The 144,179-nt window shown below is 36.5% G+C and overlaps 7 protein-coding genes across 19 annotated transcripts in view; 2 read left to right on the top strand and 5 right to left on the bottom strand.

Moving 5' to 3' along the window:
* Window positions 1–15,599, bottom strand: part of grin1a (glutamate receptor, ionotropic, N-methyl D-aspartate 1a) — a 41,687-nt gene extending 26,088 nt beyond the window's left edge. For 2 of the 9 annotated variants that reach the window (XM_065244022.1, XM_065244020.1), the window contains exons 1-10: window positions 14,870–15,591; window positions 11,298–11,432; window positions 11,014–11,190; window positions 6,935–6,994; window positions 6,103–6,200; window positions 3,974–4,095; window positions 1,835–2,009; window positions 1,494–1,638; window positions 1,254–1,340; window positions 571–706 (exon numbers count right to left, since the gene is read on the bottom strand). In XM_065244022.1, the coding sequence (XP_065100094.1) occupies window positions 571–706; window positions 1,254–1,340; window positions 1,494–1,638; window positions 1,835–2,009; window positions 3,974–4,095; window positions 6,103–6,200; window positions 6,935–6,994; window positions 11,014–11,190; window positions 11,298–11,432; window positions 14,870–15,118 (1,384 nt within the window). In that variant the 5' untranslated portion in view covers window positions 15,119–15,591. Of the gene's footprint in view, window positions 1–570; window positions 707–1,253; window positions 1,341–1,493; window positions 1,639–1,834; window positions 2,010–3,973; window positions 4,096–6,102; window positions 6,201–6,934; window positions 6,995–11,013; window positions 11,191–11,297; window positions 11,433–14,869 lie in introns of all 9 variants that reach the window. The other 7 variants (XM_065244019.1, XM_065244015.1, XM_065244016.2 and 4 more) reach the window with 7 other exon arrangements.
* Window positions 15,600–41,664: 26,065 nt separating this feature from the next.
* LOC135721630 (cholesterol 7-desaturase nvd) lies at window positions 41,665–57,434 on the bottom strand. The gene is made up of 7 exons (XM_065244014.1): window positions 56,539–57,434; window positions 51,485–51,673; window positions 49,174–49,352; window positions 48,584–48,709; window positions 46,711–46,830; window positions 45,231–45,407; window positions 41,665–42,260 (listed from the first exon to the last, which is right to left on the bottom strand). The coding sequence occupies exons 1-7, from the start codon at window positions 56,966–56,968 to the stop codon at window positions 42,099–42,101; spliced, it is 1,383 nt and encodes a 460-aa protein (XP_065100086.1). The 5' UTR covers window positions 56,969–57,434; the 3' UTR covers window positions 41,665–42,098.
* A 124-nt stretch (window positions 57,435–57,558) lies between these two features.
* On the bottom strand, window positions 57,559–65,421 carry LOC135721629 (bile salt-activated lipase-like). The gene is made up of 11 exons (XM_065244013.1): window positions 65,283–65,421; window positions 63,960–64,107; window positions 63,728–63,847; window positions 63,343–63,540; window positions 62,074–62,204; window positions 61,881–61,988; window positions 60,845–60,959; window positions 59,620–59,806; window positions 59,250–59,453; window positions 58,868–59,065; window positions 57,559–57,814 (listed from the first exon to the last, which is right to left on the bottom strand). Exons 1-11 carry the CDS (start codon window positions 65,346–65,348, stop codon window positions 57,634–57,636), a joined length of 1,656 nt encoding a protein of 551 aa, XP_065100085.1. The 5' UTR covers window positions 65,349–65,421; the 3' UTR covers window positions 57,559–57,633.
* Window positions 65,422–66,852: 1,431 nt separating this feature from the next.
* Window positions 66,853–74,436, bottom strand: gtf3c5 (general transcription factor IIIC, polypeptide 5). Its single transcript, XM_065244012.2, has 11 exons — window positions 74,133–74,436; window positions 73,515–73,710; window positions 72,804–73,002; window positions 72,454–72,652; window positions 71,786–71,890; window positions 69,949–70,063; window positions 69,661–69,741; window positions 69,301–69,389; window positions 68,096–68,178; window positions 67,378–67,520; window positions 66,853–67,293 (listed from the first exon to the last, which is right to left on the bottom strand). The coding sequence occupies exons 1-11, from the start codon at window positions 74,340–74,342 to the stop codon at window positions 67,142–67,144; spliced, it is 1,572 nt and encodes a 523-aa protein (XP_065100084.1). The 5' UTR covers window positions 74,343–74,436; the 3' UTR covers window positions 66,853–67,141.
* Window positions 74,437–74,467: 31 nt separating this feature from the next.
* LOC135721626 (uncharacterized) lies at window positions 74,468–92,373 on the top strand. Of its 4 annotated transcripts, none has more exons than XM_065244010.2 (28): window positions 74,468–74,587; window positions 75,783–76,027; window positions 76,158–76,845; window positions 76,992–77,104; window positions 77,203–77,265; window positions 77,353–77,523; window positions 77,659–77,792; window positions 77,883–77,977; window positions 79,692–79,746; window positions 79,864–80,001; window positions 80,084–80,245; window positions 80,374–80,434; window positions 80,545–80,698; window positions 80,825–80,949; window positions 81,029–81,386; window positions 83,097–83,228; window positions 83,900–83,936; window positions 84,915–85,007; window positions 85,097–85,766; window positions 87,006–87,148; window positions 87,238–87,392; window positions 89,064–89,311; window positions 89,440–89,587; window positions 89,678–89,711; window positions 89,840–89,926; window positions 90,006–90,471; window positions 90,590–90,803; window positions 91,640–92,373. In XM_065244010.2, the coding sequence occupies exons 2-28, from the start codon at window positions 75,789–75,791 to the stop codon at window positions 91,727–91,729; spliced, it is 5,073 nt and encodes a 1,690-aa protein (XP_065100082.1). In that variant the 5' UTR covers window positions 74,468–74,587; window positions 75,783–75,788; the 3' UTR covers window positions 91,730–92,373. The 4 variants fall into 4 exon arrangements, with proteins under 4 accessions (XP_065100082.1, XP_065100080.1, XP_065100081.1 ...); XM_065244008.2 differs by having other exon boundaries at window positions 74,469–74,587; window positions 80,542–80,698; XM_065244009.2 differs by having other exon boundaries at window positions 74,469–74,587; window positions 80,542–80,698; window positions 91,643–92,372.
* A 1,002-nt stretch (window positions 92,374–93,375) lies between these two features.
* Window positions 93,376–129,847, top strand: rtknb (rhotekin b). Of its 2 annotated transcripts, none has more exons than XM_065244006.1 (12): window positions 93,376–93,666; window positions 98,248–98,447; window positions 99,111–99,172; window positions 99,306–99,359; window positions 99,448–99,565; window positions 99,659–99,940; window positions 102,537–102,631; window positions 102,704–102,810; window positions 102,908–103,036; window positions 103,579–103,741; window positions 121,464–121,568; window positions 122,503–129,847. In XM_065244006.1, exons 1-12 carry the CDS (start codon window positions 93,556–93,558, stop codon window positions 122,604–122,606), a joined length of 1,530 nt encoding a protein of 509 aa, XP_065100078.1. In that variant the 5' UTR covers window positions 93,376–93,555; the 3' UTR covers window positions 122,607–129,847. The 2 variants fall into 2 exon arrangements, with proteins under 2 accessions (XP_065100078.1, XP_065100079.1); XM_065244007.1 differs by having other exon boundaries at window positions 121,464–121,589.
* A 6,819-nt stretch (window positions 129,848–136,666) lies between these two features.
* On the bottom strand, window positions 136,667–142,667 carry arid6 (AT-rich interaction domain 6). The gene is made up of 6 exons (XM_065244005.2): window positions 142,465–142,667; window positions 140,306–140,456; window positions 140,168–140,220; window positions 139,756–139,853; window positions 139,445–139,613; window positions 136,667–138,581 (listed from the first exon to the last, which is right to left on the bottom strand). Exons 2-6 carry the CDS (start codon window positions 140,445–140,447, stop codon window positions 137,253–137,255), a joined length of 1,791 nt encoding a protein of 596 aa, XP_065100077.1. The 5' UTR covers window positions 140,448–140,456; window positions 142,465–142,667; the 3' UTR covers window positions 136,667–137,252.
* Window positions 142,668–144,179: the final 1,512 nt, after the last annotated feature.

Raw genomic sequence — 144,179 nt, 5'->3', positions numbered from 1 at the left:
CGTATGCGAAACTACGCCCCAGTGTTTACAAGTGTGGAGAAAGAGGACCACTCCGACGTTGTTGTATGTCGAATGATACTAATTCATGTCTTTGTGTCAGTTTATTGTTTAAATTGGTCCGCAAATGTGCGTTTCATATATGTAACACGTGACCTTTCGCTGTCATTACGCAAATTATGTGAGGTCGCGTTGGCGCATCACAGGACCGGAGGAAGACTAGAAGTTGTGGTTCAAAAGTGCATATTTTAATTTTTCTTGCCAAAAATGACAATCCTTTCGTTAGATAAGACCCTTATGCCTCGTTTAAGATCGTTTAGAGTCCTTTGAAACGGCAATTCTAAACTGCATTAAAACTAATAAGTGTTGGGGTCCATTGAAGTCCATTAAAATGAGAAAAATCCTGGAATGTTTTCCTCAAAAAACATAATTTCTTCTCGACTGAACAAAGAAATACATCAACATTTTGGATGAAATGGTGGTGAGTAAATTATCTGGATTTTTTTTAAGAAAATTGACTAATGTATGTATGTCCAATAGCGGATGACTATTGTAACATCAGTTATAAGTTACCTGGGATGGTCTCATTTGGTCCAGTGCAGATCACCTTTTTAATTAAGACACCATTTGGCGTGTATTCTTCCCTGCAGGTTCCTTCCAAAGTAGTTGGCTTTACATACACGAAGGGTTCCTGATGAATGGTCACTATCTGCAATAGACAGAATCAATAGGATTCATGCAATTTCCTTCAACTGACCCATGACCTAAACCTTTATCTTTTAGATTAAAGGTTCAGATTTGAGAGGTGGGTGTTGAGTTCAAGAAAACTGAGATATTGGATATTCCCCACCTCAAACACGAAAGTAAACATCTGGAATGGCAAACGAAATGGAATATCTGACATCTAATCTCAGGGAGGACCAATCAACCTCAGCGAGTCGTGTCATTTGACATCATGGACAAGTCAGACAGCTCTTCGCAATCTTAGTGAACCATAAACAACTTTACATTTTTATGTAACATTAAAATACCTTTTTGCCATAATTGACTCAAGAACACAAATTTTTTGTGTCATTGTGAAAAACATGCAAATTGAACATGTGATTGACTGAAACACACTGAGATGGGAAATTTACATTCCAACCTCCGGCTTCGTCTGGAAAGCAGCATAAATTATGGTACCAACAAGACCATTTTAAGCTTAAGGATCCACTTAGAAAACGTGGTAGATTTAACAGTTGAACCCCATCCTGTACCTTTAAGCGAGTAGACATCTGGAATCCTCTCGGTCTCTCAGTTTCACCTCCCGGCCAAATTATCTTCCTTTGTTTATTCATTACAACCTGATAAAGCAATCTTTGTTTAATTCCTCAATCTAAAATAACTTGCCCAGTAGTAATATTACAAAGATGGATTTGCATAAAATTAAAATCTATTACTCTAAGGTTTCTATAAAATTAGTTGGTAATGCAGGAATTGAATTACATGGCTCATACCTGTGTCCCATTGTAAATGCCGACTTGAATCAGTCTACTCTTCTGGTAGTTTAGGATGCTGTAATGAGCGTATTTTCTGTCGCCATCGTCGTTAAACTCAACACGACCCGTCAGACCGTCCGGGTACTTTGACGACATCAATACCCTGTGGAACACAGCCAACGGTGAACCCATGCATGGTAATGACAAATCATGTTATGACAGCACATCACAGTGAGCATTGACTATGGCTGTCCAAATCCATCAAAGAACCATGCAGATGTTTCCCCAAGCAGGATGTTGAGACTAAAACAACAAATCACACAAAATTAAATTAAATTGGTCTGTTTGCGAGACCTGACCTTTTAAAAAGCGGCCCGGTCTTCCAGATGTTGGTGTTGCCCACGCAGCCCCTCGGGGGTTCGGTGATGTTCTCTTTCTCAAAGAGCTCTTGGATGGATTGGGCCACGACGGCAACGGCGTCGCTGATGTGCGCAGACTCATTCTTGCCGTTGATGAGCTGGAGGCCGATGAGCCCTGTGTGGATGATGTAAAATTATGAGGTGAGCGGTCTGGTTTCCCTCTTGACATTTAAAAACCCTTTCTAATGCATAAACGTTTCCCTTCTCTAATAATGTTAAATTATGTTTTTAAATGGAAAGAAAAAGTAATATTACAGTTTTTATTAGATGACCACACAATGCTCAAATGAGAGCTTTTACATTTAGTCTATGAGTGGTTTTTAAATGTGATGCAACCATGATGAATCCAAATGCAAGCATCCACTATATACAAATTATGGCCATAATCAGCATGTGGGTATGCTTAAGCTTTGATAAGCTTAAGCTTTAGATTTACTAAACTGAGCAAACTAGCATCACCTACACCAGAAACTGTGGTCTTGTTTAACTAATGAAACACATCTCACTAGCCAATGAAAGTAAAGCACGGTTAAACTCGCCCACATGAGTGGTTTGTGCCAGAATGACAAATGCAAACCTGTGAAGCATAAATGAAAACTTTGGCAGTGAATAAATAAACCTTGATTTGCTAAAGAGATGCTTAAAAACAGTAAAAAAAAAATGAAATCTATGTTACACTTTCGCCATTGAGTTTATTAGTTACATCGTCAGTGTTCAGTGTTTTTCTTCACTCGTTAGTTTCTTGAGTTGCCATTCATTTTTATTGCCACTATAAAGTAATTGATGTGAATCCATAGATGTGAAAATATCCAAATTTTGATACTTCATACATAAATGCAAGGGCAGAAAAATGTTTTTTCTTATTGGAACAGGGTTTAAAAAGCAACTTTCTTTCCAGAGATTTACTGTGTCTCCACATTGTTTAACACAGACAAGAAACCAATACCAGGTACAAAGTGAACATCGGATTTATCAAATGGCAAATGTGTACAAAATGCGCACTTGTAAAGTGACATAAAAGATCACTTATAGACCAGAATTCCATTAAAGAGAGGGTTGACAATACACTCTTTTAAAAAATATATATGACAGCTAAACTATTAATATAATGAACACTAGTGGTGGCTCGTGACTGCTCATCCGAGGGGCACAAATTAAAAATATGTGTTTGGAGTGTCGTGTGTTGCTTACGTTTTTGAAATATGTGTTCGTTGCATCATGTGAACCATGCGCATCACGTGTTTTGTCAAAATAAGTGCCTGCTGCACACGCGTCAAAACCATTTATGATAAAAGAGACGCACACGTTCACAAAATACACGCATGACACTCCCTTAACATTAAACTCTGATTATGCATGAGATTATGCGAGTATCTGGCAAACGCGAGCGTCTCTTTTACATAAACCCTTTAAACGCATCTGCAGCAGGCACTTATTTTGACACGACATGTGATGCACATAGGATCACTTGACGCGTGGACCACATATTTTGAAATGATGAACCACACACATGACGGGCTACATATACGTTGTGACGAACTTTGCATTGAGAGCCCTCGAAAAAATAAGTCACCGGCCGCCACTGGTAAAAACAACATTCTATAGGTTAACCCACATACATTAAAGTACATGTTCTCAGTTTGTGACAGCAACAATATGATATTAACCATCCAGCCAAATTTGAATGATTAAAAACATGTAATAATTAAAATAAGTTATCAAAATCTTGTAAAAACAGGCAGTATTTTCTGCTCTTAAACGCTGGGGGCGTGTGCGCTGTCGGCTCTGAAACCCCGCCCACTCATAGGAAAGCAGCTATAGTCTATCTAAACTTTCATACAGTTATTAGCTGAATGGATGCTTGTGATTGTGTTAGGGGCGGGACCATGCTTGGTGCCTCCAGTGCATCATCGAGCCACCGCGTTAGCCCCGCCCAAATAATCCTTAACACAAAAATGTGGAAAAACTGTTTAACGATAACTCTACAAATCAGTCTTTGTAATGTGTTTCAGCAAAACATGTCTAACATTTATAATCTATTTAAAGTTGTGTCAGTTGTGCCAGGTTTGCTGTACGTACCGTCAGGAGCCTCGCTCAAAGCTTTACCGGACATCTCTCGCTCCCCGACCAGCCACACGTAGCCTGAGCCTGTCATGTTGAGGAAGCGCGCTGTTTTGTACACGGCGGCTGCGTCTTCCTCACTGAAGGCAGACAGACAGGCTTACAACTACTGATCATTCAAGCATGCAATTATTCTGTAAATCCCTCTTGGTTTGTTTAGGTGTTATGGTTTTCCAAATGGCAAGAACTACAAATATCTAGATGACTCATTGTGATTCTCATTTGCAGGTAATTAAACAGTGAAAGGTGAAGTGCAGCTTAATGAAGCGGTTTATTGGAGATTTTAGCAAGGATGGATTATGGACTGATAGTACACTTCAATACTGTGAATATTTACTTTTATGCATTCAGTCTATACATTATTTATCAGTAGCCTACGTGGGTTCCTTGGGATCAAACCTGTGGAGTTACAAAAGCACTTTAAAGGGGACAGAGAATGAAAAACCATTTTTACCTTGTCTTTGTTGAAAAATGGTAGTCTACCCGCATTCACAAACATACAAAAAGTGCTAGACATGCTAAACATCTCAGTCTCATAGAAATTCCTCTTTTAGAAATGCCAGTCATAAAACGGCCCAATCTGAAAAACTGATGCTTATGACATCACAGGCATCTCACTGCCCCTCCACTTTAAAATAATTGGCTAAATTTTTTGAGTGGCAGCAAAGTCAGCCAATCAGTAATGAGATTGCAAGTTAAGCCAGTAGGGGGAGCCAAATAGGTGCAAAACCACTTGTTTAAAATCACTCACCCTATAGGAGCTATCTGAGAGAGGTTTTTAGGAAGCTTCTAAGGCATTACAGACCCAAACAAAACATTTTTTGTCTACATGTCACATCACAGAACAAGGATAAATACTCCGTTCACTCATTCTTTGTCACCTTTAAAATATACATTTATCAGAAATGCTCCATATATGTGCTATGTATTCATTTTTATGCGTTTGGTGGACGCTTTTATCAACATGATCTCACGGAAAGTCGTGTTATAGTCATGAAAAATGAGATTAATTTATTCGTGTCCATAGAAATTTCGCTTTTTTATGTGCCTTGAGCATGAATATCTTTTTCGTGTCACTTGCACAAATTTCTATAAATAGTTTTTCGTGCCGTGTCCCGTGGTCATTTTATGTATTGTTTTCTCATTTTTTTAGCCATTTAAAAATATTGTGTTTGACACATGAAAATGTCTCTGGTTACGTATGTAACTGTTGTTCCCTGAGAAGGGAACGAGACGCTGCATCTCCCTTGCCATATTTCCTGCGTCTCTGTGACGTGTCTTTGGCAATATTTCAGATAGCGATATACTTCCTGGCTTCCGCGTCACCTTGTCTTTGTCGTTAAGCCTCCCCATTGGTTGAATTTGATATACACATTCAGATGCACTTACCCCTGGAGGCGTCCCCAAAGCAGGCGTCCTCAACCAAAAGGAAACTGTAACAATGTATCTTAAAAGGTAACATGATGTAACATTGCTCTCACTTTTTTGTCCCCAAATTTAGTGCTTGAATTTAAGGGTATTGGACCTGGAAAGCCCTTGATAGGTCCTTGAATTTGAAGTTAACTAAGGTGTGGGAACCCTTAATAAATTAATCAAATTGTTCGTGACTATAACACGACTTTCCGTGAGATCAGTCTGGATTTTATCCAAAGCGTCTTACAGGGCATTACAAGATATACATTATTATCAGTAAAATAAAAAAATAGTACCAAGCTGTCCCTGGAGCAGTACCTTTAAAAATGTCCTAATATGTCCCAGGAAGTACAGATATGTATACATTTAGTATTTACAATATGTACCTTAGAGGTATTATGTATGTACTCTTTGGTGTATGTACTGTACTCTTTGGTACCCATATCTAACCAAAAGGAACTCCTTGGGTACAAAGGTGTACTTTTTGAAAGGGTACCAGCCCAGTGACGGCTAAGGACCATTTTTCTGACAGTGTAAAAAAATTATTTGGTAATCACCAATACTGTTAGTTTAAGGAAGCTGTGGCACAAACCTAACATTGGGTGGTGGTCTAATAAATTAATTTAGCATTGTATTAAATCTCATAATGGGAATAGATGTAAAGGACCTCTTACCTGGCAGACAAAATGATCACTCGGGCTTCCAGCTCTTTGGCCTCCAAGAGCAGAGCAGTCAAGTTAGTCTCCTGGTTGAACTGAAGCACTTTCTCGGCCTGAGGTTGGGGTACACAATCATTCAAAGAGGCTATTTACTCCCATAACTGAACCATGGTGCCTCATCTAGCACTTTTGGTTGGTTTGGCCGTGCCTGTTATTTCTTTAGGGGCTGAAAATGGGGTAAATTATAGAGTTCCAGGGAAACTGGCTCAAATAAAAAACAAAAATAAAAGAATTAAAAAGCTTGAAAAGCCAAAAATCTGCATTGTCGCATGCAAACTGAAGGTTATCAAGGCTCCAGAGAAGGACGTGCATGTTAGGTCACAGGGGTGAGACCGATGCAACCGGAAACTAAAACCAGGTGGAAGGGGAGTGATAGGTGAAGGGGCGCAATTTCCCCAAAGAAACAGTCGAGAAAAAGAATTAACGAGGGAATGCTGCAAGAGGATAATAGATTCGGAGAGTGTTGTCCCAATCGGATCTCCACAAAGGTATGGGCTTGCATTTTTTTTTTTTTTTTTTTTTGGACTTGAATCATGCATCATCATCCTTTATTGAAAAGGAAAAAATGGTGATGAAAGAAGCGGAGCGTTTTTATAGATATTTCTTGAAACGGAAATAATAAGAATTATTCAAAAGAAATCCATTCTTCATTTAAATCATAAAAAGGAAAAAACACGTGCTACCAAGAGAAGGGCATTTCTGGGTTGGCCGGTGACTGGCTGGGCTGGTTCTAGTAGCTACGTTCAGAGATTTTGGAGGGCGGCGTGCATTGACCATGCAAATATACCTTAGGTCCTCTTTTGCTGTCATACAGTTGATCTTGGTTTTCATAGTTCCTTTTTTTATTCTGATGAGTAATGTGCACAGAGAAAATATGCAGACACAGAAGAATATTATAAACAGTTGAGAATGGTGGACAGTAAAGCAAACAAAAAAATTTCACTTTCCTGCTCCGAATCGGAATCTTTAACACTGGGGCTTGCAAAAAACATCAAGGACCGGATCTTCCAGACTTTAACAAGGCCAACAAAATGCAACAACCCTCATCGCATTACAATCGATAGAGTCCGTTTTGCTACATTCACAAACTAAGTGGTGCTTTTCATCAGCTACTTGCAGTAGCATGCGCACCTACTAAATTATGTATGTGATGTTATTTAAAATTCAATACAGATGATAGACTACTCCGATAACAAATCACTCAATATTAATCAAATGTTGCTTAATGCATACAAAAGAGCCAAAAGCCGAGGATGATGGGTTGGTTTTTTTATCTGCACCATCTTGAATTCTCCTCGTCTGCTCTTTTTTGAGGGCAGTGGTCTCGGGGGTGAAACCCTGATGCCATTTCGCAGAGATATAAATAATCTTCCCCTGCACATCATCCTAATGGTGCAATAGGTTAGACACGTTTGCATTGCGCCTCTGAAATGATGCATGACCCATATGCACGTCATTTGCTCATTTAAGCACCGCACACAAAATTAGGAAGACGAATATAAGACCTTCCCAAGCAAACTCTATGCCGCAGTCATAATCCCTGCTGTGTTGTGAATGAAAACTACAACGGACACTCCAGTAAAATGATAGCTAAAGCAATATGAACATAATCCTTGGTGTGTAGTGAACCAAAATAGACACGGTGCAGTACAGCATGCGAAAATAATTTGAAATTCAAGTGCTGTTATGCGGACACAGATCAATTTGTTGACCTTTTCAGTAATTCAGACACGCTAGCCTTGATTTTATTTCTCTCTTATGAATATAAATACTCTATTTACTATCAAAGTATATTGTTTTACAAAGCATTGTGTACATCGGATGTTTACAATTATCATCACTTAATTATAAGATTGAAAACATGCATTAGATTATAATTTTTTTTATGAAGCAGGAGCAACAATTTTGTGTGATAAGAAGTGGTTGAATTATAATACGTAATACATATAAATACAATTGCAATGTCAAATAACAAAAAATTAGATGACAGACGTGAACTTCATATTACATGTAAGCACCACAAAATGGCTGCCAGGTTTAGACACAAAGGGCCAGATTTGCTAACAGCTTGCATCAACACAAACCATCTTTTGGCGTTAATAAACAACTGTTAGGATTTACCAAAGATGCGTAATAAAAAAAACAGCTTTGGCGACACTGCGATTTAGTTTTTTCCTTTCAGACACAAAATTTATGGAAGGAGAATATTTAAATGAATCACGGAATTTGCGCTTTTGATTTACTAGCATTTGCGCCATTAATTTAACTTATGGAAAGCATGTCTTAACCCCTACGCTAATTAGCGCTGCTCTTTATAGATTGAGTTGGTCATTATGGAAATGAGATTTTTGGGCTTGTGTTCTTTAACATGTGCTTTGTCAATAAATCACCCGCAGAAATTTCCACTCCAATTGGCGCTTTATTGAAATTGCTCTATCATGCTAATTTGCCCTGTTTAGTAAATCTGGCCCTAAATTTTATAATTTAAGGAGTTCATAAAATAATAGAAAATAAATCACTGTTATATCTAAAATTAGTTTTGAGTCCATTGAGGCTATTTATTTATTTAAAAAAAAAAAGTAAGATAATTAAAATAATTCTAGCAGCTGCTCTGATTTTTCTTAAAAGAGGGAAAGGAACCTTTTATGAACATTTACATTTGCTTTCATTCATTTAGCAGACGCTTTTATTCAAAGCAATTTGAAAAGTGAGTGAGCATAACATTTTGTCTAAACAATTACCTTTACACCAGTTTTTAATGGAGGCTCTCAGATGTGACATATTCTGTCAGTAATATGAAATACATGAAATGATTAAATGCACAGATGTTCAATCAATGATTTCTCAATAACATTAATAAAACTCGGGAAAGGTTTTTTTAATGGCATGTTTCATACAAAATTAGATTCAAAGTGCTTTACAAAGGCATTAAAGCGGAAAGCGAACCTATAAATGTCATGGTAAAAACCAATAGAGTACCTAAAAATGAAAAGGAAGCAAAATGAAAGCCTAAAAATGTATTTTTAAAAATGTATCATTAAATTTCAATAGCCTACTTCATAATACTGTCTCATCATTTATCAGAGAAACTAACAGCTCAGCTAGTTTTCTTTGAGCACCCTTCGGGACATCCAGGTTTACAACATCTTCGCATTTGTCAGACCCTTTTATCCAAAGCAACTTACAGTGCATCAAAGCCATCAGTATGCATGTTCCTTGGGAATCGAACCCATAACCTTTTGTGTTTGTTAACGCAATGCTCTACACAAAAACTGTACTAGCTACTGTCAATGCCACATAGATTCAGATAGATAGATTCAGAAAGATAGATTCAGATAGATAGAGATAGATACAGACAGACAGACAGACAGATTCAGATAGATAGATTCAGATAGATAGATTCGATAGATAGATTCAGATAGATAGATAGATTCAGAAAGATAGATTCAGATAGATAGATACAGATAGATAGATAGATACAGATAGATAGATAGATACAGATAGATAGATAGATACAGATAGAGAGATAGATACAGATAGATAGATAGATAGATACAGATAGATAGATAGATTCAGATAGATAGATTCGGTAGATAGATTCAGATAGATAGATTCAGATAGATAGATACAGATAGATAGATAGATAGATAGATAGATAGATAGATAGATAGATAGATAGATAGATAGATAGATAGATAGATAGATAGATAGATAGATAGATAGATAGATAGATAGATAGATTCAGATAGATAGATAGATTCAGATAGATAGATAGATTCAGATAGATAGATAGATAGATAGATAGATAGATAGATAGATAGATAGATAGATAGATAGATAGATAGATAGATAGATAGATAGATAGATAGATAGATAGATAGATAGATAGAAAGATAGATAGATAGATTCAGATAGATAGATTCAGATAGATTCAGATAGATTCAGATAGATAGATAGATAGATTCAGATAGATAGATAGATAGATTCAGATAGATAGATAGATAGATAGATTCAGATAGATAGATAGATAGATAGATAGATAGATAGATAGATAGATAGATAGATAGATAGATAGATAGATAGATAGATAGATAGATAGATAGATAGATAGATAGATAGATAGATAGATAGATAGATAGATAGATAGATTCAGATAGATAGATACAGATAGATACAGATAGATAGATAGATAGATAGATAGATAGATAGATAGATAGATAGATAGATAGATAGATAGATAGATAGATAGATAGATAGATAGATAGATCCATTAAATAGAAGCCTCTCTGGGTATGTTACTCAATTCACACCATACTGAAATAGTTTCACTGTTAATAATCTCTCACAGCAAAGAGGGCAACAATAATTACCTCGGTGCTAAGCAGAGGGGATTTGGGATGGCGATTTAGCCGTCATCCCTTAGGATACTGAGCTCAACCTCTGCGAGATCAAAATTCCCACTATACTTATCACCACTCTAAACCAGCTCATAGGAGGAGGACAGATCTGCATTGCCAAAACTCATATGGCTCCAGGGCATAAACATGCCTGACCATTATTCCTAAAAAGTCACTGATGCTTTGCAATGCCCCAGGTTAAGGTTTTCATTTTGCTCCCGTTGAAGATAGACACAGGAGTTTTCGACTATGGCAGAAAGCAACATGAAATGGCCAGATAACGCACTTTAAGTCAAATCAGACCACGTTAGACTCTGGTTTTAGAATGTTAGCCAACATTTAAAACATGATATGAAAGACGTGTACATGTGACAAAAAACATTTACGTACATTGAAGACCCTCACGTTACCTGCATGTACATACAAACCCGCGCACAAGTGGATTCTGGGAAACCTGCCATTATCTTACCTTGGTTTCTCTCTCCTCCAGCAGAGTTTCTAATCTCTTCTGCGCGGCTCTGCCTTCATGGTCGTCACTGACGATTAAAATGATGTGATTCCAGCGAAACTCGCGCATCATGTCAAACCACACATGGGCCTGGTGAGAGTACGGCGGTACTGTACGCAGGAAAGAGAGATGGATGCTCTGCAAGAAGAGTATAGTGTTTTGGTACCAAAGAGTGCATATTAGTACCTCAAACTGGTACCAAATTTATATAGGTACAGCTTTATTTAATCTCTCCTATCGCTCACCTTGTCTGAATAAATGGACATCCTGGTGGTGAGCCCTACTACAGGAATCCGATAAAATCCTGCGGTGTATGAGACCGGTGTGGGAGTGAGATGGTCATTAGACTGTGGTGGATGGCTTACCAGGATGGCATACACCTACAAACAAGATCAGAGAACTGGTTTTAAACCAACTAGCTGCTGTCAAGGCTAGATCACAGCCGAGTGAAGTGCTTGAGCTATAGAGGAGATCCTTGACGAGACCTATAAATCACTTCACGGTCAGACGCACTAACATTTAAACTGATCGATGATGAAGGGTCTTTGGTTGGACTCGAGGGAGCAAGAAAAACAAAGTGCGACCAGTCTTTCACACATAAAAATGTATGGTTTGTCCTGTGTTAACATAATACAGCAAGTTAAAGGGACACTCCACCTTTTTTGAAAATATGCTAATTTTTCAGCTCACCTAGATTTAACATTTTTTGGAATCCATTCAGCTGATCTCTGGGTCTGGCGGTACCACTTTTAGCATAGCTTAGCATAATCCATTGAATCTGATTAGACCATTAGCATTGCGGTAAAAGAATAAAGAAAGAGTTTCTATACTTTTCCTATTTAAAACTTGACTCTTTTGTAGTTACATCGTGTACTAAGACAGAAAGAAAATTAAAAGTTGCGATTTTTCACGGCAGATATGGCTAGGAACTATACTCTCAAACTGGCGTAATAATCAAGGACTTTGCTGCCGTAACATGGCTACAGGAGGCGCAATGATATTACACAGCAGCCAAAAATAATCCCCTTAGTAACTTTCAATGACAGGGGACTATTTTCAGGCACTGCGTTATATCATTACGCCTCTTGCAGCCATGTTACGGCAGCAAAGTCCTAGATTATTACGCCAGAATGAGAGTAGAGTTCCTAGTCATATATCTGCCTAGAAAAATTGCAACTTTTAATTGAATCTGTCGGTCATAGTACACGATGTAACTACAAAAGAGTCAAGTCTTAAATAGGAAAAATATCTTAATATAACTCTTTGGTTCTTTTTTTTGCGTGATGCTAATGGTCTAATCAGATTCTATGGATTGTGCTAAGCTATGCTAAAAGTGCTAACGCCAGACCCGGAGATCAGCTGAATGGATTCCAAAACGGTAAAAATCAAACGTTTAACTCTAGCTGGATAATGAGTATATTTTCAAAAAAAGTGGAGTGTCCCTTTTAAAAAGTTTATGGACATTGTGTGAGCATTTGTAACCATGGCAAAGTGTGTGTTTAACTCTTTCCCCGCCATTGACGAGATATCTCGTCAATTAAGAGAAAACGCTTCCCCGCCAATGACGAGATTTTCCGTCTTTCCGCAATACCGCTATTATCCACCAGGTGGCGCCCTTCCGCAACTTTTTAAAACCGGAAGTATTGCCCTATGGCAAGCTGCTGCATGTCCGTGTCTGTTTTAAAGATCGCTCTGGATGGGATCTCTATGAAAAGTCCGTCATAAAAATGGAATTATTTTTGCTTTTTGCTCAAAATATGGTGTTTTTGCAAAAACCTACCCATATTCAAAAGCTGATTGCAAAAGAACCACTAAAGGTAGGATGAAACGTTTTTTTTTTGTTTGAAAGCAGAGGGTCTGTTCTTTCATTTGGTATATTGTATGTTTATTTATTTAAAGAAGAACATTTTCTGGAAGGCATTAAACTTTGGTGAAAATCATGAAAAACGCTGGCACTGGCTGGCAACTTTTTTTAAAAACGCTGGCGGTGAAAGAGTTAATTTTGTTAAAAATATATTCCTTTTAATTTAAACAATAAACAAAACAGACAGACGAATGAGAAAGAGAGGGAGAAAAATAGAGAGAGATAGGTTGATACCTGTATAGATGGATGGATGGATGCAGAATGATTCAGACAATGTTTTTGCTTTCAAAAAATATGCTGTATTCAGAAGGAAAAACAATCATAAGACAAAAAAACAACGTTTGGCAAAACCATGTGGCTCTGATAGCTTTGAATGCTGACAGCCCGTATGGTTGGGCTTGAATCAGGGATCTCAATCCAGCAATGCCTTCCGGCACGGACTCCATCTGTCACACAACGTCTCCCTTTAGAGTGGGCAGAAACATTAGTGAGCCAAAAAGTGATACACGGTAATTCATTTAGCAATAATCCTGATATTCAACTGAAGAGCTACAGAACCTAACGCTCCACATTTATCTAAGGTTAATTATTTAGTAAGGCACAGGAGGCCAACGGTTTTACCAAGAAAGTGTGCAAGAGAATGAGAATGAGACAGCGGGATCTTATTCACGTTCAGCGCTTATATAGACTACTACCTCAGCAGTCTGTAATGACATCACAATGCACTAAAACACTTAATGTGCTTTCTGCGTGTGCAGGCTTTTAATGAAGAAAAGCTTTCTCAAGATGAATTACTCCCGAGAGTGAGGCAGTGGTTTATAAAAAGTGCCTCTCTATCTATCTATCTATCTATCTATCTATCTATCTATCTATCTATCTATCTATCTATCTATCTATCTATCTATCTATCTATCTATCTATCTATCTATCTATCTATCTGCCTGTCCCTATAGGCATTTTGATAATGGATTCCTCCCACAAACAAATCACTTCTGATAATGATGCCATGCTGACTACCTAACTATTTTTGTCCATCACAGGCCGCTCAGTAAAAACAGAAACTAGTTTGCCATAAAAATCTTTAATTTGTTGGTGCGTCACCTCATATTTCGCAGCTGCTGCCCCCGGCCTGTTTCATAATATCTCTCTCATACCTCACATCAAAGCCCTGAGGGGTCAGCCGCAGTAAGTTAACCTTTCTTCACACTGATAGTCTATCGACGTGTATGAATAATTACTTATGCTATCCAACTTAGACATCTAAACAAATCTATCACACATCAATTTCCAAGCCTGTGCAGGGGTGTTTACATTTATGCATTTGGCATACTGTTTTATCCAAAGTGACTTGTACAGGGACCTTTTTATCTGTTCACTCATGATTTTACGGTACAGCAATGCTCTATATTGTAAAAAAAACTGTATAGGAATTTCAGATAATAGGTATTCCCACTGTATATTTTAGCTGGTATGTCTGATACATGAATTGATATTATGTTTGACATGTATAGCATTCTATTTGCAACACAAATGTCATGGGTTCGAATCCTCTAATAAAATGTACACCTTGTAATGCCCTGCAAGTCGCTTTGGATAAAAGTATTTGTCAAATGCATACATTTAATAAGATAATGATATAATGTATATCATGCAATACCATGCTATATCACGTGAAATGCTCAAATTAATTTAATTTACTCATAATAGCTTTTATTATTTATGATGCAAAAACGTACATTTTGGATGTTATACTTGCCCTAAAAATGCGGTTTTTAATTGATATTATACGATATCATGCATTAATGCTTATGCCATTTAAAACGTCAAATAAATCACTTTGTTACTGACATCTGTTTGGTTCTTATGAAACTTTTTAGGTCACCTGAACACGCTCACACATAATCTATAAATGTTAAAATATACCAGGGCGAAATTTAAACACTAAAATCTCACCTGACTGGAAATAAGATCTTCACAGACCGACAGCGCCATCTGAATCGCGTTGGCTTTGTGAGTGACAGAGATGGCGGTCAACTTGAATTTTTCCCTCCCGTACACCTGGTTCGCCTGGGTAACGGCATCTTTAAACACCTGCTCGTATCTCTTTTGGCTCAGGACGGCTCCGATGTTCACAATCTTGGGCTCACAGCCGCCTCGCACGCACGAGGAGACAACAAACGCGGCCAACAGAAGAAGACGCATCGTGCGCACGGCAACAAACGCGCACCGGCGTTCCTCTATTTAGTGCTACTGGAGGGTCGTAGAGATGCACCCTCGGATAGCACCTCACGTAATTTTAAAAGACTAAACCCAGCGTCCAGTGTGCCAATATCTTAGGATGAAAAAATCCCAAGTGCCAAATTCACTGCGGCGATGTGTACATGGTCACCGGTTCTGTACACAGAGACCCCTGCATTCATTGCACCAGTTTTTCCCTATATAGTAAGCTTGACGCATAACGCATGAAACCCGACAGGAAAAATGTGTGGCGTGTCGCGTATCGTCCGACTCTCTGTCCGTCGGCTGTTGTTCTGCTTGAGAGGCGATGCGACGCTCGCGGCTGAGCGCTGTCCTTGGTGCTGACAGCTGTGCTCGCTCTTCGGCGCGCGCCCCCGCAACTCCTTCGGTTTTGCGCGTTGGCGTTCAGCTCGAATTATAACGCTACACTGTTAGAAAGCATCCACGCGTTGAATTCAAAGGGAGCTTATAATTGCTTTACAGCCAGAGAAAGGAATGGAGCTGTTTAAATAAAAGGATATACAAAATTATACAAAATGAGCACAAATACAAAGCATATGCTTTTGACGGCAAAGTGCATGACCATTTGCAAATTAATTTGAGTGTTTATAATTCCAGGGGAGTGGGGGGCCGTAATGGGTTCTGGCAAAGTGAAACAGTGAGTTATTTCTTTACACATTTTCCAAAAAAAGTGTTTAGAAAAGACAGATGGAAGAGAGGCCCAGAAACATGTATTAATATAAAACAGGCCTAATTATAAACCTTTAACATCCACAAAACCTTTATGTTGTATAAAATGTTCTTAGTACAGGAAATGTTTTACAACAAATGTAAGAAAGAAATGGTTCCTAACTAAAAGGTTCTTTGGGGAACCAAATAATTATATGGTATAATAAACAATTAAGTGATTAACCATGATTAATCGCATAAAAATTGCATATAAAATATTCAAATACACACACACATGTAGCCTATACATTAAAAAATTATGTATATATCAATTACTTGAAGTTATATACACTCACCTAAAGGATAGGAACACCCGTTCAATTTCTCATTAATGCATTTATCTAATCAACCAATCACATGGCAGTTGCTTCAATGCATTAAGGGGTGTGGTCCTGGTCAAGACAATCTCCTGAACTCCAAACTGAATGTCAGAATTGGATAGAAAGGTGATTTAAGAAATTGTGAGCTTGGCATGGTTGTTGATGCCAGACGGACCGGTCTGAGTATTTCACAATCTGCTCAGTTACTGGGATTTTCACCCACAACCATTTCTACGGTTTACAAAGAATGGTGTGAAAAGGGAAAAACATCCAGTATGCGGCAGTCCTGTGGGCGAAAATGCCTTGTTGATGCTATTGGTCAGAGGAGAATGGGCTGATTCAAGCAGATAGAAGTGCAATTTGACTGAAATAACCACTCGTTACAATCGAGGTATGCAACAAAGCATTTGTGAAGCCACAACACGCACAACCTTGAGGCGGATGGGCTACAACAGCAGAAGACCCCACCGGGTACCACTCATCTAAACTACAATTTGCACGAGTTCACCAAAATTGGACAGTGGAAGACTGGAAAAATGTTGCCTGGTCTGATGAGTCTCGATTTCTGTTGAGACATTCAGAGTCAGAATTTGGAGTAAACAGAATGAGAACATGGATCCATCATGCCTTGTTACCACTGTGCAGGCTGGTGGTGTAATGGTGTGGGGGATGTTTTCTTGGCAAACTTTAGGCCCCTTAGTGCCAATTGGGCATAGTTTTAATGCCACAGCCTACCTGAGCATTGTTTCTGCCATTGTCCATCCGTTTATGACCACCATGAACCCATCCTTTGATGGCTACTAAGAGCAGGATAAAGCACCATGTCAAAAAGCTCAAATCATTTCAGATTGGTTGACAATGACAATGCTATCACTGTACTAAAATGGCCCCCACAGTCACCAGATCTCAACCCAATAGAGCATCTTTGGGATGTGGTGGAACGGGAGCTTCGTGCCCTGGATGTGGATCCCACAAATCTCCATCAACTGCAAGATGCTATCCTATCAATATGGACCAACATTTCTAAAGAATGCTTTTAAACCTTGTTGAATCAATGCCACGTAGAATTAAGGCAGTTCTGAAGGCAAAAGAGGGTCAAAATCAGTATGGTGTTCCTAATAATCCTTTAGGTGAGTGTATAATATAAAAATATAATAAATAAATAAATATAAATATATATACACACATGTAAATATTAGTACTTCAAAGGTTCATATTTGTACCTAAATGGTAGGATATTTTTTGAAGGGTACCGCCCCAGTGACAGCTTCTGTAACTTTTGTCAGAGACTATAGAAATGTGTTTCATGTGACAACATCCAAATAAGTTCAAATAAATCCAAAACATTATTGAATTCATCTTATTTATTAGGTGAAATGACCTTTAGGGGTTGTTAAATGACAAAGTATTTAGAAGAGTAAGAAAAAAAGGTAACAACTGCACCATATCACTTTTGACAACACACAGATGGTCTGTTCTAAATAAAGTTCTTAGTGGGATATAAAATGTTCCCCTGCTGTAAAATCCTAAATTTGTAGCACGTCGTCCTCTCCATTACCAACACAGCTAAACTTAACCACCCATCTTCAGAGTTTTTGCATGTACATATGATCAGTTATGTAAGCATGCCATCTTTATTTCAACGCTTTCAATCACGCTTCTCAAAACCAGACCTTTAAAGTAATCACATAAAGTGGCAGCGCTGAAGGACTGCACTGTTTTCTTGAGCCATCTAAGCACAAACCGCCACTTGTTTTCAATGTGCATCCGTGCAGACCTTTAATTTGGGTTGATTTTCAGAGATGCACGTTTTATGGGGATGTTAGAGGACCAGGCAGGAGTGTTTTGAAAAGACTACTGCTTGCTTTGTGAAAATAAGAGTAATGATCTCTCTGTGCAGGTGCATGAGAAGCATTATGCACTGCGAGGCACATAAGAACAAAAGGGGAAAAATGGTTACCAAGGAAACAAGCCTCTCTCCTGAAGTGTGAAGTTTCAAAGAATTCGCATGTAGGCATTTTGTGCGCAATGGCAACGCAAGCCGTTAATGAGACAAAGTGACAGTCAGTCCTATGACAACATGCAATACATACAAGCCAAGCAAAATCAGTACACGTGGAACGGCAAACATATATGCACATATCAAGAGCTATGGATTTGGCCTTGCTTTGACTTTGCAGAACATATTCATCATGCACTGACAAATCTGTGAACTAAAAATTTTAACAGCGATTGTGATATTATTGCATTACACTTTATGATCTAATTTAATTTCCCTCAGCTCAAGAATTAGCAATTGAAGCCCTATTAATATTTCATCGACCGTGGGAAATAATCCTCTACGTGTGAATGTCATAGCAGTCAGATATGAAGAGGGGATTTGTAAAATAGGTCACAATTGATAGATACGCCGTCAATTTTAAATAATGCATTACACGCCTCAGGGGGTATCTTTATATAGCTACATGGTTTTACTTACTCTTATGCATTTATTATTTATTCATTTAAAATATAACTACAGAACATTAATCTAATTTCCTGAGTAATTTTATAGTTTTTTTTTTATTAAGCACTCATTTATTTGTATCAATAAATTGTGTGTTTTCTGGGTGATTCCTCGGGAAGCGGGGCATTCTGCCTCTCTGTATGAAGTACAGTATTTTGAATACCTGAATGTCTTCTGCTTGCTGGGAGCTACACAAAAGGCTGACCAAGCGACAAGATCCTCGCTGTCCTCGGTCGTGTTCCTCTGCCTCATCCTGACTCCCACATCTCTGCACATCAATTCAGCCGGGCCAGCCTGCAATGCAGCCATTATATAATGATAACACTGCCAACGAATACTCACAGAGACAGCAGAATAGTCAAGACTTATTAGGAGTCACACACCTCTGTAATGGGTGTGGGAGAGAGAAGATGAATAAATGCTCTACTGGAAAGCACTTGATGTTTCATCAAATTGGGTTGTATTTCAAAATGGGTGACAAGCATTATTTACTTTAAAGCAGGGGTCTCCAACCTTTTTGTGAGGAGGGGCTACCACAATGGATAAAACAATCTGGAGGGCTAAAAGTCTCAAACCTTTTTTCTTTTACTTGCTGATTTGTTGTATAAAATGTTAACATAAAAGAAACTAAGCTAATTTAAGAACTATGTGATAAATAAATATTCAAATTGAAGCTATAGAATGTGCTTTGGTGGGCAACTCACAGATTGTGCGGGCATCTTGATACCCACTGGCATCATGTTAGAGACCACTGCTTTAGAGAAAAGCTGATTGTGGTTTAAGTCTATTATAATTTAAATTTATAAATTTATTACTCATGATGTGGCCTAATATGATCTCTAAAATATCTGAGTTAGGTATTTTGCAAAGGTGGTTTTCACCTTTCATGTAAAGCTGCTTTGACGTGCAACATTGTAATAAAAAAGTGCTACATACACTCATCTAAAGGATTATTAGGAACACCATACTAATACTGTGTTTGACCCTCTTTCGCCTTCAGAACTACCTTAAATCTACGTGGCATTGATTTAACAAGGTGCTGAAAGCATTTTTTAGCAATGTTGGCCCATATTGATAGGATAGCATCTTGCAGTTGATGGAGATTTGTGGGATGCACATCCAGGGCACGAAGCTCCCGTTCCACAACATCTCAAAGATGCTCTATTAGGTTGAGATCTGGCGGCTGTGGGGGCCATTTTAGTACAGTGAACTCATTATCATGTTCAAAAAAACAAATTTAAAACAATTTGAGCTTTGTGACATTGTGCATTATCCTGCTGGAAGTAGACATCAGAGGATGGGTACATGGTGGTCATAAACGGATGGACATGGTCAGAAACAATGCTCATGTGGAGGTATTCAAAGACTTGTATTTTGAAATGTTTTTTTTTTACGAAAGAAACTTAGATGGGAAGTGAAGCGTACGTGACCCGGAAGAGGGGGCGGGGAGAGAAAGAGCGGAGAAGTTTAACGTGCACACGTGTAGAGCGTGCTGTGGGCGCAGAGTGAAGTACATATAGTGACATCCTCGTAATTTCTTTGTGTATTTTCGTGGCTGACGATAGACGAGTATCGAAGTGAGCTGACGAAGAGCTGGACCGAGCTTGTGTTGTCACGGAAATTATCACGGAGCGAGAATGCTGTGTATGCAGCTGTGTGTGTGTGTGTGCACGCGCTGCGGGGGGCAGTGACGCTCACAGAGACAGCGTTTGAGTGAGTTTTTGTCTCTGCCTGATGAGAATCGAGGTACTGTGAGTTTTCTTCATTTTTATTCGACTACAGTTGATATCCGGAAGAAATACACGGACAGTATTTTTTTTTTTGTTATGAGCTCAAAGTGATTTTTTTGAACGAACTGCGTTTGCTCTTATTGTTTTGAGAACCAAGTCTCACGTGCTGTTCCTGATGTGTTAATGCTGCTGAGTGAACGCAAACAGCATTACAGACGCTGATGCTCTTTTGACAGTGAGCTACTGTTTTTCCGTTTTGAGTGATGAACCTGTGTTTTGGAGTTTTTCATTAAAGGATTTTCTTTGTATATATTACCATTTTTCAAAGGAAGATTTTTTGGAAGTTCTACAGTTATATCTTTTCTCAACGTTTTGAAATTAATTTTCCTTTTTCTGTGGACTCTACATAAGTAGACTTTGAACTGAGAACAGTTGTTACATTTTTCATGCTTTAAGAGACATTTTCGCTTACTGGAACCCTCCGCGTGAACATTTATCTAATTTTTTGCTGATATTTGAAACTGTTTTTCTTCTACTCTCTATTTCCAGAGAGAGAGAGAGATTTCTAGTTCAACAGGTCGGATAGACTAACTGATACCCTGCCATATTCGGACGCTCCAGCACCTGCCAGTTCTGTAATGAGGTAACAAGAATGATGTTGAGTTATAATGCTCACCCAGGTATGTTGACTTTCATGAAAAGAGTGTGAATTGTATTTTTTGAAGTATAACTTTGACTGGTTGGTGTTCTAAACATTTTTGAACTGTATTTTTGAACTATATTTTGCACTATATTTTTGAACTGTATTTTTTTTGAAGCATTACCTTTCAATAGTTGGTGTACTGAACCTTTTACACGGTATTTTGCACTGTATTTCGAAGAACTACTTTGAATAGTTGGTTTATTGAACATTTTTTATTTTTATTTTATTTAATTTTGGAAAGATGTATTTCACCTAATTCTGGGTTTGTGTGAAGTATATCAGTAAAGTACGATACACAGAGCTGAATTTAAAGGTTAGCAGGATATATAGAAAGGAAAACATTTAAACTTGTTTTCTTATATACTGTCACTTTTATTGGTCCCTAACAAAGGAAGAGATTGTGTTTTTTCCATTATTTCATTTTATTTTATACATACATACATATATATTTCTGTTGTGTTACCAAACACTGTAGAAATAAATTCAACTTCTGTTATTTTGGAGTAGGGGCATTTTCTCTGTCTTATTGGCTGGTAGAGGGGAAGAGGAGTTAATCAGTGTCATTATACTCTGAGTAGGTGCCGTGTACATTATTGAACTTCAGAGCCTCAAATCCTCATCAGTCGCTATTGTTAAATGACAAAAGTACACATAGTAAGGCAGATAAAAACATACTTATATAAATAAGTACAGAAAATAAATGTTCTAGGGTTTGAAGACATAGCTCTGTCATTTCTCTAGTCGTCCAAAATATACTGCAGCAGAAGTTTAACTTACCCCTACATGGTAGTGAAATTCACCGCTACATTATTTGGCGTCACGAACAGGATCATACTTGGCCTGATTTTTTGCCTTTCGTAGTCAGTATTCTGTCCCAGGTCTGTGAGCAAGAAGAAAAATGGCAGAATTAGAAGAGCTGAAAAAGGAGTTTGCTGAAGTTCAGAGGAGGTTAACGGAACAAGCTGGTGCCTTGGATCATGCCAGAGCGGAGCAGCGAGAAGCATTGTCTTTGGCGAGAGCTGTAATGGAGCAGCAAGCATCCTCTCGTGCTACCCCAGCAACAATCTATATCCCACGGGATCACAAACTCACTGATTTTTCTGGTGTTGCCAAGGCTGGAGATGGGGGTGTAGAAGAGTGGATTGTTTCCATGAAGTCGGCGTTCCGTGTCATGAAAGTGCCAGAGGAGGATCGAGTGGAGTTGATTAAACAGCACTTAAAGGGAGAAGCTAAAGACACCGTGAAATTCATGCTGGAGGAACAGAATACCAGTCAGGAGTCAATCTTTAAGCTGCTCCAGGAGACATATGGGGATAAGGTACCCATTGGCACAAGGTTAAAGGACTTCTATGATCGAAAACAAGCACCAGGTGAGACCATACGCGCCTATGCTTATGATTTACGAGAGAAACTTTACAAAGTGAAACGTAGAGAGCCAAGCCGAGTATCAGATGAAGAGAGTGTTCTTAAAGAGCAGTTAGTCCTCGGACTAAGGGATGATTTTCTAAGGAGAGAGATGAAAAGGAGGGTCAAGGAAGAGCAAGGCTTGACTTTTGCACAGCTGATGCAGGATGCTATCACATGGTCTGAGGAAGAGGAAGCACAGTCTGAAGGTAGTTTTAAGACCCCTGCACGTGCGAGAGCTACAGTTCACACTACTGTTGTGACCAGTGACAGTTCGTCCTCATTGACATTAGAAAAATTGCACGAAGCAATAGAGAAAATTGCTGCTCGTCAGGAAGAATTGTACAGAATAGTTCACAGTCAAGGGAGAATTAACCCCCAACCTGCTGGTACAAGGAGACAGCCATTAAAAAACAGTGAAGGGAAATATATCTGTTACACATGTGGCGAACCAGGTCACACCAGTCGGCAATGTGGACAGAACAAAGAGCTGAGTAATAAAGGTGCTGCATTCTCACAACTCGCAGAGGTGACTGAGATGGCGAGAGGAGCTTCGTCGGTTGACCTGGCTAACAGTGGGTCCTCAGTAGTACGGAGCCATAAAGCTGACTGGAAAGTTGATGTAGTGTCAGGAACTCTTAAGGAGAGTGCTTTTGGAGACTGTTTAACTGTGGATATGAAAATCGCAGGGGTGCCCACCAAATGCCTGCTTGATACCGGTTCGGAAGTCACTACCATCTCAGAGACTCACTTTAAACAACATTTCGGAGAGCAAAAGATACAGCTGTCGTCTGCTAACTGGGTGCGTCTCACTGCTGCAAACGGATTAGATATTCCTGTTCTTGGCTGTTTACAAGCAGATGTAGAGTGCATGGGAAGTCTGCTCCCTGGGAAATGTGTTTTCGTGCTTACTGACTCCAACCCTGACGCAAAGGAGATGAAAGGATTGGATGGAATCGTGGGAATGAATGTTCTTAGTGAATTGAAGAACCTTGTACTGTCTGGAAAGGAACTGAGCGAGGAAAGTAAAATCAGTCGAAGTACAGATGCTAACATAAGAAGAGTGATAGCAAGAGTGAATAAAAATGAGAAACTGTCGGGTCCAGAAGGAAGAATAGGGTATGTTAAGGTGTCTGGAAAGCAAGCGGTTACGATCCCACCTTTGAGTGAGAAGATTGTGCAAGGCCATTGCAGTGTACCGCAGCAGATGAGATGTCAAGTACTGGTGGAATGCACAGATTCTGTTACTCTTCCCAGAGGACTGCTAGTAGCCAATGTGCTTGCAAGCCCAGAAAAAGGAAAAGTTCCGGTGCGAGTGCTAAATCTCTGTCAGGAGTCCATCAGATTGATGCCCAGGTCTAGAATAGCAGTTGTGTCCAAGCCTCAGGAAGTAGTCCCAAAGCAAATGGTGGAATTTGAAGAGGATGAGGGCGAGTTACGCGTTAAGCAGCATATGCAGTGCAGTATTAGGATGGAAGATCAGATCACGCAATCGCCAATTCCAGTGCAAGTAAATCAGGAGGGACTATCTGAGGCGCAACGTGAAGAGTTAAATGCTCTGCTTGCACGTTACAGTGATGTTTTTTCCAAAAGCGACACAGATTTTGGATACACCACAACAGTGACACATAGCATTCCCACGGGAGAAGCGCAGCCCATAAAGCAACGACATCGACGAGTCCCACCTCACATTTTTCAGGAGTTTAAGAGACATGTGCAAGATCTTGTCAGTCAAGGTATACTGAAGGAGAGTCGTAGCCCTTGGGCCTCGCCTGCAGTCATTGTGATAAAAAAAGACGGGAGTGTCCGTTTCTGCTGCGACTACAGGAGGCTTAATCAAGTCACTTTCAAGGATGCGTACCCACTTCCTCGTGTAGAGGAATCCTTAGATGCTTTAGGGAACGCACAGCTGTTTTCCACACTGGATCTCACAGCAGGTTACTTCCAAGTGGCGGTAAAGGAATCAGACCGGGAGAAGACTGCCGTAACAACACCATTCGGACTATATGAGTGGACAAGGATGCCGTTTGGATTATGTAATGCCCCAGCTACTTTTCAGCGGCTAATGGGGGCAGCATTAGGCGATCTGGCCTTTGACATTCTCTTAATCTACCTGGACGATGTTATTGTGTTCTCAACAGATTTCAAGAGTCATTGTGAAAAGCTGGAGCTTGTCTTCTCCAGACTGCGGCAACACGGACTAAAATTGAAGCCCAGTAAATGTTTCCTCCTGAGACCAGAGGTCCGGTTTTTAGGCCACATAATATCGTCAAAGGGCGTTCAGGTGGACAAGGATAAGGTGCAGTGCTTGAGTGCGTGGCCTCCGCCATCAAATGTGAAGGAGGTTAGACGGCTGTTGGGATTTATGAGTTACTATCGTCGGTTTGTCCCTGGATTCGCACAGTTAGCCAAGCCCCTACATGCTCTTGTGGGAAAAGGTAACCACAGTAAGCCGTCAGAATCATTCATCTGGAAAGAGGAGTGTCAGACCGCCTTCGACAAACTCAAGAGTTGTCTCATGTCACCCCCGATCCTCGCTTATCCTGACTTCCAACGTCCGTTCATAATTACAACAGATGGGAGTTTTAATGGACTTGGAGCAATACTTAGTCAGAAGCAGGAAGGCGTAGAACGCGTCATTGCCTACGCAAGCAGGGGTCTAAAGGGATCAGAAAAGAATGACCGCCATTACAGCGCATTCAAGTTGGAGTTATTAGCCCTTAAATGGGCGGTAACTGAGAAATTTAAGGAGTACTTGATGTTTGCAAAGTTCAAGGTTATTACTGATCACAACCCTCTCCGCTACCTGGAAACAGCCAACCTTGGTGCAGTAGAACAGCGGTGGGCTGCACAGTTGGCCGAATTTAACTTTGAGGTCTGCTATAAGCCCGGTAAACAGAACACCAATGCTGACGTCCTTTCTAGGATCCCCTGGGAGATGGAACCCGAGAAGGAGGACACAGACAAAGACTTCATTCAATTATCCACAGATGAAGTGCGGGCATGCCTATGGCCAAGTAGAGAAGAGGAGGTGGACAAGTCTATGATCAAAGTTGCCAAGCAGGCCGCAATAAAGAGAGGTGTTGATGGTTATAACTGGGCATCCATCAAAGAACAACAGAGGAAGGATTCTTGTATAGCACCTATATATGACGCTGTGCTTGAAAACAAGAGGCTAATGGCACGTAGTTTCCGGGGAATGGAACCGCAGCAAAAGAAGTTGGCTAGACAGTTTGAACGTCTGAAGCTAAGACACGAAGTGTTGTTCAGGGTGATTATGGACCCAAGAGATGGAGAAGAAGTTTGGCAGTTGGTAGTGCCAGAGTCCTTAAGATCTAAAGTGTACGAGGGGGTGCATGAGCATGGAGGACATTTTGGAAGTAGAAACACATTGGAACAAATACGGCGGAGTTATTACTGGCCCTCAATGGTCAATGATGTACAGGCATGGGTAACCCAGTGTCGAAGATGTACCTTGGCTAAGGACGTGTTTCCCAAGATTCGTGCCCCTATGACCTGTACCAACGTAACAGCACCTTTAGAAGTCCTTGCCATGGACTATACTGTGCTTGAGAGATCGGCAGGAGGCTATGAAAATGTTCTTGTACTCACAGACATGTTTACCAGATTCACTGTGGCAGTCCCAACTAAAAATCAGACAGCGCTTACTACTGCCAAGGCTTTGGTACGACATTGGTTTGTCTGCTATGGTTGCCCTGCAAGGTTGCACTCAGATCAAGGGAGGTGTTTTGAAGCAAGTGTAATCAAAGAACTCTGCAGACTATATGGAATCAGCAAGAGCCGCACCAGCCCTTATCATCCGCAAGGGAACGCGCAGTGCGAAAGATTCAACCGCACTATGCATGACATGTTGCGGACGTTACCTGCGGAAAAGAAGAAGGATTGGAAGTCTTACCTGCCTGAGTTGGTGATGGTTTACAATAGTCACATCCACTCATCGACAGGTTACTCGCCATTTTACCTAATGTTTGGGCGAGACGCAAGGCTGCCCATGGATGTCTTAGGAGGGAAGGATTTGACAGAGGATGAAGCGGAGGATTTGGATGAATGGGTGAAGGATCACCATGACCGACTGAAGACTGCAGTAGAGACTGCGAAAACAACTGCACAGGAAGCCTCCAGGAAAAGGAAGAGACTCTATGATCGCAAGGCTGCAGGTGCGCTCATTAGGCCTGGTGACAGAGTACTGTTGCGAAACCATAAGTTTAGGGGACGTAACAAAATCCAGGATAAGTGGGAGTCAGTACCGTATTTGGTTGTGCAGCAGAATCATGCAGATTTGCCAGTGTTTACTGTACGTCCTGAGCCAGGGGGTCCCACAAAAGTAGTTCACAGAGATCAGCTTAGACACTGTACCTTCCCCTCTCCCACACGGCAGGTTACTTGTGCTGAGAAGGAAAAAGAGTTGTCAGAAAAAGATGTTGATTCACATAACATTGTTTACACTCCATACCCTGCACACTTTCAAAATACAGATTTCCCTGAGAGGGTTGAGGTAGAAGTGTTAAGTGGGGAGGAGGGTGGTATAAGTGACAATGAAGGGGTAGAGTCTGAACAAAATGCAGATTCTGAAGACTCTGACATTCCAGAAAATGACATCAGTGTAGTACCTGGTTTGAGACGTTCTAAACGAGAAACACGTGGTAAATTACCTGTAAAATATAGAGATGACTTTATAATGTAACCTGGGGTGAAATTGAACACAATCAGTAAAATGTCAAAGTGTATGTTGATTACCTCAAGATAATATTGTTATTGAATCTGTTCTTTGTTTGTTTTTCTTTTCTCAGGAACTGGCCTGTTTGGAGAGTCCTGTATATGGCAGGGTCTAGCAGGGGGGAATGTGGAGGTATTCAAAGACTTGTATTTTGAAATGTTTTTTTTTTACGAAAGAAACTTAGATGGGAAGTGAAGCGTACGTGACCCGGAAGAGGGGGCGGGGAGAGAAAGAGCGGAGAAGTTTAACGTGCACACGTGTAGAGCGTGCTGTGGGCGCAGAGTGAAGTACATATAGTGACATCCTCGTAATTTCTTTGTGTATTTTCGTGGCTGACGATAGACGAGTATCGAAGTGAGCTGACGAAGAGCTGGACCGAGCTTGTGTTGTCACGGAAATTATCACGGAGCGAGAATGCTGTGTATGCAGCTGTGTGTGTGTGTGTGCACGCGCTGCGGGGGGCAGTGACGCTCACAGAGACAGCGTTTGAGTGAGTTTTTGTCTCTGCCTGATGAGAATCGAGGTACTGTGAGTTTTCTTCATTTTTATTCGACTACAGTTGATATCCGGAAGAAATACACGGACAGTATTTTTTTTTTTGTTATGAGCTCAAAGTGATTTTTTTGAACGAACTGCGTTTGCTCTTATTGTTTTGAGAACCAAGTCTCACGTGCTGTTCCTGATGTGTTAATGCTGCTGAGTGAACGCAAACAGCATTACAGACGCTGATGCTCTTTTGACAGTGAGCTACTGTTTTTCCGTTTTGAGTGATGAACCTGTGTTTTGGAGTTTTTCATTAAAGGATTTTCTTTGTATATATTACCATTTTTCAAAGGAAGATTTTTTGGAAGTTCTACAGTTATATCTTTTCTCAACGTTTTGAAATTAATTTTCCTTTTTCTGTGGACTCTACATAAGTAGACTTTGAACTGAGAACAGTTGTTACATTTTTCATGCTTTAAGAGACATTTTCGCTTACTGGAACCCTCCGCGTGAACATTTATCTAATTTTTTGCTGATATTTGAAACTGTTTTTCTTCTACTCTCTATTTCCAGAGAGAGAGAGAGATTTCTAGTTCAACAGGTCGGATAGACTAACTGATACCCTGCCATATTCGGACGCTCCAGCACCTGCCAGTTCTGTAATGAGGTAACAAGAATGATGTTGAGTTATAATGCTCACCCAGGTATGTTGACTTTCATGAAAAGAGTGTGAATTGTATTTTTTGAAGTATAACTTTGACTGGTTGGTGTTCTAAACATTTTTGAACTGTATTTTTGAACTATATTTTGCACTATATTTTTGAACTGTATTTTTTTTGAAGCATTACCTTTCAATAGTTGGTGTACTGAACCTTTTACACGGTATTTTGCACTGTATTTCGAAGAACTACTTTGAATAGTTGGTTTATTGAACATTTTTTATTTTTATTTTATTTAATTTTGGAAAGATGTATTTCACCTAATTCTGGGTTTGTGTGAAGTATATCAGTAAAGTACGATACACAGAGCTGAATTTAAAGGTTAGCAGGATATATAGAAAGGAAAACATTTAAACTTGTTTTCTTATATACTGTCACTTTTATTGGTCCCTAACAAAGGAAGAGATTGTGTTTTTTCCATTATTTCATTTTATTTTATACATACATACATATATATTTCTGTTGTGTTACCAAACACTGTAGAAATAAATTCAACTTCTGTTATTTTGGAGTAGGGGCATTTTCTCTGTCTTATTGGCTGGTAGAGGGGAAGAGGAGTTAATCAGTGTCATTATACTCTGAGTAGGTGCCGTGTACATTATTGAACTTCAGAGCCTCAAATCCTCATCAGTCGCTATTGTTAAATGACAAAAGTACACATAGTAAGGCAGATAAAAACATACTTATATAAATAAGTACAGAAAATAAATGTTCTAGGGTTTGAAGACATAGCTCTGTCATTTCTCTAGTCGTCCAAAATATACTGCAGCAGAAGTTTAACTTACCCCTACATGGTAGTGAAATTCACCGCTACACTCAGGTAGGACATGGCATTTAAACAATGCCAAATTGGCACTAAGGGGCCTAAAGTGTGCCAAGAAAACATCCCCCACACCATTACACCATTACACCACCAGCCTGCACAGTGGTAACAAGGCATGATGGATCCATGTTCTCATTCTGTTTACGCCAAATTCTGACTCTACCATCTGAATGTCTCAACAGAAATCGAGATTCATCAGACCAGGCAACATTTTTCCAGTCTTCAACTGTCCAATTTTGGTGAGCTTGTGCAAATTGTAGCCTCTTTTTTCCTATTTGTAGTGGAGATGAGTGGTACCCGGTGGGGTCTTCTGCTGTTGTAGCCCATCCGCCTCAAGGTTGTGCGTGTTGTGGCTTCACAAATGCTTTGCTGCATACCTCAGTTGACAGTGACAATTTTGCAATAACATCGCAGCAAGCAATTTTGCGTTTAAAAAGAAATCTGATAGCTGTGAAAACATTCAAGACGTCTGGGCTAAAACAGGGAAATTTTTTTCCTTTTGTGTTCATCAGAACAAACTAATTTATACAGGTTTGTAACAGCATGACAGTGAGTTAATTGGGTGAACTATCCCTTTAAAGTCCCCCTGTGGTGAAAATCAAGTTGTTTTTTAGTTGTAAGTGATCAAATTATCAACTACAGGGGTCTTAAATAGATGTCTAATCATAACCCAAAAATTTATTAAACCAAACACCTTGCAATCACTGTTGACTTATCATGAAAAAAAATTATACATCTCACAAGTTATTTTGTAAACATTTACGTTTAATTTGGCTAGAAGTGGGTTACTCATAGCCGGACTATATTGTGTCTGTTGTTAACCTAGATATTACATGATGGCTTGCTTGCTGGTTTTATATGTCTGTGCAAGTGTTTCAGGCTTGTAAGGGGTTAAGTTAAACATTTCAATGCTGTTCAGGTTTGCCCTAGATGCCGTGGACCATGCAGACCTACGTGATGCATTTCTCATGTACAGTTTGGTATGTTAATTTATAATAGATGAGTGATCACATCTCTACCCTTGAGCTATAAACAGTGACTCAGTCTAGCGAGGTGTGCACAATGCTGCGAATGTGCAATTTTAATGCAAAAATGTGTATCTTACATAAATATTCTCAGGAGCGTAGTTTCAGGGAAAATAGGGCAGGCAATCTCCCAAAACTAGAAATAACAACCCCACAATACGTATATAATGTTTAAAGATATGTACAGTTAACACTTAAATCCCTTTCTATGTTTAAACAAACATATTCCCTTGAATATTCTACATCAATTTAAAGATTAAGCAGGTGGAAAAGATGTAAAAAAGCCATGTCCAGGCAAGCATATTTGCCTACAAACTTTTTGTGTGAAAACCTGATATAAAAAAATAAAAACCAAGGCAACCAGCATCTTGGGGATGAGTATGCATGCACACAGAAGTACTGTGGCATTGCACCAATCTCTGAAGGTTGCTATGGTTATATGATGTCCGAATGCTTCTTTAGAAAACTAGGACGAAGAACAAGAAGACAACTTTCAAAAAGTTAAATGTTACACTAAAATATGCGATCAAGATAAAAATGAAATAGCTGCCCCATTTTAGACTATTTTAATCAATATTAAAAGACTTGATGTATGGATAGTGGACTGATGCAATGATTTATGTGGTTCAGTTAGTAAAGGTAAGTAAGAGAACAGTATATTTCAATTATTTTTAAAATAGAGAAGCAAAGAAGCATCTTCAGTGTTGCAATGTTTAACAGAACAATGTATAATGCAATGCGTAGAGGTGTTTGTTATGAAGTAAAAATATTTCTGTTGCTTATACTGAGGGTTTGGGATTGAAGGTTTTACAATTCAGAGCATAATTTAATTTTGCTCTGTGAAAAAAAATATGTATTTTTTAAAGGGAAAAGGCTACATGATATATTAAGAATTTAGAATTCTCACAACAACTTTCTTTATAATTGCTAATATTACTATGTTATTTGAATATACATTTCGCTAATTCAAAATATGATAAACCAATATGCTTGTCAAAATTATAGAAACCCTACACAGAATTTACATTTATCATTATTTCTCATTTGTGAGTCACTTTGAAGTGTCTGCTAAATGAATGCACGTATGCGTTACAACTCCATTATGAAATCTTTGCCTCTGAAGATGGGAAAACTTTGCAAAGCAAACACACCATGCACATTGACTTCATATTTGGAACACATGCTGGATCTCGACACAGTCACTGTATGTCAGCAACTGTAACAATAATCATCAAACATCATGAAGTAAAAAGATTTTTAAACACCACAAAACAAACCGATGACAGTGATGACCTAAACAACAACAACAGCATAAATGATGACCACCCTCCCCCCAATATAACAATCTCATAGTAATCACAAATTCATGCTAGAGGGCATGATGGGAGCATTCTCCAATACAAAATCACTTATTCAGACAACGCTGTTGGACTAGGAAAAATATTTGGATAAATACCTGTATTTTGGGTCTAACCATGCCCTGTATTTTGGATAAAATGCAATTCATTAATGTTATGTATCTTGGTCTAAAAATACAGTTTGCCTGGCAGACAATAAATTAGGGAAAACACTGAAGAATAGCACTAAATAGTACCCAAAGTATCATAGACACTTGTGATTATTCAGGAATATTCAATTTTCTTAAAAGAAAAATCCAGATAATTTACTCACTAGGGCTGGGTATCGATTCAGATGTTCCAGATCGATTCAATTTCGATTCACAAGCTATCAAATCGATTCGATTCTCGATTCTCGGTTTAATTTTGATTCCGGTTCTTAGGCAGGTTTTTATACTTGATTCTCGATTCAACTCAATGAATATAGATTTAATACAAATACTATATTAATAAAAAAGAACAGTGAACAGCAGTTTACAAGTGGGTAATTAATAAAAAGAAATTAAAGCTACAACACGTCTTGCTTGCGAAATCTAAAATGCTTCCATACCTCCATTCAATGTTTGCGGAAATAAATATAAAAAAATCGATTCTGCTCTTTGAGAATCTATTTTTAATCGACCACGTTTTAAAAAACGATTAATCGAAAAATCGTTTTTTTTGCCCAGCCCTATTACTCACCACCATGTCATCCAAAATGTTGATGTCTTTCTTTGTTCAGTCGAGAAGAAATTATGTTTTTTGAGGAAAACATTGCAGGATTTTTCTAATTTTAATGGACTTAAATAGAGCCCAACATTTAATACTTAACTCAACACTTAACAGTTTTTTTTATCAACGGAGTTTCAAAGGACTATAAACGATCCCAAACGAGGCATAAGGGTCTTATCTAGCGAAACGATTGTCATTTTTGACAAGAAAAAAAAAAATCCACTTTTAAACCACAACTTCTCGTCTAGATCTGGTCGTGATGCACCAGCGTGACCCCACGCAATACATCATGACGTCAAGAGGTCACAGACGACGAACGCTAAACTCCGCCCCAGTGTTTACAAGTGTGTTGAAAGAGGACCGTTCCTATGTTGTTGTATGTCAACTGATACTAATTAATGTCTTTGTGTCAGTTTATTGTTTACAATGGTCCGCAAATGTGCGTTTCATATATGTAACACGTGACCTCCCTACTAGTGTTGGGCGATATGCCCCATTTTGAGATCGTCCTATCGTCAGCCTGTGAGATCGGCGATACACGATAGTATCGGGGGGCGGGGCAGTAGTTTACTCATTTATTTATTTGTTCATTTATGACAAGACTTGATTGGTGGAAAAAAGAACAAGAGCAACACCGTCATGAATGCATCTTTCTTAAAACTAATGCCATTAATCTGAGTGCGTCATTAAAGCCCAGACTCTCTTTGCGTGCCAGAGAGGGAGAACAGGACACGCGCTGGTTTTAACCCTCTGCGCGCTAACAACCTCTCTAGTGCAAGGAAATGTCAGAGATAGGGCTGCTCAATTATGGGAAAAATCATAATCCTGATTTTTAACACGATTACTTAATGACTGTAAAAACATGCACCTGCGCAGACACAAGCAGCGCACATAAAAATAATTAAATGCATTTGTTTAGTGCTGTTGCAGAAGGTTACACGTGTCAAGCAGTGGTGCTCTCAGAGGTGCCTTTTTAAACACACTGGTCCAGCGGAACACAATCATATTTTAAACACGAGGGATGTATTGCTAAAACTCCTTGAAAAGCATATCATAAACAGGATTACTATCTGACTTCAAGTTCAGACAGAGCGCAGCTCTGTGCAGCGGGTTATATTTTAAACAAAAGGAATAGTTTGCCTCAGCTCGCATGAAACGCATTAAACCGCACAAATACATAAGGATTACTACTTCAGTTTATGTTTAGACTTCGGACAGATGCGAGAGCGCGTGCATGTGAGACAGAGGGAAGCGTAGCTGCTCATCCACGCGCTGGATTTAGGTGCTAGAACGAGTCCGAGACGCGCGCATTAAGTGCATCTGCGTGCAAGAAGGAACTCTCTCTCTACAAGCTCTCCGCGTAAAGTGAAGCACAAACCCTCATGCGAGGAAAAGCATGCAAAACTATGATGATGATGATAATAACAACCATTCGCCAACTATCGTCATGACTATCGCCATGAAAGCCTGCCATTGGCGATATGTCGGACGATCGTCGATACACGATACTATCGTCTATCGGCACAACACTACTCCCTACGTCACTACGCATTTACGTTAGGTCGCGCTGGACCGGACCTAGACAAAAAGTTGTGGTTTAAAAGAGCATATTTTTTATTTTTCTTGTCAAAAATGACAATCGTTTCGCTAGATAAGACCCTAATGCCTCGTTTGGAATCGTTTTTAGTCCTTTGAAACTCCGTTGAAAAAACTGTTAAGTGTTGAGTTAAGTATTAATTGTTGGGCTCTATTAAAGTCCATTAAAATGAGAAAAATCCTGCAATGTTTTCCTCAAAAAACATAATTTCTTCTCGACTGAACAAAGAAAGACATCAACATTTTGGCAAGAATTGACCTACCTAGCAACCACACAGCAATGCAATAACTACTACAGCAAAACGCAATACACATAGTTTGCCAAAACAAACAACAGCATTCTGTCTTTTATCAACCTAGAAAATGTGATAAAGAACAACCCAGTAACTTAGTTTTGGTAAACCATTCTCTGGAAGCATTGAGATTTGGCTACCCTTGTGATGTCAGAAAGGGATAATAGCACCCCTTAATCTGCACTATTCAACCACGGCACTGCCATTTAGTGCAGAGATCAGCTCATTTGCATTTTAAAAACACACCCAAAAACGACCCATTTTTGCTCACACCTACAAAGTGGCAATTTTAACATGCTATAATAAATTATCTGTGGGGTATTTCGAGCTAGAACTTCACACTGGGGACACCAAATATTTATTTTACATCTTAAAAAGTCTTGTGAAATATCCAGTTCACCCAAAAATGAAAATTCTGTCTTCTTATACTCACTCCGATGTTATTACAAACCTGTTTACGTTTCTTTGTTCTGATGAACACGAAGGAAGATATTTTGAGAAATGTTTTTAGCCCAACCGGTTCCGGTTGTGAGCTTCCATAGTATTATTTTTCCCACTATGGAAATAAATGGCGCTCATGATCGATTTGGTTACAAACATTCCTCAAAATATCTTCTTCGTGTAATAATTTGTGTTCATCAGAACAAAAAAAATTATACAGGTTTGTAGCAACATGAGAGGGGGTGAATGATGAATTTTCATGTTTGGGTGGACTATCCCTTTAAGAATTCCTAAACGTTTTCTCCTGGAGTCTATGGGGGGATTTTCTGGCGACATGGAGGCATTTAACATGGCTAGAGTCAACAGCATGTTGATCAAACAGAGTTTGGCACGCTTTATATGATCCAAGTTCTGAAATGTCATGCAATGATCGGGCATTGGGCTGTACGATTAATTGCAAACTGGGCACACAGTAGTGCTGGAGCTCAGACGGACCATACTGTCCACACACGGTGGTCTTGAGTTATCGGATTCTGGTCCATCTGTTGAAACCGGTTGTGGCAATTTACGCGGATTTCCCTGTGGATTCTGTTCATTACAATATTCAAATTCATAAAAGAACGATTATCTTATCTCTCACACAACGGGTACCCTTTGCATTTTAAAGTGATTTTTAAAAAAGTAGTTTCAGTGTACAGATTTGTGTTTACCATAACTTGAAGTACATATAGTACTTGAAACGTACCCCTACTGAAAGATCCAGCTAAGACCAGCATAAGACCCAACTTGGTTTTAGCTGGTGTAGCTAGCTGGTCTAGCTGTGTTTTGGTCACTTCTTTAAGCTGGTCTAGCTGGACTAAGCTGGTCAGGCTGGGAGACCAGCTGACTCACCAGCTTTGCCAGGTTGGGAGGACCAGCTACTGCCACCTTAAACCAGCTACCAGCTTATGCTGGTCTTAGCTGGATTTTTTAGTAGGGACAGTATATTTTAAAAAAGTGCTTAGTTTAGTAAAAATCTCAACCACTGTTGCTAACTATTTTAGAGTTGCTAAAGACCTCAAATGGCGACATAAGCTAATTAGCATATTCATTATACCATAGTTTCGGAACTTTACATCTGTTTTGATTTTCTCCTCTTACCTGTGCTCACGTACGGTGTTTTAATACAGCCAAATGACAAATAAAGCTGCTCCCGTTAACACATTTTTATTTCTGTTGTCGTTAAACGTGAAAGGTCGCTAAACGTCATCAGATGACACTGTACGCTATTTAGCATATTCATGACGCCATCGCGTCCACTTGCATTCTGTCTAGTGTTCCTAAATGAATCATACCGACATAACATCGGTTTTGTTCGTTTTCTTTATCCTCATCAGTGTGCTCACAACTGCGTTTTACACAGTGATACATTATGTATTAATTTATAAATAAAATATATGTATGTAGTATGCATGCTTCCCTCGTTGATGTATTTTGTTTTGGTTTTTGCAGCCAGACGACGGAACGAGAAATGACTGCACGCGACCCATTTAAGTACTGAAAGAAGCTGAGGTTTGTGCAAAAAAGCTAGATATATCTCAAAAGCCTTTTTTAAAGTCCTTAGAGAGGTCTAGATTTAGTTAAAACAGTCTTGAAAGTTTTCTAAACACCCAGCTAACAATTTATGGTTCCCAAAATGTTCCCCTAACTTTAGTTTTTGGTTCTCATAACGTTATTTTCCAAGGATTGTTTTTGGTTATCCAGGAAAGTTTTCATTACAGAATAGAACGTTATTTTTAGGTTATTTAAAAATAACCACCCTGCAACATTATGGGAACGTTATTTTATGGTTCCAAGAAATAACCATTAGAGAACGTTCTGTGTAAGTTATTTTTCGGTTATTTTAAAAAAATAACCACCCTGCAATGTTTTGGGAACGTTATTTTATGTTCCAAAAATAACCATTAGAGAACGTTCTTTGTAAGTTATTTTTAGGTTATTTAAAAATAATCACCCTGCAACGTTTTGGGAACGTTATTTTATGGTTCCAAAAATAACCATTAGAGAACGTTATGTATAAGTTATTTTTAGGTTATTTAAAAATAATCACCCTGCAACGTTATGGGAACGTTATTTTATGGTTGCAAAAATAAAACCTAAAAAGAAAGTTCCAAGAACTTTATTATTTGGTTCCCAATAAAATAACCAAAAACTAACACTAGGGGAACATTCTGTGTTTGCTGGGCAGTATGTACAGACTTTTTACAATCTTTGGTACAGACCCGTAAAGCTGTGTGGTAATTATACGTTAGTTATGTTGCAACTAACGTTAGTTGCAAGTACGTTTAAAACTATTCGTCTAGAAATTATAATTCTCTTCCGGGTATAATTATACTGTACTTTTCTCAACAGTGAAAGTACCAATAGTTTAATATAATTAAATATATTACTATCATATTGAAACTTTTTTTAACCACAACAAACTCAATTAAAAAGTTTCCAACGTGAAGCCATTATCATGTCACATAGAGTTACTGCCTAAAACAAGCCGCTTATGAGGGTCCATGATAGTTGGGATGCAGTCCTGCAACTGTAAAGATTTGTTTAACGTCTTTTGAGATCTTCATCCCAACACTCTTGTTCTGAGTTGACATTCGTTTTCTATTTTTACTTCATCATCAAGGTTACTTTGAGGTAACTACAAATTGTAATTCTTTCAAAATCCTTTGCAGACCATCTGTCACTTTTTGGATATGAATCCTTACAGGTAAAGCTGATATAGTCGCAGATGTTAGGTGAATTACCCCCGGCTGTTGTCTCTGTTGCTTTAGTGCCAGCTCAGCAGTTTCAAGGTCGGAAGATGCAGTCATAACCTAAAAACATCAGAGGCGCTCTAGAAAAAGTTGCCCCACTTCCAAAGTGAGTGAAATAAAAACATCACACATACTTCCTAAAATGTAATAACCTTTTAAGTTTTTCAAAGACACCCGAGATCCTACTAGATCAAGGCTGAATTGAGTTTAGGCTGAAAGATGTAACTTGATAAAGATGTCTCATAAAGAAAGACCTTAGCTGAATACAAATCACATACAAAATATACTTGCACAGTGTATGATCATGACATACCTACCTATGTGCTCCATTATAAACAGAAAACAAATCATCTGTGTTATTTTATAATGCAATATGCATTTTTTTATTAAAATGTTTCATGACACCTCATAAGTCTAAGCCAGACTTAGAAGGTGTCCAGCATCAGATTTTTGTTTTTGTTAAATAAGATTTAAAAAATGTTTCCTATAGAATTATTTACATTTTTTAGATTATCATTATCAAAATGATCATTACCGCAACATGATATTAAATTAAATATATGCATTTACAAACTCATGTTTCGGTAATTAGAACTAAAAAGTTGTCAAGGTACTATCACAAACAAAATTTCAACTTTTATCTGGAGAGAAAAAATAAGAACTGCTTACCTGGAAACCATCTTGAGTGTCACAGTCAATTATGTCCCTTCCAACAATTATTATAAATTTTTTTTTGAAAATGTTAGTTCCTTGAGGGCTTAAACAATGATTGAAAATTGTTGCGGAGGATGAGAAAATTGGTCTTGGACACATTTATATTCCTTATAATTGTCTCTACATTTACAAATGATCACCAAATACCACATGTTACTTTACTGTACATGTTTATAGTATAACATGCACTGAAGCTTTTAATTTTTTTAATTTTTTTATTATAAATATTTCCATGTCAAAGAACCCAAATGCAGTCATGGACACGTTGCGGTAATGAAAATGTTTCCCTTAATGTGGAAAAACAACAAAATTGGTTTGTATGATGTCATTTGAAATCATGTGCAAAATAGTACATGATGAGATGTTTGTAACTGTATGCTTCTTATTTTGATACTCTTACTTGGCATTTACTTTTTTTATCAAAATGTTTCATGACACCTCATAAGTCTAATTTCGTGAGAATCACCCACTTACAAACATCAATGCAACGCAACTTCAACGCTTCAAAAAGTAAAATTACACCAAAACACAACAAGTGGCACAATTAGAGGCATTCGTAACACAAAACAGGATGAGACAAGGTATGCACCATAGTGTAATACTTATGTTTTGTACAAATCCCATACCCTAAATACTGTAAAGCATTTTTCTTAGCAAGCTTCACTAATAAATAATTGTTTGCATTTAAATTACACTACAAATCCTGCAAATGAGTGCGAATGTGAAGCTCGTTCAATAAAAATCTATTATGCATGTAAAACAATCATTATACAACCATAAATCTCATATCGAGAGCCTGGGGACTTTCACAGTAACTATAATAACGTTCCTCTCCTTGTTTTGCAGCAGTCAGTACAGAAGCATGCGGCAGACGAACAGTCTGTACAGCCATGTACGCTGTCTGAACAAAGAAATGCAAAATACACAAGACACTGCGGACTCGACAGGAGAGGGGCATGAAAAGACTTCATTAATATGAACGAAACATCTGCATACCAGCATATGTTTTAGGAAATCACCCGACGTGGTGCTACTGTAGCTTCATCTAACTATATGACAATCAGGATGCATTAAGTGGTGCATGGCCTTAACATATGGTGCTTGTCATAACAGACACAGACTGTCTGTACGGTCAAACTGATTCATTAATGCCACTTAGTGTTAGTAGATTGGCATCGAAGGGAACCACATTGGATGGCTCGCTATGGTGCCACTACTCTATATGCAGATGACCATCATTGACGTTAATTGATGGCAAAGGGTCTGGTAATTAAGCAACCTACTTTGGCAGCAGTTTTGTGGATATCACTGTTTTTTTAGATAATTGCAAGTTTGGTGAATAAACAACTAATTATAGTTAAATCTAAAATGTTAAAGCGTAAACAAATAATAAAAATGTAAATGTAAGAATTCATTATTCGTGTCAGCATTTGGGTGTTCCTGTGAAGCTGATCCAAACAAAAAGCCACCTCAAAATCTCTTGATATTCTTCTAAGACATCGGACGACATGGGACGCTCTTTTTATCTACTGTAAGTCTGTAGTATTGCTTTACCCATTTTAATGCCCTGCATCTGCTTGCTTATAGAAATATTACATAATGCTTAATTCAAATGCGAATCTGACCATTAAGTAACTCAAGAAAATAAAATATTTAATGGTATAAAATAGTTGGATCTAAATGAGGGCACTTGTATGTTATACAACCAGCATCTAAGTACTCTGTGTTCTCCCTTTGCATCTGTGTACACAGGCTTGCGTAGAGACCTGGCGTTCAGTAAAAGCATCAAGCTTTGATTCACTGCTTACTGAATCAAAGAGGACTCTTCAGACAGCTGAAGCAGTAAAAGTCAGACTGCAGGAACTGTTTGCTTCTCAAATCAAGGCGTTTAGCAACACAGTAGAAAAAAGTACAGCTATTTTTAACTGAGTCCTGATTGTGTAAGGCACTTCATCAAGGATAAAAGGTCTTTGCAATGGGAAAGAAAAACAACTTTTTGCAGAGCTTATTTGAACAGGCTTATAGAGCAAAATGTATATATGTAAGCATATATGTGACCCTGGACCATAAAACCAGTCATATGTAGCATGGGTATATTTGTAGCAATATATACACTCATACTAATACTGTGTTTGACCCCCTTTCGCCTTCAGAACTGCCTTAATTCTACGTGGCATTGATTCAACAAGGTGCTGAAAGAATTCTTTAGAAATGTTGGCTCATATTGATAGGAGAGCATCTTGCAGTTGATAGAGATTTGTGGGATGCACATCCACGGCACGAAGCTCCCGTTCCACCACATCCCAAAGATGCTCTATTGGGTTGAGATCTGGTGACTGTGGGGGCCATTTTAGTACAGTGAACTCATTGTCATGTTCAAGAAACCAATTCGAGCTTTGTGACATGGTGCATTATCCTGCTGGAAGTAGCCATCAGAGGATGGGTACATGGTGGTCATAAAAAATGGACATCGTCAGAAACAATGCTCAGGTAGGCCGTGGCATTTATACAATGCCCAGTTGGCACTAAGGGGCCTAAAGTGTGCCAAAAAACATCCCCCACACCATTACACCCCCACCAGCAGCCTGTACAGTGGTAACAAGGCATGGATCCATGATCTCATTCTGTTTACTCCAAATTCTGACTCTACCATTTGAATGTCTCAACAGAAATCGAGACTTATCAGACCAGTGGCCAGTTGCATAAAACTTAAAGACTAGTCTTAAAAGTTAGTCATGAATTTTTTTCTTCAAGACGGATCATAACTGTTTTAAGTATGTTACATAAAAAGGTAGATTGGTCTAATTTAAATCCATATAATAAGACTGATTAGCACTAACTAATTGCTTGTTAGTTAGAATCATTCTTAAGACGCAGTCTTAACGTCACGGCTATGTTTATGCAACCGGCCACAGGCAACATTTTTCCAGTCTTCAACTGTCCAGTTTTGGTGAGCTTGTGCAAATTGTAGCCTCTTTTTTCTATTTGTAGTGGAGATGAGTGGTACCCGGTGGGGTGTTCTGCTGTTGTAGCTCATCCTCCTCAAGGTTGTGCGTGTTGTGGCTTCACAAATGCTTTGCTGCATACCTCGGTTGTAACAAGTGGTTATTTCAGTCAAAGTTGCTCTTCTATCAGCTTGAATCAGTCTGCCCATTCTCCTCTGATCTCTAGCATCAACAAGGCATTTTCGCTCACAGGACCCCGTGGTTCAGGGTCATATATTTTATTACAGAATAAATGTTCTAGGCCAGTGGTTCTCAAACTTTTTCGGCATGTGGCCCCCATGCACAGTGCATGCGTTTGTGCCCCCCCCCCCCAGAAAATGTATGACATAAAACTTAAAATGTAATTAAACAAAACATTTTAAAAGATACACTGTGGAGCAGTTGGTTACTCTGATGTTTAATTACACAGAATTTATGATAAATAATTTTTTTATAAAATGTCATAAAACTGGGGCGCCTCTAGCACAAGGCCCCCAGTTTGAGATCCACTGCCCTTTGTTGAACTTTGTCAACAGGTTTGCATAAAAACACACCAGGGTTAGTTACTGTAGGTTTCATTCTATATGACATAATCTGATCCAAATTCAGATTTTGTATTTTCTTTATTGTTTTCTTTGTGCATGGTACACTGTTTATCGATTTTATTAAAAAGAATTTCTCAAGAGAAATGTTCACTTTTGCATAATTTGCATAAAAATTTGCAATGGTAAAGCTTTTAAATATCAACTTAGAATATCAGCTATTGACATTTTCAGTTAAAAAAATAATTGTATGTGACTTCTAGCAGCCCACATTGGTGAAAGGGCCGTCTGTGTTCAGAAGTCCAGAGTGTCGTGTTGATATCGCAGTCGTGGGCTGTTCTCACTGTAGAACTGACTGAACCAGCGTCTGTGTTTCTGTATGGCCGAGTCTTCCTTCACAAGCATTGGATTGGAGATGTACGTCTTGTTGTTCCAGATCATCACATCTCGTTCAAACTGTTACAGAAAAACAACCACTGTTTCAAACCTGCATCTTTTGGTAACTTTAGTATAACATATAGTACACCAATACTGCCAATAAATGCCCAATGTTATTCTGAAGTCTGAAGAGCAGGGTGGTGATAGCAGATATAGTTTAATGCTGATATACAGTACTGTGTAAAAGTCTTAGGCCACCACCACCAGACTTGTTGTTTTAAAAGTTGAAATGTCCATCCATATTTACAACCCCAAATCAGAAAAAGTTGGGAAACTGTAGAAATTGTGAGTAAAAAAGGAACGGAATAATTTACTAATCTCATAAACGTATATTTTATTTACAATAGAATATTAATAACATATCAAATGTTGAAAGTGAGATATTTTGAAATGTCATGCCAAATATTGGCTCATTTTGGATTTCATGAAAGCTACACATTCCAAAAAAAGTTGGGACAGGTAGCAATTAGAGGCCAGAAAATTTAAATGTACATATAAGGAACAGCTTAAGGACCAATTTGCAACTTATTAGGTCAATTGGCAACATGATTGGGTATAAAAAAGCCTCTCAGAGTGGAAGTGTCTGTCAGAAGTCAAGATGGGCAGAGAATCACCAATTCCCCCAATGCTGCGGCGAAAAATAGTTTTCTGAGTTTCTCAGAGAAAAATTGCAAAGAGTTTGAAGTTATCATCATCTACAGTGCATAATATCATCCAAAGATTCAGAGAATCTGGAACAATCTCTGTGCGTAAGGGTCAAGGCTGAAAAACCATACTTGATGCCCGTGATCTTCGGGCTCTTAGACGGCACTGCATCACATACAAGAATGCTACTGTAATGGAAATCACAACATGGGCTCAGGAATACTTCCAGAAAACATTGTCGGTGAATACAATCCATCATTCGCTGTTGCCAGCTAAAACTCTATAGGTCAAACAAGAAGCCATATCTAAACATGACCCAGATGCGCAGGTGTTTTCTCTGGGCCAAGGCTCATTTAAAATGGACTTTGTCAAAGTGGAAAACTGTTCTGTGGTCAGACGAATCAAAATTTGAAGTTCTTTTTGGAAAACTGGGACGCCATTTCATCCGGACTAAAGAGGACAATGACAACCCAAGTTGTTATTAGCGCTCATTCCAGAAACCTGCATCTCTGAGGGTTTTGGGTTGCATGAGTGCGTGTGGCATGGGCAGCTTACACATCTGTAAAGGCACCATCAATGCTGAAAGGTTTATCCAAGCATATGCCTTCATTCAGACGTCGTCTCTTTCAGGGAAGACCTTGCATTTTCCAATATGACAATGCCAGACCACATACTGCATCAATTACAATGTCAAGACTGCATAGAAGAAGGATTTGAGTACTGAAATGGCCAGCCTGCAGTCCAGACCTGTCACCCACAGAAAATATTTGGCGCATCATAAAGAGGAAGATGCGATAAAGAAGACCTAAGACAGTTAAGCAACTAGAAGCCTGTTTTAGACAAGAATGGGACAACATTCCTATTCTTAAACATTGGTCCTCCTCCAGCTGTTCCTTATATGTACATTTAAATTTTCTGGCCTCTTATTGCTACCTGTCCCAACTTTTTTTGGAATGTGTAGCTCTGATGAAATCCAAAATGAGCCAATATTTGGCATGACATTTCAAAATATCTCACTTTCAACATTTTATATGTTATCTATATTCTATTGTGAATAAAATACAAGTTTACGAGATTTGTAAATTATTTCATTCCTTTTTTACTCACAATTTCTACAGTGTCCAAACGTTTTCTGATTTGGGGTTGTATTTTTCAATCTATTTTATTAAGATAAAATCAGAAAATACAGGAAATATGTAAAAAAAAAAAACCAATCAGGACTAAATGTCTCCTTTAGGCATTGTCTGTGTTAAGTGTGACCTCTCTTGTCACTAAACACATCTTGAGCGTTTTTGAGCAGAATGAAGTAAAAAGAATAATTTCTTTAAAAATAGAAATGAGGATTTAATTTTATTTAGGTTTAAGAGATCCTGCAGTTTCCTGCTATTGCTTAAGTGGAAGGGGAGTTTATCCTAAAAACTTGACACATCAGTTTACATTTTTATACAGTTTTTATTACTACATACACATTACCTGTATTTTCTGGATGTATTATATTAAAGAGACTGATAAATAATTATATATGATCACTATAACATTGCAAAAACAACAAATCTTATTCTGGCATGACTTTTGCACAGTACTGTATGAAAATGTTCATTCTATATTCAATGATCAACAATTAAAAATTGTCAAAATGTATCATTTGTTAATCAAACCGATTATCGGTTATCAGCCATTGCCGATAATCTCAAAATGGCCAAACATAATATAAGCTGAATTAAAAACTTGATACAGAGTAGTGCCCAAAAGTGATGTCCAACTTTGAACAATTGACATCTTCCATCTTTATTTAAAGGTGCAATATAGGACTTTAGATGGATCTTTTGACAGAAATGAAATAAAATATACATAACTATATTAAAGCTGCCGTCGGCAACTCTGGAGGATTGAGCAGTTTCCAAATGTTTACAATTTCATGTCCCTCCCCCACAACCAACGGGCAATCTCTGTTCGAGCTCGCCCTCGTCAGTGCGTGTGCACCAGTACAATCAGCATCTCTTTTATCATAAACCCTTTAGATGTGTCTGCAGCAGGCACTTATTTTGACAAGACACGTGATGCACACAGGATCTCTCACAACTATGGTTTAATCTAACCTGGGGGAATGCAAATAATGCACACGTTTTCCCCACGGACATTCCTTTTGGCCACAACTGTATGTTGTTTTATATCATTAATTGTAACATAATGAAATGCTTCCTGGTTAATTTCTCTGTTGTAACAGTATAAAAAGGATGATAAACTAATGTAAAAATATCAAGCCTCATAGACGGTTTCAGCAGTAACAACATAAACGAGCGTCTTTTGTGGTCAACACGTAACAGATGATCTTTGTGTTACCTGGATACATTCTGCACGAAGAATGAACTTGGGTACGAGGGGAGGAATGGTGCTCTGGTAGAAGATGGTGTGTGATACACATTGCAGTAATGGCTCGACCGGGGTCACACAGTGCATCATCACACCCCTTCCCAGGAAACTGTGTTCGAATAGCAAGAAGACAACACCTGGACCGACCTACACATGTGAATAATATTACATTATTAATATGAATAATTATGTCATTAAAATAACATTGACAGGCTAATGAACCAGGAATAAAATAATCATTTGTCCATTGATCACCCTAAGTAATCACGTCTTAACACCCCAGGTTAACCAATTTCTTTAACTCTTTCCCCGCCATTGACGAGATATCTCGTCAATTAAGAGAAAACGCTTCCCCGCCAATGACGAGATTTTCTGTCTTTCCGCAATACCGCTATTATCCACCAGGTGGCGCCCTTCTGCAACTTTTTAAACCCAGAAGTATTGCCCTATGGCAAGCGGCTGCATGTCCGTGTCTGTTTTAAAGATCGCTCCGAATGGGATCTCTATGAAAAGTCCGTCACAAAAATGGAATTATCTCTGCTTTTTGCTCAAAATGTGGTGTTTTTGCAGAATACCCATATTCAAAAGCTGATTGCAAAAGAACCACTGAAGGTAGGATGAAACGTTTTTTTTTTTTTTGAAAGCAGAGGGTCTGTTCTTTCATTTGGTATATTGTATGTTTATATATTTAAAGAAGAACATTTTCTGGAAGGCATTAAACTTTGGTGAAAATCATGAAAAATGCTGGCGCTAGCTGGCAACTTTTTTTTAAAACCTGGCGGTGAAAGAGTTAATGTGTGATCAAATCAAGTAGATTCAATTCCCCAAGATACATTTTTTTATATGTTATCCCTGTATTATGTACACAGTTTATTGCGCCTATCACAATGATAGCACAGCTTGCAAGATCATTCCAGAAATCAAACACATTTCAGAAAGGTTTCAAGCACAGCCTTGAATCTCGACCGTTCTCACACATACCATCAGTTTTATTCACCGTCACTATGGTGACAAGACAGTTCCTTTCAGCCTTGAAGAAAATTGACGGCACTGATGCTTAGACTGCTACACAAATACAAACACATTTCTACAGTATAAACAGTATAAAATAATTTTATATCTTTTACAGTACAGAATCTGAACTACAGATCTAACCCACAACAAGTCTTGAGTGCGACAAAAGCATCGCATTCAAAAATCTGTCACATCCCACTGTGATAATTTACAACCACAAGAGCTGATATTTCATTTGCATAATAGCATGCTGTACGTGCACTCGACTGACTGCTTATAATACAGCAAACAACCCTGACAACGCAAAGATCACGGCGCTGCAAGATCGGTCATGGCTTTATTTTCATTCATTTAATTACAGCAAGTCTCTTGACGTTTCTCGCGATCTAAGCGGCTCACCGGTGCCGTCAAACAGACGTCCTATCACTATCACTACCTGTCTTGCCAGGACGTCCAAATCGAGAAGAGGCCAATGCCGACCAAACACAGTGAGAGCGTGCTTCACCAACATCTGTGAGCAGTGTTTGTTTGGCTCGGGTTCTGGTTTCCACTCCACCTAGAAATGAAAACACACGTACATGTTTGTTTTTAACATTAGATAATCATGATGGATGTGCTTTTGAAACTTTGCAATGTTGAACCCATAAAAGATAACAACGGATGGCATTTTAACTCTTTCCTCGCCATTGACGACTTATCTTGTCAATCAAGAGAAAACATTTCTGTTCCAATGACACTTTCCTGACGGTAATTCTGTTATTCTGCTATTATCCACTAGATGTTACCCAATTTATAAAAAACTGAAGTGAAAACTTATTTAATTACATTTAAACTCTGTGTATGTTTTGATTTCGTCTTGAATCTGATCTCTAACAAAATACCTTTACAAAAATGCAATTATTTAAACTTTTTGCTTAAAAATTTTTATTTTTGAAGAAACCTAATTTAAGAGGTTATAAAAAGATTTTCAGAGGGCCGGTTCTTTCATTTGATTTATGTGTATGTTTGTATATTTATAGAAGAAAATTTTCTTGGAAGGCATTTTGTGAAAATTTTGTGGGGAAAAAATGCTAGTGTGGGCAATTTAAAAAAAAAAGGCTGGTGGGGAATAATATAAATTAATAGTTAATATAAAATTACTCATTTGTGTTTAACTAGAAAAAATAAGTTGTAAACTGGGTATTTACAGTCAAAATAAAACTGCCAGCTGTTTAATCTATTTTAACTAGTGCTGGGCAAAGATTAATCTAGATTAATGTGTGTAATTATTATGTATATAAACATTTACATGTGTATATATATTTATTTAGATTTGTATATTTTCTATATAATATATAAATAAAAAATGGATATATAAATAAATGTATGTGTGTGTGTTAAAATATACATAATAATTACACACAGTAAAAACACATATTTTATGCAAAAACCCACTTTAGATTAATCTTAGCCCAGCACTTTAAAGGGACTTAAAGGGACACTCCACTTTTTTTGAAAATATGCTCATTTTCCAGCTCCCAGAGTTAAACATTTGATTTTTACTGTTTTGCAATCCATTCAGCCGATCTACGGGTCTGGCGGTGTCACTTTTAACTTAGCTTAGCATAATGCATTGAATCTGATTAGACCATTAGCATGGCGCTAAAAAAAATAACCAAAAAGTTTAAATATTTTCCTATTTAAAACTTGACTCTTCTGTAGTTACATCGTGTACTAAGACTGACGGAAAATTTGTTGCGATTTTCTAGGCCGATATGGTTAGGAACTATACTCTCATTTCTGGCGTAAATCAAGGACTTTGCTGCTGCAGCAGGCGTAGTGATATTACGCAGTATACTCACTGCCCGAAGATAGTCCTCTTAGTTACTTTCAATAGCAGGAGACTATTTTCGGGCACGGTGTAATTGCTTCCCTTGCAGCCATGTTACGGCAGCAAAGTCCTAGCCATATCGGCCTAGAAATTCGCAACTTTTAATTTTCCGTCGGTCTTACACAATTGAAATACAGAAGAGTCAAGTTTTAAATAGGAAAAATATTGAAACTCTTTGGTTATTTTTTAGCCCAATGCTAATGATCTAATCAGATTCAATGGATTATGCTAAGCTATGCTAAAAATGGTACCGCTAGACCCGGAGATCAGCTGAATGGTTTCCAAAACGGTAAAAATCTGTTAACGGTAAAAAATAATTTTAACTCTGGAAAATGTGCATATTTTCAAAAAAAGTGGAGTGTCCCTTTAATAATAAGAATTTCAAGGGATAAAACAAATCTTTTGTGTGAATTATTTGGATGTCTGAAGCATTTCTAACCTTCCAATCATGTCTTATAAACTCCCAGGTCTTGCTGTTGGTGTAGCGGAGATCAACGCCACTGACGATTCCTGGAGTGTGGAGATGAGCCAGATGTGCAATATCTGCAGCATTTTCTGGAATTTCCTGAGAAAAGGACATTGATAAAGTATGCATAACATAAAAATGTGTACTTTGTAAAGGTCCACTGTGTAGATTTTTGGAGCTATGGTAGCCGCAACAGGACAAACATGTAATCATCTGAAACAACATACAGTAGTGACAAAACACGTTCTACAGATCAGTTTGTCCATTAAGGGCTACCGTACAAACATGGCGGCACAAAATTGCGACTTCCATGTAAGGGGACCCACTTTGTATGTAGATAAAATGACTCTTTCAAAGGTAATAAAAACAATACAGTTCACTTAGTAAGGTCTTTATGCACCACTAAAAATATAAGTATGTATATTATATTGCATTTCAGTAAAGAGATCGTTTAAAAAGTTACACAATGCACCTTTAATGCAAAAATGATGTCTGTTAAATGCAACAATAAACTCATGGGTATTCAATGGCCCTACAGGAAATTTGCCCATATGTAGCCTTACCTCAATATGTGCATTGATGAAGTGCTCGGTACGACCGCGGTAAACCCATTCTCCACGCGTGATCTCACTTTGTTCTGGCACTGTCCAACTGGGCTCTGACCCATCACAGTGAAACCACACCAGAACCTGTCCGTTGATCTCACAGCTGGGCCAGCAGCGCACCTTCGCAAACTCAGGCACTAGAGAGCCATAAATATCTTAGTAAGAATATATGTATTACTCAGAAAGTAGACCTAATGCATTACCATAATTGAACTGGTTTATGTCAAGCGTTTTAATATTATTTATAAATTTTAAAACCCACCGACGTGCCCTGAAATACAGTAAGCAGCTATGTTTGATGTATTCATGCAATTTCTAAATTAATTTAGTGTGGGGCATACTCAGAGAAGTGGCTCCTCCTATTAAAATAGCCAATATCATTTAGTTTACCTCACAGCCTGGAATCTGATTAAAAGCTGAAGTGCAGAATGATGTCATAAAAATTATTGATCCATAAAGAAAGGAAGAGGCTGCATGCTTTGAATGCTTATGCTTATATCTTCTAAATGTGAATTTCGTCAGTGTTTTGGAGCACACTAGTTTCACTCTCAGAAAAAATGGTAGAAAAGTTGTCACTGGGGCGGTACCTTTTAACTCTTTCCCCGCCATTGACGAGATATCTCGTCAATCAAGAGAAAATGCTTCCCCGCCAATGACGAGTTTTTCCGTCTTTCCGCAATACCGCTATTATCCGCAACTTTTTAAACCCGGAAGTATTGCCCTATGGCAAGCTGCTGCATGTCCGTGTCTGTTTTAAAGATCGCTCTGAATGGGATCTCTATGAAAAGTCCGTCACAAAAATGGAATTATCTCTGCTTTTTGCTCAAAATGTGGTGTTTTTGCAGAAACCTACCCATATTCAAAAAGCTGATTACAAAAGAACCACTGAAGGTAGGATGAAACGTTTTTTTTTTTTGAAAGCAGAGGGTCTGTTTTTTCATTTGGTATATTGTATGTTTATATATTTGAAGAAGAAAATTTTCTGGAAGACATTAAACTTTTGTGAAAATCATGAAAAACGCTGGCGCTGGCTGGCAACTTTTTTTTAAACGCTGGCGGTGAAAGAGTTAAAGGGCACCTATTATGGCCTTTTTACAAGATGTCTCAGGTGTTCCCAAAATGTGTCTGTAAAGTTTCGGCTCAAAATACCTCATAGATGATTTATTAAAGCATGTCCAAAATGTTTTAATATCTATACCTTTAACTCTTTCCCTGCCAGCATTTTTTTTAAGTTGCCAGCCAGCACCAGCATTCTTTAAGATTTTTACACAAGTTTAATACCTTCCAGAAAATAGTTTTCTTTAAATATATAAACATACAATATATCAAATGAAAGAACAGACTCTCTGCTTTCAAACAAAAAAAGTTTAATCCTACCTTCATTAGTTCTCTTTTGATCCCTTCTGAAAGGGTAGGTTTCTTCAAAATCACAAAATGTATAGAGATTAAATTTTTGTTAAGGACTTTTGATAGAGATCAGGTGTAGAGCGTTCCTCAAAACATACAGGGATATCCAGCCGTTTGCCCTAGGGCGATACTTCCGGGTTCTATATATTGCGGAAGAGTGCCACCTGGCGGATAGCTGGAAATACTCGTCATTGGGAAGTGTTTAAGCAGGGAAAGAGTTAAATGCAAATTAGCAACACCTCCTCACTTCCTTAGAAAAACAAACAGTGAGCGCGTTTAATTAAAATAGATCTGATTAATACAGTCTGAGACAATAGTATGTCGTGGACAGAGTACAACTCACTGAGGGTGGAAACTATGGTATAGGAGGCGGGGCTGTATCAATGTGACCTCACATTGATCAGAGACTCAAAACACTAACAGCATGTCAAATGAGACTGCTTTGGTGTAATGGGGATTAAAAAACAAGGAGTGATTCTAATAAATGATGGTAACCACATCGTTGATGGTACCCAATGACTTCCATAGTAGCAAAAACGAATACTATGGAATTCAATGGGTTCCATCAACTGTGTGCTTACCATTATTGATCAAAATATCTTCTTTTGTGTTCAGCAGAATAAAGAAACTCGTTATCCATGGGTAGACAATCCCTTAAAGTCTTACACAGTCATACTACAAGCAAAAAAGTTTAGTTTTGATTTTATGGGGATATCACTGAATCAACCTGTAATCGTTAAAAAAAAAACTAAATTACTAAAGAGATAGCTCTAAATGTCACAAATGTACATATATAACATTGCTTAAAATCAGTGATATATCAGTATATGTATTAATAAAATTATAATGCACCATCTCTTACCTTTATCTGCATATGGAATCTTGACACATTTTCCATCTATCCCTCGAAACTGCCAGCCGTGGAAAGGGCATTCGATGCAGCCCCCCACAACTCTCCCCCCTACAGCCAGGTTTGCACCTAAATGGGGGCAATAAGCATCCACTACATAGGCTTTGCCATCCTGTCCACGAAACACTGCCACCTGCTGTCCTGAAAAGCAAACAAGCACACAAATAACATTTCATTTCGCTGTGGGGAAAACACTAAAGCTAAACACAGACAGAATCGCCTACAGAGGGCAGTATTGCTTCTTTTATTTCTTAAAAAGAGCCACGTTGTGTCTCCAAATTCTTTGGGAACCTGCCATGGACCATCATTGTGAAGGGATTTTTGTTGAGAAAAGGCCTGCTTGCTTGCTTGCGTTCCCAGCATTTCGAGGTGGTATGCTGTACTGCTAATGACTGATATCTAATAACTTATATGTTTATGGTTTTAACTTATACAAATGTTTTTATACTCTCTCATTTGTATACAGCTTTGGATAAGAGTGCTTACTAAATAAATAAATGTATACTTATACAGAGTTGTTACATCCAATGATTAAATGTAATGATAAGATCTAGTTTATTATTATTAGTATTATTATTAGTTTGATGTTAGATCTCTCTCCATGACTGCATTATATTCACTATTCAGTCAACTCTATGCCAAGTTTTCAGTCTGCAAGCCAAGACACAGATGCAGAAGCTAGAGGATAAAGAAACGACTGATAAAATGAGAACCGTTTATTAAATAAATCCATGTTTTTGTCGAACTTCATCTGATCAGTACAATTTTAACCAATGTTATAATACTAAAGGCAGTGGGAAATAACTTTCACACTGAAAAAAATGATTAATTCAATTTACTCAATTTTTAAAGGTAAGTGGTTGCAATCAATTTATTTAAGCTGCATTTAAACAAATGTTTTTTTATATATAGCTTAAATGAATTAATTGCAACCACTTACCTTAAAGAATATTTTTTTTCAGTGCACAACATTGTCATGTGACCTTTTTGAAAACATGAAATCAAAATATTCCCATATCTTCCAAAACACAAGATTAAAAAACATCCATCAATCAATGTGTACCCCCATCACTGTTGGGGTCTCGGGGGAAAGCATAGCTGAAAAATGTATAAAACACAGATACAAAATATAAAAAGAATAACATTAAAAAAAACAAATAAAGTACAACACAGATGCGTACTTTGCAGGCCTGAAGTTGGACTGAAACTTCTCATATAACTGCATATTGATTGGATCCATCCAAATATCCTCTTCTTTTTAAGTTTGCAGATTTATGCCAGATTAAACTTCAACATGCACCACACCTTCTGTCATTTAGTCAGAGGTTAGTTAATAATTATTGGGGTTTTTTTGCCAAGCTGCAGCTTTTACATAACCAGACATATGCATATCAAACATGCATATCAAGTCCAATGCATTCCCGCAGAACAGTAAAACCTTGTTTTCCTCTCTCTGTCTCTCTCTCTCTCCCCAGGTCTACATCTGTAACTCTTTGTTTATTATGCTGACCTGAGGAGTTTTATTAGCCTGCAATGCAGCGTCTCAGATGACAAAATCGCATACAAACAGTGGAAACAACACAAGCCCTTACGGTAAAGAAACGTTGGTATGAAAACTGGCAATGGTAATACATTCTGACTATATGTATTTATACAACGTGTTTATGCTGTGTAAGCATATCAGTTATCATATCAATTATCTGATTTCTGTCAGACATCCAGCCAATAGCCCACTTAACGTCAAGGTCTTATGAAATGCACATCAATACTGAACGTAGCAGTAACTGCTAGCAATGAAATGTTTTACTCTTTGAGATCATTTAATGAAAGTCTACTTAGCTGCATCACTGTTTAGTGGTAGATAATGCTTTTCGTCTGTGGCTTTGAGGTTAAAAGTGCAAGAACAATGTGATTTTAATGACGGTTAGGCATTTCGCAGGACTGGGCCTGACATAATTCGCCTCTGCCGTATTCTGTGCACATTTCTGTGCCTTCTTAATAGTACACATGCACTCTTAAAAATTATGCTATAAAAGAACCTATATTTGTCTTAATGGTTCTTTAAAGCATTTTTAAAGGAACACTCCACTTTTTTTGAAGAGTTAGAGTTAAACATTTGAGTTTTACCGTTTTGGAATCCATTCAGCCGATCTCCGGGTCTGGCGGTACCATTTTTAGCATAGCTTAGCATAATCCATTGAATCTGATTAGACCATTAGCATCGCGCGTAAAAAAATAACCAAAGAGTTTCGATATTTTTCCTATTTAAAACTTGACTCTTCTGTAGTTACATTGTGCATTAAGACCGACTGAAAATTAAAAGTTGCTATTACCAAGGCCGATATGGCTAGGAACTGTACTCTCATGCCGATGCAATAATACAGGACTTTGCTGCCATACCATGGCTTCAGCAGGCGCAATAATATTACGCAACGCCTGAAAATAGTCCCCTTGGTAACTTTTAATGGCAGGAGACTATTTTCGGGCACTGCGTAATATAATTTGGTAATTTCTTATCAATGGTCGTTTCAGCGCGATGCTAATGGTCTAATCAGATTCAATGGATTGTGCTAAGCTAGGCTAAAAGTGATACCGCCAAAACCTGAGATCGGCTAAATTGATTACCAAAACGGTAAAGTGTTTAACTCTAGACGAGCTGGAAAACAAGCCTATTTTCAAAAAAAGTGAAGTGTTCCTTTAACATCTGAAAAACCTTTATTATTTTCCAAAAGGTCCTTAAGGTGATAAAAGGTTCTTTAGATTATAAAAGTGTATAAAGAAATGATTGTTTGAAGAACAAAAAAAAAGGTTCTTCTTTGGCATCGCTGTGAAAGCACCTGTATTTTTGTGGTCACTTTATTGTTGGGATATGACTATGAGACTGGTTGACAAAAATGTTGCTGACATTCACTTTTTGGACTCAAATCTTAATCCATCATCTCTGTAATATTTTAATGTTTAACTTCATTTATAATGTAAAAGAAAAAGAACTTAAGTTTTAGTTTTTTTTAAAGTCAAATTTAAGAGGGAAATTTATTTGCAAACACCAAACATTAACTTAAATCTTCTGTGTGGGTTTAAGTAAGAATTTGTGTGTTTCCCCTTCACTTCCGTTTTAGGTGATAACTTTTGGTTAGCTTTAAGCAAAGGGGTTTACAGAAAAAGGGCATTGAAAGGGCATGACAGGTTTAATAGTCTCCAGGTTGCATGATCACAACAGTCATGTCTGTATCTCGATGACAAAACTACAAAGGCGTCTTGTTTGATATTTTCACTTAAAACCAAAGGTCTTTGCAACATGATAACCCCTAAGCAACTCGTCTAAGCAACAGACACTTAAACATAACAAAAAGATTTACTTTGTTAGAATAACAAAAGACAAAGACTTGGATTAAGCCCTAGCGTACGTGCAATGTCGGGGCTGCACGTACACATGAGCTTTATCATAGGTTCAGTCTGTCACTTCTTCAGCAACCTTGTCTTGTTTGCTTATAACCCAGAATGCTCAGCATCTTTCAGAAGTTTGTGACATAGGTTTATCCAAATCCAGCTCTATAACCTTCCCGATTTTGTATGCCACAAACAAAAACAGTGTCCAAGTGATATTGATATTAATTTATATATATATAACAACATACTGCCTTTTAGATCTTCCTGTAGCTTAGATTGTGGCGCATAACACTTAACAGTGGCAAGGTCAAGTCACTTTGGACTGCCAAATGCAAAAAAACATTTAATTTCAAATAAATCCATTTAAGCAAATAAAATAAGAGTATGCATGCTTTTCTAAATGTCACGATTATGTGTATGTATTTACTGTATGTATAATGTATACTATTGTTCCTGTTCCATATTACTTTCCACTACTTCAAATTAGATTTTAGCTTATTGCAGTTCACTTATTTACTGTAGGTTGGCAGTGTGAGAAATTTAGTACAAATATTCATTACAGTATTTCAAGTATGCTGTATATAATCACACAAGTATATAATCACACAAAAACTAGACAATAGTGTTTCAAATAGCTAAAGTGTAGCAGGAGATGTAGTCACTGCTGGATGTCATATCAACAAATATCCCAAAAACTGGAAAAAGCATTTGGCAAATGTTCCTTTATCTACCCCCTTTGGTTACTGTAAGAGACCGTAAAAACATTTTGTTAGCTCTTTGTGAGAACAGCTGTGACCCACACACTAATAAGGTTTCTTTCCAGTGATGCCATAGAAGAACCATTTTTGGTTCCCCAAAGAACCTTTTAGTCAAAGGTTCTTCCACATTTTTGGTTTATGAAATATAGTCAGAACCATTGGTGCAACTAAAAGGTTCTGCGGTTATAGTCGCTTTGAATAAAAGCGTCTGCTAAATGCCTATGTGGATGTTAAGGGTTCTTCATAGCTTGCCAAAGAACCTTTAAGGAACCTGTGTTTTTGGAAGTGTATAAACAGTTTAACATTAGCTTTAGCCTTTAATGTCGGGGCGCCAGCGTCATCAACTTCGTTTCCGTTCTTGAGGTGACCTGAAAACCCATCTATGTTACAGAACTGTGAGCGCAGAGCTATTTCAGTATCACATCTGCGCCTGCGCAGCACTTAAGACACATGGCAGAAAATGTGCAGAGTGCGTCGTAGAGGAAACTATTTACATGTTTTAACTGTTAACTGGAACGCGTTCTTGCGTAAAAACGCGTCAGTCTGGGATACTGTCCGCGCTATTTTAAAACAGTTTGTCTATGTATGCATTTGGGAGACAATTGCGTTGCGTTTTTATGTAAAGTAGCATGATCAGTTCAACTTCAAATTGCAAAACGCGTCCATTATGGACTTCCCCCAGCTCAAGCATACGGACCAACAGTTAAAACATGACGCAGATTATGATGTCTGGTTTGTTGCGTGTTTTATATAGTTTCTGTACTGTTTTATAAATGAAGGAAACGAAAAAGAGGGCAAGAAATCCCACAGGACACGACATTTCTTGTGACGTGATTTTACCTCCCCTCTGATACCTACCCAGTACAGTCACACTCTTGACATCCCCTTTCTCCAGCATGTGAGAGTCCAGAACCCGATACCAGCCATTGGGATACACCGGCGGTAATTCTCCAGTCTTGCGCCTCCGCCGCACCTCGTTGGCCGCTTGCGCACGGGAGCGCCCGTCCTCTGCGATGTAGCCCACCTCATCCACGCCACGGAGCAACTCAAGGGGAGCGAATAACAATCTGTACAACCAGCCCAATGCTAAAAGAAATACTCCCGCGAGGATACAGGCAGCAGCTCGCGCAGGAGCACCGGCCAATCCGGTCCTCCGCCACAGCTCTGGGTATCCTGCACCGAAAAGCGCATGCGACGGATCTTGAACGTGCATCACGAAGGTGGCCGCGAGACCGATCGCGACCACCGCGGCCACTTTGACCATCAGTGATGTCCGTGAATTCTCCATGACAAACCGATCCGGTATCCTGTCACAAAGTGACAAACACACAGACTGTGACAAACAATCAGTGCTCTTGATTATTCATCCTGCCCACTTTGGTTTCTATGCAAACAGTGGTGTCGTTCACGCACCAAACAAAAGGTGTATGTTTATACATTGTTTCGTTTTTTTTGTCTAAGGGTAACGGCTTGTCCGTAGTGTTCAAGAGCGAGCGAAGTGAATAGGGGATGCGACGCTTGATTGACATCCGCGATGCCACGCCCACACACGTCAGGTGGTAAAAGCAGTGCTGCAGATTTTGAGTGTGCACGATTACCTCATGGGCAAAGTGAATTATTATTTAAACATTTGATTATTTGTTTTAAAAGGAAAACAAATATTTGATGTGGTTGTAAAAGGAACAATTGATCTAATATACAGTACTGGTACTGGTAAAAATTTAGGGTTACACACGTTAATTTAAACCAACTGCTGGGTTTTACCCTTTTTTACCCAACACTGGGTTGAAAATAACAATATATTTTTTAGAGTATATGTCGAATAAAACACAGAAGCACCAGATATATGGTTTAATATTTCAATAAAATAACATCAGCTTGATTTGATTAACAAATGTTTATTGCATGAATCAAGGCACAGTGTGACTGGGCCACATGAATGTACAGAAGTGTTTATTTCTGGATGAGGGGGTAGCTTGTGTAGACAGTGGTCCAGTAATAAACATAGCGCAGCCTTAGCTTTTGCTTCACACTGTTTTTGTTCGTATTGTGGTTGATCTCTAGGAACTCATGGCCTGAGGTGGTAAACTGGGGCCAGGTCACAGGCACCTTTGATCCACCGCTGTTAGGGTTGCTGTGAGGGAGAAAGAGTTTAAAACCAGAGTTTTACAATTAGTAACCTGTAATTTCTTTGTAAACGTAGCTAAATCACAGCACTATTTTTAAGTCCTCCTGTAGTCAATCAATTTTGTCAGTTAAAACTCATCTTTGAGAGCATTATAAAAACATATGTCAAGATGTTTCCTGTGATGGTAATTTCTTCATGCTTTAAAGGGACATTCCACTTTTTTGGAAAATATGCTCGTTTTCCAGCTCCCCTAGAGTTAAATATTTGATTCTTACCGTTTTGGAATCCATTCAGCTGATCTCCGGGCTAGCACTTTTAGCATAGCTTAGCACAATCCATTGAATCTGATTAGACCATTAGCATCACGCTAAAAAAATTACAAAAGAGTTTCTATATTTTTCCTTTTTAAAACTTGCCTCTTCTGTAGTTACATCGTGTACTAAGACCGACGGAAAATTAAAAGTTGTGATTTTCTAGGCAGATACGGCTAGGAACTATACTCTCAAACTGTCGTAATAATCAAGGACTTTACTGCTGTAACATGGCTGCAGGAGGTGTAGTGATATAACGCACTGCCCAAAAATAGTCCCCTTGGTTACTTTTAATAGCAGGGGACTATTTCCGATGTAACTACAGAAGAGTTAAGTTTTAAATAGGAAAAATATCAAAACTCTTTGGTTATTTTTAGCCCGATGCTAATGGTCTAATCAGATTCAATGGATTATGCTAAGCTATGCTAAAAGTGGTATCGCCAGACCTGGAGATCAGCTGAATGGATTCCAAAACGGTAAAACTCAAATGTTTAACTCTAGGGGAGCTGGAAAATGAGACTATTTTTGAAAAGTGGAGTGTCCCTTTAAAGGATATTAAAACACCACATAGACATAAAACAAACAAAACTAGATTTTCATCTTCACTTTTTAAAACCTGTGTCATTGTTTTTACACTTTCTGAACGAAACTCTTGTAAAAATTGGGGCCTTATAGTGCACACAAACTTATTCGATATTGAGATGACAAAACTTCTTCCAAAGTTACAGTAATTACATAGAAGCATTACCCAGTTTTGGCAAAGTTGGTCCAGTAGGAAATCATGTAATCAGAGACATCACGATGGCGGGGAAAGTAGCCCAGAGGAGTGGCGAAGGGTTTTCCAAATACATACTGTAGATCATCGGCATGATCGGCACCCATCCAGATGGGAAATACAGGCATGCGAGAAGGTTCACTGAACAGGTATGAGTAGGTTCGTCCAGTGCTGAGGAAAAACAGACAGCGTTCATTTCCAATGACGGCCAATAACTAAACAAAACCCAATAAAGGACAAAAATGACACATCTGCTGCCCTCTATGATTCAGATGTATGAAGCCCCTGATTTTTATGATCTTTATTTTTATTTTATATTTAGAGACAAGCAATGAGGAAGATGGGCTCCACTTACTCAGAGGTATTAGCGTGCAGGTACAGGGCAGCTTGGGTCGGCACCAGGAAGATGTAATCCGTCTCCAAATCCACAACAGTTTTCTTAATGTCTTTATCGCTAGGGTCGTTACCCCAGTTGATGGTATACTCTTTATACGCAGCAGCACCGGCGTCTGGGCCTCTGGCTCTGGTCAGGGAATTGGCGAGCTTCTTGACATCACCTCTGTTATGAACAAATACAGCACATCGTGTTTTTATTCATTAAAGACCTAATGAATGGCTGAACAGGCATTTATCTTGTTTTGAGAAATTGGGGTTGTAAAATATCCAATAACCAATGACTTGGTTTAAACTTTTAAACTATTAGCTATTGCATATGTAACACTTACATAGGAGTGGACACCAGCGCATTGTTTATAGAGGGGATGTCTAAGGTGGCAAAGATGTGGCCATCCATGTCGTTTGCCCCAGCGATGTAGTCGATGTCGGCAGCGTTGTGGAAAAGTTGATCAGGCTCATCAGGCAAGAAGTCACCATCAATGACAGGAGACAGAAAAAGATTGTGGACAACAGGCTCTGGAAAAATGGTCAGATTTGTTCAATTTAATTATATTTAAATATTTATGGATTTAAATAGCATGCAAAGCAAAAGTTCACCCAAAATGATGATATGATTAGCTTTCTTTGAACAAAAACTGATAATGTTACATATGAATAAGCCATAATTTTATTAAAGTTAATGAGGTGCCACCCTATTTTAATTTGGCACTAATATTGTGTGTTTTGGTTTTCATTTCACTAAATTAGCTCAAAATAATAATAATTCTCTCTCACACACCAATTATTTCACTTAAACCGACATATTAACTCACTGGAGTCATTTAGATTTCTTTAATAATGGCTTTGATTTTCTGAACATGCCCATACTGACCCACATTTAAGAAATAAAAGGACTGCATTTTATATAAAAGTATTTTTTTGTCATGCATCTGCACAGTCAGAAAAATGGAAAAAAGCCCCTAGTGGTACCCTTTTAAAAAGTGAACTTTTGCACCTAAAGGGTTTATATTAGTACCTCATTGTGCTAAAAAGTGCATATGAATACATATGTATAAATGGTACATATTAGGACCTTTTTAAATGGTACCACCCCAGTGACAGCTAGAGACCATTTTTTCTGACAGTGTGACATTTTTGGGTGAACTATTCCTTTAAACAACAAGTTAAAAAAAGGAATGAAATAATAATTAAAGGCAAGGTAGCTTTAAAGGGATAGTTCACAAAAAAATTATAATTTACTCGCTCTCATGTTGTTACAAACCTGTATAAATGTCTTTGTTGATGGCCACAAACAAAGATATTTTGAGGAACGTTTGTAATGAAACCGATCATGAGCCCTATTGACTTCCTTAGTTGGAAAAAATACTATGAAAGTGAATGGGTCTCATGATCGGTTTGGTTTTAAACATTCCTCAAAATATCTTCCTTTGTGTTCATCAGAACAAAGAAATTTATACAGGTTTGTAACAACATGAGAGTGAGTAAATAATGACATTTTCATTTTTGGGTGAATTATCCCTTTAATGTAAAATGTTTTGTGTGAGAATGGTTTACCAGTAGGAGATGAGCCCAGGATCACATTCCCAGCAACACTTAAAAGCTCTGGATCTGTCATCTTTAGACAGGACACCATCCCACCATCAGTAGGACATCCAACCTTCTCTGCAACCTAAAGATGCACAAAATATTACCAAAAAAATATACTACATACAAATAAAAAACATACATGCTACCATATTTTCCAGACTATAAGTCGCTCTTTTTTATAGTTTGGCGGGTCCTGGAACTTCTAGTCAGGTGCGAATAATATGTCAAAATTAATTCATATGAACCAAGAGAAACCATTACTGACTAGCTACTGACAGCTGCGATAGTCCATTATTTAATTCAATGAATTCAGTGATGTGGAATGACTTCTTGGTGAACTTGATTTGGCTTGTCATAACTTGCCTTTCCAGATTAAATGTCTGTTCTTGGGCTTGAATTTTGGGAAATAATTTTCTAAATAAACACGACTTATAGTTTAGTGTGACTTATATATTATTTTTCCTCTTCAAAACGCATTTTTGACTGATGCAATTTATTCTCCGGAGCGACTTGTAGTCCGAAAAATACGGGATTATTCGATTTTTTAGGAGTCAAACTTTATAAATGAGAAAAAATACTTTTAAAACATTTTGAATATCTTTATCCATTTCTTATTTTGTTAAAGGATAATAAATAAATAATGGTGTTCATCTATAGCACTTTGTTTACTTTTTAATAAACCCAACCAACCAACTAATCTAAGTGTAAACTGAGGACTGGAATTGAACCAAGTTGATATCTCTATTTATAAATTATTAACTAACTATAATCAAAATGGACAGAAATAGCCATTCTGTGTGAAACATACCAGGTGACTTTACTAAGTAAACGGCTGGAATCAAAGTAAACAAACCACAGTTGGCAAGCACTACTAAGGCTTTTTTATACAAACTTCTTGCATGTGCCCTTGCTTGAGTAAAGTTGGACATTGACCTAAGCTACATGAACTACAGTATATGAATTCATAAACGACATGACTTGAAAATATAAAAATAAAGCTCACCTGCACAGTAAATTCTCGTGGATTTCTGTTTACGGCCCAGGGGCAGAGGGCAACACCACTCTGTGAGATGGCTCTGCGGATCAAGCCTTTGTTATGGGGAGAAATAATCTGACACACAGGAAATAATAAATATATGAATAAAAATTAACTTTCTTTTTTTGAAATTTTAGAAGAAAATGAGCGACTGTAGCACCTGGAAGTTCACGCTGGCCGCCCCTGCTGACTCGCCAAAAATAGTAATGTTGTTTGGATCACCACCAAAAGCCTTGATGTTTCTGTGTACCCAAGCAATGCCTGCCTGCTGATCCCACAGGCCATAGTTTCCTATCAAACAGACATGATCAGGTCATCATATCTATCTATCTATCTATCTATCTATCTATCTATCTATCTATCTATCTATCTATCTATCTATCTATCGTATGGGCCTCCAACGTTGTTCCTCACCTGTCATGCTATTTTAATTTCTAACCTTTTCTTTATCCTATAGTGTTATAATATTATATTCATTAAGTTTACATTAAAGGGGACATACCATGAAAATTTTACTTTCCATGATTTAAGGGGCACTTAAACATTTGATTTTTACCGTTTTGGAATCCATTCAGCCGATCTCCGGGTCTGGCGGTACCACTTTTAGCATAGCTTAGCATAATCCATTGAATCTGATTAGACCATTAGCATCGTGCTCATCAATGACCAAAGGGTTCGATATTTTTCCTATTTAAAACGTGACTCTTCTGTAGTTATTATATCGGCCTAGAAAATCGCAACTTTTAATTTTCTGTCGGTCTTTGGACACGATGTAACTACACAAGAGTCAAGTTTTAAATAGGAAAAATATCGAAACTCTTTGGTCATTTTTGAGATCAATGCTAATGGTATAATCAGATTCAATGGATTATGCTATGCTAAAAGTGGTACCGCCAGACCCGGAGATTGGCTGAATGAATTCCAAAACAGTAAAAATCAAATGTTTAACTCTAGGAGAGCTGGAAAATGAGCCTATTTTCAAAAAAAATGTAGTGTCCCTTTAAGTGCTATTATTAGGCCTCACTGCTTCTATCAACCTTGAAAATGTGAATAAGATCAACCTATTTCGTTTTGGTAAACCATTCTCCACAAGCATGTTAAAAAATAGGTAATTGAAATTTGGCTCCCTCTGTGATGTCAGAAGGGGATAACACCGCCCCTTAATCTTCCCTATCCAACCACGCCTCTGCCATTTAGTACAGAGATCAGCTCATTTGCATGTTAAAGGACACACCCAAAGCGGCACATTTTTGCACACACCTACAAAGTGACAATTTTAACTTGCTATAATAAATTATCTGTGAGATATTTTGAGCTAAAACTTCACATACTGTACATACTCTGAGGACACCAAAGATTTACTTGGTCATCTTAAAAAAGTCTTGTGAAATGTCCCCTTTCATTAAATATACATCTTTTGGATTTTTACCAGGAAGTTCATCATCTCCACTGCTGAGAAATCCCAAGGTGCCAAGACGGTAGTTCAATGTCACCACAATGACCTTTCCCCTGTCTGCAATCTCCCGTCCGTCGTACAAGTAGTTATCAAGGAAATTTGCACCCTGAGAACCACCCTTCAGAAATCCACCACCATAGATGAAAATCATAACAGGCAAACCAGTAGACACTACCAAAATAAAAAAAAATACAAACATTATGACCATATAATGCAAACAAATCTCACATTATAACTATATAATACAAACAAATCTTATGTCTTCCTGCTTAAGGTTGACCTATGTAAAATGGGGTAGCTGACTGCCCTCTCTCCTCTATGTTTGTTTGGTTTATGAATGATAGTAAGTTTAAAGTACCAGATGTGCCCTGAGGAACGAAGATATTCAGGTAAAGACAATCCTCAGAGCCCACAACGTCATTCTGAAGAAGATTCACCTGCATACACCGTTTGCTGTATTCAGTGGCCTTCAGAACACCTGTGCAGGTAGAGACAGCACCCTGTTTATAGTGATTCACCTTTATGCGTGATGCACCATAGTGAAGCTGAATCTGTGTCAGTGTGGTTGCACGACAGATGGGTATACACACCGGTCCAGCCTGGGTGAGGAACCGGCTTCTGAAATCTTCCTGGTTGTGCGGCGAATGGGATTCCTTTGAACACATCCACGTAGCGTAAGACTCCAACAACCTTGTTCTTTCCCTCTACCATGCCTCCCTCGGTGTGCACAACACCCAGCTGTAAAATGATCACATTTACATTGGAAATTACTTTTCAGCACACTGGAATTAATAAAATTGGTGAGTTGAATAAATTGTTGGCAATAAACACTAACAGAGAATTTGGTTATAAACACATACATTGGGAACAGTGGCGGCTCGGGACTGCTCATCCGAGGGGCGCAAATTCAAAATATGTGTTTGTTGTGTCATGTGAACCATGTGCATTACGTGTTTTGTCAAAATAAGAGCCTGCTGCACACGCCTCAAAACCATTTAGCATAAAAGAGACGCTCACGTTCACAAAATACGCGCAAGACACTCAGTTAACAGTAAACTCTGATTACGAATGAGATTATGCGAGTATCTGGCAAACGCGAGCAACTCTTTTATCATAAACCCTTAAGAAGCGTCTGCAGCAGGCACTTATTTTGACAAGACACGTGATGCCCTTGACGCGCCGAACACATATTTTGAAATTATGAACTTTGCATTGAGCACCCTTGAAAAATTAAGTCACCGGCCGCCACTGATTGGAAAATATTATGGAAAATATAAATATTTAGAATAAATTTTTTCAATTGTTAAAATTCTATATAAAACTTTTTTTTATTTAATATTATATTTTAATAATATATTTAGAGGAAATATACAAAGTTAAAGTGAATAATAATTAATTCTTTAAATTTGGTGTTAAAGTTGCTTATTGCTGAACATATTACATAAAACAATTAAATTTTGTTTCACACAAACTAATTATTATTACACATAAATTATTTACTACTTATAAAAACTCCGAAATAATACACAAACAACTGCGATCTGTATATTAGGAACTGCATTATTATAATTGTCATTGTTGCACAGATTTGCATTCATGTTTTTATTTAATTTACTGCAAAACTGCATTAAATAAAGTAAATAAACATTGGTTTAACTTATCAAAGAAATAAAAACAGTTTTAAAAGAAAGATACACTGCATGTCGTGTTGTCTCAAAGTTAAAGGAAAAATATAACCTTGATGTCTTTAATACTAAGATCATGTCAAACATTGAAATCACATTTAATACTCCTAATGTCACAATTAAATTTAGATGTTAGCCTGGATTTCAGAAACAGGGTCACATTTTACTAAATTAATTAATTATCTTATTGCAATTTAAAAAAATGAATACATTTGTATTCTGACTTACAGAGGCAGCCTTTGCTGTACTCAGACAGATGGCAACAGTGAGCAATATTCCCAGCATCCTCATCATCAATTGGTGGACACAGGTGTGAAAGTCAGGTGAAATGCTTGAGCTTTTATAAAGAGCCCAAAATCATATCTCTCTTTCAAGTTGTGCCAACGTTTATTCTTAACCCTAAAGTACACAGACCAAGTAGATGCCCAACATGTGTGTAGCTGTGGTAAACTCTCATGGACAGACTGTCTGCTGTTCAGTCGCTACACAATGACACAAACATTTATTTATTTTCCCAATATTTATAAATGTTAATTTAATTTTACCTTCTTGCAAAGAACTTTGAAATGTGTGAGGTGCATATGTTTTTTATGCCTAATGTGTATGTCATTTTTAATTAATATAACATACAATTATCTATACCACACAAAAGTACAATCAGCTTTATTTTAAAGGATAATAATATTATAATTGCTTGGTCATATAGTTTGACAAACCCTAAAGAGTTGAAGTGCTTTAATGTACAAAACAAACAGCTGTTACAGGGGCTTATAAACACAGTTTGTTCTACAGTTAAAATTTCTCACGGGTTATGTAATGTTATGCTTTGAGTCTGTATCAGGGCAATTTTGGGTTAATATTGCTCACACCCCTTTATGTGTGATGCCTATTTGTATATATATATATATATATACATTTTTATATATATACACATATATTTTATATATATACACATACATATATACATATACATATATATATACATATACATACATACATACATATACATACATACATATACATACACATACATATACATACATATATGTATATGTATATGTATATGTATATATATATATATATATATATATATATATATATATATATATATATATATATACATTTTTATATATATACACATATATTTTATATATATACACATACATATATACACATACATATATACATATACATATATACATATACATACATACGTATACATACATACATACATATACATACATATATGTATATGTACATATATATAAATAATATATATATATATATATATATATATATATATATATATATATATACATACTAGGGCTGTCAAAAGATTAATCGTGATTAATCACATCTAAAATAAAAGTTTGTGTTTACATAACATATGTGTGTGTAGTGTGTATAATTAATATTTATATATAAAAACACACACAGTCATGTATATATTTAAGAAAAATTGGTTATATTTATATATAAAATATTTATATTTCTATATAATATAAATTATATAAATGTTTATACAGTATATAAATGCAAATATTTCTTAAATATACACATGAATGTGTGTGTATTTATATATACATAATAATTATACACATTACACACACATATGTTATGTAAACACAAACTTTTATTTTAGATGTGATTAATCACGATTAATCTTTTGACAGCCCTAATACATACATATATATATACATATACATACATATATGTATATGTATATATATATAAATAATATATATATATATATATATATATATATATATGTATTATTATATTCTTAATAATTGAAGAATTATTTGGTCAGTCACTTTATTCAACACAATGATTTATTATCTAATAGGTAAAAAACATTTTAAATACTACACTGCCATAAAAAGGTACAGAATCCCTTATAAAAGGTCTGAATATGTTCTATTTAGGTACAAAAGTGTACTTTTTATAAGGTTAACGCCCCGGTGACCTTTGTACCTTTCTAACAGTGTAAAACCATTTCACAATTTTTTTTACATTTTTTTACATATGTGCATGCATTAGGTTAATGCATGCACATATCCAAGTGCATGCATTAACCTAAAATGAAATTACAGGTAATCTGCAATTTCCGTTTCCATTTCATTGTCACTCTCATAGGATGGCTTGTAATCTTCATCATCATCTTCATCGTCATCATCTTCGTCCTCTCCACTGTCTACCGTTCCGGCTCGATTTCTTTTAGTTTTCGGAGTGGATGAAGCTGCAACAGTATAAAGCCACACAAGTTAACCTCAGCTTTGGTAATGCATTTCTGCACAAGCGGTGCATTGTTCTTATCTTGTACCTGGCCGGTTGGCTTGGACATGTTTTTGGATCATATCGGAGATGATATTCCTGAGCTCATCAGCTGTGTTGGGCAAACACCACCCATCTCTCTCATCACACACCTCCTCTTTCCCATCATTCTTATGGATGATCTCCTTGATTCTATGAACAAAGTAAATAAAAAAGGGCTTAGGTTTTGCAATGCTCCCTGGCTGGGGAAACGAGGGGTGTTATGAATGGATTTTATGGATGATATATATTGGAGAGACTAATAATACATCATGATAAAAATGTAAAGTTTAAAATGCACTTTAGAGGGGACATATCATGAAAATCTGACTTTTTCCATGTTTAATGGGTCTCCAGTGCTTCTATCAACCTAGAAAATGTGAAAAGATCAACCCCATAACTTAGTTTTGATAAACCATTCCCTACAAGCATGTGAAAAAATAGGTAGTTGAAAATTGGCTCCCTTTGTGATGTCAGAAGGGGATCTTATTATAATAATACTGGCCCTTAATCTGCACTATCTAACCATGGCGCTGCCATTAAGTAAGATTTTGAGATCAGCTCATTTGCATTTAAAAGGACACACCAAAAATTGCTTACAGCTACAAAGTGATCATTTTAACATGCTATAATAAATTATCTATATTTTATTTTGAGCTAGAAATTCACATTTATACTCTGGCAACACCAATGATTTATTTTACATCTTAAAAAGTCTTGGATCTTACTTGTCTACATCCAGATCACAAAGCTGGTAAAACATCTGGCGGTATGGAGGAAGCATACCTTCCCGGAATATGTAGACGGATTCCTTGAGATTATAAGAGCACAGTAAGAGAAAGATGTGTTAAGGCAGGGTTTTCCAAACTGGATTTCATAAGTTGATAAATAAAATAATCAGTTACAATTAAATCATAAAATGTAAATAGATAATTTAAATAAAACAATAACAAAAATATAAATTTTATTAATTTGATCTGCATGTTATGTGACCATTACCATCACTTTAAGAAAACAGAACTCATGCAAACTAGAGAGATAAGTTTTATGCACCTATAAATGAAAATTACGAGATGAAAGTCCAACAACAGGTAATATCTTTGTAAAATACTACAGATAAACCTTTTAAAACTGATAAACCTTTTAAAACGGTTAAAAAAAAATGTGTTTTGAAAGCAAATGTGCTATTAAAGTCCAAAAATGATAAGTGGATCCTGATGTGAGGCAAGAAAATCCACACCCAGGCACTTACATAGAAAGGTAAAAAGTATAACTTTAAAGGGATATTTCATCCTAAAATGAAAATAATATCATTAATGACTGCCCCTCATGTCTTTCCTAACTCGTAAGACCGCCGTTCATCTTCAGAACACAGTTTAAGATGTTTTATATTTAGTCCGAGAGCTTGCTGACCCTTCATTGAAAATCTAAGTACGGTATACTGTCCATGTCCAGAAAGGTAATAAAAACATCATCAAAGTAGTCCATGTGACATCAGTGGGTCAGTTTAAATGTGTTGAAGCATCAAAAATACATTTTGGTCCAAAAATATTTTTTTTTAGACTTAATTCAGCATTGTCTTTTCTTCCATGGCTGTTGTGTAGCGCATGCGCGAGACTAAAGTCACGTGACTGCAGTGACGTGGATGACGTACAACGCGACTGACATGTTATCTGGTGCGCCCCAGCTGTTTTGGAGTGCCCAGGGTTCGTTTACAGTCTGAGGGAGACGCATGGTGTAAGTTTGAAAAAAAAAACTGCAAACATGTCTGAGGATAACACGTCATCCACGTCACTGCAGTCACGTGACTTTAGTCTTGCGCATGCGCTTCACAACAGACGTATGTTCACCCTAGGTTCAGCTGACAAAAAAAGTTTAAAACCCGTGTTAAGAAGCTTATCAGATCATGAGGAAATGAAACAATACAAATTACCATGAGCAGATATTTAGAAGTGGCAGGTTTGGGTCCCGTTGATGAAGGGCTTTCCATTGTGATGTCACTCACACTAGCAGGTTGGGGAACTGAAAAATGAAAAAAAATGCTATTAATTACGGCTCAATGGGACAGTTGTAGCCTAATGGTTAAAGAATCGGGCTTGTAACAAAAGAGTGTGAGTATGACCTGTCCCCCTTTGCTCCCCGGGCGCAATGCACTTATTTTATATATTTCAAATGTTTCTGTTTTTTCAATACTTTCATCCCAAGGCATAAATCAACATACTGGTCAACAGTGGATGATCATGAATAAAAACCAGTATGTTGGAGCAGAACATCATCTGCTGTGCCACTGTACCTGCTCTGTTGAGTGTGGTTGGACGACTGTAATGATAAGCACTTCTCTTGGATTTCACTGGCATATCATTGACGGTATATCCTAGAGCAAGACACATCGACAGAAACGATAAGAAATCACAGGAACCATGCAAGTATCATCTGTTTTGCTCTTCAGTGCAATATGTTATGTAAAGTTATTTAGAGCTTGATGTGCATGTTTAGATTTAGCATTAGTTAAATTTGAGGTTGTCTAAATATAAACAGTTTTATAGTAGTTAAGGTTCAAGTGCTTGAGTTGATCTATTACCATGCTTCATCCCATAGCGGATCCTGAAGTCTAGAACCTGGTAGATCTTTGCTTCGGGGATCTTCCGGGGATCGTATCCATACCTGACCCACAAACTCCTCCATGGCCCTGTCAACTACACATAAATTCAAATGTTAAAAAAAAGAAAAAAAACACACATTTACATTAAATTTATGCATTTGGAGTATGCTTTTATCTAATCTTATATATATATTTGGTAACACTTTACTTAAAGGGGTGTGCATAAGATTGGAAACCTTAATAATCATGACATGACACGTGTCATGAACTTGAAGGAGATTTTATGCACGTTCATGATGTCATTTTTAATACAAAGATGGCAATGTTTGAGATGTCTTTGTTATGACAACTTGACATAATAACTTAAATCTGTCATAAACATGACATACAATTAATAACACTTAAAGGAACACGCCCACAATTTGGAAATGTAGCTAATTCACAGTACCCCCCAGAGTTAGATAAGTCCATACATACCTTTCTCATCTCCGTGCGTGCTGTAACTCTGTCTGACGCAGCCCCCGCTAGCTTAGCTTAGCACAAAGACTGGAAGTGAATGGCTCCAGCTAGCATACTGCTCCCAATAAGTGACAAAATAACGCGATCATTTTCCTATTTATGTGTTGTGATTTGTATAGTCACAACGTGTACAAATAACAAGGTCATATGAGACATATGAGGAGAAGAGAGTTCGGTCAGAGTTGTCCAAATCACTTCGCCCAGTAGCAGTGCTTCATCTTCTGAGAATATAGTTCCCAGTTTGTATACTGTTAAAAGATGGGTGTCTCTCATATGACCTTGTTATTTGTACATGTTGTGACTATACAAATCACAACATATAAATATGAAAATGTTCACATCATTTTGTCACTTATTGGGAGCAGTATGCTAGCTGGAGCCATTCACTTCCAGTCTTTGTGCTAAGCTAAGCTAGCAGGGGCTGCGCCAGACAGAGTTACAGCACGCACAGAGATGAGAAAGGTATGTATGGACTTATCTAACTCTGGGGGATACGGTGAATAAGCTAAATTCCTAAATTAAATGCGTGCGTGTTCCTTTAATGACATTTTATCGTCAAATTATATTTGTACCACTGTAGTTGAGGTCAAGAAAAATATTCATGACGCTGTTATAAAACTATTTGACAGAGTATTAACACTTAAAGGGATACTTCACCGATTTAGCATTCAGCTTTGTATCTGTAGAAACCCGGCAGTATTACTGAATGACCATGTTTCCCTCCCTCATTTCCCCCTGAGAGGAGAGATATCTGCATTTTGGTTCTGCAAAAAAGTCCTCCAATGATGTAATATGACGATTTTTGCATCATCGGAGGACTTTTTTGCAGAACCAAAATGCAGATATCTCTCCTCTCAGGGGGAAATGAGGGAGGGAAACATGGTCATTCAGTAATACTGCCGGGTTTCTACAGATACAAAGCTGAATGCTAAATCGGTGAAGTATCCCTTTAATGACATTTGAAGTGGTCAGTTATGTTGTCTTGGTAATGTCAAGTTGTCATGACAAGTTATGATTTATTGGTAAATGTCAAGTTGTCATAAAGACATTTCAAACAATGTCATCTTTGCATTAAAAATGACATAATTAAATGTGCATAAACTCTCCTTCATGTCTTATGAACACCCCTTCAAGTAAAGTGCTACCATATATTTTTAGTCAAAATACATTTAAGTTAAACTTCTGCACAAAAAAAAAACAAAAAATGTAAATACATTTTTTTATTAATTTTAAAATTAATTATATTAATTACATTTTATTAATTTAAAATTATTTAAATTGTATATAACCTGCTCACCATGTAGTAGGCCACATAAGGGAGGAGGTGCTTCATTTTTTCAGGGTGAAAACTGACGTTGGCCTTGATGCCGTTTCGGGACCATATGGGTCTTCTCTCGAAAAGCTGTGAGGACAGTCAAAATAATCAGTATTTTTAAAAGAAAGCGCTTTCAAGCACAGGTGGAGTTAGGATAAGATAAGGGTTATAAGGACATGCATTTTCCATGATGCAAAATTACATAAGAAAATTGACCAAACAGTAGCTCAAATTGACTTAAATAGCATTTTTACACTATTTGTACTTCTCAAATGACTCTTTGCTACACATTACCCCCTGATCACAATGATGGTGGTTTGTTGAAATTGAAATTCAATTGTGCTGTCAATTATTTATCTTTCTCTCTGCAATGGCAGTGCCCTGGTTGGAAAGTGCAGATTAAGGGGCTGAATTATTATAATAAGATCCCCTTATGACATCATATGGGGAGACACATTTTCAGAATGTTTTACCAAAACTAAGTTACTGGGTTGTTCTTTCACATTTTTTAGGTTGATAGAAGCACTGGGGACCCAATTATAGCACTTAAACATAGAAAAAGTCAGGTTTTCATGCTATGGCCCCTTTAAAAGATTAACTTTATAGATAGCTCATAGCTCAGTTAAGCCCAAGAAAACATGTTTTCTAACCTCTTTTAATTGTTGCTCTGCTTTTACGTCATAAGGATGGACACCGATCTTCTTCCAGCTTTTTACAGCAGCTTCTAAAGGCTCTGATGGTACGGTCTTGTCATCAAAGTTGACAAAAATGGCATTGTTCGGCCGACGAGTCCTATTTGGGGCAATAAGCTGATCCTTTAAGAGAGAAGCCTGCATTGCAGTTTCCCTGCTGAATTTTGGGAAGTGATACAAAGTATGTAACAAACAAATGAAGGTGCACATACAGCTTCTCTTGATTTTGCAGTAAATATCAGAATATTTACCAACGGATTAAATTGCATTCCCAGACCAGTTAATTTATGCGCTCCTCTCCAGCTTACCTGTGAAGAACATCCGGACGATAGTAATAATCCACAGGAGTGTCCAGACGGGAGAAAATAGGAGGAGGTATGAAAAGAGGCACTGGATTATCGTAGAATTCTTTCTTTTCAGGTTTACGCAAAATTATCTTGTCATACAAAGAGACCTGATTGCCATCTGGATCATTGTGAGTAGCAAGGTACTGAAAATCAGCCATTCCTGAAATATCAAATATTGACAAGTGTTGGAGATATACTTCACCCCAAAAAATATAAATTCTGTCATCATTTATTCACCATCAATTTGTTACAAACCTTAACCTATACAAATTTTTTAGATGTCAAAGATATTTTGAGTGTTCTAACCAAATGTTTGTAACTCTTAATTCTCCATCTGTCTTAGTACACGATGTAACTACAGAAGAGTCAAGTTTTAAATAGGAAAAATATTGAAACTCTTTGGTTATTTTTTAGGCGCGATGCTAATGGTCTAATCAGATTCAATGGATTGTGCTAAGCTATGCTAAAAGTGCTAACGCCAGACCCGGAGATCAGCTGAATGGATTTCAAAACGGTAAAAATCAAATGTTTAAATCTAGGGGAGCTGGAAAATGAGCATACTTTCAAAAAAAGTGGAATGTCCCTTTAATATAACTAATGTAACTAAGGTTAAGTCCTAGATAAATCTAACAGTGTGTGAAATAGATACTAGGTGAATGTAGGCTTTTTAACCTTGAAATTTATACGTGGTTCCTATAAGTCCCACTATCTCCATGCTGATTTGGGTCTCCCCACTTCCTTTGTTGGTTCTGCGGCGAACTCTGAGGAGAAGATTGGTGGAGGAGTATCGATTTCCATTCACAGGATGACAGAAGGGGTCTTTTGGCCGAAAGCGAAGTTCAAGTCTTTTGGAAGAATCTCCATATGTCTGTTCAAAATAAGAAACACGGCAGGTTAAAATCCACTCGATCAGGGGTCTCCCTTTAAGGACAATCTATTGCATTTGAGTAAAGCAATGACATTCAGGCATCCTTAAGTGTAACTTAAGCCTCCAAATGCTTTTTATGGCAACTGTATTTCCTCTACAGAAACCTTTTGATCATCAGCTGTCAATTGCTGACATAAACTTGATACTCTCTGTCTATACTTTAAATCTACCTAACAGTTCATTCTGCTGAAAAACAATACAAACTCTAATCATTTCAATGATAAACACCATAAATACACATTGGTTTTTAATGTTTTCCTACTGGTTCCCATGAACTACCAGATAACATCCCACCAATATTGCAAAACATTATAATAGAATTCCCATTACAACCATTAAATTCATAAGAGGTATGTGATCACCTTGGACACCCCCTCATCCCGTCCAATGCTTTCCAACATTTTGTCCACATTGTTGACAATTCCTGGATATTCAACGCACACTAGATTAACGTCAGGCAGGGCAAGTGTTGCAGTATTTCCTGTCACAACTGCTGAATCTTTACTTTCCTCTCTAGTTTCACAAGTGCTCGTGTTTGATGAAGCTTGACTGTTTGCAGTCATCGTATCCATGTTTTCCGTGTTTATGTTAATCGCTTATGCATATGGAAAAAAAATCATCTTTACCACATATTTTATAACGCGCAGAGACGTGTCCGACAAAGAAACTCGTCCGGGTGGTAGTACTACTGAGCAAAGCGCGAAAAATCGTTCCGGCCATCACAGCGCATGCTCAGAAACAAATAACAAGCATGGAGGATCTAAGGCGCTAAAGATTTTACTATCAATCTACTCGTTTTGTACAGAGCACAAATAAAGTAAGTTTTTATGTTGTCACATTTTTGTTTGTGTAAGTGATGGTGTAAAATGCAATATAATTAGTTCTAAAAGGCAGGTCACGACACGCTTATGGGCATTGTTTTGAAAGGACTCAATTGCCAGTCGAGAAGACAGTATTTCATCATTCAAACTTTAAAAGCGTTTTACTCACATAAGAGGTCTTTGTTTCGTGCATATCTTTAAGTGATATATTTATCGATTTAGCGAAACATGTAAACGTGATTTAACGTAGCGGACATATCTTTGCATTTGAGATGCAGTACAGTGTGGTGTTATGAACTCTGGTGGTCAACATATTTGAAATCACCGAAGAAGAGCCACGTGTCATATAGAAAAACGTGAAAGTTTTAAACTCTTAACGTTACCTAAACAGACATTATTTCTCTCATGATAAATCATAAGTTATGAAAGTAGGACACCCTTCAGCTGTCAAACAGGTTTGAAGACCCCAGAAGTGTTTAATCCAACTTTGATATAAGACAGCAAGCATATACCACAATAATCCTAAATGTTAAAATAGAGATGTAAATATTTGATTATTTAATGTTTGAACCACCTGTTAAAATAAGTCAGAAGTTTACTTTCTCAACATATGAAAATCTGACTTTTTCCATGTTTAAGTGCTATAATTCTGACCCCAGTGCTTCTATCAACCTAGAAAATGTGAAAAAGAGCAACCCTGTAACTTAGTTTTGGTAAACCATTCTCTGCAAGCATGTGAAAAAATAGGTCATTGAAATTTGGCTCCCCTTGTGATGTCAGAAGGGGATAATACCACCCCTAATCTACACTATCCAAGCACAGTACTGCCATTTAGTGCAGAGATCAGCTCATTTGCATTTTAAAGGACACACCCAAAATGGCACATTTTTGCTCACACCTACAAAGTGGCAATTTAACATGATATAATAAATTATCTATATGGTATTTTGAGCCAGAACTTCACATACGTACTCTGGGGACACAAAATAATTATTTTACAACTTATAAAAGTATTGGGAAATGTCCCCTTTAAAAATGTGGGAATGGTTGAATAACAACTTCTAGTGTAAAAATAAAAAAATAATTATTTTATTAGAAGTCCATGTATGCATATGTTTTACATAAAATTTGTGGAAATAACTAGCATTGCATACCAATTTTTTCTCTTTTTTTTTTTTTAAACTATAACAGGTGAAGATGATACGCAGATCAAGAATCAGCGTCCGGCCCAATGTAAAGCCAGCAGGCCGAGCTCTGACAGGCTCTTCTGATGCATCTCTAAATAAAAATCAGACTGCTGACCCCACCCCAATAGAGGGGTCAGGGGTCACAGCTGATCAGGCTAAGACTGATGCGCACACCTCAGCAGCAGAGCCGACCAATGCGAAAGCAGCTGTAAGCAGCAGCCATGAGGAGGAATCCACTAGCCACGGAGAGTGAGTGCTGCTCATTTAAAACATGCACTATATTCAATATATAATTTTTTGTGTATATATAAATATATAAAAAATTATAAATTGAGAGTTTACACATGTAATGATTGTTTTTTTTTTTGCTTCACAACAGTGATGCTGCCACTAAATCAAGCAATGCCGAAGCTTCAACAAGCACTTCTTTGTCGTCCGGCCCACAAAGAAGAAAACGCTTAACGGCTTTGCCCAACCTGGCCAAACCTCGAGCCTCCGCTGCCTCCACCAAGACCCCAAAGTCTCCATCCAAGTCCACTGTCAAACCATTAACACCCAGTGAGTCTGAAAAATCCTCCAGTGTTCAAGAGTCTGCTCCTGTGACGCCTTTGGTTAAGGAGCCTGTCCCCAATTTCAAGGCTCCTGGAAGACCTAGACCTTCTGGAGGGGGCAGGCAACCCAAAGTTCAGCCCACACCTGCAGCCCCACCTCAGAATGAAATAGTGGAGGAGACAAAAGGGGGAGGACTATCAGAGGAAACCGTTGGGCATGTGTCTCTGCATCCTCTTGAAACATCCCAATCTGATTCTGGATTGCTTCATGAAAATCCTCCGGAGTGTCCAAGCCCTCCTGCTTTGACCAACACGGTTGTTCGACCGGAAAACAGTTGTAGACTTGATCCTAAGCAAAGCCAGTCTGATCCATTAATAGAAAAACTTGAAAGGCTTAAATCGTCTTCAAAGGTCATAAAATCTTTAACCGCTCTAAAAGACCCTGCAGACTTGATCAGGTTGGCAAAGGCTCGGAAACTCAGAGAGCTTCTTAAAAAGGAGATGAGCAAAAGCAAGGTGTGTGTTTTGCATTTATGTATTATATGCAGAGAAAATAATGGTGGGATTATGACTGCGTGCCGACCGTATTTTATCTATCTGTGAACTAGCTTAAAATAGGGCCCACTGTTTGTAAGTCTCATTTTTATGATTATTGAATTTAGGAAGACAAGAAGAAACCCAAAATAGGAGTCAAAGGACAAAAGGCACCAAAAGATCACACCAAAATGACCATGAAAGAACTGATCTATTACTTACCTGTGTCCAACCCAATGAAGTACGTCTCATACTTAATCCACTTATGATTTTGATCAACAAGCGAGTTTGATGAACAATTTATTCCTTTTTCTGATCTTGGACTGTTGCAATTCGCAGGTCCTTCACAGAGGAGGAGGAGATAGTGTCGGAGATAGTGTTACCTAACTCTCCTACACCAACGTAAGTCTCATCAGTTTGTCTGTCCTCTTATAGCTGTCCAATGTGTTTGTGGATTACAGTATCACCAAACTTCTTGTACCTTCTCAGTTCTTCTAAGCCATCAACTGGTCAAACAGTTCAAGAAATCCAGGCTAGAGATGCTGGTCATGAGGAAGAGGAAGAGAGAGCGGAGGAAACTCTTCCAGAGGAGGAAGAGCCTCTGATGGTACCCAGGGTGAAAGTAGCAGAAGATGGATCTTTGATTATAGATGAAGAAAGGTGAGTGAGGTTTCATCACATGAGAAGCTGCTTATGGAAAGAACCTGGTTCTTCAGATGAAGACATTGAACATAGTTTTAAACCAGTAGGATTTTCAGTAGACCATTATTTACTTCCCCTCGTTTGTGTATATAGTTTAACAGTCCAGGTGTCCAGGACTAATGGACCTAATCCAGCCGAGGACAGAGATCCTATATTTGAACGTGGTTCTACTACCACCTACTCCAGCTTTAGGAAGGGCACCTACACCAAACCTTGGTCCAGTGGAGGTCAGAAACCAATATTAATCCCTACTCTATAATGTGTTTTTATGTTTATTGTTTCCAGTTCTAAGGGATCTCTTATTTTGACTTTTACAGAGACTGATATGTTTTATTTGGCCATCAGCATGGTAGGAACTGACTTCTCCATGATTGGTCAACTGTTTCCACACCGGGATCGTGTAGAGATTAAGGTTTGGTGCTTTAAATATCCTTTGTGAGATAGATTGCATAACAGTTACTCGCAAGCTACGAACAGAATCTGTTAAAAAAAATGGATTTGTAACATTAGGCCATGTTGTTTCGTGCAGAACTTGCTCTTAAAGCGACAGTAGCCCCTATTTTTCAAATCTAAAAATGATCCAGTCTGTGACTTGAAAAACATTATGGGGTGGACAGGGATTATCTTAAAACAGGACTAGGCCTAGGTTTAATTATGAAATATAACTAGTTTTAACAAAACTTTGGACAGCTCTTACATTTATTTTAGTCTAGGACTAGTGTAATCCCTATTCGGGAAACCATCCCTTTATGATCCAAACTGTGAGTTTTGCAACCTAATGAAACATGGAAATCCAGATTTTTCCAGGATCAAAAACAACAAAGAATAGCAGAGCAAACATTGCGTACAGGGGCCCTTGGCTTTATATTGTTGACAAAATTTGCCTTGCGGTGAAAACTAATTGAGGAACCCTCTGCTATGTCCTTAACATCAAATGGCCTTTTTTATCTCTGACTTCATTTGATATTTCAGAAGTTGATACTTTTTTTTTTAGTTCCGTTAGAACCAAATATTTTATGATTATTATTTGTGTTTTAATAGATTTTTTGTCTCAATATTCTACATTTAAAATAATGTCATTTTATTCGGGCTACTTGTGTTCATTTCGAGCTACCAAAAACTGAAGGGCCCACAAAGGCGCCCAAAAAAACCCAAAGGGGGACCAGGAATTTTGAAATTTTGCAAGCCCTGAATTTGATCACTTAAAAGTTATCTTTGAGCATTATAATAGCATGTGTCAAAGTTTTTTTGTTACAGTAATTTCTTCATGCTAAAAACAGCTTGAATGTAACTCTACACCCTTGCATCATTTAGTATACGTGGATTTATGAATATGTAAATTAGTCCTCACCTCAACTAAGTCCAGTTTCACAATGCATACATGAGCACTAATTTTTTTTGCACTGATGTGTTAAATGATGAATTTGCACATGGGTTTGTCTTAAAGCATATTATATAAACAAAAATAAAAAGTTAAGTTTAATTTATATTTAACTTGGATTATTGCTTTATCACAAAAATAAACTTCAAACTGCCAACTCTCATGAAATAGACATAACTTCTAACCAGGGATGCACTCTGTATATACCTTCAAATGTAACTAATTTTTAGATATGCACTGATATGAAATTTTTCCGATTGCCGATTATTCAGACTGATATAATAAATAATTATAGTCTGAATTTTATTATTAAATGTATTATATTATATTATATTATATTATATTTTTATATTATATTATATTATATTATATTATATTATATTATATTATCTGTATATTAGACCGATGCCGATAGTTTGGTGTTTATAATAACTTGCAATAACAAAATTCTGAAGATTAAATTTTCTGAATGTTATTCAGTCATATAATGGCCATTAATATTGAACATTAAACTAGTGATGTTTCTTTACATTTTCTATAAACAGAGCTCAAATTCATTACGTTTTCCAGTTCTCTTTTGATTGACAGGGTATAGTGGCCATGACTTTCTACTCCTGTTTTTAAACTATCAGTAAAAATTGCTTTTATCGACAGAGAACGATTATTAGCCGATATATTGGTGCATCTCTACTATTTTTTTTCATTAATATACGTATTTGACTATTTGGTGGTGTTGTGTTCACAGAACAAGTTTAAGAAAGAGGAGAGAGCCAACTCATGGAGGATAGACAAAGCTTTCAGTGAGTAACAAAATTTAACCTTAAAATTCAGTCAAGAAACATTTTGAAAGACACACTTATAAACAGAGTTCAGTGCACTTTGTTGAACGTGAAATAAATTGAGGATTATGTTTGCAGAGGAAAAGAGACGTTTGGATCTGGACTTCTTCAAAACATTAATGGAGCAGATTTTAAAAGCTGAGGAGAAGAAAAAAAACAAGAACAAGGAGCTTGGAAAGTTGGCTAAAGTGCAAAGGACCCGAAGAAAACCAAAAGGTCGGTTTTCTTTTCCATCTGTCCTTCGGTGTATCAACGACGGTTTTCTGATAAGTTCTCGCACATTTGTTTTCTGACACAGTGGCTAAAAGAAAGGAAATGGGGTCTTCTGATGGTTCGGATAGCGGTGAGGAGGCTGGAGAAAAGGAAAACGAAGACCTCTGGAATGATGGAGAGGATGATGCTGCTTCAAAGAAACGCAGAGGAGGGGCGGAGCAATCACATATTAGGAGCACTGGCAAAGGTACACATTAAAAAGCTTTGTTTGTCTATTTTAAGATCAAATTTTAAGGTTTTATTGCTGCTTAATATACAGAGATAGATGTAAGTCAGTGATAAGTTTTTACAATGATATATTTCATTGGTTTTTAGTTGCTGATGATCCTCATGATTGTGAAAATGAAGTTTCTGATGCTCCATCTTTAGATGACAGGTGAGAATTAGTTCATAGATATTTAAAGAGAGAACCTACAGACATGCCTCTTTTTTTAAATGCATTTATTTCATGTGATAGAGACTAAAATAGTAATGCTTTGTTAGCAGGTTAAAGGAATCTGATTTATCAGAAAATGTGAGCAAGAGTCCGACCATTAAACCGGCCCAGCTCAAGGGGCGACCCCAAAGACCGACACCGACCCTCAGTCAGAGGTGGGGAAATAGACGTCCAGCCGGAGAAGAAACTAAGAAGTCTACCAAGGTAACGTTTACATGTTTGATGAGACATTGGACAGATGTTTTGATTTTTCAAGTTTGGCTTTCAATCTGTTAATCTATTTTTTTGTAAATTAATTACATGACCAAAAGTGTGCAAATGCTTTGCTAGGTCACACCAATGCCAGTACAAGCGAAGGAAAAGAAACAGTCCAGTATTCTCCATGAACTGGAAGATTTTGATGAAGAACCGGACCTCACTGCTGTACAGGAACAAATTTTTAATAAACCAACCAGGTACGGAACCAGCATCACAGCATATTTCCTCTTACCTGTAGATTACCTGTTATTTTACTTTTCTTTTGTCTTTGCTTAGATCTGGTCGCATCCCTAAACTTTCTCAGCACGTGATTCAAGCAGCTGCAGAGGAAGATGAAGAAGAGCTCTCTGATCTGCCATTGACATCTCAAGTTTCTGATCAAGGCTCCCAGATGCCCAACCGGAGGGCCAAACTAAAACCTGGCCCAAGTCTGACACAAGGGATGACTCGGAGGGGAAAATCGAAACTGGTGACCTTACGTGCCTCTGTAGCTGAAGATGATGATGATGAAGAGGAAACAGGCAATTGTGTCCTGATCCATGAAGACCCAGAAGAGGAAAACCAGCCTTTTGTGCCAATGAGCCTTCGCTCTCCACCTCCAGTGAATTCAGAGGTGGTTGAAACCATGGAGGAGGTGCGTCTAAGTGTTTTTGCAGTCTATCGCTTTTATGGTTTGTTCTGTTATGGTCCGTTTTACTCAAATGAGGCCAGAAATAATTTAACCAACTTGCTCAGCACAGTTAACCCAGTTATTGCTCAACTTAGCCTGCTTCAATAACATAAAGCTAATGTCTGCTACATCTCTATTGCTGAGAATGCAACATGTACTTGTGGCATGTCATCTGCTGCCATCTCAAACTATTTGAAAAGCAACTCTGTGTAAATTTGGGCTTGCATAGTTGTGTTTTAGGCTTGAATTGATAGTCATCCAAAAATTGTAATTCTGTCATCATTTACTTAACCTTAAAGGATTAGTCCATTTTCTAAAAAAAATCCAGATAATTTACTCACCACCATGTCATCCAAAATGTTGATGCCTTTCTTTGTTCAGTCGAGAAGAAATTATGTTTTTTGAGGAAAACATTCCAGGATTTTTCTCATTTTAATGGACTTTAAAGGAACAGTATGTAGGATTGTGGCCAAAACTGGTATTGCAATCACAAAACGTGTGGCTAAAACTGGTACTGCAATCACACAGCTGGTGGCCAATATACCAAACGACAACATAAACATCAGTTGAGGGCTGCAACTCCACTTTTTAAATGACAATATCCTGGCTGGACCGCTGTTGTGAGTGATAGAAGTATTTGAAATGAAAATGATTTCTTAATGTCTAGTGACATTTCAGGGCCACTTAATGATTAATTGATATAAATTTCTTACATACTGTTCCTTTAATGGACCCCAACACTTAACAGTTTTAATGCAGTTTGAAATTGCAGTTTCAAAGGACTCTAAACGATCCCAAACGAGGCATAAGGGTCTTGCCTAGCGAAACAATTTCATTTTTGCCACAAAAAATGCACTTTTAATCCACAACTTCTCTTCTTCCTCCGTTCCTGTGATGCGCCAGCGCGTAATTACGTAATGACGTCAAAAGGTCACGTGTTACATGAAACACACATTTGCGGACCATTTTAAACAATAAACTTACACAAAGACATTAATTAGTTTTATTCGACATACAACAACGTCGGAAAGGTCCTGTTTCTCCACACTTGTAAACACTGGGGTATAGTTTCGCATATGTCATCTGTGACGTATTAGGTGAGGTCGCGCTGGCGCGTCACAGGACCAGAGGAAGACGAGAAGTTGTGGTTTAAAAGTGCATTTTATTTTCTTGCCAAAAATGACAATTGTTTCGCTAGATAAGACCCTTATGCCTCGTTTGGGATCATTTCAAGTCCTTTGAAACTGCAATTTTAAACTGCATTGGGGTCCATTAAAGTCCATTAAAATGAGAAAAATCCTTGAATGTTTTCCTCAAAAAACATAATTTCTTCTCGACTGAACAAAGAAAGACATCAACATTTTGGATGAGATGGTGGTCAGTAAATTATCTGGATTTCATTTTTAAGAAAATTGACTAATCCTTTAATTTGTAACAAACCTATATACATTTCTTTGTTTTGCAGAACATAATGAAAGCATTTTATTTTTGGGTGAACTATCACTTTAGTTTTGCTTAAATCAGTCACTCTGTTGTCTGTGAACTCGACTGTGTTGCCTACGATCAATTATTTCACCATTTCATTCATATTAATTTTTGCATGTGGCATTTACATCCCCTCCTCTTTTTGTTTTACTTCCTTCCCCCGGGCACTCAATCCCTTTTGGCTCACAGCTGGACATCTCTATGAATGTTCCCGATATCCTTGGCACTTCCCAGAATGCTTTATGCCCTGAGTTGTCATTTGAGCAGGCTGAAATGCCTGCTGGTTCTGTCCCCTGTGAGCACCAGTTGGACCTGCTTGTTGTAAGTCTCCCAACATCATCTCTCTCATCACGTCCAGTGCTGCCTCGGTGTACTACATGATCATCAGTATGTTTGTTATGGTGTCAAAAATGCACATCTTATTCTTATTTTATCTTATATATCGGTCAATATATTTTTTTATCGGCCAATAAATATTTTTCTTCCTTTAACCTCCTAAGACCCGAGCATTGGTGTGGCTTGCATTTTAGATTTCTTCAAGCTAGGGGTTAGGAAGAACCAATAAATATAATAACCAAATATTTTTCTTTGAACGTGAAGCAGTGTAATTGTCCACGTTTGTGTACAACAGGTTCCAGTTAAACAGAATTGGGTATTATAGTGCAAACAACCAAAAATATGATGTCCACGTATGGGACACAGCAGGTCTTAGGAGGTTAAGGTCACCTAATGTGGCAATTTTCAAGATGTTATATTAGTATCGGGTGTCCTCAGAATGCCTGTAAAGTTTTAGGGGCAAGTACCCTATAAATCATTTATTATACAATGTTGAAAAGGCCCATTTTTGGGTGTGCAGGAAACAAATCTGTTTTTGCGATCGTCTTTTTAAAGGAGTACTCCACTTTCTTAAAAAAAATACTCTGTTCAGTCGAGAAAAAATTATTATTATTTTTGAGGAATTAACTTAAGTTTCTGTTTTTCTTGTTTTGAAGGATGTCATTGAGTTTCTTGACCCAGACCACATGGAAGGTAAGGTGCTTTACTTTACCTGACCCACTGGGCCGGCAGGTTATGAGACGACCCGTATGATAACGAATCATTAATATGGCAACGTCCATAGTGTTAAAACAGGCAACAATTTATGTGATTCACAACTTTAATGCTGCAATCTGTAACATAAAACCGTAAATTAGCATATAAATAAGCACATAATTAATCAAGGTTAATTTTCCAGCTCCCCTAGAGTTAAACATTTGATTTTTACCGTTTTGGAATCCATTCAGCCGGTCTCTGGGTCTGGCGGTACCATTTTTAGCATAGCTTAGCATAATCCATTGAATCTGATTAGACCATTAGCATTGCACCTAAAAAAATAACCAACGAGTTTCGATATTTTTCCTATTTGAAACTTGACTCTTCTGTAGTTACGTCATGTACTAAGACCGACCAAAAAGTAAAAGTTGTGATTTTCTACGTAGATATGGCTAGGAACTATACTCTTATTCTAGCTGCAGCAGGCGTAGTGATATTACGCACTGCCCAAAAATAGTCCCCTGCCATTGAAATTTACCAGGGGGACTATTTCTGCAGCTGCGTAATATCATTGCGCCTGCTGCAGCCATGTCACGGCAGCAAAGTCCTTGATTATTACACCAGAATGAGAGTATAGCTCCTAGCCATATATGTCAAAAAAAATCAAATCTTTTACTTTTTCGCAATGCTAATGGTCTAATCAGATTCAATGGATTGTGCTAAGCTATGCTAAAAGTGGTAGCGCCAGACCCGGAGATCGGCTGAATGGATTCCAAAACGGTAAGAATCAAATGTTTCACTCTAGGAGAGCTGGAAAATGAGCATATTTTCAAAAAAAGTGGAGTGTCCTTTTAACCCATGTACATAAAGTAATCTGCAATATTATGTTTCAATCATAGATGCAAAAGTCATGAGAGATACAATTTTATCTTAAACTTAATAATTAAGCTTGATGGTTGGATGCATCTTTCTCAGTGTGTAAGCAGATCAACAATGAAGCCGCCCAGACTCTTCTGACCATTGGGAACTCGGCTCAAATGATCCAGACGGCAGAAATGCCCTGCACAGGCAAGAAACGATTCATAGGTCAAATCTCAATACAAACTGCAAACTTCCCTCAATGATTTACTAAATAACACATGGCTGTTTTTTTTTAGATGAAAATTATATTGCTGAACAATCATTAAATATCATCCAGGAAGAGGTTGTCCATGAGGAAATGATAACAGAAACAATAGAAGTTCTTGCTGATACCTCAACAGCAATGTCTGATACTTCTGTAAGTTGTGAGCTGGACACAAAAGGTGACCTTGATCCATCAAGCAGTGGGAGTCCTGAGGAAACCTCCACCACGACAGAGCAGCCAATGAGAATACAGGCAACAAATGATGTATCCACCCAAGACGAAACGAAGAACTTGGGTCATTCCACCAGTGATCTATCATCGAAAAGAGGCCGGTTCTCAAAACCCAAGCCTAATGTTGGCCAGGGTTTGAGAACCAGACGAGCACCGAAGCAGCAAGACCCTCATGAACTTCATTCTGTGCAGATCTCCAGTGATGTACCTTTAACAAAAGAGGATCAAAATGCGACAGAACCCACTCGAGACGACACGCCACAAGACTCCACTACTGTCACGCAGCCAGATACATCATCTAAACAAAGACAAGACAGTTGTGACGCCATCTCTGAAAATGTGATTGATGAAGATAGTGGATCTGTCTCTTCACTCAAGAGAAAGAGGGACGATATAATCACAGAGGAATGTGCAAAAAAAGACAGACGAGAGTTAAAAGAGGCGGGGCCAAGGACACAGCAGACAAACAGGTATTAAACAGGCTATCCTGCAAAATCATATTTACATTGTTTTTTTATAATGCACAATTTGCTTTTGCCCACCATCTTCACAAAATCTGCATAATTGGCAATTCACGGCAACTAGTTCCAGTTTTTCCTCAAGACACCAAAAATCAAAGAAATACAATATAAATATTATATAATATATACGAAGTAGTGTGGTTCCATTTCTGTCAAAAATTAGATAATGATATTAAAGAGCGCCTATTTCATTGCTTAAAAACAACGTTATTTTGTGTATTTGGTTTAATACAATGTGTTAAAAAACACATTTTTTCCATATACTGAACATTTATGTAGCTCCAGATTTCACTCTCTTTCTGAAACGCACTGATTTGAAAAGCTCTGTGTCCCTCATTGGACATCTAATCTGTACGTTGTGATTGGTCTGAATACCTCTGAGTTCAGCCGCAAACGTGACGCTCTTTACCATGTTTGAAAGATTCGGTTGCTAACAGGAATTAACTTACAGGCTGTGAGTCCGAAGGGGGAGAAATTATGATAATGTTGGTCTTGTATACATCACCAATCCCAGGATTGTTGCCTACAATCTGTGTGTTTGTTGTAGTCCAAGAAAAGAGATTTACGTTGAAGACGATAACTCACGTCATTGTTTACTTTGCGGTTTGTACCTTTTGCATATCATTAACTTGTACTAATACACACTTACAGAACAAAGGAAATGTAAAAATGTTAATCGGATAATAGGTGCTCTTTTACTATATGCTCTCCGCACGTATTATACGTTCCTAAAATAATTTTGCTCTAAATCTGTTAATCCTGGCCTCAGGCCATGCCGAAATACCACAAAGGAAGAATTGAGTGAATGACATTGTAAAAAAAAAAAAACTTGTGACATACGCACAAAGTTAAATATGGTTTACCGATTATATTTGGATATTGACCACATTTTTTACCTTTTTACATTCATTCAGAAGGACAGTGAAGATTGACTTAACACTTTTTTAGATATGTTGATTTTTGCGCTTAGAGGGTTTTGCATCGAAAGACAAATTTGTTAAATACCAATGAAATTACTAAAGTGACATTTATGAAAATAAGGCGTTTCAATTGCTGACTAATAAATAAAGTGAAATTACTGAACCTTAACATAAGAACCTGATATGTGAGATGCACTTTTTTGCATATATATAGTGACAAAAGATATCAATATTTTATTTACAATTTCAATTGTGTTATTTGTGTCAGTGTGAGTGTGCCACAGGATGAATCAGATGAGACCTGTAAACCTGTCAGGAGGTATCGCGGACCCAAACCTAAACCCAACCTGGCTCTGACATCTAGACCCCCACGCTCCAAGACCCAGCAGAACACAACATTAACCACACCAGGTGAAAAAAATTGACAGCAATATGTTTATTTATATAAAAAAGTGTTGTGTAAAATTGTTTATGATTGTTTGTGCGCTGGTTTCTTTCAGGACCAAAGGAAAGATCACCAGCTGTTGAGTTCTCCACAAGCACTTTCACATCAACTGAAAGCCCTGAAGAGGGCGCTGTAGTTACCACAGGATCTGATGTTTCCCAAAGGATATCTCAACAAGAGACCGTTTCAACAAATATAAAATCAGTTATGGTAAAATATGTTTGTTTGAACTGTGTGTCCCTGGACCATAAAATCAGTCATTAGTCACATTTGTATACTTTAGCAATAGCCAACAATATATTGTGTGTATCAAAATGATCTATTTTTCTTTTATTGCCAAAAATAATTAAGATTATGTTCTATGAAGATATTTTGTATCACGTAAATATAACAATAATTATTTTATATAATATAAATAAATAATTATTAATGTATTTATATAAATAATTATTAATTTATTTAATAAATGATTATTTATTCATCATTAGTAATAAGTGTTGCAAAGACTTCAACTTTAAAAGATGATTCTTTTTTCAATATTTTGCAATATGTCCTTGAAATCCCTGAAAGTTTGTAAATCTGGGGGAAAAAAATTCAAGGCCCTGGAAATTTTTTTTTTGAAAATATACATACATAGATACAGGTCATTGAAAGTGCTTGAATCTATTTTATGTAAGAAGTTTTCTGGAAAAAAATCCATATTATTCCCTGTAGTGTAGTGTAGGATAAAATCATAAAAATTCTAGACTTTTTAAGCACACGTGCTAAACTGTTCACTTTAAATACTTATACTTTCTGTATGCGAATGTTGATTCATACCAAAATGCTTTTTTACATAGCTGTGTTTAAAGCGTAACTAAACCCCTGGTCAAAGCCTGACTCCGCCCACTGGCAATATTTGAAAAATGCAAGAAAGTGGGAAGATCCCAACGGAGAAAGAGGGGACAAACTAAGCTCGTACCAAGTGTGTGGTGAGATCGTAACAAGGGCGTGGTGAGCTTGAACCTGCTTACGTCACGAGTCATTTTTTGGACCCAACATCCAATAGGAAAATTCAACTGCAGTAGCCACCGTTCAACCTGAAGAGGGCAGCAATCAGACGTTTTTACACCATATATTGTAGTATTGAAACACTTTATATCCAAATGTCAAAAAAATTACTAAAATCAATGAACAGCACTAATAAAGCATCATTCTTACAGATCATTAACTAAAAAAAGTTGGTTTAGGGTTTAGTTACTCTTTAACAAATGAAAACGTCTTGGGTTACGTATGTAACTGTTGTTCCCTGAGAAAGGAACGAGACACTGCGTCTCTCTTGCCATACTTCCTGCGTCCCTGTAATGCCGTCTTTGGAAATATTTCAGATAGCGATATACTTCCTGGCTCCCGCGTCACCCTTTCTTTGTCGTTAAGCCTCATCATTGGTTGAATTTGATATACACATTCAGATGCACTTACCCCTGGAGGCATCCTAAAAGTGTCACCGCAATGACGCAGCGTGAGTTCCCTCGAAAGGGAACTGTAACAATGTATCTTAAAATTTAACACAATGTAACCTTGCTCTCACTTGAAATGTTTTCACATTTAGTCCTTGAATTTGAGGGTATTGGAGCTGGAAAGTCCTTGAAAGGTCCTTGAATTTGAAGTTAACTAAGATGTGAGAACCCTGATATTTTTTTAAATAGTTGTAGCTTAACCAAATATTGTCATAACAAACCATACATCAATGATAAGCTTATTTATTCAAATGATGTATAAATCTCAATTTCAAGAAATTTACCCTTATGACTGGTTTTGTGATCCAGGGTCACATATAACAAAATTATGACCTTAATAGTAACAATATGATTCTCATACATTTAACTTAATTTAATTTAGGAAGTCACACCCCAAGTCAAAGAAGTCACACCCCAAGTTACTGAAGATGCGGTAATGTTCGAAGAAAACACCAGAGGTACTTCTGATGAAAGCTCCACAAAACTTCCTGTATGTGAACTGCAGGACACATCTGCTGACCCCACCACTGATGAACCGGTGTTTATACTCTCTCTCACTGAAATCCCACCCACCTTTGATGAGGGGATGGCCTTTGGGACAGAGTCCAAATTACTTTCCCAAAGTCAAAGGTATGGTTGCTTCAAACACAAAAACTGGCAAACATAAGGGGAAGTTTGTGTGAAAGTGTCCATGCTTTTGTCTTTATTTTTAGAAATAATATTTGTCTTTGTGTTGTTTCCCACTTTTCACATTTCAGTGTTAATGAGAGCAGGGAGCCATGTCATCATCTGATCACAGATGCTTTAGTTCTTGTGGAAGAGGAAGAGGAAAGAGGGGAGGGGGACGGGGACAAAACAAGGAAAGGGGATTTGAATTGTAAGGCATCAGCCTCAAGATCTCCGAAGGTGAAACACACATTGTTACTTTTAGCTCTGATACTGTAAATGGTCTTAAAAGTTTATATGTAATCACAAGTGATGTAATTTCCTCTCTAGAGTGACAATACAGAAAGCGAGACAGCACATCATGGTGAGGACATTATCAATTCTCCATTATAATGAACAAATGTGGTTCAGATTATCATTACTAGGGTCATATTTAACATCTGTAAATGAATAGCAATGCTCCTTGCATGGTTTAATTGTGTCTGTTTTTAGTGGACGTATTGGCAAATCCTGAAGCAGAGAGGACTAAAGAGGAACATCTGGAAAAGAAAAAAGAACTTCCTGAGAGAGCCAGAAGAGGTAAAGTTGTTGAAACAATGTAATTCTAATTTTTTTTCATTCATCAGTTTAAGTTCACATTTGTTTTCTTGATGTTTAGCAAAACTGCATGTTAAACCCAACCCAGTCACAAGAAGAAACTCTCGAGCGGCCCATGCTAAAGGCGAGACACCAGGGGTCTCTTCAGAAGAGACTACTTCAGTACCCATTTCAACACTATATAGCCAAAAGACAATATCAGCGGAAGAACAAAATGTCCCAACCACCATTTCAACAACGGTAAACTCTGACAGTTTAACATCAACAGTCATTTCAGAAGGAGAAACTGTTTCGTTGTCGAGTGATGTTCGAGCACCTTCATCTCAGTCCTCCTCAGCTCTCAAAAATTCGCCTCAGCTTGCCAGTCAAGATATTACTGCTGAGGAGTGTGCACAGGTCGACGCCTCCCAATGCATTATGGGACAGGTAGACCTTACAGATAAATTAGCATCGATGGAGGCTTGTGGGTCAGACTCGCAAGATGTCAATCAAATTACACCTGTCGCCACAAGTGCACCACTTACAAGGTGGGTAAATTTGCCTCTTAACCTAATTCACAAAACAACAGTTGGACTGACTATGTTTGCTGATAGCAAAACATTATGTTAAACATATAGTTTTATTGATTGGATGTCTTACCTATAGACCTGGTAGAAGACCCAAGGGTTTCCTGTCCTTCATCACCCCCAAGAACACACAAGGGCCCCCAGGAACTCATCGAGGGGCTAAAACAGGCCCCCAAAAACCAGTGGTCAGTACCACACGCCCAGAGAGGAAACGAATAGCGGCCAGCCCTGTTACTTTGGCAATAAACCCTGAAGCGAAGCGACCTTTAACAGCCTCTGCTTCCACCATTGAGGTACAGTAAATGGTTATAGAGTCATTTTTTTTACTTATGATTAAGTATGATGAATAGTAATAGTGATACTAATGCACACAAGCACTATAGGATCTTTCATTTAAGGGACACTCCACTTTTTTTGAACATATGATCATTTTCCAGCTCCCCTAGAGTTAAACATTTGATTTTTACCTTTTTGGAATCCACTCATCTGATCTTTGGGTCTGGCGTTAGCACTTTTAGCATAGCTTAGCATAATCCATTGAATCTGATTAGACCATTAGCATTGGGCTAATGTACTAAGACAGACAGAAAATTAAAAGTTGCGATTTTCTAGGCAGATGTGGCTAGGAACTATACTCTCATTCTGGCGTAATATTCAAGGACTTTGCTGACTTATGCTGATGATATTACGCTGCAGCCGAAAATAGTCCCCTTAGTAACATTCAATGGCAGGGGACTATTTTCTGGCAGTGCGTAATATCACTACGCCTGCTGCAGCCATGTAACGGAAGCAAAGTCCTTGAATATTACGCCAGAATCAGAGTATAGTTCCTAGCCACATCTGCCTAGAAAATCGCAACTTTTAATTTTCTGTCAGTCTTAGTACACGATATAACTACAGAAGAGTCAAGTTTTAAATAGGAAAAATATCCAAACTCTTTGGTCATTTTTGAGCGGGATGCTAATGGTCAAATCAGTTTCAATGGATTATGCTAAGCTTTGCTAAAAATGGTACCGCCATTGTTTCCGGGAGCTGGAAAATTAGTATATTTTCAAAAAAAAGTGGAGTGTCCCTTTAAGGCCTAAATTATTGTCCACTTCATCATTTCACCTTTCACTGTGTCTTTCAGCAGAATTTAGAAGAAGAGCCCACCAGTGTCTCCAAGTACTTCTTTAGTGATATCTTCACTGAAGTTGATGAACTAGAAGACATGGTTTGACAAAAGCAAGTGGATGGAAGAAGGAACGGGATATAACCTATTAATCAAATACTTTGGACTTGTTAGAATTGTAAATATAAGAAAACTTTATCTAGAGATATAAGAGGAATCGACTGAAGGAGATACAGTCAAAGCGTATACCTCACATTATGGATCAGACTTAGTCTTAGTTGGATTTTAAGGATTTAAATTATTTATTTTAAAAGTATTCAAAGAAAGTGAAAAGTTTTTGGTAAATGTCACAGTTGCACTGCACTTAATGTAAAGTAACAATAAGATTCATGTCTGATCTCAGCATAACTGTGAATTGTTTGACTGTTCTTTGTATCGTTTTAGTTTAGTTAAGAACCAGTAAATGACTTAGTCCGCTATTTTTCTACACCTTCACATTCAAGTATTTGTTTCAACTTTTAAATGCCTTGAAAAAAACCTAGAGACATTTTAAACTTTAACGTTTAATACGTGTTCAGTTCAAGATGTTTTTTTATTGAATTTTAGCTAGTTTTTGCATTTTAATAACAGTTTTTAGTTGGCAAACTAAACTTGCATTTTGATTTAGTGTTGTTATGGTCATTGCTTTTCATATTTGTTTCATGTTTGTATGCAAACGTTAACAAGCAGTTTCACTTGTATTTGTAAATATGTTAATAAAATGTTACAGTATGTTATACAGATTGAACTTTTTTAATTTGTGTGTTTATAGCATCTGCATTTAATACACACAAAAATACACACTTGGAGTTTTTTTTTACTTTGTTTTGTATTGAACCTTTTTATAAACAGAGCATTCTTAGAAAAGTAAAACACAAAAAGGAAGGTAAAAAACAACAATCTAGGAAATAAATAAATATACATATGCAGAAAGGAAGGGGGTAAATAATAAATGTAAAACTAAACTAAAATAAAGAAACAAAAAGTATCACTTGATGTTTTGTACAATGGGAATATAAGTATGGGTAGTACCAAAAAAGTAGGACAAAGTATTATAAATGAGTTTAGCTGCCAGGTTCAGAGTTTTAATAATTTTTATTTTTGATTCTTGACTTTAGAGTTTAATTCTTTATTTTAATAAAAAATAAAATGTAATAAAATTTTAATTTCTATAACACAGCAGACGTGAAACTGTCACGTGGTTCCTGTTACTTTTCTTAGGGCGGTCAAAATTGACCAATCACACTTGTTTGTGATTACTAAATGACAATTCATTAATGTTAAAACAAGTTTAAGTTTCATTGTACGACTCTCTTCGGGAGACAAAAAACTTTTAAATAAAACACTTAAATGCTTCTCAATCAATATGGATTTCGGTCTCGAGCCGTCAAGCGCATCCTCGAGGAAAACAACTTTTTTTGAACTTAAAACTAGGTGCTTTCTAATACAAATGCAGTACATACTATTAGTAGGCAAATTGGGACGCAGCTTAAATCTCTGTACGTTACTGTCGCAGTTTTGGTGTTTGCTGTAAACCGTAAGCGCCACCCACCCAAGGTGTGTTCGACGTCATGCGGACCTGCGCAGACTGTTCGTCTTATGACATCAGAGCACCGCGAGATCAATTCTAAAGCAAAGACGCTCTCGCGGTACTTTGTTGTCATCATCCGCGCAACGCCGCTTAAAGTTGAACACACCTCCCATTTTTCCATAGTTAACGGCTAAATGTCCAGCTAGTAGATTAGAAACACACCCTAATGCCGCTTTTAAAGTAGATATAAAACATCGACACTGGGATGTATGAAGAACACGCGTGTTATTTCAGCAGTTTTACGCGGTACGTTTAATTCTCGTAGTTGGTTGTTTAGAGCGGATCTTAAACTACACAAGCAGAAATGTTCTGCAGAAACCAAAGCTCCAGAGTCACCGTGGCCCGTGGATCCGCGCTGGAGATGGAGGTGAAGAGAGGACAGTTTCGGCTGAGTGTGCTGGAGGACTCCGCACAGGTAAAACACACACCTGTGCACACCCAGCTAGAGAAAATTGCGCGCGGAATTTGCTCTGGTGACTAGAAGAAGCCACGAGTGACTCCCTGAAGTATTAAGTTAAACCATGTTCCTCTTAGCTGTCTTGGGAAATAACATACATTTGCTGAGTTAAAAGTGTTTTAGCCCAAATCATTTGGTTTATGGAGAATATGGGAAATGTTTGAGTTATTAAAATATTTTTATATTTAAATGCAGACTTTGATAGTTCGTTAAATCACAGCACGACGAAACTTGAGAAGAGATTACTTTCCATTGCCTATATTTGTAAATAAAGACTGACCCTTCCTACAGGAAATGCACATTATTATATAATTTGCCTACATCTTACATTTCAAAAGTAAATGTAAACCTTTATAAGTTGTAAGAAAACTACAGAAACTTGAACGTTTTAAGGTTTGATAGTTAATGCCAGTGTAACACACCTAAACAGAGTTGGCAGATGTTGTGTTGAATGAGTAATAACGGGCAATAAATCAAGCAATTATACTGTTGGGAAACTGTAATTATTATCTAGGTTGAATAATTTCAACATGAAAGATTAATAGTTTTATTGAATAATCATATCTAATTATTACATTACCTCAGTAACTTTGCACCTGGAAGGCAAAAATCACAGGCAGGTCATAACAAGAAAATCACAGATCGTATACTTGTGCTTGCACAACTCATTGGGATGAAAAGATAATTTATCTTAAACCCTGCATTACCATTTGATATTTTTGCACTTGTAAACTGATTTGTAAACTTACGTAACTTTGACCTCTTATATCACTGATTACAGGATGTTAACAGATTTAGAAGCCGATAAGCTGCCTAACTATCGGCAAACTATTACAGACAGACTATTATATAACTGTTACTATTAGCACACATAGTCTAAATTAGTTTCTTGTTTGAAAGTAAACTTGTTTGTGACACTCTTCTCTTTTTTTTCACATGAGTGTGCAGGTTTAACTAAAGGTTTTGGTTTCTGTGAGTGTCCCTTAACTAGTATTTTATAGCAATTTGTATTCTTTATGTTACATAGTATACAGATAGATGATTTTAAATCCATTTGTGTTTAAAGTCCACAGTTTTGTACACTGGAAAATCATTGTAATCGGGTTATGCATGCCAGTTTCTGTTTAATGAGCGCATGACCCAAAACCTCCCTCTAGCCTTATAGGTTTTCTGGAAATCCTTCAGCAGTTCAAAGCTTTTTATGACATCCTGAGTAAAGTTTATTTGTAGATTTAGGGTAAAATAAGGTCATCTGAATTTATTTTGTGCACTTCAATATAAAGTATGCAATTTACTGCATGTCAGTTTAACTTTAGACTCTATCTTTTTTAATACCCAATAGTAAATTTCTTGTGTAGGGGGATTTTTTTAGAAATTCGGCCAGCATCCATACATAAGACAATCTATAAAACAAGATAAAACGTCAACCATTACATATCTACATATACAATTAAAAACTTTATAAAATACTAAAAATCATAACGATGTGCCACACAACCTATACTCATTCACCCCATGTGTTACCCAGCTGTCATCATAGCACAGGTGCTGAATTAGATTAAGTCGAGACTACCAAATGAAACTGCTAAAATATGGTTAACATTTGTGACCATGTTTGTGAAATCCAGGGTAAAGTCTCTTGATCAAATTATGAGATTAGGAGCATCAAAGATTAATTTGAATCAATGATTTCAATCTTTGACATGAACTTAGTCAACATTAAAGATATCAAGATTATATTCAAGGTTATATTCTCACTCAATAACCTTGATCTTGACCTTTTATGATCTTTATCTTCTATTAAAATGATTTTTATGTAGAAAACGGTAAATCCATAAAAAATCACTTCAGCTGGGACTGGGTCACTTTAATATAAACGTGTGAATGAATAAGAACAAACATCAGGATTACCGCTACTCAGATTTACTGTATACCAGCAACATGTACAGTATTTATAGTTTTAGATCAGGCATTGTTTATCTTATTCCAAACATGTACATTTGTAAAAAGTGCTGCAGAATATTTAGTTAAGATACAACTAACTATTTGAAAATCTGGTTTTTGAGGGTGCAAAAAATAGTGAGAAAAACGTTTTTAAGCAAATGTTTTTTTATTATTTTCTATGCCACAAATATACTTGCACTACTTAAGGCTGGTTTTGTGGTCCAGGATCACATATTTAATCTCTTTAGCCTGATTTTTATTTAAGCCTTAAGTTGTCTTATACAGTGATCCTGACCTGAAGGGGCTTAAACACAAGACCAACATCAGCTGGTTTATAGCTGATTAGCCCTAAACAAGATTTACATTTTGCACATTCCATAAGTTGTGACTTTCTATAGATATGATAGCGGTGTATTGATTCAGTGTCCATCATGACTGAAATCAAAAATGTGCTAATAAGTTATAATCTGTTCTTGACTTAGGTAAGGTGTATGTTGGTTTTGTGATCAAGCTTTTGTGATTAAGGTTTGTGCGTTAAATGAATGAAATTGGTTTCAAACTGACACATTGTATTGTACATGGGTACAAATCGATTAGTTTGAGTTTGCTGTTTAAATGATGGAATTAACAAGTCCCAAAACTTACTCTTATGGCTGTGCAATTAATTGTTTTTGATTCAATTTATATTTTTGTTTTAAACTATTACAAAAAGATAATCGTGGTAAAACAATTATTGTGCAATTATAAATTACGTGCTGCTGGACTGATGTGCCTGTAAGGCACTTTGAAGACACCACTGCGTTAAGACACGTAGCCAATTGCAACACTTACTTAATAAAAAGGTTAAATAAATGCATGTTTTCAAACTCCTTGAGTAATCGTGTTACATGACCGTGATCATGACTTTGCCCATAATCGAGCAGCCCTAGCTAATCTACTAATGTCTTAACATACTTGGAGAAGAAAAACATTTATGCGATTTCTGAAGAACTAGCAAATCGCTTTACCTTTACTGAACCTTCACAAACTAATAAGCACATTAGGCATAAACATTGGCTTTGGGGTTTTGGGCTTTTACGTCATGGCTTATCCTGTACTTTTTAAACAGTCCTCTCATGTGATAAGAGTTATAAACAACCATCAAAGTGTGTGTGTGTTTGCGTGTGCACGCACACGTTTGTGATGCATAGGGCAATTGTTTTGAGAGTTTTTTCTATGGACCATTCTCAAATTGATCTAGTTCTTGTGGATTTTTATATTTTTTCACAATGTTTAATTCTTCCTTGTCATGTTGAAGGCCCAGCGAAATGGAAAGTGTTGAGTTGAAAGTCTGGGTTACCGGAAGATGTCTGTTAGCTTTGATGCCATGTTTATTCTAATTTTCCCTAAAAGAAGAGGAAAAATGCAAACTTAACGCCGGTTATGTTTTTGGACAAGTGACCAAAAATTGTGATTCAAAGGAGCAGGGACATGAAGATGTCCCTGCTCCAAGACCAACTAACTACCTAAAAGTATTTAATGATATGAGTAGCATAAACAAAACAATCTTTTGAGACAAGAATACCTCAATATTGCAGGCACATCATTTGATGGGTCCTTGTGTGTTTTGACAAAAAGATATTGCACTGGAATTTAAGATCATGTTTTTATGTTTCTGAAGAATATCTTTATAGCTAGGCAGATGAATTTGCTACGCAAATAAACATGAATTCACTATGGGAAAGCAATGTGGGATTCATTAGTCGATTGAGCATCATGTTAAGACATTATATGTGTAACCCAGCTGAAATAATGTTTTTTGTGATTTACTATGTATATATATCATCCTACATAATGTAAATGACATTTTGTGAAAATATAACCTTGATATCTTAAAGGGGACATATTATGAATGTCTGACTTTTTCCATGTTTAAGTGCTATTATTGGGTCCCCAGTGCATCTATCATCCTAGAAAATGTAAAAAAAGATCAACCCAGTAAATTAGTTTTGGTAAATTTGGCTCCCCTTGTGATGTCAGAAGGTATAATACCACCCCTTAATCTAACCACGGCACTGCCATTTAGTGCAGAGATCAGCTCATTTGCATTTTAAAGGACACACCCAAAATGGCACATTTTTGCTCACACCTTCAAAGTGGCAATTTTAGCATGCTATAATAAATTATCTGTATGGTATTTTGAGCTAAAGCTTCACACATTTACTCTGGGTACACCAAAGATTTATTTGACATCTTAAAAAAGTCTTGTGAAATGTCCCCTTTAAATATCGTCATGTCAAAAATTGAAATCAGTGTGAAACCAATGATGGAAACCAAACACTGATGCTCCAAAATTAGATTATAAGACCGAATTTCACAGATAGTGTCACATATAAGATAAAATGACACTACTTTTTGTAAGTCCACTTATCTGTCCCTCCCTTTTTTATTTTTAAGATTATCAGCAAAAAAATCCTTTTTTTAAAATTTTTTGTCCAATAACCTCCAACGTACAGGATTAGGCAATTGAACCGACAAAGTTTGTTCCTTACTATGTGTATAAATGAAAAATTCAACATGATACAATATAATAAAACTACTTTTGTCTTATTGCAGGACTGTGAGGTGCATAAATTGATCGAGAGAGAGGTGCGTATAAGAGATGGAGCTTGTAGGCTTTTAGCCGCGTGTTCTCAGAGGGAACAGGCCCTGGAAGCATCCAAAACCCTCCTCACCTCAAACAGTCGCATAATGGCCCTCATGAGCCGCCTGCAGCGCATGAAGGAAGCACAGGCCATGCAGAGAGCTGGACGGAGGTAATGAACGTTGTGTGTGTGTGTTTCAGCTTTAGGTAATGTGGGAGACATTATAATTAATAAAATGTAAAAATGTAAGATAATGTATACATTCAAAACTGGTTTTGTGGTCCACGTTCAAGTGTAGCTAATTATTTAAATTTGGAGACTATGGGGTGGTTTCCCGGAAAGGGATTAGACTAGTACTAGACTAATATAAAAGTAAGAGCTGTCCAAACTGAAAACAACTTGCAATGCCATATCTTAAAATACATCAGTGCCCTTAATTTTGCTTCAAAATGCACACAAGTAATGTTTTCAGTAAGGCATGTTTGTTAAAACTAGTTATATTTCCTAATTAAACTAAGGCCTAGTCCTGGCTTAAGCTAATCCCTGTCCGTGAAACCACCCCTAAATGTTTTATGTACAATATGATTTAATATGACACTTACTATGAACCTACCACATTTAAAATGGTTCTTTATACATAAATATATAGATGTATATATATTTTAGGAAAAGGGTTCCTAACAAACAGTTCATCATATTTGGGGATCCTTGGCATCATAAAGTTTGAAAACCTCTTGATTGCATTAAGACAACACGAGAAAAGACATCCAGTAAGCCCAGTAGGTTTTGGTACAGCACTTTTGATTAATTGATTTATTGATCGACTGGTTTTAGGTCTTTTGATGGTGGAGCTCTTGAGGAGAGATTACCTTGTACCGCAAAAGTAGCCATTTCAGGTACTCTCTCTCTCTCTCTCTCTCTCTCTCTCTCTCTCTCTCTCTCTCTCTCTCTCTCTCTCTCTCACCCAAGTATTTGCATTATTTATTTGCATCAATTTAATAATTATTGTTTTTAACTTTATATCCTTAGATATCCGCATTCCTCTTATGTGGAAGGACACCGAGTATTTTAAAAACAAAGGGGGTGCGTCTTACAAATGCATGAAAAATTATTATTTAATTTTTTTTGGTTGGTCCTTTTGTAATTTTCTCGTTTTAATTTGCTTGTTTAGAGCTTCACCAGTGTGCTGTGTTCTGTTTACTGCGAGTGGGGACAGAGATTCATAATACAGATCTTGTAATAGTAGACAGGACACTCACAGACATCTGTTTCGAAGAAACGTTGATATTGTAAGATACTTTTCATTTCATTAGATTTTGAATCATAAATGCTAAATTATTCAGTTTAGTTTGAATCACTTTCATACCACCCTGTCTGCTTAGCTCTGATGTACCTCCAGACTTTGACCTGCTGGTGGAGCTCTACAGCTGCCGTGTAGAGGAGGATTTCAGCTCGGGCCTCTCCTCCTGGAGGCTGAGCCGTCTGGGCAATTCTGTTACCCGCGCCTCTAGTAAAAAATTCATGTCAACTCTGGAGACGGCAGCTTCCTGTGGTTCTCATGGCAACGGGGGAGGATCTGGGGGAGGTGGGTCACCTGGGGGAGGTGGGTCACCTGGAGGAGGAGGAGGAGGATCACCTGTCCTGCTGCCCGTCCAGTCTGTTCAGTGAGTACCACTGGGATAAGTGTGTTCACAAATATAAAACTTACAATGCACGTACTTTACCATTTAAAGATTTGAACACTTATTACACACTTAAGAATGAAAATTAAACTCATTAAACACAACACAAATGGAGGTATAAAAAATATTATGTAGACATTTAGCCGATTTTTTTTATCTAAACCAACTCATAAGTGTAAGGAAAACACATGAGCATCGTTTTCTTATACAAACACAACCAACCAACTTCATGAGGTGCTTTTTAAACAGTATTGTAAATGTTTGCTGGATGCTTTGCCCTCACTATAAAGTCTTAACTTATCTATTTAGATTTTATCCTTAGTTTTTTGATGAAACTTACATTTTCAAGCTTTGAAGCATTAAGCCTTGAGATGAAACTATTTTATGAATCCGGGGAACATAAATTCAGTTCAGATTTGTACTGATAGTGAAGGTATTTGTACACGATGACAGATGATGCTGGGCAATGTTTGACAGCTTAAGTTCACACTTGGCTTAAATTTACCTGCAGAAGATCACAGATACAAATAGCAATGCTTGCATCCTTGGAGACGGTCCATACAGACAGACACACCTTGAGTCTTTATTGTCTTAACATTCAGTCAGTCTGAGACAGCAGCCAAAAAACAGTAGAATGAAAAAAGAAGTAACTGATTTTAACACAGATAACACATTTTTTTGTTAAATCTGCCTGTCAAGAACGCCACGTCATATTTCATTGTAAAAGCAAAAGGAATAAAGTTAAGAGTGTATTTTGCATATAAAAAAATCTGTTCTTATTGCAGAAAAAATATAAAGATTAAATGGTAACATATGTGTATATTACATTGTTTAATGTTTTCACTTTTAACTTATTCCCCGCCAGCCTTTTTTTTTCTTTCAAGTTGCCCGCCAGCATTTTTTTGTGATTTTCACAAAAGTTTCACAAAATACCTTCCATGAAAATGTTCTTCTATAAATATATAAACATACAAACATATCAAATGAAAGAACAGACCCTCTGCTTTCAAACAAACAAAATGGGGAAAAAAGTGTAAACCTATCTTCAATTGATCTCTTTTCATAACCTGTTAAATATGGGTAGGTTTCTTCCAAAATACCAAATTTTCAGAGACCACATAAATAATTGCATTTTTTTGTAAAGGAATTTTGTTAGATATCAGATTCAGAACGATTATCAAAACATACACAGAGTTCAAAATTTGTAAATTAGTTTTTGCTTCAGTTTTTTTATGAATTGGGTAAGAGCGTCATCTAGTGGACAATAACGGAATTACAGATTACCGTAAAAACTCGTCAGGAAAGCATCATTGGCAGGGAAATGTTTTCTTTAAATTGAAGAGATTACTCGTCAGTGGTGGGAAAAGAGTTAATATGTGGCAGCACTTTACAATAAGGTTATATTTGTTGTAAATGCACTAACAATGAGCAATATCGTTTTTCAGCATTTATTAAGAATCTTAATATTAGTTAATGCCAATACAATTGTGTTTTTTTATTCATTGGCATTAACTAATGTTAACAATTACAACATTTGATTTTATAAAAGTTATCTGTAAATGCTGTAATAAAAATGAACCAAAATTAATGAATACTGTAAAAGTATTGTTCACTGTTAGCTAATGGGGTGTGCTTATTTAAAAATATAATACGAACATCATGATGCAAAGTATGTCTTATAAAAAACATTTCTTATTCATTTTTATTTTGATATCTAGATGTTTTTGTTACATTTAAAACATATTATATGTGACCCTGGACCACAAATTCAGTCATAATGATAATTTTTTTTGTACATCACATGAAAGCTGAATAAATAAACATTGGCCGAGATACAACTATTGGAAAATCTGGAATCTGAGGGTGCAAAAAATCTAAATATTGAGAAATACGCCTTTAAAGCTGTCTAACTAAAGTCTTGTGCAATACATATTGCTAATAATAAGTAAATGTTTGATATATTTATGGTAGGAAATTTATAAAATATTATCATGGAACAAGATCTTTACTTATCTTAATTTTTGGCATTAACTCTTTCCTCGCCAAGCCAGCATTTTTCATGATTTTCACAAAAGTTGATTGCCTTCCAGAAAATGTTCTTTTTTATATAAGCATCCAATATATCAAACCTATCTTCATTACTTCTCTTTATATTACCTCTCAAATATGAGTGTTTCTTCAAAAATGTCAAATTTTTTGCAAAAAGCTGACATAATTGCATTTTGCATTTTTATGAAGGACTTTTAATAGAGATCAGATTCATATCGATCCTCAAAACATACATGGACATACAGCTGTTTGCCCTAGGGCGATACTTCCGGGTTTTAAAAGTTGCGAATTATAGGGCTATTACGGATTGCAGGAAATACTCGTCATTGGCAGGGAAGCGTTTTTTCTTAATTGATGAGTTAACCCGTTAATGGCGGGGAAAGAGTTAAAAAAATAATTTTGACCCAAAAAATGTATTGTTGGTTATTTCTACAAATATACTTGTGCTACTTAAGACTGGTTTTGTGGTCCAGGGTCACATAGATATAAAAAGTAATACAAGCCCTTCAATATTACATCTTTTCCACAGGGGCCCCAAATATCATCTACTAGCTCACACTTCTTTGAATCTCTGCCACATACAGAAGTCTTTCCGAACCCATGACCTGACCATATCAGGCACAGGTAAGTAAACGCAGCTTTCACTTTCATTAATTCACTTTATACATTATCTATTAATGTGTTTCTTTGCATCAGAGGAAACTTCATACTGGTTGCCGTTGTATGGTAGCATGTGCTGTCGACTTGTGGCTCAGCCTCTCTGCTTGACTCGAGATGTCGTGTGTGGAAACCTTAGAGTTCAGGTTAGTGAAAATATTATAATAAACCTTGGTTACTTAAGTACAATGCTCCAGTCTGTACTCAATACTTATTTACTTTTTGTGTCTTTTTGTTCCCAAGTCAGATGCCAGTCCTGAGGAATGGACTGATGTCTACGGTGTCCTGAGAGGGACTGATTTAAATTGTTACCAGCAGAAAAGCGATACAGGATCTTTAGAAAAACCAGTGTTTACTATTCCCATCAATAAGGTCAGACATTACAGGTCATTTGGATAAATGCACACTTCTCAAACAATAAATGTTATAAAGGCATTGGAAAGGTAGCACAGTAAACATCAAAGACATTGCAAGAAAAAAAATGAAACGAATAGGAATTTAAAATCAACCTCTGCAATAAGAAAGGAGCCACATAGATATATTTAATCTTTAATCCAAAAGATGGCACTCTGAATCTGTCTTATTCATTTTGTAACTTAATATTATGTACCAGAGGTTTTTAATTCTCCTCCTGCATGGTCACTGTTCATAGATTAGCTTCAACCCCTATCAAATACACCTGAATCTGTACATTTACTTTTATGCATTTGGTCGATGCTTTTATTCAAAGCGACTTCAATTCATACGTTTTTTGAACCACTTGTTCATTTCATGGAGTTGAACCCATGACCTTTTGCTGTTAGCGCAATACTTCTATTAGTGTTGGACCGATTTAGTTTTCTGAATGATGAGTCTTGTTTTATTGTTTTAAAACCCTATTTAAAGATATGCATCTGTGTGCATGCTTGCTTTAGGACACCCGTGTGCGTGCTGCAGAAAGGAATCCGTCTTTGAACACCCAAAGTATCACCATAAGCAACCAGACTGCTGATGAGACTACATACACGATTGTCACACGACCGCCAGAGGACACACACCGCTGGATGGAGGCATTCTGGCAGCATTTTTATGACATGAGTAAGTCTGTGTACCAAAGCTCGTGCAGAATGCAAAAAAACATTACAGGTAAACTAGAACACACCCCACTGTATTTATAGCACCAGGCTTTAGTCAATGACTAAAGTTGTTACGTATTGACATTCTTGTCTAAGAAGAATTTCTGTTTTGTAAGAAGTATCCGTGACAATTGAAAGTATGTAGTGAAGGATTAGGACACTTTCTAATAGGGCATATCTATATATCGTCATACTGTTTTTATCCACTTTTAACTATGACACTATGACAATGAGATGTGCTGCTGTAATTGCCGCAAAAGGTGGGCATACCAAATATTAAAAAGTTAAAAGTGGATAAAAACAGTACGAATCACTTCATCTGATATTTGAGCATCCATTATTATTAAATGTAATCGGGTGATTCTCATGAAATCCAGATTTAGAAGGTGTCCAGCATCAGATTTTTTAAAAAGCCCTTGAAGCCAATTTTTTGCATATATAAGATTAAGGTCTGAACTTACTATAACCATTATTTTTAGAGGATTTAAAAAATATTTCCTATAGAATTATTAATTTTTTTAGATTATCATTATCAAAATGTATCAATACGGCAACATGATATTACATTAAATATATGCATTTACAAACTCATGTTTCGGTAATGAGAACTAAAAAGTTGTCTAGGTACTATGACAAACAAACTTTCAACTTTTATCCGGAGAGAAAAAATAAGAACTGCTTACCTGGTAGCCATCTTGAGTGTTGCAGTCAATTATGTCCCTTCCAACAAATATATATATATATTTTTTTTAAATGTTAGTTCCTCGATGGCTTAAACAATGATTGAAAATTGTTGCGAATGATAAGAAAATTGGTCTTGGACACATTTATTTTCCTTATTATTGTTATACATTTATACACACAATTAATACACAATTTATACACATGTTATACACAATTATACATTTACCAATGATCACCAAATACCACATGTTTCTTTACTGTAAATGTTTATAGTATAACACGCACTGAAGCTTTTAATTTTTTAGATTTTTTATTATAAATATTTTCATGTCAAAGAACCCAAATCCAATCATTTACACGTTCGGGTAATTAAATATTTCCCCTTAAATGTGGAAAAAACAATAAAATTGGTTTCAGTTTAAACAGTTTAAAAAGTAGACCAAATCTAAACTTGAAAATAATCAGAGGACTTGGCAACGCTACGCTGCGGACAGCATCTCTCATCGAGTTCACGCTTTATCTCTGGATAAAAGTTAAACTTTTCAAAAGGCACAACGCTATTTTTATGATTTTTTTTACAATTACAACGCTATTTTATGTAGCCTTATGTTTCAAAAGTACATAAACGCTGTGGACCGTACATCGCGTGTACAGCACGAGACCCCATTTACATTACCTTAATAATGCGTGATGCCATTTCCTTGATATTGCGTGTTTCTGTGACAAGAATCATGTGAGATAAGAGGTAATTATAAGACATGAACTTGAGCACAAATGTATTTTGTCGTCCGATTGACGAAATACTACGATTCACATGTTTAAATGCGCACTTTTCTCCTGCTGATCGGATCACAGACCACCTCCTTCAATACGATTCAAATTTACATCCGATCATCCTCAATCGTGTTGATTAAGGTGTTTACATAAAAGCTATTTAAAACGATTGAGCATCAATATGATTACAATCAGATTATTTGGTTGCATGTAAACGTACCTATTAAGTGCGTTTACATGCACAGTCTTGTAAACGCATTAAAACAGTAAGCAAAAACTGATCGACACATAGTATTTTGCTCATTACCCCGATTTTGCGTTGCATGTAAACACTTTTACCGGCTTTCTTGCAGTTTCGTTCTTGTGCACATGCAAGTAACACATAAAAGTCTGCACTTGTCCCAAGCAGTTGGCAGAGAAACTTCCAAAATAAAAGCTCATGTTACATTTTCAGGTTCTGCAGACATGAGATGAGATTAAATAGTATAGCTTAAGACAGATTTCCTGTCAGTTTTTTGAATGACTGTATGTACTATAGGCTGGTGACCAAATCCAATGCAAACACGGTTTTCTGCATAGCCGGTTTATTGATTTGCATGTAAATGAAAGAAATCAGGTTTTTATATAAAACAGATTTCTAATAGTTATCCGCTTATTCTGTGCATGTAAACGCAGTCATTCATAACAAAGTCAAAACAGCATGTCTACTGAGACTGCTATGCTGTAAAAGGATACAAAAAGTGTGAGTGTATTTTTTTCATTGTAGAGTGATCGTGTTCACACACTGCCAACACACATTTATGTCCAGACACCTTATAAAAGCGGATTTTGCGTAATATGGGCCCTTTAATGACGGTGTGTATGGAGTATATGCAAAACCTGCTAATCTATGATCGATATTTCAGAATGTTACATAGTACATCTGGTTTGCTTTAACGGAAACAAGGAAAAATACTTATTTGATAAGTGATTTTAAATTCTCAGAAATACAGTAAAGAATTTTAAATATTTCTTCCTTTAACCTGATCATGTGTCTTTTTTGTAATGTTGTGCGATGTTCCCCATAGTGAGATCCTATCGTCAGCCTGTGAGATCCCTGATAGTATCCGGGCAATAGTTTACTCATTTATTTATCTGTTCATTTTTATACATTTTTGACAAGCCACTAGATTGGTGGACCAAAAAAAGCCAATTTACTCTCAGGGCCGCTGGCAACACTGTCACATCCGTTTACACGAACCTGTAAACAAGCACAAAGTATTGATAAGTTGGCAACACTCATCCCTTACTAAATGTACCATGATTTACTATAGTAATTGTAACTTATCCACAGTAACCACAAATTTTCTATTGTTTAATTATACTAGTTTGATTGTGATATTTTTATAAAACATATGATAATACAAATTGCATTTGCTTTACATTTTCTGTGATAAAACCATTCATTCTTTCTTGGCTCATAATGCAAATCTCTGTTTCCTCATGTGTCAATCACAGATTATTTAAGAGCTTACACGCCTCCTCGCATATGACCTTTCTAATCAAAAAGTGTTTTAGAAATTTTAAATCAATATGTTGCTTTATGTGAATGAGTACTCGAAACTACTAGAACCTGTTTTAAGTCCCATAGTATGGGTTTTGTGGCTTTATATCAGTGACTTGAAAGTGCATTGTGTAACTTTTTTGTCAAAAATGCAATATAATATAACTATATTATCAGTAATGTGTAAAGACCTCACATAATGGACTGTATTGTTTTTATTATATTAGAATGGGCCGTTTTATCTACATACACCGCGGGTCCCCTGTCATGTTTCTACACGGACAAACAAAGAACACACCACCTAAAAAATATAGCTTTTTTCAAAAACCATGTATACATTTTTTTCCTCTCACAAATACAAACATAAACATACATGTTGCTCACATAATATTGTAGCTCAGTTTGTGCCGAACACAGTGTTATGAGACGTTTTTAAGCAATTGAAAAAGGCCAAATGTCAGTGCAGGTCAATAAACTTAAACATCCCAGATCTTTAAGAATGTTCTTTACATTATGTAGGATGATTTTTGTAGAAAACACTATATAAAAAACGACTTTAGTTGGTTTTTATTTTAAAAAAATTTGCAATTTCCAGAAATGTTAACATCATTCTTTCTTTGAAGCATTGCTATGCTCCTCAGGAAATGGAAAATTACTAGATCTATTTCAAGAAAGCACCACTTGATACTCATCAGTCTACAGGTTTCCTTATTGCACTAGCCAAAATTCCCCTTGCTGTTTCCTTGCACGGGCTGTGTGACAGCAACGTCTCAAATTTAATTTCTGCATGTTTGTATACAACAACAAATACTTAGAAAGTTGAATGTGAAGTAGGCAGTTTCAATCATGAATCATTTACAATAATAGTGATTATGAGTAATTAGCATTATAATTAAAACCAAATGCACAAATTGCTGGAGAAGATCTGATATGTTAAATATGAAATGTTTGATGTTAAAGAGATAATTCAGGTGCTTGGATTTCAGTGTTGCTGTCAAGTCTGTTCACTGCATCACATAAATTCAGTTAAAATGTACTGTGTTGTCTTTTTAGTATGCACGTTATGTATTTTTAAAGCATTTCCATAGTGTTTGATTCACTTTACATAAGGTTCCATTTGTTAATATTAGTTAACTACATTTGTGTACATGAACTAACAATAAACATATGTATAGTGCAGCATTTATTAATCCAAGTACATGTTAATTAAACATTTACTAATATACATTTAAAATCAAGCATTATGGGCCCTATCAAACACCCAGCGTCTTTTGCTAGTTTCAATTCGGTGCAATTAGCATTTTCACGTTTAGCGACACTTTGTTTAAATAGCAAATGCATTTGCGCACAATTTTGCACCCATGGGTGTCTGAAAACGAGGTGTGTTCGGGCGCATTGTTGGCGTGTTGCTATTTTGAGGCAAACTAAAATGGACTACACCAATGACCAACCTTGTCTAAAAGTCAATGGCGCAATGTTGTTTTGGTTATTTAATGAGTGCATTATTAATATGTGCCTATAAACGGGAAGACAACACGCATTTGCTTATCACGCACATGGATGCGCAGCAGCACACAAACCTTTTTAAATTTGAAAAATCAAAGGATTAAAATGTAAAAGATTATTATTGAGTCTCTTGGACATAAATGAGGACCGATTACAAGATGTTAGAACACATGTAGCCTGGTAAGAAATTAAATGTTTTGCTTAAACAAATGCAAATATTGCTTTGATTTTTTTATGCTAACCCCCTGATTTATTGTATATGATGACTTTGTACCTGTGGATATGAGACGCGAACCTTTTTTTAAGTAATGCTTTTTAAAACACTTACGGCACTCAAACGGATCTTCGCATGTTTGTAAATTCGTTTGTTACAAATAAAGTATTTTTAGAGTACAAGCCTTTTCTTGCATATTTGTAAATTATTTTTTGAGATTACACTGATCATGTAGGCTATCCATATAAAATAAAGCCTGCTATTTTTACTTCCATGACTGAAAAAAAACAACCTTTAAAGGTTTTAATACAAAAAAATGTAAATACAAATGAAAACAATGCAATTTTTAAACATTAACCTTAAAGTGGTGGTTTTCTTACTCTGTTTAGTTTTTCAGTTTACAAATGCCACCATCTAAATAGGAAATCGGCATTGCTTGAGCGCAACAGGCTTTTAACGGAGATTTAAATTTGTTTATTGCACGTTACACCCGTCACTCATTACGAGAATACTCATTACACCAGCCACGTCTACCGCTTTAACATTTTGAGTTTACTTGCTTCATTCGCGCGTGAAATTCTAGTCATCGAGACATTCATGTAGAAATTCTGAGAGGGGCTTCTGTGACTTTGCTCGCTTTCTGTAATCACGTCACCACTAGATCAAGCTCCTGATTGGTTAACGTGGTGCGTTTTTCCGCCAAAGTTCAAAATTTTCAACTTGCGCGTCTCCCGCGGCAATGCTCAATTCATGCGAACTAGACGTGCGAATGAGGGGGAATCGCCTCAACGTGTCTTCAGACCTTTCTCTAGCTCAAATATTTTTTTTTTTGCTGAAGGGGCCATAATATTTAGTTAGAGGAGCATGAGTGAGTGAAAGCCTTAAACTGAGTAAAAAAAGAAATCTTTGCACAGGCTCATAATCAAAAAAATATAGGAGTAATCTAAAAATCGTAGGTTACGGTCTGCTTGTTGTCCCCTAAATAATCTGATGGAGCAGTACAGCAACAGGTTTCAGACCTGTTTGGCTTGATTGATCAACTCTGTCAGTTGGAAAATCAGTTAAATGCATTTTATCACCCTCTTAACCTTTTAAGTTGGAGCTCATAGATGCTGTAAACGTTGTGATTTAAAGCAAAGAGTCACTTTAAAAGCAACACATTTTTTTGGCATGTAGCTTCAAAAGAAAAGTAAACAAAACAGAGCTACAATAAAACAACATGCAGTTATGTGTCAAGTCGTTGTTTGGGTAGTTTTAAACTGGAAATAAAAAATAAAGGGTTGACCCCTTTCTGTCGCAACCCTTTTGAAAGAGTGTGTGTGTGTGTGGAGGGGGGAATTGGTGTGCATCTTATATTATTGCAGTTAATAACTTCATACTCATTCTTTGATCTAGAGGCCTAATTTTAAAAGTCACTTAAAGTTTTTCCCTGAAGTATCTGGAGTTGAAAATATTAAATAAAAAAGTAATACCTGTTTGAATTAATTTTTAATAAATAAAAATGTTCAAAGTTTATTTATGTTATAAAATTTTTCAGGACCAAATTGCTATAAAAAATAAAGCCCCTATAGTTTTGATCGAGATTTTAAGTTGAAATCACAAAACATGAGGTTTAATATGCATATATTTGGGGTTAGATTAATTGATCAAAAATAAATCAAATAGGACATTCAGAAATTTATAAAAAAAAATTGGTGCAACTTGTCACTCAAATGCTGCTAATGTAATTTGTAAGAAAATAATTATTAAATTAAAATCTTGTTTTTCACTGGAATTTTTTGTGTATTTTCTTTTAGACCTCAATATATACAACAGTTTTTTTAAAGCTGCTTTTGTGAGGGGGAAAATGTTAAGTTATAACCCTATAAGTGCAGATTCAATCACATCTTGATCCATGTAAACAACTCAGTTGAGCCTAATATGCACTGTAAAAAATGCAGCATTTTTGTCTAATCAGCATATATTTATGTTACTTTAACTTAACAAATAAGGTTAAACAATTTCAACTTTTAACTTGTTTTATAATTTGTCATGGAAATAATTATGCATTAGCAGGTTATACATTTGGATTTGCGTGTGCGTGACCACTTTATACGCTCTGTTTTAAAGATTTTGCGATTAACACTTAAGGACACTTGACACTTAAGTTATCATAGCTAAAATCAATGGTTTCACTAAACCAGCAATGACAAAAACCCTATCAAACTGGATTTTTATTCCTAAATCCTCTTACAGATAAGATTATCTGATGGAGGAGTGCAAGATCAAGAGAACGAAAGAAAAACTTGCGGTAAATGAGTTCAAAGTGAGATAAAGTAGAGAGGGTAGCAATTAAAGAATTTAAAGTGATATTTCACCTAGAAGTGAAAATACAATCATTATTTACAAGCCCTTATATCATCCCTAATTTGCTTTCTTTGTTCTGTAAAAAAAAAATATTTAGATAGTTAGCAAAAAAATTTTTTTACATTCGGATTAGTGAGTCTGGAATACGGAAGCATAGCTGTGCACAATTTTTATGCAGGTATGGAGCATGGGCCAGTTACCAGTTTCATGGTATGCCAAGGTTTTAAAGAGTCAAGGTTTCAAAGAGTCAAGGTTTCAAAAGCATTAAAATTTTATGTGATACCGTTTTCAAGGTATAAGCTGTGTTTACACAAAATTATGTTAAATATTTAAATCGTGTAATTGATTTGATTTACATAAAAAAATACATATTACATTGACATTACTGAACTAAGTTTTCTTTCTTGTTTAAGTGACCATAAACAGCTGGATGTTACTCAGTATATTGAAACTTAAAGCAGTTTCAAACCATTATTAACTTTCCGGTTTTTGCAATTTTCATTTAGGAGCAAAAATCTGCCTTTAAATTTGGCAGGAATAAAGATTGATTATTTATCATGATAATTATTGACATCGACTGATATGGAAAACATTTTCTTGATAATATGTTTGGCCATATCGCCCAGCCCTAACTTAAAATGATGTGAGAATCATTCTGCCGACTCATTCACATTAAGCAATATATCGATTTAGAATTTCTAAACACTTTTTGTTTAGAATAGTGATATGCGAGGAGGTGTGAAAGCTTACGTGTACATTGTAACTTAAACCCTTCCCCAATAACTTTACCGGCCTCTGCATTCTGGGATGCATTTTAACCCATCAACCTCCAGGAATTGAAGGAGGTGACTGACAAGCTTAAACCCTCATTTTTTGTTCTAGCTCAAGAAACCTTCACTGGACCCCTCCATCCTAAACATTTTTTGGCCTATTTCTGTTATGCCTTTCATGTCTAAACTTTTGACCTGTGGCCCTCCACAAGGCTATGTTTTAGCTCCATCTCTATTCTCCCTTTATATGCTACCTCTGGGCTCTATTCTTTGAAAAAACGGTGTGTCCTTTCATTTCTACCTAGATGACACACAAATCTACCTACCAATCAGGAAAAACAACTCCACTGCGATCTCTTTTTTTCTACAATGTGTAGAAGAGGTTAAAAAATGGCTATTCCAAAATTTCCTCTTTTTAAATGAGGACAAGACCGAGTATATTGTGTTCGGCCCAAATGAGAACTCTTGAGAAATGAGACCTTAACATGGCTGCAGGAGGCGCATCGATATTACCCAGAAGCCGAAAATAGTCCCCTCCGTAACTTTCAATGTCAGGGGACTATTTTCGGGCACTGCGTAATATCATTATGTCTCCTGCAGCCCTGTTACGGCAGCAAAGTCCGTGATTATTATGCCGGAATGAGTTTATAGTTCCTAGCCATATCGGCCTAGAAGATCTTAACTTTTTTCAGTTGGTCTTAGTACACGATGTAACTACAGAAGAGTCAAGTTTTAAATAGGAAAAATATCAAAACTCTTTGGTTATTTTTGAGCGTGATGCTAATGGTCTCATCAGATTCAATGGATTATGCTAAGCTATGCTAAAAGTGCTAGCGCCAGACCCGGAGATCGGCTGAATGGATTCCAAAACAGTAAAAATCAAATATTTAACTCTAGGTGATCTGAAAAGTGAGCCAATTTAAAAAAAGTGCAGTGTCCCTTTAACATATATTTTTTAATCGGCATATAATTTTGTTTTTATGAAAAAAGCATTAAAATATACTGAAATGTTGTTTAATTAACAAAATCGTTCCTGCCGCAAAAATATACATTACATAATTTTCTTAAAAGATTTTTTAATACTCTTTTGAGAGCATGTTTTGTCATTGACCCAAAAGAGATCTTAAGTTTATCAAAACAATGACATCATTGCTGTTTTATTTCACATTTATGTAGCCATTGTCCATGTTAAATCTTCATAGAATGTATTTTGGGCTTTTAAAAAGAAGTGTCAGGGCTTTTACATTTGAGATGAATTGTTATTGTTCTCTAATATTGCAAATATAAGTGACCCGGTGACTACTAAAATGAATTCAACTTTTGAATTGAAATCCTTTCAAAAATGTTTTGTCTTCAACATATTTCACTGACATTTGATTTACAGGGAGTATTGTTTTGCAGACAAGCTTACCCTGCCCAAATGTTCAGCACATTAAATGCTGTTGGGTGTTTACCTGCATACTGTACTCTTAACCCAAATAAGTAGACATAACTAGACATTTGCGAGGAAACTCTTTGCACTAAATAATTTTAGTTTTTACACACGGTGAAACTAAACAGGTTAACTTGTATCAACATAGAACCTTTTTTTGGGTGTCAACAAATCAAGTTGCAATTAGTCTTTACTAAAAAGCATTAGTTGCTAAGTTAAAACTTAAAACATTTTATTCGATCGATTTAATTTACATTTTCCCTGCTTAGTTAATTAAGTTCAAAGATTTTTTTTTTATTTTTAAATCCTTTACATTACTTTTGTGTTATAAATTATTATAATTGTATTGTATTATAACACAAAATTTATGACTGACTAAACTGACTAAAGAGCTTAAACCTATATGACATTTTATTAAGAAATATGCAAGTATTTAAAGTTCTTATCAGTTCCTATTCTGTGAAAAAGATTAAATAATCAAAATATTCAGGTGCAAAGGATTATGGGTATTCCTCACAACATGTACTGACAATTTTAAGTTAAATGTTTTAGTTTACTTAATTTTGTACGCTTAAAAGTTTTATGAATTTAACTTTTTAAGCATAGGTCCAAAACAAAATATTAAGTGATGTTTACTTCATTGCTTAAGTAAAGAGAATATCTGGGTTAACAGCGTGGAAGTGTTTGTGTCTCAAAAGCTTTCTGTTTTAACTGTTGTTCCCTCTTTAAACAAATGGCATGCGTGCAACGTTTAGTAGCTTGCCAGTGCATTGTAGAGAAAAGAAGATTGATTGTTAGATTTCCAAACAGCATGAAGACAAAGTTTTGTGCAAATTTCTAAAATGCAAGATGCATTTTTGTGTTTCATAAGGGACTTGTGTTTGTGTACATGCGTGTGTGTGTGCAGGTCAAACAAGTTTAAAGCTTATGTCATTTCAGTTTATAGAAAAACATTGTTTCATCCTGTCATTTATTACATTTTAAAACAAATAAGTTAGGTTGTCCAGTTGGGGTGCCTTTGTGTTTAATTGAAAGTGAATCTTTTTAAATTGATCCAAAGTTTTTTTTCCATAAATAAAAAAATCCATTTGATTCAGTAAAAATATTGAATCTGTTCATTAGGCTTAAAAATGCAACTTTAGCGGATTTTCCCCCAATACAAATGACAACGACAAATGTAAGTGATCAGAGATATTACGGGTTACTTGTATTTCAAAACGTGTAACATAATCCAAATCGTATATAGTTTTTTAAGGTGTGTCTCTATTTGCCCTTGAGCTTTTCTTTATAAAACATTTTTAAATTATATTTCCTGATCTATTCAAAAGTGACTTCCAGTTAGTGCCATTAATGCTATTCATTATTCAGCATTCATCTCATACATAACAACATTCCAAATAGTTTGTTTTTATGTACTTTTACATACCAGCGAAACCAATTCACGTCACACTGATAACGAACAGTCACGTAGGCGCAATTTGTTGTTTATTTGTTGGCAAATAAAAGAAATATTACATTTATATTAAACTCATACCTACAATGTAAAAAGTGAAAAGCTGTATAAACTTTTTTATTAATGCAACTTTTTACTGTGTAATGCACCACAAACCATCAGCACCACACACACAATCACATGCGGCCCCTGTCGATAATGCAGTTATTGTGTAGCTTACTGTCAGCAATGCAAAAGATCTGCATCTGCCAAATGCGTAAATGTAATGCAAATGATTGCATGCTGTCACAATGCCCCAAATTGGGGACGTATGTTTATGTAACATTTACTTAACATACCATGCGAGAGATGGACACACATTGTATTTGTGATAACAAAATTTTATATTAAATGATATGAGCTGTTGCTGTTCATCCAACCTTGAACGTCCTATTGACTACTTACTCAATGGCTTTTATCTTGGAAATCAGACAGCATTCCTGAACTAAAGATGTTGGTGCGTACATGCTTAAGTGGTGGTTTAAAGTCTGTGTAAAAAGTGATATTAAATATGAATTTGTCAGTTGACACAGAAAAATGTATTAATAACCACCCAACAAAATTTGAAAATAAAAATCTAGGAAAATAAGTAGCATTCTTTGCTCTCAAACTTTGCGGGCGTGTCTGCTTTTGGCGCTAAAAACACGCCCACTTACAGGAAAGCTACCATCTCTCTCCACTTTTAAATACCGCTACAACCTGAATGATCGTGATTGTGTTAGGGGCGGGGCCATGCTCGGTAGCTCCAGTGCATCATAAATAATCTTGAACACAAAAATGTGGAAAAACTGTTTAACGGTGTAACACAATTTAGTACTACATAGTTCAGTCTTTGTGTTTCGGAACATCTAACATTTATCATGTGTTTTAAAACAATTCTCTGAAATGCCTTTACATTAAATTTATCTTGGAGATGTTATATGAAAAGAAAAAATGGAAAATTGTACAAGGAAAATCTTAGTGTAAACGTTTTCCTTATGAAACCTTCAGTATTAATGAAGCAATACGGTACACATTTCAAAAATTATATTTCTTTATTATTTGACTGACAAACTCTCGAAATTACCAGACTGTTGCTATGCAACAAAATAAAGGGTGCCGTGTGGCAATACACAAGACAAGCGAAGAGGTCATCGCAAAAGAACAAGTGGATATGAATTTCGTTGAGATTTTTGTCGCTTCTGACTGGAATCATCGAATGTTTGCACAGCAATGCTTCCTCGACACACTTTGCGACAAGACAGACAAATAGTTTGTGAAGTAAACACAACATGCCAAGTTTGCTATCAAAACACGCAAGCACACACATCATTATGCTTTACTGGGTTGTTTCTGACAGGGTATTACCTGAGATTGATCCTTGTGTCAAAGCACAACATTGTCTTTGTTATGCTTTGACAGCTGTTGATAGAGAAGGGAGGCTATGTTAACATACTTTAGTTTGACAAACAAAGTAATAAAGAAAAGAAAAATCAGTTGAAGAGGAATTCTCTGCCTGTAGCCATATATCGTATTCATAAAACCTTAAAATCTTCGCCTTTTGTCTTTATTCTTGAATCTATAAGCCGTTCTTTTCAAATATCGGTCCTGTGTATGATTGTGTTAAATGTGGAAGGTTGTAGACATGATGTTTGAGTGTTTAATGTTAAAGGTTATACACACAGATAAGTAAGCATTTTATCTGGCCTATGAGGTGAAAATCAATATATTGCACATTTTGCTTCATAATATTTTACAGATTTTGTAACATTTCAGGGATTTTTAACATTTGAACTTGTAGCAATGAGCAGTTTTTCAGCATATATTAATCTTTGTTAATATTAGTTAATTGTGCATTAACTAATGCTACCAGATACAACTTTTGATTTTAAAAATGTATAAGTAAATGCTGAAATTAACATGAACTAAGATTAATAAATAAATAAATGCTGTAATATTTTTCATTGTTAGTAGGGCTTTCACACTTATTAAATAATCGTCTCTTTGCGATTGTTTGACCTAATCGTGATGATTTCAGATCACCGCAATGATTGCACATCTGTTTAAAAAACACAAGGGGGAGCTGCAGCGCCTGTATAAATGAAACAATATCTGATGGCGCTCCTTAACTGACAGTGCAACGCCATACATTGCAAAGCCATTCAATAAAGTGGAAAACTACTTAAAAAGAAATGGTGCAAAGCTTTTATAAGTAGTATTAATTGCCAGGTAAAACATACATTTCCAAAACAGCAATTCCAAAATTAGGGAAGTGAAGGATTCTTTTTTTAAGGATATGTAAGGAATTTATTTTTTGCATGTGGTCCACTGCTAATATGATTTTAGTAGGATTGGCTACTATTTAAAGGAATATTCCATTTTCTTAAAAGAAAAATCCAGATAATTTACTCACCACCATGTCATCCAAAATGTTGATGTCTTTCTTTGTTCAGTCCAGAAGAAATTATGTTTTTTGAGGAAAACATTGCAGGATTTTTCTCATTTTAATGGACTTTAATAGACACCAACAATTAACACTTAACTCAAAACGTAACAGTTTTTTTCAACGGAGTTTCAAAGGACTATAAACGATCCCAAACAAGGCATAAGGGTCTTATCTAGCAAAACGATTGTCATTTTTGACAATAAAAATAACAAATATACACTTTTAAAGCACAACTTCTCGTCTAAATCCGGTCCAATTAGTATCAGTTGACATACAACAACGTAGGAACGGTCCTCGTTCTCAACACTTGTAAACACTGGGGCGGAGTTTCGCGGTCCTCAGTGTGACCTCTTGACGTCATGACGTATTGCGTGGGGTCACGTTGGCGCATCACGACCGGATCTAAACGAGAAGTTGTGCTTTAAAAGTGTATATTTGTTATTTTTATTGTCAAACATGACAATCGTTTCGCTAGATAAGATCCTTATGCCTCGTTTGGGATCGTTTAGAGTCCTTTGAAACTCCGTTGAAAAAAACTGTCACTTGTTGATTTAAGTGTTAATTGTTGGTGTCTATTAACTCTTTCCCCGCCATTGACGAGATATCTCGTCAATTAAGAGAAAACGCTTCCCCGCCAATGACGAGATTTTCCGTCTTTCCGCAATACCGCTATTATCCACCAGGCGCCCTTCCACAACTTTTTAAAACCGGAAGTATTGCCCTATGGCAAGCTGCTGCATGTCCGTGTCTGTTTTAAAGATCGCTCTGAATGGGATCTCTATGAAAAGTCCGTCACAAATATGGAATTATTTTTGCTTTTTGCTCAAAATATGGTGTTTTTGCAAAAACCTACCCATATTCAAAAGCTGATTGCAAAAGAACCACTAAAGGTAGGATGAAACGTTTTTTTTTGTTTGAAAGCAGAGGGTCTGTTCTTTCATTTGGTATATTGTATGTTTATTTATTTAAAGAAGAACATTTTCTGGAAGGCATTAAACTTTGGTGAAAATCATGAAAAACGCTGGCGCTGGCTGGCAACTTTTTTTAAAAACGCTGGCGGTGAAAGAGTTAAAGTCCATTAAAATGAGAAAAATCCTGGAATGTTTTCCTAAAAATCATAATTTCTTCTCGACTGAACAAAGAAAGACATCAACATTTTGGATGACATGGTGGTGAGTAAATTATCTGGATTTTTTTTTAAGGAAATGGAATATTCCTTTAAGGCCTGTTCTGGTATAGTCAGTTTATTTTGATTTGATTTTATTTTCAGTTATTTTTCAGACACTTTATTGTGTTTATTTCTTATAAAGAATTTTCAGTTTTTGAAAGATATATTGATTAAATAATTACTTTTAAATGTGTTATTTGTGTTAATATTTACTGCCAGGTAAACCTTCCAAAATATTTAATTTAAATAATCGCAACAATGTGTGAAAATTTATTTCATGAACAAACAAACAAAAAAAAAATTTATGAGAATTAAATGTCAAAGCAAAAAAACAGACAATTAATTGTCATAATTGCCACTATTTATTCACAATTAAACGTCAGCCAAATTTAATAACAGTAACAACTAATGTTAACAAATACAACATTATTGTAAAGTGCTTCCATTTATTGTATGCAATATTATACACCCTAAAAGCACAGTCAATTTGGGGATCTTTAAGACACGACTTAAGCACGATTTCAAGCTACAGTACATTAAGACATTGTGTCAAGCTCATTATTTTGACATGACTTGCTGCGCACAAATATCTTGCATAACATTCCTAACCTATTCATTTAAGTTGAAGCGCCATAGATTTCAACACACTGAATTGAATGTAATTTATTGTTTCAAATTGTCACCTGGAATGAATGTGATGCACATTGTGAGCAATAGCTTTATGTATAGAAGCCACACAATTGTGACATATTAATAATACGAGACAGACATTGAAAAGACGAGACGTGTTTTTGTGCGTCCGTCTGTGGTTAGTGATGTCTGTGTATTATTGTTTGTTAAAAAAAGATTTTCTAGAATTTTAGTGCATCATTCTTTGTACTCCTATATCCTTGTCTGGTGACTTATGTGTCATTAGTTAAAAAATATGCGACCTGTTTAGGGTGAAGTCATGGGTAGGGGAAGCGAGACAGGTGTTGAGCTGTTCTTGGAAGTGTTCCTGAAGCACTGGCTGAAATTCAATACATATCTCACACAGGTATGCAGACACAAGCATGTAGCGTTTTAAAAAGCAACCTTGTTGACTGGCGTAGAAATTATTTTCATGGCAGGTATTTCTTACATGTCGTGCAAGTGTTTTTATGGCTCACTTTCTTAACTGTAAGGTGATCTGTATGTGTACAATATAAGTCTGTCATTGTGTACCCAGGCTAATGTTATGCCAGTATAACCTGCCATTTTATGCAGCACAAAATGTTGAAGGTTGTCCAGGTGGCTGTTTTAAATGCAGTTACAATAAATCTAAAATTAAAGTTTAATTAAAGTGGTCTCACGAGTCAGTGAGTTAAGCTTGTGGTTTGGATCAGTCCAACGCTAGGACAAATCAGTCAGACCAGTTTTGTGAATTAAATGGACTCGTACATCAAAAAAATCAGATTCAAATGAACGATTCGTTTCAAAACTAGACTCCGATCTGTCCGTCATGAATAGCACAGGGAAAAGTAAAAGTCAATAATTTTAGTGAATTACAATTTTCTCACACAGTGCTGTCGTATGCTTTCAGAAGACTTAGTCTAGACCACTTTATGTACTTTTCTGAAAGCTCCAGTCCCCATTTGTAACAAAATTGGATATTTTCAACCTAGCGTTGGGTCAAAAGGGAAAAAACCTTGCCGTTGGGTTAAAAAAAAGAAAATTTTTATATTTGACCCAACAATGGGTTAAAACAACCCAGCATTTTGGGTTGAAACCATAGACTGTAAAAAAATATGGACGTAGTGTCCATGACGTCACCCTTTGGTTTGTGAAAATCGTTTTTTGAAGCTTAAAGTAGGCGTTGCCTGCCATCGCCATCTTGGCCGCTCGTCACAGTGAATCATTTAAGGAAAACCGAAAATGGGTAAAGAGGCGGGACATGGGTCAAGTTAAGTTGGCTGGTTGCTGAAACCACGCCCGCCTGTCTCGATTCTAGTGACAGCAGTGGCCGTTCACCCCTCACTCAAGTGGCCACGCCCTTATTGCTCAAACGCTCCTCATTTTCTGTTTACACTTCTGGCCCTTGGGGTCTATATGACCCCAAAATTGTAAGCATCTTTTTAAGAAAAATATACAATGTTAATAATACAAATAATATATCATTTTTTTTGTTTACTTCTCATCTATACAATAAAGCTGTGTTGAAAGATTTGAAGTACTTTTGTACCTGTTTACCACTAAATTCCTCAACTACACCATTGGCTTGCCTGAAAAATATCATTTTTTTTATGAAAATTCACATAAATTATGATCTAAATTTGATTTAAATTGTTTTTAGATTTTGATCTAGGTGTTAGGTCAACATTTTCAGATTTATGCTGGATTTATTGATATTCATTTTTTGACAAATGGAAAAAAAACTACATTTGTTTTGCATTTCCCATTCACTTTCTATTGGGGTCATATTGACCCCAAGGGACAGATAAATGCATTTTTTTTTACATATCTTTAGAACAACTGAATCAAACCCAGTTTTTTTTTTGTGTATATAAAGATAGATTATTTAGGAAAAGTCACAAAGTTTTATATCTCTGAGATAAAGGGAACCTTTTTTTAACTTATGAAATGTTGTTTGGGGTCATAAAGACCCCAAGGACCGATTGAGGGTTAATTATGCAGAACTTTAAGGCTTAATATAATTTAAACAGATGAGTAACAAAAAAATTCACCCCCTCACAGTGGTCATGAAGGGCAAAATTAGCTATACAGACCAAAAACCATTTTTGTAAAAAGTTGGGCATTTTTTAACATAGTGGTTTATGGGAATTGACTCCCTTTTGGAGCCAGTCGATGAATTTCAGTTTAAGGGACTTTTCGTATTGGCTTCATCAGAGAGATTACAACGTTGCCCCTTGGTTAAAACACCCAACTGGGTTCAACCCTTTTTAACAATGGGTTAAAAATTTACCCATATAATTGGAGATGCCCAAATGGAGATTTTATGGCATTTAAAGTCCCCATGAAATCAAAAATGGCGATTCAAATTTTTTAATAGAATATTGCTATGTTCATTATAAACAATTTATCCATGTGGGTCATAATTATATTTTTATTCATGTGCCCTCATAAACTTGAATCAAAATCTGATAATGCATTTCCGTCCTCTACTTTTTAATATCAAATCAATTCACAGTGGAACACACAAGCCACACCCACTATTATCATTGTGTGATATTCAGATATTCGTTTTGCTTGGAAATACTTCACAATAAGAAAATAATGTTAAACAAGAAAAATGACAGAATTAATGTATAAAATTGAGCATTAAACTTTATTTAACTGTATTTTTCTCTGTAGGTCAGTGGAAGCAGTGCTGTGAAGAGCTCATGAATATTGAGGAAACATCTTTAAGAAAACCAGGGACAGTGACGCTGAAGAAAGGCTCTTTGTTTCATGAAATGGGTAATAAAGAGATATAGTTGGGTATGATTACTTACTTTTTATCTTATTAAAAACTTTTTTGCAAAGTTAGTATTGAAAGAGATTAACGAAATAGGACATAATCCTAATCCCAAAAAATCCTAACCCTAACATCATAAGCTTTCTTTTTTAAACTTTACGGTGCGAATTTTTCATCTTTTTGGAGCATATTGTTTTGAAACCTAGCAACAAATATGCTCATACAGTATTTAATAATTAATTAATTGGCATATAATGATTCATTCAAATTAAAGTTTCATTCAATTCGCTTAACAGCCCACACATACTATTACATAAAAAGTTTCTTTTGTGTGTAATGTATTATAATGCTATTTCGAGTACAGTGAACGTCCCCTTAATTACTTCACCCAGTTGACGTATAATTTGCATCACTCTATGTGCAACATTGTTTTTTGCTAGTGATATAGCAAATGCAATACTTTATTAGGCCACACCTTTAGCGTGCCATCCATTGGAGAACATACCAGTTTGGTGGTGGGACAGTGAAGACCAAGAGCATGATAAATATGAACAAGAGACACAACAGCGGTGAAAGCAAGTCAGACACCAAAGAAACTTTAAAGACAAAGACGGATAAGCTTTCTTTTCAGACAATATTGTGTATACTTACAAAACAGTCGTCATTCGCTTCATTCCTTGCATGACATGGGGAATTAACGCAGTTATGCACGCATGTTGTGTGCTAAATATGTAAAGTGCTTAATAAAAGCATTTAAAGCTGAACGTGTGCACCGCATTAATCATTTGCAAAATAAATAATGTATTTTAAACCGGTAGGTCCCAAAGGTTTTAAGTAATAAAAATAACCTAAATTAAGGAATCTATTAGGCATCTATTATTTTCTTAAATATGCTTGTTGTCTCTAACTTTTGCTTTCTGTTTATTTATCGTTCAGTTACGCCATCAACCAACCAGACCCGAAACCATCTGCTACCTCTGAACAGACCTGTTTCTTCAGAGATCCAGAACCTGCTGTCCACCTATCATAATGACAGGTGATGTCGACTTGGACAATTCGTACAAAAACACAGAAACATGCAAGAAATTTATACGCCCTCACGTTCAATGGAGTCATGCTTTTTATTGCAAAGACATACCAAACACTCTTTACTTTCTAGATAAAGCGCGGATTGTTGCCGTACACTGTGTCCTTGTGACACTTGAATTAGTTATTAGTAAATTTATACCGGGAGGGGCTTCATTGCAGGTGAAATCATCTGAATCGTTCACCTTTGCATTGAAAGTCGTCCATAGGTACTCTATAATTTCATTGATTCCTATATAGAGGCATGTAAACACGTTTAGACGAGTTTCCACATGCTTTAATAATAGCATATAGGTGTGGTGATACTGCGACACGCCAAACTGTCCCAGCGCTGCACAATAGGGCTATGTTTTTATTTAAACACACATCTGTCATCAAACTATGATTCAGAGTTTATATAAACATAATCATTTGACACAGTCTGGGTTATTCCCACAACCTATCAAGACTTGTAGCACTGCATTTAATTTAATATGTAATAGATTTTGTGTTTGTTTAGGATTCATTAGACTGTTTCAGTTTGATACTTTGTGAGATTATGAGTCTCTTGAGCAACTCAGTCTTTTGCATAATACCTCTTTAATATTTCATCTGATAAAAATGAAACTACAGTACAGTTATGGTGTGATGCAATTTCACCTGCTCACATACTGTAGTGTAGACCATCAGTATAATGATTCATTACAATTCACAGGACATGTCTATATATTATAAAGATAACGCAAGGCAAGTTTATTGATGTAGCACTTTTTATACACAAACCCTTTACGGTAGGGTTGAATTTATATAAAAATTGTGTTTAATAAATGTCATTATTGATTTTGATTGCAATACCTCAAGCTGCGCAGTTATAAAGTCAGGCGCATCTGCTCCAAACAAAGACAATTGGGTGGGGAGTAAGTGACGTTATACGATTATACATTACAATTTACAGGACATGCCTGAATATTATTTAGATTACTATGTGTGACCGAATACATGGTGAAGTCATTTTTGGCATTTACAAAAAGGGACAAACCAGCTGTTGGGTTGCAAATTAACCTATGTTGGGTTGTTTTAGATTAAAATGCTGGTTTCAAAACCTCCCAAATGAAAATTCATGCACAGAAAACTATCTTAAACTGAATTTGAATTAAAAAACTGTATTAAATTACGTTTTTTCTAAAATGTCCTAAAACTGCCCCCGTCAACGTCTCACGCTGTCCAAGGGCGGCTTGCCCCCCAGTTTGGGAACCACTGTTGCGTTTGTCCCTTTTTGACCATAATGTTAATTTTTTTTTTTTTAAATGTAATTTTGATATCTTTAATATTGACTTTTGAAATCAATGTGAAAAAAAATATTATGAGACGTTAATCTGGTTTTACATACAGAGTAACACATATTTTTAAGCAAGAAATGGCATTTACCCAAAAAAAGTGTATTTTGATGCACAAAATGTGCAGCATATCTAAAAACACTGCACTATATCTTATTTAAAGGAACAGTATGTAGGACTGTGGCCAAAGCTGGTATTGCAATCACAAAACTTGTGGCTAAAACTGGTACTGCAATTACACAACTGGTGGCCAATATACAAAATGACAACATAAACATCAGTTGAGGGCTGCAACTCCATATTTTAAATGACAAGATCATGGCCATACCACTGTTGTCAGTGATATAAGTATTTGAAATGCAAATGATTTCTTAATGTCTAGTGAAATATCAGGGCCATTTTATGATTAATTGATATAAATTTCTTACATACTGTTCCTTTAAAAAATCTCTGTGAAACCTCATTTTCCAGAATAATATAGTTTCACAGTGTTGTTTGAGTTCTGATATTTCATTGGATGATCTGAATGTAACGTTAGATGTAACTTCCCCTGTTCACACAGGTCATCAGTATGATGATACATTACAGTTCACAGAAAATTACTGAATATTATTCAGATTATGTGTGACCCTTTCTTATAAAACTCAGCTAAAGTCATTTTACTTTAAGCAAGAAATAATCTTTAATCAAAATTCAGTTTGTATTTTGATGCACAAAATATCCAGCATATCTAAAATTACCGCTCTGTAAATTAGTTTTCTGGAAAATTAGATTTCACTGAGATTTTTTAATAATAAAATTTCACAGTGTGACATGAGTTTCATTGGATGAAACTAAACGTAAACTTTAGTAATGTTAGATGCACTTCCCCTGTTCACACAGGTCATCAGTATGATAATGCATTACAGTTCACAGAAAATGACTGAATATTCAAATTACTATATGTGACCCTGCCTGGGACACTCAGCTAAAGTCATTTTTGTCATGTCCTGTTTTCTACATAAAATCTTCATACACTGCTGGGTTATTTTAGTGTTGAGTTTATTTTTTGTTTCTGACACTTATAATTGAACATATTGTGCTTATTAATGTTGCCCTGTTTATGAAAAGCCAAAAAATAAATAAATTGAACCTATGCTGGTTGTTTCAGACCAAAATGCTGGATTGTTTACCCAATTGCTGAGTTTGTCCATTTTTGACCTAACACTGGGTTAAAAAAGACAGCATTTTATCAGAGTTTACATAATGTTAAAATACATTCTGTGAAATATAATCTTGATAACCTTACTCAGTCAGTATTAAAGATATGTCAAAATTTGAAATCAAAACTTTAATGCTCCTAATCTCATTATTAGATTGCGACTTAAGCCTGGATTAACATACAGAGTAACATATTTTTTAATCATGAAATAATTTTTAACAAAAAGAAACAGTTTGTATTTTGATGCACAAAATATTCAGTTCACAGAAAATTACTGAATATTCAGATTAGTGTGTGTGACCCTGCCTGGGAAAACTCAAATAAAGTCATTTACTTTAGGCAAAAAAACTCATGCTGGGTTGTTTTAGACCAAAATGCTGGATTGTTTTACTGGTGGGTCAAAGATAAAATTTTCTCAGTTAATTTGAACCCAATGGCTGGGTTTGTCCCTTTTTGACCTAACGCTGGGTTGAAAATAGCACAACATGTTTAGTGTGTACTGTATATAATGAAAAGAACATTCTGTGAAAATATAATCTTAAAATCTTTAATATTGACTGATCAAGGTCATGTTTGAAATCAATGTGAAATCAAAACTTTGATGTTCCTAATCTCAGAAATTGATTATGAGACTTTATCCTGGTTTTACATACAGAGTAACATTTGTCTTAAAGGCGCTCTAAGCGAATAATGTGCGACGTCACTTCCTGTTGATGTTTGAACTGTTTTCAAACAGACAGAGCGTAGCTAACTCCTCCCCCTCCCCCTCCCTTCCGTGCTTTCATGAACGCGCCCAACCCCCACCCCCAAATCCTTCTTGTCGTTTATTGGCTGGAACACTTTGTTATGGTTTCTGTTTGTAGGTTTGGCCATTTGTTGATATTGCCGTTTGTGAAGCCTGGGCTGTCTACAGAGATCGCGTTTTTTTACAGTTTGATCAGCGGACAGGCAGCAAGCAGATAGTGAGGAGATGTTTCCGGTATGTAACAAAAAATGTTTTATGATCTAAAACGCTTCAATTCGCTTAGAGCACCTTTAAAGCAACACTATGTAGTTTCCATGTAAAAATGACTTACAGCTCCCCCATGTGGTTGAAAATTGCACCAGTGCCTGGTATCAGACACTCTTCTGCAGGCAGGGGGAGGGGCAGGGCTGTGTTTCCTACCCTCCACCGCCACTTTCAGAGTGTGCTTGTAGCAGCTAGGAGGCTGCTCAGGTTGCAGCAACAGTACAATTTGTCCAGTTAAAAGTTGTTCTATCACTGAAATCATTTTAGAGACATTATTTAAAGGTAAAAAAACTACATAGTGTTGCTTTAAGCAAGAAATAATCTTTAACAAAAAATACAGTTTGGATTTTGATGCACAAAATATCCAGCATATCTAAAAACACCGCACTGTAAATTTGTTTTCTGAAAAACAAGATTTCACTGAGATTTTATAATGTAATTTCACAACATTGCTGAAGTTCTCATATTTTATTGGATGAAACTGAATGTAAACATCAGTAATGTTAGATGTAACTTCCCCTGTTCACACAGGTCATCATTATGCATTACAATTCACAGAAAATGACTGAATATTCAAATTACTATGTGTGACCCTGCCTGGTAAAACTCAGTCATTTTTTATCATTTTCTGTTTTTTACATTAAATTATACACAGCTAGGTTATTCTCTACCCAGTGTTGGGTCAAAAATGGGCAAACTAGCCGTTGTATTGTAATTAACCTATGCTGGGTTGTTTCAGACCAAAATGGTGGATTGTTTGTTTTAACCCACTGGTGGGTCCAATATAATTTTCTGGGTTAATTTAACCCAATTGCTGAGTTTTTCCATTTTTGACCTAACACTGGTTTGAAAATAACACAGCATTTTCAGAGTGTAAATAATGTTAAAATACATTATGCAAAATATAATCTTGATATCTTTATATATTGACTGAGTTAACTTTGATGCTCCTAATCTCATCATTAGATTGTGACTTTAGCCTGGATTTACATACAGAGTAACATTTTTTACGCAGAAATACAGTTTGTATTTTGATGCACAAAATATCCAGCATATCTAAAATTACCCCACTGTAAATTTGTTTTTTGGAAAATTTGATTTTACTGAGATTTTTTAATAATACAATTTCACAACATTGCTTGAGTTCTCATATTTCATTGGAGGAAACTGAACATAAACTTCAGTAATGTTAGATGCACTTCCCCTGGTCACACAGGTCATCAGTATGATGATGCATTACAGTTCACAGAAAATGAATCAATATTCAGATTACTGTAGATGATGATAGTCGTTTAGTTTAGCAACAATAATATTTGTATTTTGATGAACAACATTATGTTCAGTGCACATAAGACAGTTTAAAGAAACTTTTTTTATTTATTTATTTAGACTTTATGTCAACCTTGTCTTGGTTTTTCATACTTTAAAATCAGGACTTTTGGCCTTTTTTTAAAAAACATTCAGATGAAGTGGCCTAAAAATGTATTATGGCCACGATCTAAAAGTGTGAATGTCACACTAAAATAACATTGACTTTTCCACATTCAAGTGCTATAATTGGGTTCCCAGTGCATCTATCAACCTAGATAATGTGAAAAGAGCAACCCAGTAACATAGTTTTGGTAAACCATTCTCTGCAAGCATGTGAAAAAATAGGTCATTGAAATTTGGCTCCCCTTGTGATGTCAGAAGGGGATAATACCACCGCTTAATCTGTACTATTATTCAACAACGGTACTGCCATTTAGTGCAGAGATCAGCTCAATTGCATTTAAAAGGACACACCTTAAAATAGCAAATTTTTATATATAAACTATAAATTATCGATAAGATATTTTGAGATAATACTTTACAGATGTACTCTGGGAACACCAAAGATTTATTTTACATCTTAAAAAAGTCTTGCGAATGGTCCCCATTAAAGATACACTGACAAAAAATATTTGGACATTCGTAGTTAAATTGTTACACATCTGGTTACTTGCATTTGCCAGACACTTTTATCCAAAGTGACTTACAGTGCATTACAAGGTAATTTATGTCGTTTCTGTGTTCCCTGAGGTTCAAACACATGACCTTTGCGGTGCTAACACCCAACGCAAGCATCTTAATTAAGCAGTACAGCATATGCGCCTAAGGTCCTCAAATACTGTACTTTTTGGAGCGAATGCAAATGTGACAATCCAAAGAGTTCAGTACATGTGAGCACGTTCGTTCCTTTTGTCACGTTTGACACAGACTGATAAACGAGCACTCCATCGTGCATCATCTTCGCTGATGGTCGTGTGCCTGTTCGCTCTTGCCATACTGGTGATTTTTCCCTGAGGGAGAAAGAAGTCAGGGTGGAATTAGGGAATGCACACGATACGAAATCACAATTGACTGCACCCACGTCCTCTGTTGTATTGATATGACAGTCCCGATGGGCCACATTCCTCTGGTCGCCACCTACTCCGGTTTGATAAATAGTGCGGTTTGTGGGGGTTTGTGAGTTGTACGTGGGTGTTATGTGCTTGTTTACACTTGTGTCTTAATATACTAGAAATCACGTGTTTATTTGTGCATCACTGTGGAGGTGTTTAAACTTTAATGACTCAAGGAAATGAAAGATTTGTTGGTTGTTGGATTTGATGCTAAATGCTAAATCATCAGTTTTAGCATTTTATGTGTGTGAATGTCACTGTTTGCTTCATTTTTTAGAGGGGTAATATTATAGTGTTGAATTTAATCTTAATAGTTAAATTTGATTTATTGCGTGCCGCCATTGTTAAATTTTCATGATGATTTATTGGCAAAGCCAAACTTTGAGCAGAAGTACTTCAAGAAATTTGGCTTGGGGCATCATGACTTTACAGAAACTTCATGCCTGCATTGATTTGTCACTTTAATTTACAACAATCATGTCAGAAACTTCAGTAGTGTGTGATATTTACTATCTGGTAATTTTTGTAATTAAATACTTTCTCATGAGTTGTAATGAAAAGTATAGTTCACCAGAAAAAAGTTATTGTTCAATTAATGTACAATCATATAGTTTCAAACCCATATGAGTTTCTGTCTTGCATGGAAAACAAAAGCATATGTTTTGAAATGTTGCTCAACTACAATGTAAGTTGATGGGAACCAGTGGATCAAATTTCAATGAACAATAAAGGCACTATTAAAGGAGCATTTCACCCGTAGAAACATTCATCTTTGTTAAAAGTGCGTCATATTTGTAGTCGAAATGTAACATACATTTCGAATTTTGTGCCTATTTGACCGAGAAAAGGGGTGTTTGTAGTCTCACCCCCTCAACAAAGGACTTCCTGCTTTCAATGATGCAAAATGACGATTTTTACATCATTGAAAGAAGGAAGTGTAACACTGAAATCTGTATTTCTCTTTTCTCAGCGGCAACTGAGGAAATGATGCACCACCATTTAAAAACATGACTAGGGTTCTAACTATACAAAGCTTAATGCAATTGGGTGAAGTGTCCCTTTAAACACCATAATAACTTTTATATTCCAAGGCATCTGACAACAGCTGTGGTCCTTTTTTACTTTCATTAAGATTTGACATTCTGTAATAAATATAATTTTTCGAAAATCATGTAGGTTTTCGACATACGTTATGGTATGGAAATGAATGTTTCTAAAATGTAAAATAAAAGTGATTTTAAATGTATTTGTTGTTTTGGACATATTTCTTGGAGAGTCAGAATTGTGGTCCATTTTTATGCGTCCGCGTACAATGTACATGATGCAATTTTTGTCATCAGAAGAGTACGCACGTAATGTATGCACACCGCTGAATGTTTAAAATTGTATACGAAGGCCGTGCATATGCTTATTGTAGAATGTAGCCCAGGAGATGCATTGCATTTTGTCACAATGCGGATGCGTTGAATGTTTGTGTTCAAGTACGGGTCAAAAAAATTATACTTTGCAAGGTTGTGCGTTCAGCCGTGCGCTTACATTTGCCTACATGTAAAAACCGGGTGTGCCTCATAAGTCTTGAAAAGTTAAGCCTCTGGCTCTTTGATCGCCCCCTGGTGGCTGGCCCCCTGGTACAAGTCATAACCCCACCCTCTCCATTCAAACAAATGGGACTCTGCTCTAAAAAAAAAAAATTACACTTCCAATTAAAGTTTCCGAAAGATGGTTTTGGTCCTTTTAAGTAGTTGTTATCACGCTGATATATGTTCAAGTGTTCATTTTTGTGATAACTTTCATTTTAGCTAGTTATTTGATGCTATAGAAACGGGGCGTGTCGTTAAAATTGGCGTGGTTGTATTGGTCGCGCAAGCGTTTGGGCAGAAGTTTGATACCGCGGCTCCGCCTCTGTCTCCACGGACGATTTCTTCTGCACATGCCTTGGCTCCAAACTGACGTTTTTACGTAACATGGCGGCGACCGTGGTCGGACATTTTTGGCTTCAATTCATTACAATGGAGGGAGGCGACGTCGCGTCGTCCATCTTTTTTTACAGTCTATGGTAAAAACAGACTATAATCCAGGCTTAAAGCATATTTACACTTGGCATTAAGATGCATTTTGGTCGATCGGATTACAAGTGGACGAGAGAGGCGCGTTTGTTCACACCTGGTGTTTTAATTTGTCTCTTTTTATCCTTTTTCAAACGGAAGTAGCGATTACCTTTTTTTCCACTTGGTGATGTACACTCACCTAAAGGATTATTAGGAACACCGTACTAATACTGTGTTTGACCCCCTTTCGCCTTAAGAACTGCCTTAATTCTACGTGGCATTGATTCAACAAGGTGCTGAAAGGATTCTTTAGAAAGGTTGACCCATATTGATAGGATAGCATCTTGCAGTTGATGGAGATTTGTGAGATGCACATCCAGGGCACAAAGCTCCCATTCCACCACATCCCAAAGATGCTCTATTGGGTTGAGATCTGGTGACTTTGGGGGGCATTTTAGTACAGTGAACTCATTGTCATGTTCAAGAAACCAGTTTGAAATGATTCGAGCTTTGTGACATGGTGCATTATCCTGCTGGAAGTAGCCATCAGAGGATGGGTACATTGTGGTCATTAAGGGATGTACATGGTCAGAAACAATGCTCAGGTAGGCCGTGGCATTTAAATGATGCCCAATTGGCACTAAGGGGCCTAAAGTGTGCCAAGAAAACATCCCCCACACCATTACACCACCACCAGCCTGCACAGTGGTAACAAAGGAATGATGGATCCATGTTCTCATTCTGTTTACGCCAAAGTCTGACTCTACTATCTGAATGTCTCACCAGAAATCGAGACTCATCAGACCAGGCAACATTTTTCCAGTCTTCAACTGTCCAATTTTGATGAGCTCGTGCAAATTGTAGCCTCTTTTTCCTATTTGTAATAGAGATGAGTGGTAACGGTGGGGTCTTCTGCTGTTATAGCCCATCCGCCTCAAGGTTGTGGCTTCACAAATGCTTTGCTGCATACCTCGGTTGTAACGGGTGATTATTTGCTGCTCTTCTATCAGCTTGAATCAGTCGGCCCATTCTCCTCTGACCTCTAGCATCAACAAGGCATTTTCACCCACAGGACTGCCGCATACTGGATGTTTTTCCCTTTTCACACCATTCTTTGTAACCCTAGAAATGGTTGTGCATGAAAATCCCAGTAACTGAGCAGATTGTGAAATACTCAGAACGACCCGTCTGGGACCAACAACCATGCCACGCTCAAAATTGCTTAAATCCCCTTTCTTTTTCTGACATTCAGTTTGGAGTTCAGGGGATTGTCTTGACCAGGACCATGGTCAAGACTCTATTGTTATTGATTCTTTGCAGAGTTATCGGAAGTTACGTTTGTTCCACGAAAGCCGTATGTTTATGTTGTTACTGCTGAAGCCGTCTATATGCACACAACCATATGCCCCGTCATTTTTACGATGCTGGCTACACCTCTGCAAAAAATGTTCACACCCCGTTTACACCTGTATTTAGTGCCATCCACTTGTAATACGATGGTTCAAAACGCATTTTAATAACAGGTGTAAACAGGGCCTAATTGTTTGCCACACCAAAGGAAATTAAACAGGACTTTACTATATAATTAATTGGACTTTGTTTCAGTTACTAAAGAATGGGACAGCAATAAAATATGAAAACCTGTTTTGCGCACTACTAAACACACCCCATCTCAACATGTCACATAAATCTTTGCAAACCTGTGTGACTCATTTTTTTCGAATGAGAAATTTTTTATAATAAAGTGTTGCTAATTATTTTATGACTCTTTTTTTAGTGCGTACATAAAAAAATCTTAATCGAATTCCTTATTAAACAAATGTTTTGCAGTTATGTTGATTTAAGAATGAGTTCACTTTGTCCTTGTTATCGCATTAGTTATTTCTTAGATCTAGGAGTTGTCATTTCTTAATGATTTAGGACAATCATTAAAAATATACAGTAAATGTTTGGTTAATTAAACTTTTTGGCCTGCTAAGAAATTACAAGGAACATTTAAACTTGCTATGAGCTATGAAAATCCTGCTTTTTATCTATTTATTTAATCACCCAAGGCCATAATAGAGATATGAAGCAGCACACTGATATGTCAAATAGCAATGAATTTCATGAGAAACTGTGAATACCTGTCAGACTAGTTGAAATGGACACTGTTACTATGTACAGAACATAACAAAAACAGCTGCAATCAAAGTCCAGTATTTAAAGAAAATTAAATGATTTTGAGAAAAAACCAATGAGAAGTATTTGAGATTCTGCGATCAGGTTTACTTTTCGGTCAGTGTCAGATTTAACACAGATCGTCAAATTTTTTTTTTAACCATATGTCTGATGAATTCTGACTAAGAAACAGACTCCTAATAATGTATTTTAGTAGCATGCAATTGTTAATAGATGTATACAGGGTTTGGAAATATTTTTACATCCTTTTTAAAAATGTTCTCTAATCAAAAGTTCCTAGCAATTTGTGTACGTTGTGTCTGTTCGCAGTATACTCTCAGATTAAAGGACCAAGAAGGTACAAAAGTTCACTGAGGCGGTACACTTTTGTACCTAAATGGTATATACTGGTACCTCAATGGTACATATTAGGACCTTTTAATAAGTTACCGTCCCAGTGATAATTTTTTACTTTATTTTGAGAGTGTATATAAAGTTATAGCTGTACCTGCAGTGCAGTAGTTCAATTTAATGCTTCGGATGTCAATAAAAGGATGTTTGCATTCTGTTATTTTTAGGGAGAAGGTATGCATGTGGGTCAATAACAAAAAATGGATATAATGAGGATGTAATCCGTTTAAAAATGCATGTTATGAGTCATGGCCTAATAGTTAGATAGTCTGGCTTGAAACCTGAGAGTTGTCGAGAAGTTCGAGTCTCATGGCAGGTTGCGACAGAGGTGCCCTTGCTATAGGTCTCCCATTGCTCCCTATGCATTAAAAATTATAATCCTGAAGTAAGTTTGAAAGTGTAAAACAAATTAACCATAAAATTAACATTTGAGAACTATAATTTAAGAACAATAATTTTAAAATAAAGTATAATAGACAACCTATAGCTTGCATTTATTAAAACTAAAATGATTAGCTTATTAAAATGATTTATCTTTGTTGTTTTTTTTTGTTGCTTATGGACATTAATAGCAGTTGCACCCTTTGACTTTCTGGTTGCACCACCTGACCTCTGCAATGAAATTTACATTTAACAGACCTCTACTGTTGGATGTTAGTATAAACGTCTGCATGTGATATCAAATCCATATGTCAATCAAATACAATTAAAATGGGTTTGATTAAAGTGCACATATTTCATTGCGAAAAAACAAGGTTATTTTGTGTATTTGGTATAATACAATATGTTTGCATGGTTTATGGTTAAAAAAACCCAATATTTTCTACATACCGTATATTTTTGTTAACTTGCAGGCAGTGAGTCTAATCGGGAGGAATTATGATAACAGGCCCAGGAAGTAAACTGTTGCTTACAATCCGTGTGTTTGTTGTAGTCCAAGAAAAGAGATTTACTTTAGAAACAATAACTCACGTCAATGGTTTTTTTTTGTGTGTGTGTGGGGGGGGGGTTGTATCTTTTACGTACCGTAAACATCATGCAAGAAATATCGATACAGCAAACTATCGTGATACATTTTTCCATGATAGTGTATCAATATTTCAACACTGTAAAAAAATTCCGTATAAATTACAATGTTATTGCAGCTGTGTTGCCGGTAATTTTGCCGTAGATTTACATTTATGTTATTTACTGGCAAGAGTTTGTTCAAAGTTAAATAAATTAAAAAAATTAACAAGTCTTTATCTTTATAGAATAAAACTATACAATAATAGCCTCATGCAAAGCATTCTGGGAACCAGAAATCATCATAAACCTTTTTCTGTTTTTTGCTTCAGATTTTGTTTCTCAGAATGTTTTGCTTGATGCTGTTTTTTTAGTTTTACTCTGTAAAGACAAAGACTTGTAAATGTTTAATGTTCATTTAACTTTGAACAAAATGTTGCCAGTAAAAAACATAAATTTAAATCTACGGTAAATTACCGGCAACCCAGCTGCAATTTCTACGGAATTTTTTTACAGTGAATCTCTACTATCGATATTTTTAAAACCCCATCAAATCGCTTTGTGTGCATCAAATGACCTACTTTTTTGATAAAAAAAAGATAAGAAAAAGTATTGCAATGTATTGCAACATGCAACGTAGTGTATCGTATGGTGATACATCGTATCATGACCGACAGTATGCACCGTGATGCGTATCGTATCGTGAGGCCCTTGCCAATACCCAGCCCTAGTTAACATGCACTAATACACACTTACACACCAAAGGAAATGTACAATCGTGAATCGGTCCATTGTTGCTCTTTAAAAGCTTTTTTTTATTTTACATTGGTTGTACCACTTGACACAGAACCAGCATTCAGCCATAAAGCACTAGGTTGGTTTACTGGATAATGTGATATCATATATACTGCTTATACTTGTTAAAATCTTAATAAATGGCCCATGATTGGGGTTGTACTACCTTGACATTTGAGAACATACAAATTGTTGAACAAAATTTGAAATTATCGTAACATCCCAACAACTCACATTCGTGAAATTTGTTTATAGAAAAGGTTTCCAAAGAATGCCTTATTTTGAATTTTAATAATATAAACACAATGTTAACCCTTAAGCCTTAAACTACTAATTTGTAAGGACAGCTGCATGCACTTTTACACGGTTGAGATACCAAAACAAAATTTAGAATGTATTATTAAAAAATATTGAAAATGTATTTAAACTAAATAGGTTTATAGAATAAAGTGACACACATATCAAGGTATTTTTATAATGCCACCTGACACAAAAATATGCACGTCATGTTAGCGACAAATGTGTTAACACAGGTCTGTACAAAATATACCTTTAAGTTCCTGTGCAACCTGTAAGACAACATGTGTGCGTGACATTTAACATATCCGTATAAAACTTAAGTCCCAATATCTCGAAAGTTCAGTCTTTATCTGATCTTAATAACTCGGTGACTCGGTCATTGAGTTTACAGCAGGAACACTTTCAATGAAGCATAGTTCAGTAGTTTCTTTTTTGGTTTTGGCTGCAAGTATCAGATTAATCTTTAAAGTTGTTTTGTAAAAAAACAAATGATTTCCTCAAAAGCAAATGTTTTGTATAATATCGAACTATATGTGGGTGATTCTTGCGAAATTAGACTTATGAGGTGTCATGAAACATTTTGATAAAAAAAGTAAATGCAAAGTAAGAGTATCAAAATAAGAAGCATACAGTTACAAACATCTCTTCATGTACTATTTTGCACATGATTTCAAATGACATCATACAAACCAATTTAGTTTTTTTTTCACATTTAAAATTTTCATTACCACAATGTGTCCATGGCTGGATTTGGGTTCTTTGGCATGGAAATATTTATAATAAAAAAATCTAAAAAATAAAAAGCTTCAGTGCATGTTATACTATAAACATTTACAGTAAAGAAACATGTGGTATTTGGTGATCATTGGTAAATGTAGAGACAATAATAAGGAATATAAATGTGTCCAAGACCAATTTTCTCATCCTCCGCAACAATTTTCAATCATTGTTTAAGCCTTTAAGGAACTAACATTAAAAAAATATATAATTGTTTGAAGGGACATAATTGACTGTGACACTCAAGATGGCTACCAGGTGTCTTAGTACCTAGACAACTTTTTAGTTCTCATTACCGAAACAAGAGTTTGTAAATGCATATATTTAATGTAATATCATGTTGCGGTAATGATAATTTTTGATAATGATAATCTAAAAAATTTAAATAATTCTATCGGAAATATTTTTAAAATCCTCTAAACATAATGGTTATAGTAAGTTCAGATCTTATATGTGCAAAAAACAAAAATTGGCTTCGAGGGCTTTTTAAAAATTCTCATGCTGGACACCTTCTAAATCTGGATTTCGTGAAAATCACCCATATGCATTTTCAAAATCAGGCAGATACATGTTTTGGTTCAAGCTTTATTGTTTAATTAAAGCGTTTGTAAGAAAATTGTACAAACATGTTTGTCATTCAAGAAATAAGAGTTATAAAATATAAAAACAAGATATCAAATGTACACTTTACATAAAAAAAAATACAAAAAGATGTGTTCTTTGCTACCAAACAATGCAGGCTTCTTCATATAAATGTACATGAATTTACTTAAAACACAGAGGTCCTGGCTCACTGCTGCTTAAAACATCAATGATTAGGCGTTTTCCACTGTAAATATATTCAACAATACAAAACAAAATATGTACAGTAAATGATGCTTAAGAAAGCAAACAAAAAATTCTGTGACAACTTTTGTCATACACATATTAATGTTAAATAAGTTTATAACCACTCAGTCTGCCACATCCAATTTAGTGACTTGACTGTAAGTGGAGAGCTAGTGCTTTGATGCTACAGTTTCATAAGACAGAAATGAGTAAAAATACAGCCGACAACATTTCTCAGTTCATATTCACAAACATTGTGTGATGCAACACAATTGGCTGATTTGGCAAGATCAAGACATCGAGCTGGTTAAAAACAGTACAACAGTCTTAAAATGTCTGCCCCCTTTCCAGTCTGTAGGGAAGGTTTGCCAGAAGGAGTTTCAGGTGGTCTGTTGTGACCTGTAGCAGAGGTGGGGAGGAAGAGATTTCCTTCCCCGTCATGGGTGATGTCACCACTTTCTCCGATTTTATTCCGGACTTCATGGTCAAAGAGAGTGGAGTGTCTTCGCTGTATTTCGGAGATATGGGGGCCATTTGGTCTTGGTTCCTTATTATAGGAGCTTGTGGTTTAGGGTGATAATGCCTTGAGATTGTATCCCTGTCAAATGAGAACCCGCTAGTCTGCAGGTTGTTTAGTTGAAAAGGACTGATGATGCTCTGCGACTTTAATTCTTCTGGGCTGCCAAATGATCTCTGCTTGTCTTGCTGGCTTGCATCCCTGAACTTTCTCAAAGGGCTCCTTAAGCTCAGATCTTCTGGTTCTTTACTCTTGTTGGAGCTCTCAGATGTTTCTGATTGTGATCTCACGTGCAGCTTGGGCTCGGGTGGTGTTTGAGCTTTTGGTGGATCTTGAGATGTCGGCCTGTGTCCAGATAAGGCTGGGCTTGAGACCAATCCTCTCTTGATTAATTCCTGTAGAAGAAATAGAGGAATCTGGATCTCCATATTGCCATTTGAATCCGTGGCTTGATGTCCAAGGGGATTCATTCTGTTTGGGAGAGCGTGTGGAGTAGAAGCTTCTTCCTTCTGCCAGTCGAGATGTTGGTTTTGCTCTCGTTTCATGGCTAATGCTTCAGGGTAGTTTCTGCGGTTGAACAAGTGAACTGAAGGTGGGCTAGCTCTACGTGGCACTGGATGATGGGCACTGGAGGTAAGATCAATCACATCAGCCGGTGCTGGGGTCGGTTCGGGTCTGGAAGTTGCCTCTGTGGTTTCGGCTTCATCCGCACCTTGTTCTGGGCTCAATCCTCTTGGAGAGTAAAGTGGTGAAGCTTCATTGAGAAACTTGGGTTTTTTAGAAGAAGGTGGGCCGAATGATGATGGAGTGTCATTCGAAGCTTCGATTGTGGTTTCCTTACAGCTGAGGTTCAAAGGCTCTTCCAGACCAGCTGATGACTTGTACTTATTGGCTAGGTAACGTAGCATGTCTAGTGAGTGTTTGCAGCTCTGGACCTCTTCTGAAGGTTCGGCAAAATATGGGGCAGGGGTTCGGGGAGGTTGGGGTTCTTGTAGGTTGAGGCTCAGGTTGGGCGGAGCGGAGTCGTGGTAAGTGATGTAATTTGGTAGAGATGTGTTGCCGCGTGGAAAGTATGAAGCGATGTTCAATGGCAAGCTGAACATCGGTCTCTGAGGGTCCACAAACAAGTTGGGAGAGGTCTTTAGAGGAAACACAAAGCAAAAATAAACAGTCATTATTAACGTTAATGATGTATAAGCATAAATATGACATAAACATGTACTCTTAATATTATGTATATGTGTATATATATATATATATATATATATATGTATATATATATATATATATATATATATATATATATATATATATATATATATATATATATATATGTGTATATATATATATATATATATATGTGTGTGTATATGTGTATATATATATATGTATATATATGTATATGTGTATATATATATATGTGTATATATAAATATTTACTTGCTTAAATGTATTTAAATACAATATTTAATATTATATACATATTTAGTATTGTTGTATTGTCCAATTTTGGTGTGTTCTTCTAAAAACGTTATTCTTTTTTTGGATTCGTATTTTTTCAATTACGATCCATTAAATTATTGAAATTAAAATGTCTTATATTGACACAATTATACAAAAACAAGAAATTTGTCGTTTCTGCAAGTGCATCCAGAGTGCTTTACTAATTAAAATCTGAAATATTATTTTAATTGTACAGCAAAATATATTTTATTTTTCCAAAACACATAATATTAAATGTATAATAAATAATTACCTTTTTTCTAAATAATTGCATAGTTTCATAAAACAATGACATATATTTGGTTTCACTGTACACTGAAAAAAATGATTCATCCAATTACTCAATTTTTTTTAAGGTAAATGGTCGCAATCAATTTATTTAAGCTAATAAAAAAATAGAAATACAAAACAAACAAAAAAAACTTTTGTTTAAATGTAGCTGTGGAGTTAATTCAATAAAAAATGTTTTTCAGTGTATAAGTAAATATATTTCACATACCGGTGGAAATGCCGGAATGTGTCGAAAATCCATCCGTTTTCCATTCCTAGGGTATTCATGTTCAAATTCACCATAAGTGCCGGGGTGGAAGCGTTTTTGTGTCCGTGGGGTCCTGAAGATGATCTTGTCCCCGTATCCAGCTTGGTGACACTCGTAAGGAAGGAGAAGCCTGATTGGACAAAAATATTTGTGACTAAAATGCATTGAATAACTCGATCGACTCAAAAAATCCCACAATGATCATTCTGAAGGTGATTATAACTAGATTTCCTTGTATTAGTCACGTTCCTGGTATTGTTTTTCATACTCACTTCTCATAATGTCTGCGAGTGCATGTGGCTGCGCTGGTACTGCGTGGATTTCCTCCAAGTATATTGTAAACCTTCTTCCACAATTGCTGCGCAGTAACCTGGAAATCACACAAAATGTGTTTGTCTTTACAACGTGAAAGTAAAAAACAATTAGCTTGAACAGTATAGTAAATTAATCCTGATGTCAATCAACGCACGCTGCCTATTGTTTTAAAACAAACACAACAAAGATAGGAAATTGATGATAAAGGAAGTTAAAACTATAAATAAACATTGTGTAGGTATTACTTCAATGCATTACAAATCCTTAAACCCAAATGCTCTCTGATGATGAGATCATTTACATTCATTCATCATTACGCATCTGGAAAGCTTTGTTTGCAAGTAAGAATAGGTGGAAATATCTCTTTACCTGTTGATATCCTCCCAGCTCCTTGACTGTCTTGTACATTAGGAACATATCAACTGAAATTGCAAAAAAAACCATTAGAAATTCATTCTTTATAATACATTTCTCTGCTGAATATTTCTATACATCATCTTCACTCACTTTGCTTGAAGCCCAGGTGAGGTATTCTCTCGATTGGAGTGTCTCTTTGTTTCATAAAGAGGTAGAGATCTTTTAGGAAGCTCTCCTCTGTCATCTCTTCCCCTTGTTCTGAGATCTTCTCCTGTGGTCTGTCCTGCTCCATCACGCTGACCTAAAAAAACAAAAGCATGTTCACATTTTATTCATCACACATGGCCTAGTAGTGAAATTCTGCCATAAGAAGTACATCAGACAAATAATGTGTACATTTCAAAACAGAAATTTTCTGTAATTTTTAAAATCCCATTAAATAGTGTATATTATTATTATTTTAAATATATATATATATATATATATATATATATATATATATATATATATATATATATATAAAAATTAAATATAAAAAATAATTATAAAATTAAATAAAATAAAACAACCTCAGTTTGGGACTCGAACCAGCGACCTTGGGTTACAAGAAAGACTCCCTAAGCAAGCCATGAGTGCCCCTATGTCTTTTTTGTGTCATTAGATTTAGTTTATTTTTGATTCATTTACATATCACTTTTATTTTAAAAATCATTATTACCGTTTCAGCTTTACAGCAGTATTATCTTAAAATCTCAGTTAACTTTTTAACTTTCAGTAGGTGGACTGTCTCTATTAAGTTGATGCTTTAAAATAAATTTGAAGAGAAGCTTGTATCTCAAAAAAAAAAAAATATGTCTAACTATTATATAAAAAACAAACTGGCTTCTGAAAATGTTTGTGTATGCAGTTCTACTTTATTAAACTACTATTAAACAATTAAAAGTTGCCTTTTATGTTTTTTTTTCATGTAATGTAAAGTTTGTGGTGGAAAAGCATGTTAATATTAATGTTTAAACTGCAAAAATAAATGTTCTCAGTCTTGTTTTCTTATAAAAATATCTCCGCCTCTTCTAATGCAGTGCACGATTTCTTACCTCAAGTTTATTTTCTTTTTAATGCATTGACCTTAACACAGAGATTTCGCAGAGTGAAAGTGTTTTGGATCTCAACCAAGATAACAAATTCACGTCAGTTATTTATTTTCTTTTGAGATAGAGATTGAAATCTGATGAAAGACCAATAAAGCTTGACAGGCTAAACGCATCAGAGCTTTTTCGGTTTTGAATGAGACAATAGATCCAATGTACTCATTTTATCGTAACATCCAACATTCCTCAAGCCGAAGAATTGCACGCTCATCTCAATTGGACAGATTAATATCTTAATCACGATAATCACAAAACGCACGACGTCATAGTTTCAAACACTAAATGTACCATAACTTGTTATGCACAAAAAAAATCGAAACATCTTTAAACTGACGGATGCAAAATGGTGATTAACTGCAGTAACAAAGTGGTAGTGCTGAATCTCTTTTTTGTTGGCCGGACCTATGACCCCTCACTTTTCTTTTCTTTTAAGATTCGTCACTGCATACTGCAAAAAATATTCACAGTTAAATACTCTCAAAATAAAAGGTGCATGAAGGTTCAAAAGTGGGCGGTAACTTTTCAAAAAGTACACTTTTGTGCCGAAAAGGTGCATACTGTATATTGGTGGTACCTCTTAGAGGTAAAAACTGGTACCTGAAAATGTATAAATTAGGACCTTTTTAAAAAGGTACCTTCCTAGTGACAAAAAGGTACTACGTTTGTACCTTTTTTCTGATAGTGTATCAGAAAAGTTTTTTCTTAATATTATACGTTGCTTTAGGATGTGTCAAAAAACATGCATCAGTCAATCAAATGTTTTTTTTCCCTGAATTTCAACCTGAAAGCTCTGCCAGAACTCTTAAAATCAGTGCTGAATTTCGGGAAACTGACCATTATGTTAAGTGATACCTGCTGACATGCGCCCCAAACATTTTTAGGCCTGTAAATGTTATACATGACCAAATATACGATACAAACACCGTAAACAAAGACACAAATGGCAATCCTATGCAATAAGGTATCACTTGACTGAAACCACCTCCGCTGATAATCTTTTCACGTACAAGTTACTCATCACACAGACAAATTCAGAGCAAGCTGTATTTTGTTTACCAGCTACAACACCTTTTTTGTGATTTTTAAAGAACCCAACTCCAAAATGACGTCTCTTCAAGTAAAAACCAAATTTGACTCATAATACAAATCCTTTTATCTTACCTGTGTTTCTTGAGGTTTATCCCAGTGGAGGTTATCCAGACAGCTTTTAAATGCCGATAAAAGTTATCCAGAGAAAGTTTCAGAAGATTTTAAGCTTTGAGCAAGTTTGATACTTAAGTTCCGAGTGACACCTTGGAGACGTCCGCACGCCAATTCTGCACACCTGAATGAATTCATGGCCATTTAGCACTGCAATGTTTATTCAACCGTCTTCCTGTATGGAATTAAGTTGAACTGGTTCTTCTTGTTCTGAAGTCAGACGACAAAAGCCGTTTAGCATATCACTGATAATTGCTTGTATAATTACTTAGCGATTTAGTAATCAAGGATGTGCTTCTTGAGAACTTTTCATTCATTTATTTTTTATTGACGCGCTCGCCTTTTTTTCTGTATTACGATAAATTACTTCCCCCACCCTGAAATTACGCACATCTAAATAGCAATGCATTCCACCGTGATGTGCTGTGATATATTAATAAAATGAACTTAATTCTTCATCTTATTTATACTTTTTACACAAAATCTGGCAAGTAGACTGTACTGTATACAGGAGACATGCAAAGCTAGCTGATTTTATTTTTGACATAGAGAAAAATACAACTGCTCAGAGGTTGCTTTTTGTAGCCCAGCAGACATGCAATTCTCATTTCATGGTTTTATTGCAAATTTAAATGTTGTGATAGTATCGACTTTCCTTCATAAAATGCCTTTGTATAAATAAAAATAGACTTAGATATTTCCATACCAAGAGTTTGGTGTAATGGCAAATCTATGCCCAGTTTATGACACCACTGAGATTTTCCTGAAACTTTAATAGAGAGGAGATTTCTCATGAGAGTTCTTATCACAATCCACTAAAATACACTTTATTTAAGCACACTTGCTATTTTTAGTACTTCACATACAAAATTAGTATGTAGTACTACAGTGGTTCTCAAACTGGGGGCTGTGGACCCCTGCGGGCCCCAAGATTGTGCCAGGGGGCCCCAGTATTAGGACATTTTTAAAATACATTAATTTATTTTCAATTATGTGTAATTAAACCTTACAAAAATAAGGCAAAAATAACATTGTATATATTTAAACGTTTTTTTTTTTTTATTATTAAAATCTTAGTTTAGGTCATAAATATGCTTTGGGGGGCCACACAGGGGGCACCGTAAACAAGGGGGCCGCACTCCCAAAAAGTTTGAGAACCAGTTTAGTACTAAGATAAATTTAAGAACATCTACACTGAAAATAAACACTGGTTCCACATAATCTAATAAAGTTTTATAAAAAAATAAACTTGTTTGATCTACATGATTCAATTATGTACACCAGTTCAACACAATTGAATCAAGTTTTCTTAAAGGAAAACACCACCGTTTTTCAATATTTTATTATGTTCTTACCTCAAATTAGATGAATTAATACATACATATCTTTTTTCAATGTGTGCATCTTTGTACAGCGGTTCGTGAATGTGTTAGCATTTAGCCTAGCCCCATTCATTCCTATGGGTCCAAACAAAAGTTTTATTTTGTGCCACCATACTTACTCGTGTAACTACTCATGTAACAGTCTTTAAATAGGGAAAACATGGAAGTGTTTGGTGGCTTCTAAATTCATCCCTGTTTGGATCCTAAGGAATGAATGGGGCTAGGCTAAATGCACATTCATGAGGCGCAGTACAAAGTTTAAAAGTGCATGCATTGAAAAAATATTTTTCTTTT

Source organism: Paramisgurnus dabryanus, chromosome 18 (genome assembly GCF_030506205.2).
Source record: "Paramisgurnus dabryanus chromosome 18, PD_genome_1.1, whole genome shotgun sequence".
In the NCBI taxonomy this organism is placed as follows: Eukaryota; Metazoa; Chordata; class Actinopteri; order Cypriniformes; family Cobitidae; genus Paramisgurnus; species Paramisgurnus dabryanus.
This window is presented reverse-complemented; position numbering and strand designations above follow the sequence as displayed.

Bases quoted from the DNA above. Each gene is read 5' to 3' on its own strand.
- LOC135721630 (XM_065244014.1), bottom strand. From the start codon at position 56,968: ATGGAGAATTCACGGACATCACTGATGGTCAAAGTGGCCGCGGTGGTC. The intron at 48,710-49,173 runs GTAAGGCTACAT...TCCTTTTCTCAG, and splicing joins TCATCAATGCACATATTGAG to GAAATTCCAGAAAATGCTGC. The intron at 46,831-48,583 runs GTTAGAAATGCT...TTTCATTTCTAG, and splicing joins TTATAAGACATGATTGGAAG to GTGGAGTGGAAACCAGAACC.
- LOC135721629 (XM_065244013.1), bottom strand. From the start codon at position 65,348: ATGATGAGGATGCTGGGAATATTGCTCACTGTTGCCATCTGTCTGAGT. The intron at 63,541-63,727 runs GTACTTTAAACT...TTATTTTGGTAG, and splicing joins CGTTCCTCAGGGCACATCTG to TGTCTACTGGTTTGCCTGTT. The intron at 62,205-63,342 runs GTAAAAATCCAA...TCTGTTTGATAG, and splicing joins TGGAGATGATGAACTTCCTG to GAAACTATGGCCTGTGGGAT.
- gtf3c5 (XM_065244012.2), bottom strand. From the start codon at position 74,342: ATGGATACGATGACTGCAAACAGTCAAGCTTCATCAAACACGAGCACT. The intron at 73,711-74,132 runs GTGATCACATAC...TATTTTGAACAG, and splicing joins GGGATGAGGGGGTGTCCAAG to ACATATGGAGATTCTTCCAA. The intron at 73,003-73,514 runs GTTAAAAAGCCT...TTGATATTTCAG, and splicing joins AACCACGTATAAATTTCAAG to GAATGGCTGATTTTCAGTAC.
- LOC135721626 (XM_065244008.2), top strand. From the start codon at position 75,789: ATGATACGCAGATCAAGAATCAGCGTCCGGCCCAATGTAAAGCCAGCA. The intron at 76,846-76,991 runs GTGTGTGTTTTG...TATTGAATTTAG, and splicing joins AGGAGATGAGCAAAAGCAAG to GAAGACAAGAAGAAACCCAA. The intron at 87,149-87,237 runs GTGAAAAAAATT...GGTTTCTTTCAG, and splicing joins CACAACATTAACCACACCAG to GACCAAAGGAAAGATCACCA.
- rtknb (XM_065244006.1), top strand. From the start codon at position 93,556: ATGTTCTGCAGAAACCAAAGCTCCAGAGTCACCGTGGCCCGTGGATCC. The intron at 103,742-121,463 runs GTAAGTCTGTGT...TTTTCTCTGTAG, and splicing joins GCAGCATTTTTATGACATGA to GTCAGTGGAAGCAGTGCTGT. The intron at 121,569-122,502 runs GTAATAAAGAGA...TTTATCGTTCAG, and splicing joins CTCTTTGTTTCATGAAATGG to TTACGCCATCAACCAACCAG.
- arid6 (XM_065244005.2), bottom strand. From the start codon at position 140,447: ATGGAGCAGGACAGACCACAGGAGAAGATCTCAGAACAAGGGGAAGAG. The intron at 139,854-140,167 runs GTAAAGAGATAT...TGTGATTTCCAG, and splicing joins AGCTGGGAGGATATCAACAG to GTTACTGCGCAGCAATTGTG. The intron at 138,582-139,444 runs GTATGTGAAATA...TTTCCTCTAAAG, and splicing joins ACATTCCGGCATTTCCACCG to ACCTCTCCCAACTTGTTTGT.